This window comes from Erpetoichthys calabaricus, chromosome 18, assembly GCF_900747795.2.
Source record: "Erpetoichthys calabaricus chromosome 18, fErpCal1.3, whole genome shotgun sequence".
NCBI classification, from domain to species: domain Eukaryota; kingdom Metazoa; phylum Chordata; class Cladistia; order Polypteriformes; family Polypteridae; genus Erpetoichthys; species Erpetoichthys calabaricus.
Genome location: NC_041411.2, coordinates 35,693,969 through 35,817,986, shown reverse-complemented (window position 1 = coordinate 35,817,986; position 124,018 = coordinate 35,693,969). Strand labels below are relative to the sequence as shown.

Below are 124,018 nucleotides of genomic sequence, written 5' to 3'. Positions count from 1 at the left end.
CATATTTACCCAGGGCGTATTTCACGTTTATCAGGAATTTAGGCAGTTTTCTGCCGATTTTGTGTTTTACTGAAACCACATTTTTCAGTAAAGAATGCCTGTCATAACAGCAGTGGTGGCACAGCAGGAATTAACCATAAATGGGCTATTTTTTAATGATATAAAAATCCTTTTATTCTATGGCACTTGGTGCCACTGCCCGCCTGCCTAAGGTAAAGTCATCTCTGATGGAAGATCGCAGGAATCATCGGGTAGAAGGGTCCTTTCATTGGATTGGCTGGCCCAGCACTGACTCGGCTGTGGAATGGCCAATAGGGAGAGGCAGCTTGATGGCGGCGGTCTCCAGGACTCTGAACAAATCCAAATAGTATTGTTAATAAATGCTCTGTACTTATAATATTTCTATTGCAGGATTATATTGTATTGAGGATGACTTGTGTTGTGTTCTGTGTATTGTATTGTTTTTACACCAATTTATTTTGACACCCACTGCACGCCCAACCTACCCAGAAAGGGATTTCTCTTTGAATTGCCTTTCCCAAGGTTTCTCACATTTTTTTTCCCCTACAAGGGTTTTTTTTGGGAATTTTTCCTTGTTTTCTTAGAGAGTCAAGGCTGGGGGGCTGTCAAAAGGCAGGGCCTGTTAAAGCCCATTGCGGCACTTGTGGGATACTGGGCGATTCAAAAATAAATTGTATTGTATATGTCTTCAGAAAAGTGCAAGTCTGCATATGAACTGTCAGATTCTTTTCGTGGGAGATGCTGTTCCCTCTATAAGCATTTATATACCGGATATTTAACATTTTTAAACTACAGTGGATTCAGAAAGTACTTAGATGCCATCATTTTTTCACATTTTCTTATGTTGCAGCTTTGAGCTAAAATCATTTAATCTTTTTCCACACATCAAGTAACACTCAATACCTGAGAATAACAAAGCAAAAATAGAATTTTAGAAATGTATTCAATATTAAAAAAAACCCTGAAATGTATGCAATATTAAAAAAAAAACTGAAATATCACATTAAAAACTAGTATTCTGACCTTTTCCTATGACACTTGCAATCTGGCTCAGGTGCATCCCATTCTAATACCATCATTGAGATGTTTCTACACTTTGTTTGGAGTCCAGCTGTGGTCAATTCAAATAACTGGACATGAGCTGGAAAAACCCACCGTCGTTTGTAGAAGGTCCCACAGCTGACAATGTGTATCACAGCAAGAATCAAGACATGAGCTCAAAGGAATTGTCTGCAGAGCTTAGAGTCAGGGCTGCGTCGAGACACAGATCTGGGGAAGTCTCCAAAAACATCCCTGCAGTATTGAAGGTTCCTAAGAGCACAATGGCCTCCATAATTCTTAAATGGAAGACCTCTGGAACAACACTGACTCTTCCTAGAGCCAAATGGAGCAACCATAGGAGAAGGGCCAAGGTAAGAGAATGAATCCAATGGTCAGTCTAGCTGAGGTCCAGAGAACTAGTGCGGAGAGGGGGGAAACTTCCTGAAGGAAAACCTTCACTGGAACATTCCAGTAATACCAGCTGGACACAGAGAAGCCCCTCTCAGTAAAAGATACATGGAAGCCTGCTTGCAGTTTGTAAAAAAACACCTGAAGGACTCTGGGACTGTGAGAAACAACATTCTTTGGTCTGATGAACTTCAGATTAGTGTCATGTCCTGGGGAGCTTAACCAGACACCACTTATTACCTGTGCAATACCATTCCAACAGTGAACCAACGTGGTGGCAGCATCATGTTGTGGGGTTGGGACTAGAAAACTAGACCGGGACAGCAGAATGGAGCAAAGCACAGCAGTATCTTTAAAGAACACCTTTTCCAAAGCATTATGGACCTCAGCCTGGACCTAAGGTTCACCTTCCAACAGGACAGTGACCCTGAGCACAACGCAAAGACAACACAGGCATTGCTAAGGGACAACTCTGGGAATGTCCTGGGGTGGCCAGGCCAGAGCCTGGATTTGAACCCAATCAAACATCTCTGACCTGAAAATAGCCGCTCTCCGAAACTCTCCATCCAGCCTGACAGAGCTCAAGAGGATTTGTGGAGAAGAATGGTGGAACATCCCCAAATCTAAGTGGGTGAAGCTTGTCACATTGTAGCCGAGAAATCGCCAGACTGGAATCACTGCCCAAGGGGCTTCAACAAAATACAGAGTAAAGGGTCAATGTGAACTTTAAGGTTTTTATTTTTGATAAATTTGAAAACATTTCTAAAATCTTATTTTTGCTTTGTCATTCTGGGGTATTACATGTTGCTTGATGAGGGTAAGAAATTCATTTAAATGATTTTAGCATAAGGCTGCAACATAACCAAATGTGAAAAAGGTGAAGGGGTCTGAATACTTTTCTGAATCCACTGTATATAAAATATTCTTTGTTTCTCTTGTTTGATTTATCACATTAGTTTGCATTGATTACACAACCCGTGCTGCTGTTTTCAGCCCGTGAATGAACAAAAACACATTTCTCAAATTCTATGAATTATTTTAAAGTTCCATATAGTCATTGTTTTAGGCAGCAGTTTAGCCATGGAAATGTGTTATCCTTATAGACAGACAGCCCAAAAAAGACTCCTGGACTCTGGTTTTGGAATAAACCATTCTGACGATGGATGATTGTGTGCTTAAGTGAGTCTGAATGAAAGTGTGACATGTCCTGTGATGACTGACACTCCTTGAGGGCGAGTGCCTGGCTTGGGTCTCACACTGTCACGTCATTCTGCAGTCCCCTGTCAATGTGTTTTCTGTAAAGTTTTTAACTTCCTCTTGAGGACAAATAATATCTATCTATCTCTCTATCTATCTAGTGCCATTTATCCTCTAGCATCACTCTATCTAGTGCCTTTCATTATCTATCTAATGGACAAGACCAGTTCCTGTAAAATGTATGGACTCATTTATTTATTCACCATCTCCTCAGTGTTGTGGGGACAATTAAGTCAAGTTTTGAAAAATGTTTCAGAAGCAGGCAACATGGCCTACTGCCAAAGGTGTTGGACCTTACACCATAATGTTGGCTCACCGTTCAAAGAGCTCAGTCTGTTCTAAAGTAACAAATTACAAGTATGATGTCATCCATTTGCAATTCAAAAATAAAAAGAAATCCATTCGAACTAGAGTCAGTTTGCATTTGAAGGCTTGATTCGTCTCATTGTGTGGACCCGAGTCAGAGGACGCGTGCCTGTGACAGTGAAGTGCCAGTTGTGTCAGAACTCCCATACATCCCCAAGATGACCCTCACTGAGCCACTTCACCTGCATGTGTTTCTGTAGTGACTCTAAAGAGGACAATCAATCAATCAATTAATTAATTAATCAATCAATCAGTTTATCCTCATGAAAGTGTTTTTTCTTTCGATTGGGATGTAAAATACACCAAAGTTTTAGCAAAAATACAGTCACATAAATGACTCGGGTGCCGCCGCGAGCGGCAGGCTTTCCAGCAGCTCCCTGTGTGACTTTATCTTTCTACCTTTTTCTCTATTTCACTGATCACTCCTACCACTTTCTTTTATGTGGACTCATTCCCTGGACACTTTTTACTACTTTATGAGAATTTTCCCTTGGGATTAATAAAGTATCTATCTATCTATCTATCTATCTATCTATCTATCTATCTATCTATCTATCTATCTATCTATCTATCTATCTATCTATCTATCTATCTATCTATCTATCTAATCCAGCAATTCATATCTTGTTGTATTCTACAGAACATTTTGTCATTAACACATTCAATTCAGTATCGTTTATAACATTTTGGAATACAATTTGTGCCAAAATACAAAAAATAAAAACTGCCATTTTATTTATTTTATTTTGGCACAAATGGCATTCCACAGTCAAATAGTCAGCAGTAACGTTAAGTCTTCTCTACCAAACGTATAATACAGACGCTTGTTCAGAATTCAAGTATCTTCTGTATTATGTAAAAAGAATGAACTTTGCCATTAAACAGCATGTGTGTGCCTTCTTTCTAAACTCCATAAATCCTCATCTTGGAGCGAACCGTCAAGTCCGTGCAGTGCTATTCTCACCATCTTCAACTTAGGCCGTCAGATGCACTCCTGCTTCTTTACCACTTCGCAGATAAACTAGCATTAAATAATAATAGCAACAAAAAAGAAATACTAGCAACTGTCTAAATACACTTTCCAACCTACCTAAAAAGATAAAAATGAAAATAATTAAATGAATCACTCCACTGTTTATCCCCGTCAGCGTCTTTAGTTGTGCCCTAGCAGGCAAAAGCAGTCAACCGCTCCACAAATTGCAACGGCAGAACCTTATTATTGAAGAAGAGATCACGCATGCAAAATCAAAAAAATTATTTTCTATTTGTAAGACTTCAACTGGAAAAGCAAAAAAAAAAATACCTGGTGTGGTACCTGGCTGGGGTACATGCATGACCGGGATGCATAGGAGAACAGGAGGACGGCTTGTGCCTCCTCCAGAACACAAGGGGGCGTCCGCCCTGGTTGCTTTGGGGGCCACGGGTACAGAGCTTGGAAGCTCTACCCTGTAGGGGCCTGTGGTCGCCCTCATGCCTTGGGAGCCCTGGACCTCAGCACTTCCGCCACACCCGGAAGTGCTGGGGGGAAGAGGATTGGGGACACCCGGAGGACTTCCGGATACACCGCCAGAGCTTCCGCCACACAGGGGTGTGGCTACAGAAGCTCCTCAGGATGCACCTGGAGTCCACAAAAGGGGCCGCCTCACTCCAGTCATTGGCAAGAGTCGGGTGGAAGTAGGACAGAGCTCAGAGGAGAGGAGAGGAGAGGAGAAGAGTGGAGGCGGACCAGAAACTGAAGGCATTGTGTTGTGTGGCCAAGGACTTAACGGGTGATTGGTGCTGCGGCACTGGGTTTGTGCACTTCTGGAACGTATAAATATTGTAAATAAACGTGTGTGTGGTGAAACCAACATGTCTGTGTCCGGGCTGTTCCCCACACTGGAAATATATGTAATGTATTTTAAGCTTATAAGTCATCTTGAGAAAAGATATCTGGAAAAAAAACAACATTGTCCTTGCATTGATGATGAGCGCGCACAACCTCGTAGTTAAAACCCACGGCTCACAGTTATAATAAAGCATTTGATGTATATAGCGCCTTTCCTGTGCACACAACACGTTCACATGCAGTGGATTCAGACCGTTTTTCTTTCTGCACACTTTGTGTTGCAGATTTAATGTTAAATGGATACATTTGATATTGTTTACCCGTCAATCTACACACAATAACCCATGAAAAAGTGAAACAAGCTGTCAAATTTGCAAATTTACTTTAAAAATCAAAAATTAAAAACTTTCATTTATATAAGTCTTCAGACCCCTTTCACTTTCTGCAGACTTTATTGTGTTGTGATTTAACTTTAAATGGATACATTTGCTGTTCTTTATTTATTTATTCTCCTCCTGCTGCCCAAGTCCCGGGCTGTCACCCACCTCGCATGCTCCCTTCTAGCCTCTCTACCATAAACATCCGACTGCTGGAGCGCTGAATGTTCTCTCGTCTCGGTGGATGACTTATAAAGCTCTGTTAGAGAGGTCGTTGGCGTCTTCATCTCCCTGACCAAGGATCTCCTGCCACATTTACTCAGTTTAGCCAGACGGACAACTCTAAGAAGAGTCCTGGATCAGATTTATAAAACATGCGTACATACAAATGGAGGCTCGAAATGAGCATATATGCAAAAGTTGGTGATTTATAAATGGAAACGTGATGTGATGGGAGAACTTGCTTATAATTACGGTGACTCTGACTCATCCGTACGCAGCGTTTTGGAGAAAATGGGAAGTGACAACGCCCTTGATCAAGCAGGGAAATGCAGCCAAACCAGCTCAATGACGACATAATCATTTATATCACTGAGCCATTATTAGAATGTGCGTTGATGTTACAAACATATTAAACCTATGTACAGACTATTTTAATTCTCTTTTAAGAGGGCCAATTCTGAATATTTGCACTGAAGAACTTTTTTTTTTGTTTTCTTCTTCAATTCCTATCAGCTTCCTGTTTTCAGTTCTTGGTGGACAGGCCAACAGGTCTGAAATATCTCAGCCATGCTTCATTCCATCATGCCCGCTGTGGTGTAAGCCATTAACTGCCCGACAAGGCACAACATCCAGTTTTTGTAAGGTGTGGGTGTACATTCATAAAACATAATAAAAGGGCAGCAGTGCCCTGTTCTCCTAATGTGATCAGAGCACTTGCTTTAAGGGCACCTAGCAAAAATGAAGCTGCTTTTGTTAACCGAAAGTGACATTCTATTAAAGTCATCTATGATGCCAACATGTGACTGACAAACGTCGTGGCTCGGTGGCCTGGGTCAACTTCATTTATTTTGAGGCAAAGTAGCTTTGACAGACATGAGTGCACTGTACATATGGCCTGTACTATTCATTGAAACAGCATTGTTACATTTGCCAGATGATAATGGGTACCCACTCAGACAATGCGCCTTACACCTTTCCAACCCCCAGAGCACAGAGGAGAGGTGTTACAACGCCATGCATGCTCTTGGTGCGCTCACCTGCAGAGTACCACGTGATGCATCAGGTTGCGAGTCCAATGAGTGTCGTGATTGCATATGTATGAGGTTCATTAGCATAGCCCGTGTGTGTGGTTGTTTCAGGGTGGTAACTAGATGGTGTTCACATTTACACTATGATTGTGATTTCTCAAGGTCAATTTCGAAGACGTGTCTATGCCAGGTTTTATAAATCAGATTTTTTTTTTTGGCAAATGTATTTTCCTGTTTTTTGGCGTATTTTCATGCTTGAATCGACACAAGGTGATTTCAAATTTTTTCCATTTCACAATTATTGAGGCTGCTGTGCTCCAGTGATATTTCAGTTCTGATGTTAATTGTAGTTTTAGTTTTTACTTTATTTTATAAAATTAATTTTTATTTTTATTTCATTCTAGTTTTCAGTGGAGTCAACAATTTTTATTGCTGCTGCACCTCACGTTTCTCCCCTGTATTTGAACAGGAAATGCGCCAATTCAGAGATTTTGACTATAAAAATTATCAAAAGTATTGGAATCATACAGAAAACAAATTTATAGCACAGACCAGTGGACAGATTTATTTTATGTTATCATTATTAGTTTTCATGATGCCAGAGAAGTGCTGGACTTCCACTAAGTACTGATCCAGCTGGTCCTGCACTGAAACTCCGAGACTCATTTCTTCTTCTCGTATGCTATATTTGTATCTGTTATCACCTGTGCTGTAATTAAAGTATTTTCACACATTACTTTCTCACTTTCTACCCACAAACATCTGTGAAAAACTCGCCATCGTCAACCACAAGTGCTTACTGCTTCAACCCGACAAGCTAAATGTGCTCAACAAACAAACAACGGTTCTTTACGGAAGTTGCGCCACGTGACTCTAGTAAGCCCAAGTCACAAGATCACCGCATAGTGAACAGCGCAACGTAACTGAAGGCTCAGGGTGACCTACAAACAAGCCCTCTGCACGACTGAACCGGGCTGAACGAAAATGCTATTGCTGTTTTTTTTTTGTTTTGACTCAATTTTCGTTGTCGTTTTAGTTCATTCACATATCACTCATTTTTATTTAGTTTTAGTTTCCCTGTTTGCCTTAATTTCAGTTCTCGTTCTTAAAAAACGAAAAACGGTATTTTTAGTTCTAGCTCTAATTTCCGTTATGAAAATATCACTTCTGTGCTCTTGGGAACACTCAAAGCTTTAGAAATGGTTTTAATAAAAAATAATAATAATTCATTACATTTATATAGCTCTTTTCTCAGTACTCAAAGCGCTATCCACACAGGGAGGAACCAGGAAGCGAACCCACAATCTTCCACAGTCTCCTTACTGCAAAGCAGCAGCACTACCACTGCGCCACCTGTGAGGTTTTATCCCCTTGTCCTGATCCATGCAGCATCACAATTTGATCATGGGGGTCTAACAGAGAGCTCCTTGAACTTCGTGGCTTGGGACATGCAGGGTGAATTGTGGGGCCTTGTATACACAGGCATGTGCCTTTCTAAGTCAAATCATTTGCCACAGATGGACACATCTCAAGGAGAATTAAAACAAACAGGATATACCTGAGCACAATTTGGAGGGCCACAGCAAAGGGTCACAATACTTACATAAATGGGAGAGTTCAGGTTTTGAGCTTTAATACATTTGCAAACCTTTCTGAAATTAGGGTTTCACTTTGTCATTAAAGGTTATTGAGTATAGAATGATGGAGAAATGGCAAATGTATCCATTGTATAACAAAAAAAAAACAGGAAAACACAGAAAAAGGTTTGGGGTAGCCACCTTGTACACTTGAAGATTCTGACGAAATTCATGCAAAATGCAGCAATATGTCTATACAGACAGGAGTCCGAAACAGAACTGTCTTAATGACAGAAAAAAGGTCCCTGGGATCGAGACCGGAAGTGGTGTCACTGAAGTGATATTGTTAAGACCAGGCGGGATGTCCCTCCAGTGGTCTGCAAGAGAAAGAGAGAGGGAGGGTTAAGTGGACGCTGCCACCCCCTGGTCTGGCATGGAATTACCATCTTTCGAGCCCTTTAGCTGTCTCACAATCACACGTGCGTGACACCATTTAAAATGAAATCTACAGAAAGATTTACTACTTTCAGAATCCATCATATTTCACTTGGGGAATGATATTTTCCTTTCATTTATTCTCCTGCCATTTATCCATCCAGCCATTAGTAAACCCGCTTTTATCAAGTGTTGAAAAACCACACCACCCTGTCCCACTAGCAAAAACACTAAATCGGGCCAGAAATGGACTGCAGAGACTCAGATAATAAAATACTGAAATTGGCTTGTGAAAATGTGGGACACATTAAAAAAGAAGTTCACGTCAAACTGTTCATCCATCCATTCATTTGCTGTATTTGCTGTGGTCATGTGAGGGAATGACAAGCAGAATCGCAGATACATTTTTGGGCCCCCAACCCGGCTGTTCCTGTTTACTTAAAGGTTCTAAACAAAAACAACATATAATGGTGCTCAAATGAAACAAAAATTGCTGCCACTGTAACACTCTGGCTTACTTGAGCCGCTTCTTCATTTATTATCTGGTTGTGGTGCTCCTTAGCTGAGGTCACTTAGATAAGAAGTGACCCGTCTCTCCATGCGGTTGCACTTTTATGGCCCAGGGACCTGAAAGAGTGAAGTCAGGTGCCCTCAATGGACGGTTTCTCAACACTGTGGAGGAAGCAGAAGACAAGACAGTTAGTAGCGGCACCCCATCTCGGATCGGGGTGGTATCACATACCTGAGAAGGTGACCCTCTGATGTGCATGCGTGACACTGCTTATAGCGTTTTGAAGAAGAGGAACCAGAAATGGAGTATATGAACACAAGCTGGGACAGCTTAGCAACGTCATGAAATTTAACATGAAACTGGAAAAAACACCATGAAAATGTACAAAGTCTGCACACTAGGATATGGACCCAAATCCTTGAAGCAGACGTTTTAACCACTGTGTCACGTTTATTTCAATTCAGAGAAAGTGCTTGTGACTTAAGGCTGTGCTCCGAGTAATAATTTTGTGTTATTTCATATTTTGGGAGGCAAGTGGACATGTTGTTGTGATAAAAACAGATCCAGGTGGTGGACTGGGATGGAGTTCAGATGTATCATCCATTTGTATCCACACAACAGAAGAGATCTGAGACATGAATGAATTCCTGCTATATAGATTTGTGGATGAGTCTAACACCACAGCCACAGAGCCATCAGGGTTGTGTAAACCCGCCGCAGGAATGCGGTGACATTATCTGCAGATTTTACTTTCGCTCTCAAGTTAATGATTATTCTGCTCTACCGCCTGTTTCCAGGCTCTCTTTGTCAAGTGGATTTTTCTAAAGCCCTCCATATTCACATTTGTTGGACAAACAGCCTCTCCTGCACAGCAAGGTCTTGTTTATTACTGGGCCTTTGGAAACCGTTTGTTGCCCAGCAACTCTGAAGCCTGCATGTTTGGCCTGCCACACCGGACACTTCTTTTTTTTGGGTGGGGGGGGGGGGGGGGGGGGGTTATCCCAGCTTTCCTGAGTCTTGGCAGCAGTAGAAAAACATGGAAATGCCATCAGAGTTAACTTTTTGGACACAGGTGTCACCACCATCTTGGCTGACTCATCCTTTCTCAGCGGAACAAACCCGGCGTCTCAAGCTGCAACCTTCTTAAAAGGCCATTGTGAGCATGAGGCGTTTTTTTTTGCTGTAACTCTTGTTGGAAGGGAACTCTCTGTCAATGAATAATGAATCTCCACCAGTCTTCTCCTTTTGTTACTGGTGAAATACTATCTGGCGGTCCTTGTGATACTGCTGAATGGACACCAGCATGTTAATAATGAATTTATTCGGAAACCAATTGTTTCATTAATTGTGGAACAGCACCTGAATTTGAACATACCTGTATAGCTGGTACCTTTTGTCTAAACGGCCTTTTTCTATACCACCTTTTCCACTGCTGTGTTTCAGGGGACTTCAGCCAGTCCCAGCAACATGGAATGAAAGGCAGGATCTAATGGTGGGTGGGCTACTAATGCATCACTAGGCCAAATAAGCAGTGACAATTAAGTCAAGAGCACGTGTTTAGGAAGCCCACATGGATAATGGGAAACATGTTAACTGAAAAAGTGACGCTAACACACTCAAGGGGGTGTCATAATGCAACACCCTGGATCGACACAAAGGAGCTTGCCTGTGAAATCTGTAACACGAAAGCAAGAAGAAATAATTGTGGGTTTGGGGTCTTACAAGATAAACCATATCATTCTGGTGTCTGATGGATGAAAAATAAGCTCATACTTTTACTGCCTGAACTAGACAGATTTTTTTTAAAAGGACTACAAAAGAAAACGTAGTCAGAGGCATGCAAAGTTCATCAACCAGAAGGCAGTCCTACCTCTAGTCAAAACACAAGGGTCAAAACCGAGATTGAAGTCAAAAGTTTAAAGCCAGAAAAGTCAAAGAAATGATCGACAATGAGGTCACACTCTGGAGGCTGTTGTGAAGAAGAGGACAGTGGCAAAACTGGATTCCATCATGGATAATTCTGCCCTTCACCTCCAGGGGGTGCTTTCTTGAAGCACTTTCAGTCACAGGCAAATTATTCCATGGTGTAATAAAAGACCCTCTGGGGACCATCTCTGCCTGCAACCATTAGGCACTACAATGTTTCCACCCAATGTCCTTTCCTTCACTCCAGCTAGAAGCCAAAAGTACAGACTTCAATATACAATTATTTTTAACATAACTAGGGGGCTTTGCCCCCTGCTTGTTTTGCTTGCCAACCCCCTCCTGGCCTGCGCTACGCACCAGCCATTTCATGTCTCTGCCACTCACATTGTGAAGAGGAGGGGCTGAACGCACCCCAAGGAGACTCCGAAACCCCCTCTTAAACGGTGGTACAATGGGAAACAAATAGGTTTTTTTTACCTCCTCTTTGCTTGATCAGCTGCTGCCATGCCACGTGATCTGCTTGTCGCGCTACGCTCCGAACATTTAAAAGTCTGTACAGCAGCTGTCCTTTTGTCTCACTGCCTTGTCTCTCTTCTCCCTCAGACATTCTCTGCTCCTGTTGGGGGTCCAGCTCCTAAGGAGCGCCTCTATGAAGAGTAAGATTTTCTGTTCTTTTAATTGAGAGACGGAACTGTCCCCTCCGACTAAACACGGAGCTCGATTCACTCCTGAAAGAAAATTATGTTTGTTTGAAATGTTTGAATGATGTTTATGTGTCTAAAATCTCCTGTGTATTTGTGCAATTCTGTGACCCAAGCATGACAGCGTATGTGGATTTCACTTTCACCAAGCAACAAATCTTTTAATTCTCGCGGATACACCTCTTCACTGGGAAGAAACACTTCTTTTCCCTGATGGCAACACAAATTAGATGATCTACAAGTCTCCAACTTAAAGTTTAAATCTGAACAATATATTCAATCTCTTTTCGCTGTTCCGTTATTTCACCGAGTAATAATTTCCATTTGTTTGTGCTTATGCGATCTTTACTCTCATTTTTTCTGAGACTTTCGAATTTTTGTACAACCCCAAATCAGAAAAAGTTGGGACAGTGTGGAAAATGTGAATAAAAAATGAAAAAAGCAAGTTATAAATTCTCCTCAGATTTTATTTCATTGCAGACAGTATGAACACAAAATAATTCATGTTTTGTTTTGTCAACATCATTTGATTTGTAAATAAATATCCATTCTTGCCATTCAGGCTTGCAACACATTCCAAAAAAAGTTGGGATGGGGGCAATTAAGGGGTAGTAATGAGGTATAATAACTAAATAATGATGTGATTTGAAACTGGTGATACTAACAGGTGATTGCAATCATGATTCGGTACAAAAGCAGCATCGAGGAAAGGCCTACTCCTTTAGGAGCAAAGATGGGCAGAGGATCGCCAGTTTGCCACCAAGTGCGGACAAAAATCTTTGAAATGATGAAGAAAAACTTTTCTCAAAGACAGATAGGAAGAGATTTGGGCATTTCTCCCTCTACAGTGCATAACATAGCGAAAAGAATCAGGGAATCTGGAGAAATTACCGTGCGCAAAGGCCAAGGTCGCAAGCCTAAACTGAATGGCCGTGATCTCCAAGCCCTCAGACGGCACTGCATTAAAAACCGTCATTCATCAATAAATGATATAACTGCGTGGGCTCAGGACTACTTCAGGAAGTCACTCTCAAGCACTACAGTACGTAGTTACATTAGGAAATGCCAGCTAAAACTGTACTGTGCCAAAAGGAAGCCCTACATAAATAGCGTCCAGAAGCGCCGTCGACTTCTCTGGGCTCGGAGGCATCTGGGATGGTCCATTGTGCAGTGGAAACATGTATTGTGGTCAGACGAATCGGTTTTTCACATCTTTTTTTGGAAGAAATGGACGCCGTGTGCTGCGGACCAAAGAGGAAAAGGACCATCCAGACTGTTACCAGATGCCAGTCCAAAAGCCAGGGTCTGTCATGGTTTGGGGTTGTGTCAGTGCCTTCGGCAAAGGTAACTTGCACTTCTGCGATGGCACCATCAATGCTGAGAAGTATATCTCAGTTTTGGAGGAACAAATCCTGCCTTCAAGACGACATCTTTTCGAGGGACGCCCATGTTTATTTCAGCAAGACAATGCCAAACCACATACTGAGCGCATAACAAAGGCATGGCTGCGTAAGAAGAGGGTGCGGATGCTTGACTGGCCTGCCTGCAGCCCTGATTTGTCTCCTATAGAGAATGTTTGGCGCATTTTGAAACGAAAAATGCGTCAACGAAGACCCCGTACTGTTGTGCACCTAAAACGTTGTTTGCAGGAAGAATGGGACAAACTAACACCTGCAACACTTAGTCACTTGATTTCTTCAATGCCTAAACGTCTTTTAAGTGTTGTTAAAAGACAGGGGAACTGTACAAAGTGGTAAATGCCGTACTGTCCCAACTTTTTTTGAAATGTGTTGCAAGCCTGAATGGCAAGAATGGATATTTATTTACAAATCAGATGATGTTGACAAAAAAAAAACATGAATTATTTTGTGTTCATACTGTCTGCAATGAAATAAAATTTGAGGAGAATTTATAACTTGCTTTTTTCTTTTTTTATTCACATTTTCCACACTGTCCCAACTTTTTCTGATTTGGGGTTGTACATTCATTATCTCTGACCTGCTCTACTTGTGTATCGCGCCAATGTTTTTGAATTCTTTACGACATTCTACTTTGTCATCTACTCTTTGTCTTTTATATCCGGAACTAGGAATTCAGTCCAGAGTTTGCTCCTACCTTGTGATTTAGAAAAACAGATCTGCAGTCAACCTGAAAGCGTGGGTGGAAACAGAGAAGCACGTGAACACAACAAGTGAACACAGTAAGGGATAATCAGTCAGTCCCTCACAGTGGACTTCAGACACACGACTTCATGGCTGGCCAGTCTTTTTCCTGACAGAAAAGCTTTGTCGGTATCTTTTACAGCCACTTTCATGATGTCTGTTCAAACGTTTGACAAATGTTAATTTCACTCTGACCCTCCTCAGACAGCCACGGCTCTTATTTCTGCTCCTTATGAGTGGCTTGACAATTCCTTTATGTACATGAAAGAATATTTACTGTTCTGAGGCAGGAGTGGACTCTGAACTGCACTGATAAGCCTGACATAAAATTTAAAGACTGTTAAACAAACCTCTATAACTCATTACGCAGCACAGGAGATAAATGCTGCTGCTTCATCACACACAGCCTGCGAGTCACACTTGGCTTCATGTTTAACCCCATATCTGCTCCCGGGATAAACCACTCATTGTACTAAAATGAAGGTTCACCATCAGATTAAGCACAAGACAGACCTCAAAACTCAGCCGCACTTACCATTGACACCTGAGCGGTGGTCTTCTGGTCTAAAATCCTGCTACTTCATTTCAGGGTTATGGGGAGCCATAGTGCAGGGGTTCTCAAACTGTAACAAAAAAGGGGGCGCGAATGTTGCCATATGTGGCGTAATTTCGCTATTCGTAGGGAAATTTTAAACTTGTAGCGGTGTATCGGCAGCAAAAAAATATAGGAATAAATTTTATTAGGGTTTCAAAGAAAACATTAGGGGGGCGCGATTAAAACTGTTATGAAAACTCGGGTCAAAAATATTTAAAGGTTGAGAAACGCTGCCATAGTTTATCCCAGTAACATTGGGCATGGTTGTACCGGGAAGGGGCACCAGTCCTCCTCCAGGTTCAATCATTCAAGCACTCACAACAGGCTATTGTGCAAAACCTAACACAAATATCTTTGGGATATGTGAGGAAACCCAAACAAACTGAAATTGGCACACAAGGAGAACATGCATAATCCACACTTACTGGGCTTGGATGTAAACCCAGACCCTTGGTAGGTGTGAAGCACCAGCACACACCACTGTGCAACCTTTCCATCCTTGATAGTAAATACGGAGAAGCTAAAACATGGGTGATTGAAAATTGTGTGATCCAAATCTAGAATCAGACACACGACCACCCACAGCGATCTGCGTGAAGACTGTGCCAGCTCAACAACCTGTGTTTGGCATTACAGACAAACTCCATTGTCTTAAAGATGACTTGAAATCCAACCCTCTCACTGAGTCATCAGAAAAAAGCAGCCTTTCAAGAACAGTGAAGAGGACTCACCAGAGACTCGGGTGCTTTTGTGTTGGCACCTGACTGAGGGACTGGGACTGAATCCAGGAGGCTTGGGAGGATTGGCAGTCAGAAGGGCTGGCACTGGCACCTATCCAGCAGACATGTGTTTTGTACTGTCAATCCATAACATGCCGTCTTCTAAGCCCGTTTAATTCTGAGCAGGGCTGCGGGTAGCATAGGGGACATGGCAGGAACAATCCCTGGACAGGGTGCCAGCACATCACAGGGTGAATACACTCACACTCACACACAAGCACCAATTAAGCATTGCATGTCTTTGGTCAGTGGGAGGAAACCAGAGTACCCGGGGTGGACATGTAAACTCCACATAGGGTGCACACGGTCTCCTAAGTGTCACCATGCCACCCCAGTGTCAATTCTTATCTTCAAATTCCATACTGGTTCATTTCCAGGTTGAACACTCAGAAATGCCATCTTGGACAAAGCTGGGGACTTATTGCAGTAGCACCGCGTCGAGACTGTAAACCACAAGGCATCAGGAGGCTTTTGATTTACTTAGCTAGCCTACATAATCCACTTGTACTCAAACTGTTAAGAAAAAATGGTAATATTTGTATTTGTAAAGTGGTTGGGGACAGAGTGTCTAATAAGAAGGCTCCACATAACATAAAGATTGTTTGCTTGTGCCATCTATCCATCCATCCATTTTCCAACCCGCTGAATCCGAACACAGGGCCACGGGGGTCTGCTGGAGCCAATCCCAGCCAACACAGGGCACAAGGCAGGAACCAATCCCGGGCAGGGTGCCAACCCACCGCAGGACACACACAAACACACCAAGCACACACTAGGGCCAATTAAGAATCGGGGTTAGGGGGGAGAGGGCGCCCGGAGGAAACTTGCGTCATCTACTTGCACTATAAATAGAAGGAAGCAGAGATAAGAAAGGGGAGATAAAAAACACAACACACTGGACTCTGCACAGGAAGGCGCTCCCTGCAGGAACTGCACCAGAACAGAGCAAAGCTGTCGCACTCCATTACCAGACACACATAAAGGCTGTCATCTGCATTCCAAGAACTTTAAAAGGTTACGTTTGAAGGCGGCTCATAAATTTGTTTCTTACATTTCAGCAGCAACTTTCCAGCACCTTGTCTAGTAGATAGATAGATAGATAGATAGATAGATAGATAGATAGATAGATAGATAGATAGATAGATAGATAGATAGATAGATAGATAGATAGATACTTTATTAATCCCCAGGGGAAATTCACATACTCCAGCAGCAGCATACTGGTACAAAAAAAAATATTAAATTAAAGAGTAATAAAAATGCAGGTAAAACAGACAATAACTTTTTATAATGTTAACGTTTACCCCCCGGGTGGAATTGAAGAGTTGCATAGTTTGGGGGAGGAACGATCTTCTCAGTCTGTCAGTGGAGCAGGACAGTGACAGCAGTCTGTCCCTGAAGCTGCTCTTCTGTCTGGAGATGACACTGTTTAGTGGATGCAGTGGATTCTCCATAATTGATTGGAGCCTGCTTAGTGCTCGTCGCTCCACCACAGATGTTAAACTGTCCAGCTCCATGCCTACAATAGAGCCTGCCTTCCTCACCAGTTTGTCCAGGTGTGAGGCGTCCTTCTTCTTAATGCTGCCTCCCCAGCACACCACCGCGTAGAAGAGGGCGCTCGCCACAACCGTCTGGTAGAACATCTGCAGCATCTAATTGCAGATGTTGAAGGACGCCAGCCTTCTAAGGAAGTATAGCTGGCTCTGTCCTTTCTTACACAGAGCATCAGTATTGGCAGTCCAGTCTAATTTATCATCCAGCTGCACTCCCAGGTATTTATAGGTCTGCACCATCTGCACACAGTCACCTCTGATGATCACGGGGTCCATGAGGGGAATACCTCAAACTGAAGGAGACTATCCATCCATCCATTTTCCAACCCGCTGAATCCTAACTACAGGGTCACGGGGGTCTGCTGGAGCCAATCCCAGCCAACACAGGGCAAAAGGCAGGAACCAATCCTGGGCAGGGTGCCAACCCATCGCAGGACACACACAAACACACCCACACACCAAGCACACACTAGGGCCAATTTAGAATCGCCAATCCACCTAACCTGCATGTCTTTGGACTGTGGGAGGAAACCGGAGCACCCGGAGGAAACCCACACAGACACGGGGAGAACATACAAACTCCACGCAGGGAGGACCCGGGAAGCGAACCCAGGTCTCCTAACTGCGAGGCAGCAGTGCTACCACTGCGCCACCGTGCCGCCCCTGAAGGAGACTACAAGCCTGAAAAAATAGTTTCGCTTTTCAAAATTGTTTAAAATGTGTCCATCTATTTTCAGTCACATGTAATCCAGTTTCAGATCCAGTGCCTATTTTAGCAGCACCTAGCAGAAGGCTGGCAATAACCCTGGATAAGATGCAAGTCCATCCATCCATCCATAGCATGGTCAGCTCAGAGCTTTCAAATAAACCTTGGCCTGTGGTAGAAGAACCAAGAGGAGAAATCCACAAAGATACAAAGAGAAGGTGCAGTGACCAGGACAAGACTGGAATCCAGGGCTGTGAAGATGTGAACCATGACATTTAGGAACCCCATATCTCTTTTTTCAGTCTTGCACTTTTCAACAGAGTAATATAATTGTAACAGGCATTGTGATGGTGTATGCCGTTAATGGCGCTGTATAATGTGAATACTGAATATCAATCACACATTTCAAATCTCCCACAAGCCATCATCTTCATTTGTAATGTTGACAGTTTGCTGGCTTTTAAGAGTGCGCACATTTTGCTTTGTTTAGAAGATGAATTGTGTATATGATGATATGTAAAAAAAAAAAAACAATCTGGTGCACTTTAAATGGTCTACATGGCCAGTAGTGGAGTGGTGGTATATGGTTCATGCTATCAAGAAGAGCCGTCATTGTGGGGAGTCCATAGGGGATCACGGCCACCTAACTAGTCTGCCAGACCTATCCAGTAAATTATTTATAAAGAGGAAAAAACAAAATACTGAAATTGCCAGAGCACTGGCTGAATCGTGGCTTTCAAATGAAAATATGCATATGCAGGCTTAAAAAGAAGGACACCTAAATAATAAAAAAAGACTTTATGACCAACACCCTCCGCACACATTTGCTATATGTTTCCTTTAATTCCTGCATGTGTAATTATTTTCCTTTGATGATGACACCTGGTAGGTTGTCGAAAGCTTAGGAATAAAAACCTAATTTAATATATGTGATTTATTTTCTCTCTTTGTGGATTGCTAGCTAAAAATTATGCAAATCGTATCACAGACCTTCACTTCCATATATATAGTCACGTGTGTTGGCATAGGGGACAGCTTAAGGGCTCTGGTGATTGTAATTACCCGACCCTCCAGGAGTTGCCGCTGTGTTCTAATGCCTTTTCCCTTCCTCCCGCTGCAGACCAGATGATTGACAGCTGTAAAATCTCTGACGTCACTTCCGATGTCCATCTGCCTGGATCCACCTCTTCCTGCTGGAAGGACATATGACTAGAAGTTCAGCCATTTTGAAAACAGTTCACTTCGGGACTGACTTTTTTGCAATCACTGCTCGTTTCTCTTTGCATTGCTGCATTACAATTATGCGGCGGGTTCGGTCTCAACTCTTCACTATGGTCTGTCTATTCTTTTACGGTATATATATGATATGAGTATATATACAGTACAGTAGATCTCCTTTAGGCTGTTATTCCATTTCAGGGCCTTTCACATGGACTGACTCCTAGTACATTCAAGTTGTTGTCAATCGGGTCCTATCATCTTTTCCTTGGTTATCCCTATATAGTCCATGAAACTCTCCGTAGACCTCCACAATAAAACTGTGGTGAGGCAAAGATCAGGAATAAAACCATTTCTAATCTGTATGTGCTCCCAGGATCAGAGTGGGCTCAATAATTGTGAAATGGAAGAACCACCAGAACTCTGTATAAAGTTGGCCATCCAGCCAAACAGAATAATCAGGTAAGAATGGCTTTGGTCAAGGAGGAGACCACGAAACCCAATGGTCACTCTAATAGAGCTTCAGAAGGGTGGTCATCTTAGCAACACTCCATCACATGGAAGCGTTTTGGTTTCCTTTTCAGACGACCAATGCCGCCTATTTGTCAGTTTATATTAAATCTAAATACAATTAAATATAGCCTATTTGTTGTCATTAATCACGGGAACTGGCCACTAATTTAGTAATATCTCAGCAAAGCTTCACTCCATCATGCCCACTGTGCTGAAAGCCAACTAACGGACGAAGTGCAACATCCAGTTTTTGCATGGTGTGGGTGCAGATACGTATAGCATGACATGTTACCAACATAAAAAGGTCATTTGCAGCAGTTTCTGGTTTTCCTAACATAATTGAATCACTTAATGCACTTAATTGCAATAAGGTCAACTAACGAGAAAGAAGCTGCTTTTGTTAACCGTAAGCATTTACATTCGACATGTAAGTCACCTATGATGCCAAGATGAGACTGACAATCATCATAATGCTGCATAAAAAGGCATCTGCAGTTACAGATGCCATGTGCCGTTCGAAATCAGAGCGCGTAGAGGTTTGTTTTTTCTTCCTCCCGTTAGACGCACACTCTGCCAGTGACTGGCGATCCACTCTGTCATCAGAAATCGAACCTATTTTTTTGTTTCTCTTAGGCATGGTGTGACTGTGGCTCACGACATTTACAGCAGCAGTAACGCTGTATGTACGCTTGTCGCTGACACCGATGCTTATGCCACCAAATAAAAGGGCCTCTAATTTAGAGATGAAAACTTCTGGACTGGACGCGTCATGTAGGCACCTGCACTACCAGCCAATGAAGGTCTGCAGCATCCTAATTGCGTATGTATGAGGTTGGTTAGCCTGCTCCATATACTGTATGGTTGTTTCAGGTTTGAGGTGCACTCACGAACACACATTTACAGGATTATTGTGATGTATAAAGGGGAGGTTGCTTTGAAATGTATGTAAGCCATGTTTTATAAAATCGGATTCTTTTTTTTTTTTGATGTACGTATTCTCCTGTTTTTGATGATGTATGCGTATTTTCACACTGAAAATCATGCAAAGTTTTATAAATGAGGGCTTAATGCGGTCCTTTGGTTAACTCTAGTTTGGTGTCTGAGCAAAATGTCTGTTCTGTTGATGTTAGTCCGGCCGCTGAGCTGTAGATCGTCAGGCCATGTGACAATGGCCCCCCTCTCTTCAGTCTAGCGCTTGACTGATTAGTGGATGAGCATCATTGCCATTCATTTAATTTCAATTCTTTTGGGCATCAACGCTTCTTTAAAATATTCTCAGAACCAAGACTGAGAATGATTTGATTTGATTTGAGAAATTCATAGTGACTAGTGCCCACCCACAGAAATTCACATACCCGGTTTAAGATTTGGTTTGGGTGATGGATCTGCCACCAAGGGACTGAAGTTCAAGTCCCAGCCCAGTGTTTGCTTTTGAGGTTCTTCTATTAATGCAACACACCTACTAGGATCTCAACAGCAGTCTGCTGTTGATGCCACCTCACCCAGGGTGGTTTCAGGGTATGTTCTGCCATCAGGGCCAGATTTTCCTATAGGCTAACTAGGCTTCAGCCTAGGGCCTCAAGATCAAGAGGGGCCTACATTCAAATTGTTAGCAAAATTTTATTATCTCTCATGTAATTTACAAACTTAAAAATGGAAGGTGAAAGGGCCTCATAAGTGGAATAGCCTAGGGCCTCATTTCATATAAATCCGGCCCTGTCTGCCATGCCAGATATTGTGTTGTTTGTGCCTGTCGTCATAACACAGACAAGAATGTCTACCTGGCCTCACCACCCAGTGTTGAGAAGACGTGAACCATTATTTACATAGCAGACTGCGCTTCACCTGGACTGATTCACTTGTATCCACTTGCACACGAGCTGCTTATTCATACTCTGTAATCCTGCTCATTCTACCAGTTTATATAACACCAGGTAGCCATGATGGCCTGTAAATAGTTCACACATAGGCTTGGTGTTCCTAAAGAATTTATGAAGTTAGAGCCACTCCTCTAGCAGTAACCTTATAGAAACTGAAAGCTTGTACTTCCAGTCAGCCTACTAGTTGAACAGGTCTTTGGCCAAATAAATAAACCTGCCGGTCCTCATTTTTTAAATAGTATCATAAAGCGCACATAACAGTCATTCCAGAAGTGTAATACTAAATCAAAAAAAGAAAAAACATCTTAAGACCCGCAGCGGTTGCCGCCTTATTAATTGCTTCTTTGTGAAATACAATCCCCACATCACGCCTACAGTCAGTGAAGGGCACTTGCACAGTTCTAGGGAACTGAACCAATGCTGCCATTCTGGGAAGAAGGGAGACTTGACAGACCCTGTCAGCAGGATGCATGTGTGAGCAGGACTATTAAAGCCTGCCGTTCACCACGAGACAAGTCGGTGGAAGAGTAAGGAAAAAAACTGAGAAGCTGCAGGCAACTTCTAAATAACACACTGCCTTGTAAACATTTCATTTTTAAATAATCATCTTCTTTCAGCATATTTTTGTGTAGTGCTTTTAACTGAGCTGAGATATAGAAAGTGGTGACGCACTCACAGATGGGTACAAATACAAACTGCCCAAATAGATGGTTACATTATGAGAATTATAACCTATAGGGAGCACCAGAGAGCACCTAAACCCTCCAACACAGGTAACAGTTCAGATAACGATTTGCTTTACCAAATACCGGTACAGAGGATGTACAAATACTGCACTGGCACAATTCCCCTTATTTACGCTGTTTTCCTTCTTCTCTTTTTACTCCTCCAGGAGAGCTTCATTCACACCCACTCAACTCTGGTTAGTCTGGATGAGGTTGAGTGGCTTTATATGCCAGGCCTGGGAGTACATTGGCAGAGCGACAGGCACTAGGCAGGCTCCTATCAATTATGGAGAATCCACTGCATCCACTGAACAGTGTCATCTCCAGACAGAAGAGCAGCTTCAGCGACAGACTGCTGTCACTGTCCTGCTCCACTGACAGACTGAGGTGATCGTTCCTCACTCACACACTGTGCGACTCTTCAGTTCCACCCGGGGGGGTAAACGTTAACATTATAAAAAGTTATTGTCTGTTTTTACCTGCATTATTATTATCAATCTTTAATTTAATGTTGTTTTTTTGTATCAGTATGCTGCTGCTGGAGAATGTGAATTTCCCCTTGGGATTAATAAAGTATCTATCTATCTACATCCGGTGTGACCCTGCTACAGGTAGGAGGTACTTCCAGGTCAGGTGTGGGGTAGATTTGTCCCTGTAGCTTGAACACTACAAGACTGCGTTATTAGACTACAATTCCCAGCCTGCCCTGCAGGTATCCATGTAGGCACTGTAGTCCAGGAGGACTGCAACCTATTGTGTCAGGAGAGCAAATAGTCCATACAACTGGTCTCCAACTAATCTGTCCTCCCAGCCAGGTGAGGGAACTTAAACCATCCCAGTTGGAATGCCAGCCCATGCCTGTTGGCGATCCCAGTACACATAAAGATAAAGCTTTTTTTAAATTGACAGAAAAAGCAAAGAAAACCGATTTAACATAAACGGAGTCCAGTAATCTCTGTTTTTGCGCATGTGCGTAGGAGGATCACCTTCCAAGATTTTTTACAGGTAGGTGATACCACCCCAAGCCGAGAGGGGGCGCCACTTCTGCTAACTACCTTGTCTTCTCTTTGTTCCAATGCATAGAAAGACCGCCCAGTGAGGACAGCTAACTCCGCCTCTTACGGTCCTTGGGCTATTAAGTAGAGACCACCCTGCGGAAAGATGTCACTTAAGGCTTAAGTCAGCGTTTCTCAACCTTTAAGTATTTGTGACCCGAGTTTTCATAACAGTTTTAATTGCGCCACCCTAAGGTTTTTTTGAAAGCAGCCCACTAATACCAATTTGTTCTTTTTTAATTAATGATATATAGATGCATATTTTATTATACCTACTTAACTTTTATCGACATTTATCTAACTCTATATTTATTTTTCTAGTATCAGAATGTCCATCCATCCATCCATTGTCTCCCGCTTATCCGAGGTCGGGTCGCGGGGGCAGCAGCTTGAGCAGAGATGCCCAGACTTCCATCTCCCCGGCCACTTCTTCTAGCTCTTCCGGGAGAATCCCAAGGCGTTCCCAGGCCAGTCAAGAGACATAGTCCCTCCAACGTGTCCTGGGTCTTCCCCGGGGCCTCCTCCCGGTTAGACGTGGCGGAACACCTCACCAGGGAGAATCAGAATGTAGTTTAAGTTAATTTGTTTTGGGTTCAATAGATGTATTTTTCATATTTTTGATTCTTGTTTTCTTTTTTTCACATCTTTTTCTTACTTCGTGCCGCCCCACAGATTGAGAACCACTGGCTTAAGTGGTCAAGGAGAGGAGCTCCACACACTGACCAAAAGAGCCGTACAAAATGAAGCTTAGTTTAGGGGCAACCTTAATTTGTTTATATTGCTGTTAAACATCATCATGTGTTGCTTTAATTGCACATTTTGGCAAGTAAACAGGGACAGCTGGCTTGCTGGTTTGTGGGATTCCAAGGTCTTCCCAGGCCATCTGGGAGGTGTAATACTCCCAGCAAACCCTAAGTGTTCCCTAGGGTCTCTACCCAGCTGGTCATCCCCATAAAAACCTCCACAGGGAGGCGTCCTCACCACATGCCCAAACTACCTCAATTGACTCCTCTCGATGCAGGGGGTCATATTATTTGTGGTTATTGTGAGGCTAACGTGACTTTGAGGTACTACTGTAAGCATGAATGACCTACCACAGTCCATCACCACTCTGCAGGACACATCCATTCAGGGTCACAAGGATCCAGGGCTGTGAAAGAGCGCTGAGCACAAAGCTGGAAGTAAGCCTCAATGGGATGCCATTCCACTACAATGTTCACCCACTCCCTTTTGCCAGTTCATTCTTGCTCATCCATCTATTAAATTCAGGGGCACAGATTGACGGTATTGAGCACAAGGTTGGACTCCTGGCTCTGTTGACATTTAAATGCAGGGCGCACTCATTAATCCAGGCAGACTTTCAGTTCAGGGTCATAGGGAGCCAGTACTCGGAGACAGCACAGAGTACAAAGCAAGAAGTGGCCTTAACTGGACGGCAGTCCATCGCACACCCACCCACACTCCTGCATTCAGTAATATAGGATGGCTCAGGGAAACGGGACATTTTCAATTGACGTGAACGAATGAACACATTACAAAATACACTTAATGATGAAATGTATTATACAGGATATGCAATTAATGATGGTAATCAATATTCATTTTATGTTTTGAAGAAAACATCATGAAGGTGTTGTCCATTTCTCCGTACACATTCTGACAGCCTGTTGTGGAAATTCTGCACTGTTCGACGTAACATGTCAAGAGGAATGCCAGCGATTTCCTCTTCAATACTCCTTTTTAGTTCAGCAATGTTTGCAGGACGTGTGCAGTACACTTGGCTATTAAGAAAAAAAATTATAAACAGTGAGATCTGGAGACCTCAGAGGCCATGGAATGTCACCATTGCATGAAATGACACACCTTCCAAACAATCGTCGAATAACTGCCATTGCTTGTCGGGCAGTATGCCAAGTGGCTCCACCTTGGGACTTCTTTTTTTTAAGGCTGACCCTGTTTCGTCGATATTACGCACCCATGTTGTAATCGCATGAGCAGACGGGACACGATCATGACGTCCTAACTGGTAATGATGCCCAAATTCCCTTTGCGCAGCAGTCACCATTCTGATAAAAGGCTTTCACAGCGACCGCTCATTGCGCACCACTTCACTGCTCCATTATAATGAATGGCAAGGGGTTCTAAACGAGGTCGCATTGCTCCCAAACAACTGCCGACGCCCCAGGGTCGCCAACACCTAGTTCCAAAATTTCCCATTTCTCTGTGCCACCCTGTACTTCCATTTCCTAAACCTGCTTACGCCTGGTCAGCTGGAAGTCAGCCTAATCGGACACAAATCCTAAACTATTCTATGACACAGTTCATTATTCATCCATCCATTTACTCATTTGAGAGCTGGAAAGAGTTGGAGTCGGCATCGATCACAAGGCGAGAGCAGGACAGCAGTTCTTTGAGTGGCACGTTCACGCTCTCACTCTCTCTATCCAAAGAATTCTCACAATCACACGGTTCATCCCACCGCAACGTCCATGTTCATCAGACCTTGGCTTCAGCTGGACTAACCGCAGAATGCTGACCCATGTGTGTTCAAACTACCCATAAGCCATTGCGAACGTGGTGCATTGTCAATGTCTATCTATTGTGGTTAACAGCGTGCGTCATTTTCAAATTGCCATTACTTTTTGATTTGCCCTCATATTAATTTGCCACATAAAATTGTGTTCTGACGTGAAGCGTTTTTTATAGATTTAAAATAGTTTGTTCCTAGCTTAAAATGGGGCCTTAAAACTTACCAAATATGTCCACTTTGAAGAACAGCAATGGCAAATATGAAAAAAACTTGTTTAGACTGATGATGAGGTGGAATTGTTATTCAGAGTAACACATGAATATAAGACGAGCAAAGTGGCTGAAAAAAATATAATAAGCAGGAAGGGCCGTGTAATAAGCACAAACCAATCGGAGCGTAATTAGAGTCGGTATTTTATACACAATTTAATTCAACTTGTCCTTCTCAGTTTGTCTGGGTCAAATTTTGCAATCAATTTTTTTACTCACTTTTACCAAACCGATTTCCTTCAAACTTTACATGCATGCTGATCTCTGGTGACAATGCAATATCTCCTCAGTTTTGACCTGGGATCTGTACGTTAATTACATTAAATTTAAAATTTCTCATTTCCTTATATTTTAGCGATTACACAGTATGTAGCCGGTGGTAAGTAAGGCAGGATCAAGCATGGGTCAAACATGTGCCAAAAAAAATCTCTCAGTCCAAAAAAGGTTCATTTTTAAAAACGCTTAGTGAAAATTCAAAGCAAACAGTCCATACAAGAATAGAGAAAAGTTACTACACACACAGAATAAAAGGCAAAAAAGAGGAAAAATGTTTCTTCTTGTTCATTCATCCTTAAGAATAGAAACAATTGAAGTTTAATTCTCAACGCTGCACTTCACATTCAGTACGTTCTAAACGTAGGGCTCTGCACATACAACTGAGCACATTAAGGCCTGGTCCGAAACGGTGTGCCCTTCATGACTTACACATGGCAAGGCGGGTCACTAGCTGAGACTAATCTATGGTCAGATGGACAAGAAATAGCTAGGACGTACCAATTCAGTTCAGCTTGTGGGGGTTATAAGAACCTCCCATATATGTTATGCACTAATTTATAGACAAACATTTAAGGTAACGAAGAAAATACTTCTATCAACCTAACGTGACCTAAATAACTGGCAAATGGCTCTTACACAACACTATATATAGTGCTTTTAGCCAACACACATATACTGCATATGTAAAATTAGTGGTGTTCGTCAGGTAGCTTGTTGGACTTTCAAACGGTCAAAGGTTTAAGATCAATGTAGACAGATTGATTAACTGATATTGAAGTTTTGTCCAGTTACTTCAATATGACAGTTAAGCAGCACTGGTCAAGTGACTAGCGTGTTGGACGTTCAGTCAAATGGTTTGTGTCCAATGTACACAAACTATCATTTTTTTAAAATTTTACCAATCATTTATATACAAATTTGGTGAAATACTCTTTTCAGTGATTTGGCGATATCAGCTCAATGGATAAAGTGTTGGGTACTTTAGAGTTAACATGTATGTTGATGTCTAGTACTAAAATTATTGGCTGCATCTGACTATGATGAATTACAGGTAATTGTGGTGCTGTGCTCTTAAATGTTAGTGTTAGAGAATTACTGAGGCATTTTGAGCTGCTGCTAACCAAACTATGAAGTACCCGAGTATTCACTGCATTCATAATGTGACACCGAGCCACACTTAGAGCTTGTTTCCTCTCCCATTCATTTCTACCTAAGTTAAGACATTTGCACGTTTTACTTTTATAGTCATGAGATCAGATAACTTACCCAGTACCATTTTCAGCAGCAGTACTACTATTAGACATGGCAAATCACTGGCGGCCCCGGTCACAATACTATATGTATTCTCTCCGTATTTGTTATAATGAAACGCCCCAGCCCTCGGCCCTCTGCATGTCAACATAGTGTAATTGCAGACTGCAGTACCAATGAGGTCAGTCATGTAATGCCCCAACATCACGAAACGGCCATCGCATTAGACTATGGTTAACATTAGGGCCCCGTTACACTATGGTTAAGATTAGGGTTGTAGGAGGGTTATCTCACTCAAAGGGCATTTTGTGACTGATGTTGTGGGCATTACCTGATCTATGTCATAGGTATAGCAAGCTGCAGCTAGAACCTTCTCACTACGTGTTTCTAGGATTTGTGCAACTAAATCGGTACCACAAGCAAGCTATGATACATAGCGCGATGAGTGAAGTCACAAAATCAACTGGAATGTTCAAACAAATTATAGAAAAAAAAAAAACAGTCTAAATCCATTAAGAAAGTGCCAGAGAGTTGGCCGAGTCTCGGCTATCAGATGAAAACGCCATCAACAGACACTTGGACATAAATCCAGCATATGCCAACTTAAGAAGGACATGTACACAATAATTAAACTATACAACCCAACCCGACCATACTGACTTAGTCACCTCCACCCAATACCCCCTAACACCCCCCCCCCCCCAACTGAATGTGTTGCTATATATTGCCTTTGATTCTTGTAAGTCTAAGCATTATCCTCTGATGAAGACCCCTGATAGGGGTTGAAAGCTCAGGAATAAAACTATTTTATGATACGTGATTCGTTTTTTTCTCCCTTCGTGGATCTCCAACTGCAAATATATATATATATATATATATATATATATATATATATATATATATATATATATATAAAATAAATAAATAGAGAGAGATGGATAGTCATCACATCACAAGTTGAACAATTTTATGAATGAGCACTGCACTCTGTAAACAAATAACGAAAGCTGACATAACCAATTTTAAAAAAGGTTCAGCAATGTTCAGCTGTAATAATCAGAAATATTTGTACAATCTTCCACTTCTAAAATTTAATATATTAGAAATAAAAGAAAAAAGTCACATATAAAATAATAAATATCATCTTAGTTTAGCCCTGATGTACAATAGTGAAATAACAATACAAGCTCTGCTTGTAGACATTATATAAATATTTTTTTGGCACATGTAAATAAAAATCTGTTCCAACCCTTGTGTTTATTTGGATTCCAGAGGACTCCACTCCTAGAAATACCAGCCAAAGCATGGTTGTGTGGTGCTGGTGCCTATCCGAGCAGCAGTCCTAGACAGGGCCCAGTCCATCACATACGACGCACACTCATACTGGGCTAGTTAAGCTAAGCTGCACTTCATCAGGATGTGAAACGAAAACCCAAAGATATTGGGAAAATGTGCAAATGCCACGCAGGCAGTGCACAGGATAAGAATTGAATCTGTAGCTCTAGAGGTGTGAGGAAGCAGTGCTCACCACTGCCCCATCCTGAAAAACAGTAGCCATATTATCTTGTAAACTTACAGTAGATGGCAAATTATACTAATCTGAGCCTAATCATTTAAATGCATGTACTGAGACATCACTGCTTAACCAGCTTACAAGTTATTCAGTTCACCACAGATATCCTGCATTATTGTAAGATGTACTGCCAAGACGTTAGATTTCCTGATTCACTTATCCTGTCACATTGCATTCCTTTAAAAAAATGAGTATGTCAAAATTTCTGAGGCTTCTGTTTAAATGTTCACTTGCAGGATAGATATGCCCAGAATATAATCTCCGCTTTAGTTGTAAATCAGTACTATATTACTGTCATTTTGTCCATGATTTCTTTTTTGCTGCTGCTGATCAAAGGACGATCTGATTGGTTACATTCCGGCACTCCTTTGGTTTCCTTAACCTTTTTTCCATCCAGTAAGGCCGAGCACAATTCTGTCCTTTCCTTCAGTTTCTGGCCAATATCAGAATGTGCAACTCTATACGTGAGTATTCCAGCGGTTATTTTCAGGCAACTGTTTTTAGAAAATGCTCTTCCTTGGATGTCCATTAGCAGTTCACCAAGTTGCTCAGAGAGATTATACTGTGGAATTTGTTTGAAGACCTCTGGGAGAGAATATTTATTATATAGCCTAGAAAAATAAAGCAGAGAATATTCTGTTCCTGCTCCCTTTTGCAAGTCACTATGGATGCAAGCTAGAGCTGCCTGAAAAATAACCCCAGTGTCCAAACCGGCTACTGGCCACTCTAAATATCTTGAACTTTTCTTCCAGTTTTCATACAAGGTCTGGCTTCCCTGGCTCCAGACTAGCAAAATGCGACCATGTTGATTCTTGATTACTTGCTGCTGCCTGTACAGCCACGGTAATGGTCCAAGCTGAGCCAAGCCTGCATGATCCCAACAGTCCAACCGCACTTGACAACAGAACTGTTCTCGCAGGAGAGAGGCCAAAGTGCAGATCAGTGACACATATTCTTCAGAGTCGGCTGAATAAACCAGTAGCAAAGGGATGTCCGTCCAGTTTGTGGCTGCAAATAAACCAAAAAAATAAATAATTTAGTGGCACTAACACGGATGATTAAACAAATCAATCCAGAGGTCTAACTCGAGGTGCAAATGACAAGGCTCAAACTATCTACTTTGGACAGATTGTGTGAAGACTCTGCCCTCTGGAAAAGATTCTAATGCTATCTGGGAAGGTTAGAAGGAAACAGAAGAAGAAGGACGACCAGCAACAAGGTGGATGGATTCAGTTACAGAGGTGAGGAGTGCACCATTGGGAGACTTAAGAGAACGGGTTGGGTGCTAGGATTCAAACACAATTTAATGGCACATAGTCAACATGGATAAACCATTATAATTTGTATTTTAATGGAATTGACTTTATTACAGTAGTTGATGAACAATATTTTTCAAGTCAATGGTTTTTAAACTTTGCATTTCAAAACAGTGAGTTTTGAAATACAAAAATGTAGCCCCCCGTTATTCATTTACAAAAACACTTGTGATAATCTCTCCTTCAGATTTGAAACTAGGGCCCACAACAAACAATGAGAGAATGGTGTTTGAGAACTTAAGCGATGAAGCTATCAGCAGTCCATGTGGAATTAGGCCCACCCAATGGTGAAATATTGGCTTGTATTTGCACGGGTTACTGGACATTGCTGTCATAGTTAAGGGATTTCTGAATACTCATAGGCCAGTGATAATGAGATTCAGTCCTGGGGACCCCATGCTGCTGAAGCTTTTTGCTCCAACCAAATTCTGTTTTTAATTGGACTTCCAGCCTAATTAAGCAATTGCTGTTATATCCCAGTTTCTATGTTTTGGAGTCAGTGTAAAAGTTGCTGAATGTTGTAGACTTCATGCTTTCAGTGTCATCTGTCTGCTCTTCTTGTTGTTGTTTGTCATTATTAAGTGTTGTTATTAAGTCTGAGTGCCATAAAAGATGGATGGGCATCTCGACTGGGATGGAGGGTGATTATGTTGTCTGGCCAAGAGGCCGTAATGAAAGGACAGTATGGGTAGTGGTGCAACGCAGCTGGAATGGTATTCAATCCTTATCACAGTGGACTAAGTGAGGCTGAAAATCAAGAGTAGTTAATCCCCCTGTATGAGAGGTGACGGGGCTCTCTTGACTGGTTCCAGTTTAGACACCTGTAGGGTTGTAAATGACTTGGAGTTCAGAAGTACAACCCTCTTAAGGTTCTTGAGTTAGGCCAGAGGGCACTGCCAGGAGAATACCTACCAGTTTTACACACAACACTGAAGTGGTTCTGATGTTCAATGTCATGGTACCAGAAACACTCCTGTGTCCAACATAAAAAGAGGCAACCCCAATACTGAAAAAACCTGGTGCCGATCCTACTAACTTCAATAATTTTCGCCCTATTTCTAATTTGCCCTTTAGTTCCAAAATTCTTGAAAAAAAATAGTAGCTATCCAACTTCACTCCCACTTATTTCATAATAATCTATATGAAAAAGTTCCAGTCTGGTTTTCACCCCCTCCACAGTACAGAAACGGCACTTGTTAAAGTTAACCAAAGACCTTCTTATGGCTGCTGACTCTGGTTTAATACCTATTCTCAGCCTCCTTGATGTGAGTGCGGCCTGTGATACTGTTTGTCAGACTACTCTTCTTAATAGATTATCTTTGATTAGAATTACCCACACTCCACTTGATTGGTTTAGATCCTACCTTTCAGGCCGCACTCAGATCATTCAGCTTAAAACTGTCACATCCCAACCCACCGCTGTTACTTTAGGTGTGCCCCTGGGCTCTGTCCTGGGGCCACTTCTTTTTATTATTTACCTTCTTCCCCTTGGCAATATCTTTCATAAATATAACATTAATTTTCACTGATGACACCCAGCTCTACCTTGCTAGTAAACCCACCTCTTCTTTTTCACCATCTTCGCTTATTGACTGCATTGCTGAAATTAAATCCTGGTTTTCTTCAAATTTTTTTTAAATTAAACAGTGACAAAACTGAGGTTTCCTCATTGGTACAAGATCATCATTATCCAAAGCCGATAATCTTTCACTTGCTATTGATAACTCCTTTGTTTCTCCATCACCTCAGGTCAAGAGTCTGGGTGTCATCCTTGACAGTACTCTATCTTTCCAATCTCACATTAATAACATCACCCGGTCTGCTTACTACCACCTACGAAACATTAATCGCAGCCACCCCTCCATTCTCGTTCACAGTCTTGTTACTTCTCGTGTGGACTATTGCAATTCGCTCCTCTTTGGTCTCTCTAATAAATCTCTCCAAAAGCTTCAGCTAGTTCAGAATTCTGCTGCTCGCTTCATTACTCGAACCCCATCTATTCACCATATTATTCCGGTCTTGCAGCAGCTTCACTGGCTCCTGATTAAGTTTTGAATTGATTTTAAAATTCTGCTGTTAACATTTAAGGCCATTCATAACCTCGCCCCTCCGTATCTGTCCAACCTTCTTCATGTTGTCATTCCCTGAAAAGACAGTTAAAAAATCTTCTAGCATTGTTATCCCATGGAAGACCCAAAGAGTGTCTGATTTAAAGAAAACATGCCGGAGAGTGGAGTGTAAATGGAAAAAAACTAAACTAACTATCCACTATGAGATATTGAAGATTAAAATAACAGAATACAATAACACAGTCCATTTTGAGAGGCGCTGCTATTTCTCTAGAATTATAAATAACAATGCTAGTAATCCCAGAGTCTTATTCTCTATGATTGATTGTCTGCTTAACCCAGGTAACTCAAAGGAATGCCTCCAGAATACTTCCAGTGAAACTTGTGAGGCTATTGCTGTATTTTTCAATCAAAAAATTAATGATATTAGAAATAATATAGTATATCTCCCCAACACTGAGGATCCTCCTAAACCCCAGTACTCCGTTATAAACAAATTAAATTCTTTCGCCAGGATAGATTTACCTGATTTATATAAAATAATTTCTCAGCTGAGACCCTCCACCTGCGTCCTTGACCAAATACCAACAAGTTTTTTCAAAGAAGTATCAGGCGTGCTAATTGATAGTATTCTTGACATAGTAAACTCGTCATTAGATACAGGGGTCTTCCCAGACTGTCTTAAGACTGCTGTAGTTAAACCCCTGCTCAAGAAAAATAACCTTGACTCCTCTGCTTTTGAAAATTTTAGACCTATTTCTAACCTGCCTTTCTTAAGTAAAATTCTAGAGAAGACAGTCATTATGTAGCTAAATAACCACCTCAATAAACCTGCTATTCTTGATAAGTTTCAGTCGGGTTTCAGAACAAATCACAGTACAGAAACTGCACTCAAAGTAGTAAATGACCTGCAGGTAAATGCAGACAGAAACCATTTATCTGTTCTCATCCTCTTAGATCTGAGTGCCGCATTTGACACCATTGATCACAATATTCTTAGAAATCGCCTTAATGAATGGGTGGGCCTCTCTGGCAGTGTCTTAAATTGGTTTGAATCCTACCTGGCAGGTAGAAAATTCTTTGTTAGTTGTGGTAATTACAACTCAAAGACCCATGATATTCTATATGGTGTTCCACAAGTCTCTATCCTGGGTCCGCTGCTCTTATCAATCTACATGCTTCCGTTAGGTCACATTATCTCGGGGCATAACGTGAGCTACCACAGCTATGCTGATGACACACAGCTGTATTTATCAATAGCACCTGATGACCCCGACTCTCTTGTTTCACTAACACAATGTCTTACTTGTGTTTCTAAATGGATGAATAGTAATTTTCTCAATCTAAATAAAGAGAAAACAGAAATTTTAGTGATTGGCAATAATGGATACAAAGAGGTTATTAGAAACAAACTTGACGCATTAGGATTAAAAGTCAAGACGGAGTAACTGTTGACTGTAACCTGAATTTTAAATCGCATATTCATCAGACCACTAGGACAGCAGTTTTCACTTAAGAAACATTGCATAAGTTAGACCTCATATCATTGAAAGATGCTGAGAAATTAGTTCACGCTTTTGTTTTCAGTCGACTAGATTACTGTAACGCACTCCTCTCAGGACTACCCAAAAAAGACATCAATCGACTGCAACGAGTGCAGAATGCAGCTGCTAGAATCCTAACTAGGAAAGGAAAATCCGAGCACATTTCTCCAGTTTTGATGTCACTGCACTGGTTACCTGTGTCATTCAGAATTGACTAAAATACTGCTTATGGTTTATAAAGCCTTAAATAATCTCGCTCCATCTTGTATATCTGAATGTCTGACATCTTATATTCCAAATTGTAACCTTAGATCCTCAAATGAGTGTCTGCTTACAATTCCAAGAGCTAAACTTAAAAGAAGTGGTGAGGCGGCCTTCTGCTGTTATGCACCTAAAATCTGGAATAGCCTGCCAATAGGAATTCACCAGGCTAATACAGTGGAGCACTTTAAAAAACTGTTTAAAACAAATTACTTTAACATGGCCTTCTCATAACTTCATTTTAATTTAATCCTGATGCTCTGCATATTCAATTCATTATAATAACTATTCATGGTTGCTCCAATATCCGTACTAACCCCTACTCTCTCTTCTGTTTTTTTTTTCCCGGTTTTCTGTGGTGGCGACCTGCACCACCACCACCACCTGATCAAAGCACCATGCTGTCCCTACATTGATGGATTGAAAGCCAGAGGTCCACATGACCATCATCTATATAGATGTAATGAATTATTATTATTATTATTATTCTCATCAAGTTCTTCTATGACAACCCTGAATACCATGAACACTGATTGAGGTCATTTATGTTAGGTAGAATGCCTAGAGGGGGCTGGGTGGTCTTGTGGCCTGGAACCCCTGCAGATTTTATATTTTCTTCTGCCGTCTAGAGTTTTTTTTTGTTTTTTTTTGTCCTCCCTGGCCAGATCTCACTCTAATTCTATATTTAGTGTTCTCTTATTTTAATTCTTTTTTTGTCTTTTTTCTCTTTCTTCATCATGTAAAGCACTTTGAGCTAAATTATTTGTATGAAAATGTGCTATATAAATAAATGTTGTTGTTGTATTTTCTGTATTTTCTGATTTTTTAAGTTGTTTGTTCGATCTCCTTGAGTTCTTAGAAAGGTGCCTTGTATAAATACAATGTATTATTATTATCACTTGGGGTGTCAGAGTCCGAAAGAAGAGGACAACACTCACTAAGAAGGAGTGGAAGGAGACTGGAAAATATTATTTATGGTGTATTGTGTTCTTCTGAGCCTATTGAGGCATTGCTGATTAATAAAGTAACGTTATTTTACCCTGGAAATATATCTGAAGTGATCTCTTGTTCGGGGCTTAATGGTGCTCCATAGTGGTCACAAAGGATTAAAGAAAAAGCTAATTAATAGGAAGACAACAACAAAGAGCTAAAAATTTAAAGGGATAGCAAAAATACAAATATTTTTAAAGGTCTTAAAAATGTATAAAAAAAAACCAATCATGCTGTTGTGCTGTTCAGAAGGCTGAATAAGAAATGTGGAAAAAGATGAGCTAATTAAATCGTGAGATCAATTCAAATGGTGTGATGTTGGCCTACTCAGTGCATACAAATGATGCTGAATTTTTGAGGTGAAGATTGTGGTTATGAGCATGTTAACATTTAACCATATGTTCTATTTTCTAAAAGATTTCTAAGCTTAGTGCAAACAATTGTTGTTTTTTTTTTGTTCTAAGGAAAATGACAAATTATGATGACCCACACTGATAATGTCCTTTAATGATAATCTTACAATGGATTATGAATAATTCAGGTGTCAAAATTATGGCTTTTATGCGAGACTCACTTTAGGGTAACATAGCCTTCATCTTAAGAAGTACCATAAAGGGTTAATAAATGTCATAAACCTGTTCAAGCACATCAAGAAACCAAGTAAAGGCCAAGTGAACAACAAAGGAGAAGGTTGACGTAATACAGCAAATGTACTAAAAGATGACTAAGAGATCAGCTGATGTCCTGTAAACAACAAGACTGGACAGCTGCCATATACACAGAGATTTCAGGGTGATGGCTAAATCTAAAGATATAAGAAGAACAAGAGTATGATTAAAAACTTTTATTTACTATGTTATCTGGGTGTGTAAGCCAATGAACCAATCAGAGTGAATGTCAGTTGACGTGTATGCATAAATCAACACTATTATGTAAATTCAGTCATTTATAAAATGCCCTTATTATTTTGATCATTGTGTAACAGACTGCTGTGATGAATGTTCCCTCTTCAAGCTTTGCTGAAGACATAATTAAAGATGCAATGGACAAGATTTCTCCTGCCTGGTCTCAGACTCAAAAAGGTTTTTAATCAAACATCCTAGTAGAGGATAAGTTTCTTTAAATTAATATGTTAGATTTCTATCACACTTTCCCACCAAGATGTCATCTGGGCTCACTCCTGTCCCCATTAGGCAAAAGCACTGGATTTTTGCAAATCTACATACCCGAGAGGTAGCTCTGTATCCATGCATAGCTGAACAAGAAGCCGATCAGTATCATGATGACCCCAATCATCAACAAGGAGGCTATGAGGCCTAATCTCCCTTTTGTACCTGATTAAAGAAAACACAGAGGAAGAGAAATTCAAATCAGAGAGACTTCAACAAAGCAAAGCAATCCTGTATATGTACAAACACAGAACTTTAAACTAAGCGCATTTAATTTTGCAGTAGTTTAAAAGTGTACTCTTTCCAAATTGGTATGTCATTTAGAGCAGGCATGTCAAACTCACTACCATTGGTGGGCCGCTTCGACTGCCATATGTGCGTCAGCGGGCCGTACCGTAACAAATACTATTATAATATTATACAAAGTTACTGTAGCTTTCTTTCCAATACTGAAAACTTTAAAAAATGTAACACTTAAAGTTTAAAGTTTAAAGAAAAGCAATTTATTTCCATGCAGTCTTCATACAACAGTGTAGAATTAGAGTCTTAACCTCTTAGCTAGGTCCTTATTATATTACTAGGCTCACCCTCCTTTTAAGGCGACCGACTTTTATCCTCAATTTGTGTGTGCTCCATGTGTACATCAGGCATGTAAGTGTAGGGAATGAGAAACAGTTTTTTTATCCCCTCGAGTGCCTGTCCAAACTTGGAGTGTAAGACTCCGTTATAATATACTTGAAACTCATAGGGGAACAACTCTCCCGCTGCCATTTGCTCAGAAATGGTACCATAAGTTTGAGACTTTGACATTTCAGTGAGATACTGAAGCTAATTTGTATAAGAGATTCCTGACGGCATCATTGTAAATGGCTGAAACCATAACCAATTATTTAAAACATGTCGTACAATGTCAGCCCGAATCTGTACTGCTAAAGACGGAGTTTCATGCACTAAATAACCTATAGATGAGAATAAGCAAGCACCATCTCCCCTGATATTTACTACGCGGTGAGGCATTTGTACTCCATCAACATTAATTATTTCCAGTGACGTAATTTTGTCTATTTTTCCAGCACATCACGCACAAAAACAAGGGAACGATGGGAGCACCAGAACTCTGCTCACATCGCGTCGCTTCGTACTGCAAGCCGCAAGTAGTAAGTCTGTGATAAGCGGAATACCGCTACGCTTTGCACTCACGGGACAGAAGGACAATCCCGACCGCTTTTATATAGTGTCTTGATGATTGATATTCATTATATTATATTCATTGCTTATATAGGAGCCTTACAGTGTGAGATTTATTTCTTTTGTCCCGACACTTGGCATCTCTTGTTAGTAACCAGTTCGTCAATATCAGGCTTGAAATCTTGTGCAGCTGCAACTTTTATGAGGGATGAAAGGTGCTCGATGGTAATTCTTGAGCGATGTGGGGTTTTGGTAGCTTTCATTAACAAAAACAATTGCTCACAAAGGTAAGTGCATCCGAAAATAGACAGTACTCTCGACGCCAACTTACAGATCTGCACATACGAGGGTGGCAGGTAAGCGTACAAGCCTGGCACACCAACTTCGTTGTATTTTGCCTTCAGAATAGAATCTGACTGCACTTCAATCAACTCCATTTGGATATTCTCAGGCGCATTCTCAACGTTGTAAGAGAACAGCGCAATGCCCTGCGTGTTTGTGTGAGCTGAAATCACGAAAATGCTCACTGAACTCATTGCTCAGTAACTCAAGTTGGAAAACAAATCCTCCAAAAATCAAATTTTACTTTACTAAGTTTACTTCAAAGTTTATATTGTAAAATAAGCCGATATGCAAAAAGCCACCTAGAATAATTTTACAAACTCAAAATCACAAATATGTTAATAAACAACTCACCAACTTCTCGCATCCACTTCAGATCTTCAGCTGTAGTCTGCACTAACTGTTCGTTACAATACTAGCACAAAATTACATGAAACTAGAGCAAAAAAATGTGAAAATATGCGGCTATTACTACTCATGATGGTCAGTTCTGCCCAGTGGCCAGTCTCAGCAACCCAGTCAGTAGTGTAGCCTTAGCAGGGGCGGCTCTAGGCTCGTGGCGGCCCTGGGCAGAGAAAGAATCGGTGGCCCCTTCGCCTGGCAATGTCAATATGGTATCTTATGCACGGCGGATGGCCACGTCCGTTGCGGACACTGCATAGCCGCCTCGTGCTCATGACACGCTTCTATATACGCGTGTCCGTAACTTGAAAACCAAGTGGCGACCCATGATATTCTCATTACGGCAAAACATTATAATACTACATATAGCTTACTGCTCCAACTCTAGTGACATTTGTAAATACAGCGTACTAATTAACAAGAAACAGAATGTTTTTCGGCCACATTGCCGTCAGCTGTCGTTATTTTCTCTTTCTGTTTTATATTCAATATATATTGGCGTGGCGGCCCCTGGGATTTGGCGGCACTGTGCAGGTGCATAGTTTGCACATGCCTAAGGGCATTCCTGCTGCAGCCTAGCACTTCAGTTGTGACGCTGCGGCTCATTAACTTGTCAAGGCTCGTGGCTATACTAGCAGATGACGTTTCCGGTACTGTAATGCCATGGGAAAACGCGCTTTTGTCAGAAGGCATAAGTAAGAAAAGTCAATAAGTAACACCGAAGATGCAGAATACTATCGTTTGTGATTGAATCAATCATTTTGTACAAGTTCAGTGCTGAGTAGGATCTGTCATGCGGGCCGCACAGATTCCTGTTGCGGGCCGCATGCGGCCCAGGGGCCGCGTGTTTGACATGCCTGATTTAGAGGGTATTATTGCCTTGTACACTCTACTCACAAAGTAGCATTGAGAATTTAAATGTGTGGATCAATGTGCGCTCAATCATTAGGTTTAGAATTATTAAAAGCTTATCCTTATATTTAAATTTTTAAAGTAGCTTATTTGTCAGCATAAACACTGCTGGTTTTTTACTTACAAGCGGTCTGTTTTTCTTTTTTTTACTTGCTAAGCTTAAAACTTCAGTGAGATAATGAAAAGTTATGGACACTTTGTACTCTGAGAGAGCTGAACACACCATGTTTTAGAAAATACAGTGTACAGAAGATTTAAATTTATGTATCAAAGCTTCCTTATGTATCAATGCTTTTTAAACATGTTAAAGTAAAATGTGTTATATTGGCTGGCTTTAGCTTATATAAGAATTAATAAAATTAAAAGCTTGTGTCTGCATTTTTATTTTTTTTAAACAGCTACAAAGATGTTTGCGCTTATCAGCTCACGGCCACTTGCCTTCACTTACAGCGGCCAGCCCTCTGCTGGCTTGCCTGCCTGATCAGATACTAGCATGAGGTCATGACAATTCAAGGATAGTGTGAACTATAAGAAAACTTAGCGCCATTGTCTTAGAGACAAGGCTGCTAAAAAAACAGCCTTGAGGGATGTTTGTGCATCAAGAAACTATTTATTTGAGTGGCCTGGTATCCCATGTGTGAATCCTTCCGATTCTGACTTAAATGTTGGAAACTGATCAATAAACAAGTCTCTGACACCTGAACAGGGTAAGGAGTAATGTTGGCAAGGTTTGGTCAGATGACGGATACTAGATGATGGATATTTGTGGGCTAGAATATTAGGTAGTGATGGGTTTGGACATTAGGTAATGGTGGGAAGAACTAGGAGGAGGAGAGTATTTTGCATGGATAATAAATGTAATATAAACTGATGCATTTCCTAGATTAAGCACTTGTACCAAGTCTCACTGTTGCATTGATGTGTAATAAAGATGTTTTTCTGCATTCCCATCTAGACTCCAAAACTGCCTTCTTTAAGAGAGAGAGAGAATTTTTCTCTATGATGGTAGCTCCTGTACCTAAAAATACTGATAAAGGCAAGCAAAGTTTGAAAACAGAGGGTTAGGTGAAAATTTAAACAAATGCATGCCTATTCTATTATCAGCTTCTTTCTGGCTTTTTAAATGTTTCTGCCAGTCGTATATATTTTGGATTACATAAAACGAAATTCAAATGAAACATTAATACACATAGCTGTTGTGGCCTGCAGAGGGCACACCAAATCCCAAAACTCCAGTTGCAACTACTACAGACACAATCCTGGGTTCAAAACCAGTTTATTTATTTATAACTGTATGGGGATGCAGATGTACAATTTAAACAGTGTGAAAAGGCGCTATATTGGTGCGCCACCTAACACAGACTGCACACGGAGGCACACGTAAAATAAATAAACTATTTTCTTAACCTGTGGGGCACGTCTTCCCCATAATCCCCACAGGCACAACACAGTCCCAAGCACGAGTATACCAAATAAAACACACAACAAAGCACTCTTTTATTCCTCCACCACTCCTCCCAGTCAACCTCGCCCTACTCCTCCCGATTCTGGCTCCTCGAGTGGTGGCTGCTGGCCCCTTTTATAGTTCACCCGGAAGTGCTCCAGATGCTCGATTGCAGAGTTCCAGCTGCACTTCCGGGTGTGGTGAAAACACTGCCCACAAGGGGTCAGGAGTTCCAGCTGCAGCCCCCCCTGGTGGCGCCTGCGGGACCCAACAGGGCTGCCCCCAACTCCAATTCCCATGGAGTAATGCAAGAAACCGAGACACCGCTCCAACCCAGGGGGGTGGCCACCTAGCATCCAGGGGGAGGTATTGCACAGTCCATGGCTGCTCCCCCTGAGCAAATAAAGAAGGGGCGTCCCGGCCGGTCATGGACCCCGGCCGTCCGCCACAACAGATTGTTATTTTCATGGGAATTGTTACATATGCATAATAGAATTATCTATTTTACATCACAGTGAGTAATTAACCACAGTAAAAAATAGTAAAACGTAATAAATTGAAAGAAAATTATGTTTCATGTTGCATTAGTGGTATTCATTACGTCATACATTTTTGTTTTGTTTGGCTTTGAAATTAACACACAAATGCTTTTTTAAACTTACATTTTTACTGTAACATTTCAGTAAAAATAATTTTTTGAATGAGCTTTGTCAATATTGCATTGAATTTTGATTCCGTGTTTGTGCTTTCATCGTGACAACGCAATGTATAACTGCCCGTGAGTGAATTTAGTTTTTCTTTCTATTAAATAAAACGACTTTTTCAAATGTTTGTTCCTGTTATTTGTTAATTGTTATAGCAAAAGCCATTTTAACAGGAAACTGTAAACGCTTTAATATGAATGGCATATCAAGATCTCCTTTGGTGTCTAATGTTATCCGCGAAAGATGTACTACATTACCTTTCTTGTCGCCAGTTAGAATATTAACTGTGAGAATTGTTCGACAGCATAGTCTATTGATACGCATTTAACCAATTTGCCATGTAACCGATCGACAATTTTTACGTTAATTCGTTTGACTTCATCGTTTGTCGGTGCTAGGATTGCCCGTGTACTCATTTCTTCTGTTGATAACCATTTGGGATGAAATTCTTCTAGAAGATTTGGACATAATAAGTCTTTTATTGGGAATGTAAAGTGAGGAAAACGTCAATTTTTAAGAGCGCAGGAACTGTGTCTCACAAAAACATTCACATGAATGAGAGGTGAGAGGACTGTGGGTGTGGTTGTAAATGGTTGAGAGGTGGGTGGGACTTGAAAAAATCTCTTGACAATAGTCTTGTCAAGATTTTCTTTTATAATAGAGAGACAAGCATACCTTCCACAGGTTTCTTCTCCAGACTATCGTAAAGAGATCCAACACCTGACAGTACTGCCCAGCAAACTCTTCAATCCTTCTGTTTATTTGCTCTGCTCTACTTCATTCCACCCAGGTGAGTGTAGATCATCTCCTCTCCTTACTCCAACTCTCTTAGTCAAGTGAAGAGCTCTCTTAACTCGTACCCCAGAATATTTCCAGTGCTTTATTGTCTTCTGGAAGCAATTCCGGGTCATGCAGGACCCCAACACTTCTTGTGCTGTCAATATCCAAGAGCTTCCCCTGGCAGCTTCCACAGAACTTGACATGGAAAGCCCATGGGACTACTGTACAACTTCCAAGCTGCCCTGTGGGTGCTCATACGTGGGCTTGCCAGATGGGATGCTGCCACCCAGTGTACTGGGGAATGCACTGCCCATAGCAGGCAGTCATCCACTGTCCTGTCCTCCCAGGTGCCCAAGCTCAACCAGTGTGTCCTCCATTGTTGCTGGGATACCAGCCCCGGTTTAGATGCTGCTGCAGCATTTTTCTGTGTCAATGTCCTGTCACTGAAGTGGAATATCAAACCTTCCCTGCTAACGTTTCTTTCCTGTAGCCTCTTGACAGGTAAGGGACCAGGATCCATCCCAGTAGGGATGCTGGTTGGTCCGTCACACCGTGCGAGATAGAAATCAAATTAAATTTCCCCTACTACCCAAGGCGAATCTCAGGGATCTGTTCTCAGTTCCTGTCTTTTTTAATATATATGTTCTCTTTTGGAAAAAATAATTGCCAACATGGCCTAGATTATGCTGGTGACATTCAGATCTATCCTAATGCCAGTTTTACCTCGGATATGTCACCATAAGGTTTGTTTGAATGCATTTCTGATATAAAGACTTGGAACCAACCAACAACACTTCAGTCTCATTAGAATTCCACTGAAGAAAATTGGCATCCAACCAAGTCAATTGCCTCCAAGATTACAGACTTCAACATTAACACTTGAGGTGTGTTGGTTCAGCCTTCAAAAGTTCATAATTTAAGTATTCTTTTTGACTTATCTTTGACACATCTGAGTCTCATATAAGCTCACGTATCAAAACTGCTTAATATCACTTTTGATATTACCCATTAATTAAAAGTGGAGATGCAGAAACACTTGTGCATGCTTTCCATTACATTTTGTCTCGAATACTGCGAGTCTCTGTTTGCTAAAACACACAATAGATTGCAATACATCCAGAATGCAGCTACTAGAGTTCTCACATACAGCAAGCGTGCAGGACATATCACTCCTGTCCTTTATCACTTGCACTGCCTGACTATTTTCGTAAGTATCAAATACAAACTCGCACTCGTTACTTAAAACTCACGTGATCCAGATTCATCAAATCTTGTTCAACTCCTTCATAACTATAATCCTCTATGTGCCCTTAGGCCTCTTGGCACTGGGCTCCTAATTGTCGACAGATCATTCAGTATTACAGCCCAGTATGAGGAGCTTCTTACCTCAACATCTCTGTGACAAGTCTTCACTTTCTTCTTTCAAAACGCATGTAAAAACCTTCTTGTTTAAACAACTAGGGGGCTTTTCCCCCTGCTTGCTTTGCTCGCCAACCCCTTTCCCTCCCCTGCCTGCGCTTTGTGCCGTTGTGAAGAGGGGGGCTGAATGCACCCCAAGGAGATGCAGTCGCTCCTCTGAAACCCCTCTTAAAAATGGTGATACAATGGGAAACAAATACATTTTTTTTACCTCCTCTTTGCTCGATCAGCTGCTGACTTGCTGCTGCTGCCATGCCACGTGATCTACATTTCATGAGGTGCTTCAAACATTTAAAAGCCTGTACAGCAGGTGTCCTTTGGTCTCACTGCCTTGTCTCTTTTCTCCCCAAGACATCCTCAAACACTATTCGATCTCTTTTCGCTGTTCCGTTATTTCACCGAGTAATATTTTCCGTTTGTTTGCACTAATGCAATCTTTACTATAATTTTTCTGAGATTTTTCAAATTTTCCTACTTCCATTATCTCTAACCTGCTCTGCATATGTATCGCGCCAACATTTTTGAATTCTTTACGATGTTCTGCTTTGTCTTTTTCCGGCCCCGGGCGTGGTTAAATCTCTTGGTACAAAGTCTAGTCTCGTGGGACGGGCCGATTATTACTTTCCTTATTTTCAGAATTTGCACATAGATTATTTTTGTTCTTTTTTGCTTTCTTTATTGCACTCTTTTCTCTCCAATGCTTTTGGGTCTCTTTTCGACGTGCTGCTCTTTCATTTTCGCTTAGTTGTTGATGTGTCATCTAGAACGTATAATATTTTTAAGAGTTGACAGGAAGTGTGTCTGCCAAAAAATATTCCAACAACTGAGTGCTTAGATGACCGTGGTCTTGTTTGAAAATGGTTGTAAGTATGACATGAGTTGACTGTCTCGCAGAATGTGAAAGTGTCTCTCTTCAAAAGATCACGTCTCGCCGCAGGAAAAAAAGTCTCATCTCGTCCCAAGATTTTTTTTTTTTTATAATAGAGAGATATTGATCTTCAACCTTAGATTTTTCCATTTTGTAGGATATGACTATTTTGGTTTTTTTATGTTAGTTTGCTCCATTTTATTATTGTTACTGGTGTTTGCTTTACATTTTTTAATAGTTTGTAAATCTTCCTTGGGTTTGAGGAATGTGCTATATAAATAAAATTATTATTAAAGTTTTATCTACAGTTCCACTGGAATGTTCAAATAATTACATGTTTAAAACAAACTATTAGATGTAGGCCAAGTAAAATGTATTTGAAGAATGATGAAGAATGCTGCTGGAAGATGCTTACATGAAAACGTTCCACAAACATTGAGCAGCTTATTGAAAGAGGCAAAGTGGTTTTTCATAGCAAAGTTGTGGAATAGACAATCATTTAGGTTCACTTCTCAGTTTCACTAGTTACTTTACATATGAGTTGGCACAACAATTATTGTAATTAATTTATTTGTTAATCTACAAGTCTCGAACAATGATTCTGGAATGAATCTGTTCTCTAAGCTCAAGATTTGTATTAACACCCCTATAGATTACCACTTTATACTAACAGAGTGGCTGAAAAGAACTGCAAATAATAATCAAATCCACTATAAATCTTTGAGATTGTGTCTGTCAACTGAAATCTGTAATTGCATCTTTTCAACCAGCAAGTTTTTTTTTTTTTATATATATATATGTAGCAGCATCCTTCATGATGTTGCCTTCAGTATATGGGCATGCAGTATGTATAATTACGGTTTCATTTGTCTGTTATAAATCACAGTATAATTGTTTTTTCACATTTACACACAGCACAGTGGTTTAGCCTTAAGTACTGCACCCTCATAGATCCTGAGGCCCAAGTTTTATTTCCAGCCTGACCACTAGTTCGGAGGAGTTTATGCATCCTTATGCCAGTTTCCTCCCACATTCCAAAGAGGTTAATAATTAGGGAGTAAACTTACCTAATACTTTATGAGTGATTACATGTGTGTATGGAGATGTTTTGTGATCAAATCCCAGTTTGATTCTGGCTCTGAATGCTTCTCTCAGTACTCTCAGTTTTAAAAAAAGCTATAACAGTTTTATGATGACCCTCAAAAATGGTATAATTTGATTATTTTCAAGTAAGGAAAGTTTAACTTGTAGTCACACATTATCTATCTATATATAAATCTATCTCTCTCTAATATATATATATATATATATATATATATATATATATATATATATATATATATATATATATATATATATATATATACACTAGACAAAGAGCCCGTTTCGACAACGTAAGATGAAACGGGCACGAGTGGAATAGTAATAAGTATAAGCACCACAAACCTGATATAGGTGTATTGAATGAATGCGTAATTGAATCAGAATGCGTAATTAGGCCTCAAGCTGTAGTCGAAATTGCCTTTCAGGCCTCTAGAGCTTTAATCGAAGTCGCCTTTCTCTTTGAATTTTTGCGGCCGTAAATCCGCTGCCTGCTGCGATGTTGGGGTTGGATGTCGGTCGAAGTCGCCTTTATCTTTGAATTTTCGCGGCCATAAATCCGCCACCTGCCACGATGTCGGTCTTGTAAGGTTTTTCGGGCAGCTGCACATAAGGCGACTGCGCATTGGGCTTCGGATGGACGTGAGTGAGTGAGGAGGCTGGCGAATTATGTATTAAGATATTATATTAGATAGATTTATATATATAATATATATATATATATATATATAAAAATCTATCTTTCAATCTATATATCTCTCTCTCTATATTATATATATACTAGCAAAATACCCGCGCTTCGCAGCGGAGAAGTAGTGTGTTAAAGAGGTTATGAAAAAGTAAAGGAAACATTTTAAAAATAACGTAACATGATTGTCAATGTAATTGTGTTGTCATTGTCACATATATATATATGTGTATGTGTATATGTATATATATATATATATATATATATGACAGCAACACTCATAACAATTACATTGACAATCATGTTACGTTATTTTTAAAATGTTTCCTTTACTTTTTCATAACCTCTTTAACACACTACTTCTCCGCTGCGAAGCGCGGGTATTTTGCTATATATATATATATGTGTGTGTGTGTATATATATATATATATGTGTGTATATATATATCTGTATGTGTATATATATGTGTGTGTATATATATATATATATATATATATATATATATCTGTATGTGTATTATATATATATATATATATATATATATATCTGTATGTGTATATATATGTGTATATTATATATATCTGTATGTGTATATATATGTGTGTATATATATATGTTGATATGTGTATATATATATATATATATATATATATATATATACGAGCTGTATATACCCGGCGTTGCCCGGGGCAGAAGTAACCTAATCGGTCAAACACTTACATATATTCCAAAGTAAACCTAATCGGTCAAACAGTTACATATATAAAAAAACCGAACCTAATCGGACAAACAGCTTCATATATACAGAAGCGAACCTAATCGGACAAACAGCTAATCTATATACATAAGCAAACCTAATTGGTCAAACAGTTACATAAATACAAAAGCAAACCTAATCGATCAAACAGCTTCATATATACAGAAGCGAACCTAATTGGTCAAACAGTTATGCATGTGCAGAATGATTTTACAAACATTATGCGTGTTAACAATCATTAAAAAGAAAAGATTGAGGAACTCTTCTTCTATATGTGATGAAGCCACTAATAAGACAGATTTTTTTCAGGACCCAGCTGTTTCATAACTAAACTACTGCCACCCCAAAGTAATGCCTAATAGTGGTTTTTGGGGTAGCTGTGGAATAAAAAGGGTGTTTTTTAGTCAGTAAGAATCTGACACTACCCTTCAGTACGGGCTGAAGGGTGCCTATGTAAGGTTTTACATCCTTCCCGTATGGAAAAAAAAACATACTAAACTTTTTTTTCATCATTAAAGATAATCTCAGTCAAATCGAAGTACGCATTCTCAATTTATTTTTATCTAATTTTTACTTTTTCACAAAGCCATCCCATGCCAATTTGTATGAATAAACTTTTGCTAGAGAGTTAGCAAAAGTTTATTCATGCACATATTTTAATACGGATAATCTATCTCTAATCAAGGTTCTCATTTTCATTCTAATTTAAAATAATAATAGATACTCATTTTTTTCTTCTGTTTTAGAAAAACCAATCTATGCCACCTACGTCTTCGTCAAGTCAGCTTCATCCAGCTTCATCACATATAGAAGAAGAGTTCCTCAATCGTTTCTTTTTAATGATTGTTAACACGCATAATCTTTGTAAAATTATTGTGCAGATGCATAACTGTTTGACCAATTAGGTTCGCTTCTGTATATATGAAGCTGTTTCATCGATTAGGTTTGCTTTTGTATTTATGTAACTGTTTGACCAATTAGGTTTGCTTATGTATATAGATTAGCTGTTTGTCCGATTAGGTTCGCTTCTGTATATATGAAGCTGTTTGTCCGATTAGGTTCGGTTTTTTTATATATGTAAGTGTTTGACCGATTAGGTTACTTCTGCCCCGGGCAACGCCGGGTATATACAGCTCGTATATATATATATATATATATATATATATATATATATATATATATATATATATATATATATATATACATATACACACATACATGCAGTTTTAATAACACAGAAATCAATATAAACATTAACATCATTATCATATGAGAATATGAAGTAATATATAAGAAGCACATTTCATATAAATATAAATTATTAAACAGTAAAATCTTCTTCTGTAATTTGCTACCGTGGCAATTTGTGTGTCTGTCCAGGATTTTAAATGACCTGTAGCTCGCAAACCGTTGCACCTATACACTTGAAATGTGGTACACATATAGTACGTCACGTCTACTATCCACTTTATGGGTGATGATTGTTTTAGTCTTTTTATCTTTATTTTATTTTATTGTACAATCAAGTCCTATCTGCGCACAGCAGGGCAGCCGTGGGCGGATGCGTATGGTGTATTCACTCCATGTTATCGTGCATTGCGCTGTCAGTGGTATTTTGATAAAAGAATTTGAACAACATATAAGAAGCGTATAAATTATTAAACAGTAAAACATTAACATTTAAGAAGTAAAGTTACATTAAGTACTACTGCTGTGCCTTCGGGTATACCTCATTTTTTGTTTGCCCATTACATGCTTAAATGTATACATTTTTTGGTGCACCTACCCGAGAACACGCGAGATATAACCGAGCGTGGGAGAAGCATGGATTTTAAACACGCGTTGAGTTGATGTGCTGGTCTCCCTCGTGAAATAACTGGTAATGTTTGACTAAAATCTACAGCGAGTAAAACGACATTAGCTCCTATTTTTTATTTTACGATCTCTGAGATGTTGCTTTTTTCGGTTCAAGGCTTCATAAGCTCTTTTATGTTGTATGGTGTACTTATCCCAAACCATCATCTTTGAATGTTGCAAGACTTTCGCCTTGTATGTAGATCGGGGTAATTACATTCATTGCATTCCTAGTCTGAATCACAATGTGATTGTATGGGTGGTTACCTGGCACTGTAGGGTTGCCACCCGTCCTTTAAAATACGGAATCGTGCCGCGTTTGAGAATGAAATTGCGCGTCCCGTTTTGAATCAATACTGGACGGGATTTATCCCGTATTTTTTGTATCATTTTTTTTTTAAAGCAGCGTCTCATGCAAATCATCCCACACGCATTTTATGATGATGCCTCCTTTCCTACTTTTGATTGGGTAATACTTGATGTGATCGTTAGTTTGATTGGTGTTTTTAACTGTCCAGTGAGTAGGGCGTGTCTTTCAACCGTAAGCAGATTTTTTGCACTGGTATCACTGACCTCGACGACGGCGACGTTATACGTCAAAAATAAATTACAATAAAGTACGATTTTAGCGATACTTTATTACGACGGCGGCTACATAGACACGATCAAATAAAAACAAAAAAATCAAATAATCATTCTACATTTTCAAAACGTCGAAAAAACGACGGAATGAAAAAAAGGCCCACCCGACGACCCACCCATTCCATTTTTATATATATAGATATATATATATATATATATATGTATATATATGTGGATGTGTATATGTATATATATATATGTAGATATGTATATATATGTATATGCATATATATGTTTATATGTGTGTGTGTGTATATTATATATATATATATAAAAGACAGCAACACTCATAACAATGACAACACAATTACATTGACAATCATGTTACGTTATTTTTAAAATGTTTCCTTTTCTTTTTCATAACCTCTTTAACACACTACTTCTCCGCTGCGAAGCGCGGGTATTTTGCTAGTATATATATATATATATATATATATATATATATATTATATATATATATATATATATATATATATATATATATATATATACATACACACACACATACACACATATACATATACATATATATATATATATATATATATATATATATATATATAATGTGCTACCGTGGCTATTCGTTTGTCTGTCCAGGATTTTAAATCACCTGTAGCTCGCAAACCGTTTCACCTATTGACTTGAAATCTGGTACACATATAGAACGTCACGTCTACTATCCGCTTTATGGGTGATGATTGTATTACTCTTTTTATCCATCCATCCATCCATTTTCCAACCCGCTGAATCCGAACACAGGGTCACGGGGGTCTGCTGGAGCCAATCCCAGCCAACACAGGGCACAAGGCAGAAAACAATCCTGGGTTTTTATCTTTATTTTATTTTATTGTAGAATCAACTCCTATCTGCGCACACCAGGGCGGCCGTGGGCGGATGCGTATGGTGTATTCACTCCACGTTATCGTGCATTGCGCTGTCACTGGTATTTTGATAAAAGAATTTGAACAACATATAAGAAGCATATAAATTATTAAACAGTAAAACATTAAGATTTAAGAAGTAAAGTTACATTAAGTACTACTGCAGTGCCTTCGGGTATACCTCATTTTTTGTTTGCCCATTACATGCTTAAATGTATACATTTTTTGGTGCACCTACCCAAGAACACGCGACATATAACCGAGCGTGGGAGAAGCATGGATTTTAAACACGCGTTGAGTTCATCTGCTGGTCTCCCTTGTGGAATAACTGGTAATGTTTGACTAAAATCTACAGCGAGTAAAACGACATCACCTCCTATTTTTTTTTTTACGATCTCTGAGATGTTGCTTTTTTCGGTTCAAGGCTTCATAAGCTCTTTTATGTTCTATGGTGTACTTATCCCAACCCATCATCTTTGAATGTTGCAAGACTTTCGCCTTGTATGTAGATCGGGGTAATTACATTCATTGCATTCCTAGTCTGAATCACAATCTGATTGTATGGGTGGTTACCTGGCACTGTAGGGTTGCCACCCGTCCTTTAAAATACGGAATCGTCCCGTATTTGAGAATGAAATTGCGCGTCCCGTTTTGAATCAATACGGGACGGGACTTGTCCCGTATTTTTTTTATCATTTTTTTTAAAGCAGCGTCTCATGCAAATCATCCCACATGCATTTTATGAAGATGCCTCCTTTCCTACTTTTGATTGGGTAATACTTGATGTCATCGTTAGTTTGATTGGTCTTTTTAACTGTCCAGTGAGGAGGGCCGGTCTTTTAAGTAGAGTCTGCAAACTGTTGGCACTGGGATGTGGCACCCGCTGCAGTATGCATCCCTTATTTTTTTGTATTAAAAGTGGTAACCCTACCTGGCAGGTAACACTTATGTTTGGTCATGAAGTCGTCTAAAATCCGCCATGTGCCCTCTTTTAATTGTGAGAAGGAGATATATATAGCCAAATTCTCGCGCTTTGTTGCGGCGAAGTACTGCTTTTAATTTTTTAAGAAGAAAATAAAACCTTTTTAAACGGATCGAAAATATACCAATAACAATTTGTTAAGGATCTGTTTTTTTGTGAACCTCGCTTTTCACAGCTGTCCCGCTACGGCGTGTGTTTCGTTTATTTGACAGTATGTAGATCGTGGTAATTAAATTCATGGCATTCGTTTTCTGAATCACAATCTGACTGTATGGATGGTTACCTGCCAGGTTACGCTTGTGGTTGGTCAGGAAGTCGCCTTACATCCGCCACGTGCCCTCTTTCTGTTCCCAGAAGCTGATCATAGAATGGTTTTAATAGTTTACTTTCAAATACTGCAAAGAGTATGCGACACGTGTTTCTCCTTAATTCTGGGCTCATCAGGCATACACACTCACTGCATCCCCTCTCGAGAATCGAATATCGTCAGCGCCAGAGTTGAAGCCCCTAACGTTGCGGTCAGCAAGTGGGCTAACATCCGCCATGTGCCGTCTTTCAGTTGTGAGAAGCAGATCATAGAATGGTTGAAACTGTTGCCCCTAACGTTGCGCTACGGCGTGTGGTTCGTTTATACCTCGTGTCTTCTCATTAAACTTTTATCTCGCGAATATGTTATTGCAATCCGCAGCGGGAGCGTTTCTATAAACTTAATTTAAACTTACGTTTTACACCGTGCTTTGTTTCCCTTAAGAACATGCTTGTATGCTTCACTCGCTCCCTTCTCAATTGTTTAATGAATTTTTTGTTCTTCGCTGTTTGCGGCTCCTCCTTCATTTGTCCCTACTGCGTTCACAGTCTTTTCACGTGATTACGTGGGAGGCGTGATGACGTGACACTCAACTCCTCCTCCCACGGCCATCGAGCTGCCGTCCATTACAGTTATTGTGAAAAAAGAGGTTCCAGTTATGACCATTACGCGTTGAATTTCGAAATGAAACCTGCCTAACTTTTGTAAGTAAGCTGTAAGGAATCAGCCTGCCAAATTTCAGCCTTCCACCTACACGGGAAGTTTGAGAATTAGTGATGAGTGAGTCAGTCAGTCAGTGAGGGCTTTGCCTTTTATTATTATAGATATATATATATATATATACTAGCAAAATACCCGCGCTTCGCAGCGGAGAAGTAGTGTGTTAAAGAGGTTATGAAAAAGTAAAGGAAACATTTTAAAAATAACGTAACATGATTGTCAATGTAATTGTGTTGTCATTGTTATGAGTGTTGCTGTCATATATATATACATATACACATATACACACACATATACAGATATATTATATATACATATACACATATTTTTATATATATATATATATATATATATATATATATATATATATATATATATATATATATATACACATACATACATACATACATACATATACACACATAGATGCACTTACAATAACATAGAAATCAATATAAACAACATTAACATCATTATCATATGAGAATATGAAGTAATATATAAGAAGCACATTTCATATAAATATAAATTATTAAACAGTAAAATCTTCTTCTATAATTTGCTACCGTGGCTTTTCGTTGGTCTGTCCAGGATTTTAAATCACCTGTAGCTTGCAAACCGTTTCACCTATTGACTTGAAATCTGGTACACATATAATACGTCACGTCTGCTATCCGCTTTATGGGTGATGATTGTATTACTCTTTTTATGTTTATTTTATTTTAGAATCAACTCCTATCTGCGCACACCAGGGTGGCCGTGGGCAGATGCGTATGGTGTATTCACTCCATGTTATCGTGCATTGCGCTGTCACTGGTATTTTGATAAAAGAATTTGAACAATATATAAGAAGCGTATAAATTATTAAACAGTAAAACATTAACTTTACTTTAAGAAGTAAAGTTACATTGAGTACTACTGCAGTGCCTTCGGGTATACCTCATTTTTTGTTTGCCCATTACATGCTTAAATGTATACATTTTTTGGTGTACCTACCCGAGAACACGCGACATATAACCGAGCGTGGGAGAAGCATGGATTTTAAACACGCGTTGAGTTCATCTGCTAGTCTCCCTCGTGGAATAACTGGTAATGTTTGACTAAAATGTACAGCGAGTAAAACGACATTACCTCCTTTTTTTTTTTTACGATCTCTGAGATCTTGCTTTTTTCGGTTCAAGGCTTCATAAGCTCTTTTATGTGCCATGGTGTACTTAATAAGTACTAATTATCCCAAACCATCATCTTTGAATGTTGCAAGACTTTCGCCTTATATGTAGATCGGGGTAATTACATTCATTGCATTCCTAGTCTGAATCACAATCTGATTGTATGGGTGGTTACCTGGCACTGTAGGGTTGCCACCCGTCCTTTAAAATACGGAATCGTGCCGCGTTTGAGAATGAAATTGCGCGTCCCGTTTTGAATCAATACTGGACGGGATTTATCCCGTATTTTTTTTATAATTTTTTTTTAAAGCAGCGTGTCATGCAAATCATCCCACACGCATTTTATGAAGATGCCTCCTTTCCTACTTTTGATTGGGTAATACTTGATGTCATCGTTAGTTTGATTGGTCTTTTTAACTGTCCAGTGAGGAGGGCGTGTCTTTTAAGTACAGTCTGCAAAGTGTTGGCACTGAGATGTGGCGTCAGCGCTATAGTTGAAGCCCCTAACGTTGCGGTCAGCAAGTCGGCTAACATCCGCCATGTGCCGTCTTTCAGTTGCGAGAAGCAGATCATAGAATGGTTGAAACTGTTGCCCTTAACGTTGCGCCACGGCGTGTGGTTCGTTTATACCTCGTGTCTTCTCATTAAACTTTTATCTCGCGAATATGTTATTGCAATCCGCAGCGGGAGCGTTTCTATAAACTTAATTTAAACTTACGTTTTACACCGTGCTTTGTTTCCCTTATGAACATGCTTGTATGCTTCACTCGCTCCGTTCTCAATTGTTTAATTAATTTTTTGCTCTTCGCTGTTTGCGGCTGTTCCTCCATTTCCCCCTACTTCGTTCTTTTATCTCGCAAATATGTTATTGCAATCCTTAACGGGAGCGTTTCAATAAACTGATTGAAAATAGTTTTGCATTTACCTTTTTAGTAAAAGGCGAGCTTTTAAGCCTGAGAAATCACCCCGTAAATGCACACGTTTAATTGCACGTGTTAATATGTATGGTTACACAGTATTAAAAGACAGTGAACAACGTCAGTTACCTTTGTTCCCGCGTTTGATAAAAGGTGAGCTTTTAAGCCTGAGAAATCACCCCGTAAATGCACACATTTAATTGCACATGTGTTAATATGTATACTTACACAGTATTAAAAGACAGTCAAAAATTAACGTCATTTAGCTTCGTTCCCGCGTGTGGCTCGTGCTGTAAATCTCTTCCTTGTTTTTAGTTCACGTGATTACGTAGGAGGCGTGATGACGCGATACGTGACTCTGCCTCCTCCATTACAGTGTATGGACAAAAAATATGTTCCAGTTATGACCATTACGCTTTGAATTTCGAAATGAAACCTGCCTAACTTTTGTAAGTAAGCTGTAAGGAATGAGCCTGCCAAATTTCAGCCTTCCACCTACACGGGAAGTTGGAGAATTAGTGATGAGTCAGTCAGTCAGTCAGTCAGTGAGTGAGTCAGTCAGTGAGGGCTTTGCCTTTTATTATTATATATATATATATATATATATATATATATATATATATAAGTCAATGTGTGTGTGTGCGTGTGTGTGTATGTTCCAACATCACTTCCGAATGGGAAGGGTGGGCGTTGATCTTGCGGTCTTCTTGTATGCGTGTTATCATCCAGGTGACACTCGGAATGACCACCAGAGGGCGAACAAGGAGGCAACTGTTTACAGCACCACCGCGCCCCTCGTCAACTGGATGATTACATAGATACAAGACTGCAAGACAAGCACATTAGTGAGTCTTCATTGTTTGTTAAATTATTTTTAAAGTTGTGGTTTTTTTTTTATTATTATATTTTTTTCCAAACAATTAGAAAAAAACCCCACTTTATTTTCCTCCTGGGCAACGCTGGATATTTCAGCTAGTCACCAATAAAAGATGGTACACTGTATGATCTTTAATTAAATAAAGACCTAGAAATAAAGAAATAAACAAGGATTCAATCCTGGACTGGGCGCCCATTTGTTATTCACTCTGTCAAGATCTCATCTAACCTGCCTGTGCTCCAGATACATACTGTACTGTAGACAAATGTGTTACAGCTCTGAACATGCAAAAATGCCTCAGAATCTTTCTAAAAGATTATAAAATAGTGTTGGGATTGTTGTGATTGCAAAGCTCAATGGTAAAGATTCAGGCTATTTAGTAAAAAAAAAATCTGCACTTACAATCAGGACATATTGTTCTGTTTCCAGCAAATGGAACATCTGACCGCCAAATCTGCAGAGATATGAAAACACGACATGTGAAAGAAGTGAATTACATTTTTAAAATTTCCTATGTAAACTGACACTCATTTTCACAGACCAAAAAATAAAAGGTGAAACTACAAGTGAGCATAGGGGCCACAGCAACAAAGATGATGTGGAGGCTCCATTTTATAACCGGCGTTGTATCAGACACTCTCCACGGCAGTGTGTCATTCTAAATAGCCTTAGTGGGGATTCCCTTGCGTTTATCAAACTCCTTACCTGCACACATAACCCTTGAACTGGAGCATTCAGGACCATATGAAGTGTCTTGTTTTCAGATGTAAGTGACTGACAATAAATTGAGAACACTTGAATTACTAACAGGAATGTGAAATAACAAAATGTTAATAACATCAAACAGTATTGAAGTGCTTGACTCCATTTCCAGCATGCTCTTACTAACTCACCTTTGTGATGGTATGCACTGGCACCACTGGCTCACAGCTGTCATTACTGAGCTGTCTGCTGCATAGCACTGCGTTAAATGACGCAAGGATGCTGGTGTCAATATAAAGATGGAAGAGCAGGTACTCTGTGGTGACTTCCACATTCCATACTGGCTCTGTTGATTTACACACAAAGCAGAAAGTTATGTACTGTATCAGACATATTACACCAGAGCATTTCTCTTGCAAGGTAAAATTATTAGCAAGATGTAGACATGGAGACAGAGGGTTTGGAGCAGGCGACCGCACCCACCTCACAACGTACCACCTGGATTGGCACATCAGCACTACACTGGAACAGTGTGAGGTTTTTTACGGTGGCTGGAGTGCCAATCCTGCCATCCACGCCCAAGTTTTTACTGTAAGTTGGAGGACCTGCTTGCAGGGTTGGATGCAGATTAACGTCACACCCAGGACGAAGCGATTGCAGGTTAAGGGCCTTGCTCAAGGGCCCAATGGAGTGCTTACAAGATTTGAACCGGTAATCTTCTACAGATCCCTAGCCTCAAGATGTACAAACTACAAAAAACAAAAACATAAACAATATAATGTTGTCCACACCAACAAACCTGAGACGCACCCAAATAATTGCCATGACAGTGGCTGCCAAAATGCTAAAGGAAGCTTAGTTTCAAGGCCTTTAAAATGAATTCAGCGAAGCGTACTAATAGCATTAGCCCTCTTTAGTGACTTCAGAAGCACAGTGTGGCTAGCAGTTAGGAAACTTGATGGATTTTCCATGCACAAAAGGAAACCAAATGATAAATGCAACAAATGAATTTTTTATGTTTCTACTGTATAAATTCTAACACAATTAAATGCCCATCTTATCTTCTTATATAATACGCTACTGTGGCTGTCCCTTTGTCTCTCCAGGATTTTAAATCACCTGTAGCTCACAAACCGTTTGACCTATGGACCTGACATTTGGTACACATATACTACGTGACGTCTACTGTCCGCTTTTGGGGTGATGATTTTTATTCCTCTTTCTTTTTAATTTATTTTATTGTAGAATCAACTCTCGGCAGCGCACAGCAGGGTGGCCGTGTGCCGCATGCGTACGGGCGCCGTTCTCATCCCTACCACCTTCGCCATCACTTCCTCTACTTCTTTATATCTTAAATCATTCTTGAGGCAGATTGAAAACTTATGTGCCAGCTGAAGTGAAACATTAAAGAAAACGTACTAAGTAATTGCAACACAAACACTGACTTAATCAGTTTTATTGTGGAAAGATGCAGACGAAAGAAGAGAAGAAGTGGGTTGCTAGGGTGGAGAAGAGAAGAGCTGCTCAGGAAGCAGCAAGCGCATCAACCTCTGAGCAAACAAATGGTAAACGTACAGAGAAACAGGATTAAAAACTAGGAATGTTCAAGTCAAGTGTATTCACTGCACGTTACTGGTCAGATATATTTTTGTAGACATACTCATACTTGCCTATATTATGTGGGCACTCAATACGGTCACTTCCAGCAAAGGACACCTGCCAAAGAAAAAACAGACAAGTAGTATGAAGCAGCAGCCAGTCCTGTTAAGCCCCTTCTCGTTTGCCTAAAATAAGTCCATTATAGGAATGACACTCTTGTTATTGACAATAACCCTGTACTGTGCAATTAAAATGTTGATCCTCCTCATGGAACATCTTGTTTTGTCTTAGAACGCTTTCTGAATGTTTGAAGACCTGACAGTTTGGTCTGCATATCAGGAAAAAGTGAAAACTTTATGAGGTCTTTATGACCGCTAGTAGTATTTAGAACAATTTTCTAACAACTTTGGACACTTTACACTCATCTTTTTAACAGCATATTTTTGTTCATCTTTGTCTCTCCCGTCATACATACAGAATGACACACCGTCTGTACCAATCTCTCTTATTTGAATTTCTATCAGCCACAATCCTCTAATCTCCAGGGCCGAGTCATTGTGTTTTTAGCCTGGGCCTTTGTGCTTTTCGAAGATCCACTTTAGTTTTTTATAGAAACAATGGCAATACCGCTGCACTGCTTACATGAGTGAATCTTAGACTGTGCTTTTCTTCTAAATAAAAAGGAAAGTAATTGAAAAGCCTAAAGTGATATTTTGTAACCATTTATGGAAGGCCTTTTTAATCAGCATGTTTGACAAAAGACATTATGAATCTAGAATAGAATATACTCTAATTTATGACAAAGTAATGTATTTCATCCAGGGTCCTCCCCTGGCTGGGGTTTAAGTCAATGTGTTGTGTCCTTTTTGTTCATCACTGAGTCTTTTATGTTAATATTGCTTTTGTTAACTGTCGGCCACATTTTCTTGGCCTGTGTAAACTTTGTGTTTTGTGTGATGGTCCGCCAAGAAGCAGGTCCACCTGCCAATCACTGCCAGGAGCTGACCTCTGCTCTATATAACCAGTGGGTCTCACACAATTTTTGATGGTTCAGTTTGAACGTGTTATGGAATTGGTGTTTGTGTTTTCATCTGTGTGTTGTTATTTATTGGATTTGTTGACGTTATTACTCTGTCTTTTGACCACTCTTTTTTGGGGCTTTGTTTGTGCCTTTCACAATATTACAGAGCATTTTTCTTCTCAAGAATATCTATCTTATAGATAAACGTCTATGAGTGGAAGTGTGTGTGTGTGTGTCTGTCTGGCCCGGAAGTACAAGGCTATGGCATGAAGCTGAAAGAAAGCGACTGTCGCCAAAGTGAAACCGTTGACTAAAGACAAACTCGTTCAGCCGCTAATACACAAGCGAGGTGAGCACATTGGCAAAACGAAACCTCTGAAGGGAGAGAAACTCGCTTATCTGCTGATAGACAACGGAGGCGAGCACATTGACAAAATGAAACCGCTGAGGAAAGAGAAACTTAACCGCTAATACACAACGATGTGATTGATTGAAGTGCCACACGTGTTTAGGGGACAACTAAAGGGCCTGAATAAATGTAATTCCATGCCGGGCCAGGGGGTGGCGAATTGTACCAATTCTCTCTCTCAATCCCTTGCAGACCATTCTCAGGAAATCCCGCCTGTGTCTGGGGCAGCCAACAACGTCACCTCCGGTTTCAGACCTGATGACATCACTTTCTTTACTGGCCTTTAAAGCCGCCATCTTGCTTCCAATACTGTATATCAGTCCTGTTTTGGACTCAGTTGTGTGAACATCTCTGTTCTTGCTAATCAATTTTGCAGCCGGGAACTATTATATGGGTGGCTGTCCCAAACCTTCTCAATGTCTTTTTGTCGTTCTTGTGACTATATATTATATATATAAGATTCTTTGTTTGACTTTCTTTTTTTTTTTAAATATTTTTATTTTATTAATTTTCATTGTAATCATTCCATACAAACAGATCAATTTATAACCCAACAAATTTGAAGACTAATCAATTTGTTTGACTTTCTTACTTGCTAGGTTTAACGGTTTCTCCCTCTAGTGGGCATTTTTGGGACTAGATGCTATGGAACTCTTTTGAGCTTAGGACCCAGTCATAACAGGTAATTGAGACAGCTTTTCCTCATATACATTAAGTATTCTAAAGGGAAACTAGTAATTAAGACATTGGTCCAGAGAACTAAAACAAACTTCAAGATGACAATAAGAAGCTGAAAGTGTATTTAGCTTCTGAAAATTAGTCTTGTCTTAAGCACTCTTCAGACAGGACTAGTTTTACACAAGGGGTAAAGGTATTATTACCAGAGGACATCTGTAATTTTAGTGTCATCCAAATTGCTCATATCAGTAACCTTTTTACTTACTGCATGTTCTCATCTCAGTAAAGATTACAGAGCTTTTGCCTTCTGTAAAAAGTCTATAAGAAATAACCTCAGGTTAAACTACTCCCGTGCCAATCCACCTGTCATTAAATTCCTTATTTGAGTGAATCAGACAGGGCTAAGATTACAGAGGTCCTCCAGTAATATTTATTTTACCCAGTGCTAACTACCTTGTTTTGTCTGCTAAACAACAGAGAGTAGGGTAACCATTGGGAGGTCCAAAGGTGCTCTGATATACACAATTTGTATCGAAAGTGTGTGGGGGTTACAGGAGTCCACCTTGGAAGTGCAAACAGACATATTGTTGTTATAAATAAGAGTTGCTAAGGGTTGTGGTCTGAAATGACAGGACACACTGGTATATATACGTTAACCATGGGCAATAGGGAAATGCCAGTATGGGCCCACTTCAAGCACTGACTTTATCCCATCTGCTAATCTAAAACTAATTCCTTCTGAATAGGGTTTAAAATTTCAAAAAATGAAGGTCGCACACAAGAGTTTGGGCATCAAACTTAAATGGACGGAGTTCAGGATGGAGTATGTAAAAGGGTGCTAAATTGGGTAAAACATAAGAAGCAGAGGGCGAAGGTGTGAGGAATCTTATCAGAATTGGATGAAGTTAAGAGTGGTGTCCCACAAGAGTCAGTGCTAGGGATGCTACGATTTTTAATATATAAATGATTTGGATATGGATATAAATAAGCTGATGCATTTTGCAGATGATACCAAGCTAGGTGGAATGGTACATAATCTAAAATCTGATGAATCATTAAAGAGGGACTTGGACAGCATACAGGCTTGGGCAGATGTGCAGCAGATGAAATTTAATGTCAGTAAATGTAAAACATTGCATGTAGGAAGTAAAAATGTTAGGTTTGAATACACAATTGGAGGTCTGAAAATTGAAAGTACGCCTTATGAAAGGGATTTAGGAGTCATAGTGGACTCTAAGCTATCCAGACAATGTTCAGAAGCCATTAAGAAGGCTAACAGAATATCAGGTTATACAGCGCCTTGATGTGTGGAGTACAAGTCACAGGAGGTTCTGCTCATCTGGAGTACTGTGTGCAGTTTTGGTCTCCAGGCTACAAAAAGGATACAGCGGTGATAGAAAAAGTCCAGAGAAGAGTGATCAGGCTGACTGCAGGGCTACAAGGGGTGAGTTATGAGGAAAGATTAAAAGGAGATGAACTTTTTCAATTTAAGCAAAAGGAGATTAAGAGGTGATATGATTGAAGTGTTTAAAATTATGAAGGGAAGTATTACAGTGAATTGAGGCTGTTACTTTACAATAAGTTCAACAAGAACACAGGGACACAGTTGGAAACTTGTTAGGGGCAATTTTCGCATAAACATTCGGAAGTTTTTCTTCACAGAGAGAACCACAGACATGTGGGTTTGAAATTACTTGCATCATTTGCCAGCCTTCTCTAAATGAATCAAAGTCAAAAATGCTTACTGTATAACTGTTTATTTTAATCAGCAGCAATTGCCCAGTAGTGAAAAATCAATTTATGAGGTGTTAAATACTCCACAGAAAAAAGAACCTCAAGGCTGTTGGTGACATGGCCCAGTTTCTTCTGGTGTGAAGGGTTCACCTTCATCTTCATTTCTGTTCGGTATATACAAAAAAAAAGCCGGCCTCGAAACAATCCTAAGAAATGTTCCTTTGTACTGGTCAAGGCCAAGTATTTGCGCTACCTGGTGGGTGGAGGTTCAGTCAAAATACAGTGTTCCAAAGTAGATGCCATATTGAAGTGGACCCACCTGAAAACCAAGTGGCAGGTCCAAGTCTTTCTTGGTTTGGCTGGGTACTACCACTGGTTTGTACCCCAGTTCTCCGAAACAGTGGCACCGTTGACAAATTTAACAAAGAAGCAGGCCACTAACAAAGTGGTATGAGGAAGTAATGGGGATGCTGCATTTCATGACCTGAAACAGGCCCTTAAGCCAGCACCTGTTTTAATGACTCCTAACTTCTCTCTCCCTTTCATACTCCAGACCGATGCTTCAGACATAAGACTGGATGCCATGCTGAGCCAAAGCGTTGAGTGTGTCAAACATCACGTTATGTTCCTGAGACGGAAACTGCTGGAGAGGGAAACTAGGTATGCAGCGGGAACGGGAGGCCTTGGCAATCAAATGGACAATAACACAATGGAAGTACTACCTCTTGGGCCATAAGTTTACTCTTTTCAGTGATCATGCCACTTTACAGTGGGTGGCAGTGCACAAGGAGTTCAACCTTTATTGTTCGGGTTCTCTCCAATGTTCAGGACCTCTGGGGTTGTGTAACACACATGCGCATGGAAGATGGCTTATAGGCTCAAATACTGTTATTTCTCAGCCAGACCAGGGGTTGGCATGTTCATCTGGTCCTTTCTCCTCTTGTCCCTCTGCAGACCAGCTAAAGACCATGCCTCTCAGTGACATCACCACCAGTCCACCCACTGATAATGTCACTTCTGGTACCCACAGCCCATCCAACTGCCATATCAGTTCCTGCTCCGGCCTCCCCGACTCCATCTCTTCCTCTAATCCACCATATTTATAGTCCAGATTAATCATGTTTGTCAGTTCTGTCTTGAACTCGTGTGTGTAAAGATCTATTTTTTTCATTTTTGCCTGCCTTTTTCAGGTATACGGGGTGGCAATCTCCAAACCTTTTTCTGTCTGGAACCTGTTTTATTACACAAGAAAGCGGACAAATATGCTTGAGAGTGTTATATGTATCATGGAGCTTCATGCTAAATACAGGAAACCTAGATCAAGAAAGTGTGAATTTAGAAAATTTTTAAATTCTATTATAAATATTTTTACAAAATTTGATGTAGCAGTAATTGAATTTTTAGGACATATACAGTACTTACTATCTAAAATCCAAATTGAACTTTAAACTTTGAAATCTTACCTTAAAGCACATTTGAGGGTGTTTGTCAATTCCAGTTACCCTGTAGACCTGAAACATAATAAAATAGATTGATTTGACATAGAGAGATATATACAGTACGGGTAAAAAGAGTGTAGAGGAGTCTCAGACAGAGGAATATTAGGCGTAAATCAATCAACAGTGTAGGGGTTACCTTGAAAACACAATAATAATAAATATTTAATAAGTAAGCATCAGGACAAGGGCGCTGCAGCACAAACGCACAAGTTCAGTATGCCCACAGTAATAAACTATCACACTGGATATGCAAGCTAGAATAAGGCAGTGCAAAACTATGGAAATCATTTAGTTGTGTATTGTTATATTATAGAAAACTCCCTATAATTCAAAGTAATTTCTCAAATATATTAGAAGAAGAAAGCAAAAATATTAATAACTTTAGAAAATGTGCATAAAATAAAGCCCTACACATTTCTAATACTTTGTTTTTTTTGCTGTCCTGGTTTTGTTAAATGTTAACTCAGGGAAAAGCTGCTGCTGTGTTTATATATATCATGGGAAATGTTTGCTTATTCAGTGACTTCTCCTAAAAGTGAAAAATGAAAGAAAACAAAAATGCTTTTTAAGATGTATAATTAAATATGAGAAGTCATTGAGGACAAAAGACTGATTTGTAAATATATTATATATGAGGTTCAGATACATTGGTTTGAATATATACAGTGCATTGGTATCTGAATGAATTTATATATCTAAACCAACTCTATTTAAACCACTATAAATATCTAATCTAATGCACAAATAAAATATATATCTCAACCAATGTATATATCTGAACAAATGCATTCAAACCAATTTAAATATCCAAACCAATGTACAGTATATGCTTGAACGGTTGTATACAAACCAATGTATTAGGGCCTGTAAGGGACATCTCACGGCCTCCAAACCCTTGACACAACCTTAAAAACACGATTTTGGTACAAACACTTTATTTAATAATAACTTACACGGGTCTCTTTTTCTTCAGCCTGTAACTGTAACTTTTTATCAGTATGTGACTTGTTCCACTCAAGGACATAACACCTGCTGTATTCAAATGTCAAAGATGCCTTTAAGTGTAAACTATTATTATTGAAATTTATGTACTTATTTTTAATTACTATTCTTTCATATCAATCTCCAATCCTGAACTACAATAAGGAGGTTTGAAAAATGAAATAATACTTGAAAACACCAACCAAAAAAGTGAAGAACCACACTTCAAAAAGGTACAAATATTAACAAAGGCTTTGAGAACATATTCTCATGGACAGATACTAACAGGTGACACAGGCTTAACTAGGTTCTTAGCAATCGTTTTACAAAATGGCAACAAGAATAATGTAAACAAAATGGCATTGTGAAGTAACAATAAAATAAAACACATGTTTAAACAAAACAAAATTGAAACCAGAAAGAGCACCATTCAAAATCCTATCAATCAATATTCAGTCTGTTCTGCTTACCGAGTCGTCTGAGCCAGCCAAGGTGGAGTGGGCAAACTCTTGACAAAGAATTCCAACAGATCTGTCTTCCCTCCAGCATAGGGAGACAGAAGGATTCAGTGAGCACTTGGAGTAAATGGTGAGGCTCATTTCATCTTCTGAGTGATGGCTAACCTTAAAAGTGCTGGAGTGCATGAAGTCATGTCCAGCTAGAATGAAACGATTGACACAGTGAATACAGTCACAGGGCAAAAAGTATAATCTGAAGAGTGAGTTCTGATAGACCAATGCACCCCAGGCCAGCTCTTCAAAACAGAGTGAGATTTTAAAAATACGCTTTACATATCAAGGTCATACTGACCTTTAGAATATTCAAAATTTAAACAAGGACACGTACGATAAATGATAGTGCTAGCATAGCAATTTTAATGCTGATTATCCAAACATCACTCATGTTGTTACTATATTTATTTCTAATTGGCTGAAAGAGATGCTTTCTGAAACACAACAAAAGTGGAAAAAATGACTAAAAGCAACTGTTTGCTTTTATTCTAGGAGTAGTTATCTAGCCAGGAGCAGAGTGAATACAAATAGTAAGAGTACAAGGTCCCAAAATAGCAGGAAAGTGCAAGCAGGGCACAGTAACTGCCGGAGGCACAATGGCTGATCTGTCTCTTTCACCATATTACACCAGGATACCACACCTAAATAAACAGAGAATCCCAGTCAGAAGATACTAGGACCCTGCTGAGTATGTTGGAGCACAAACTGCTGAGGTGACCGAAGGACCTTGTAGGCATCATGTGACTTGAGAAATTAAGCCTGTAGGTGGCTGCTCTGTGACAGCAACCAATGAGCAGAGACACGGGATGTAAAATGGAGCAAAGCCTCACTGGCTAGGCAGTGGGGTGACCGGACAGTTAAAGAGAAAAAAATGATAATCAAATGAATTAACATGTGTAGCCTGATACAGTGGGGCAGTATGGTTAACATTTGATCCTTGATTTCATGTTTTATTCATTTTCTGCTTTCTTCCTTCCCTAGCATTTGTTAAAATAAACATATTATTTTATATTGACTTTGAAAATACATTGTTAAAATATACAATATGTATTTTATTTATCTTCTGGGATTTGAGAGTATGTAGATGAATACATTGAACCTGAATGCAATTTTGTCCAGTAAGAATAAAAAAAAAATAAGTACAGCTAATGGAAATTTCTATTGTTCTGTATAATCAAGCAAAACAATTATATGTGAAATTACAGGAGACATTATGGGAATTCAAAATTTGAAATCTTTTGTTTCAAAATGTAATTTAAATAAGTGAATAACAACTTTATATTTGGGTAAATGTTACTTTTGAAATATGCTTGCTTCGCTCCGGCCCCAGGCGTGGTTAAAAATCTTGGCACAAAGTCTAATCTCGTGGAACAAGCCGATTATTACTTTCCTTATTTTCAGAATTTGCACATAGGTTATTTTTGTTCTTTTTTGCTTTCTTTTCTCTCCAACGCTTTTGGATCTCTTTTTGACGCGCTGCTCTTTCTTCTTTGCTTAGTCGTTGACGTGTCATCTAGAACGTATACAATTTTTAAGAGCAGAGAGCACAGGAAGTGTGTCTGCCAAAAGCGTTCCGACAACTGAGAAGTTAGATGGCCATGGTCTTGTTTGAAAATGGTTGTAAGTAGGGGCGTGACTTGCAAAAGTCACCGTCACACGGAACTTGTTTCCAAAGGTTGCAAGATGTGACTGGACCATATCGTGGGACGTGAAAGTGTCTCTCTCTCTTCAAAAGATCATATCTTGTTGCAGGAAAAAAAGTCTGGTCTCGACCCAAGATTGTTTTTTTTTATAATACAGAGATATATTCTATGAATAGGAAAATTGACCATAAAAACAGTTTTTTGTTTTATATGATTAATAGGTTATATTAGCCTTACAGGGCAAGATGTAGTCTTGGAAGATCATCACTTGCTGGCGTAATGCATCAGATTGCAGGTAGAAAACCTAAGAAGAGCAGATAATGCAGGTTATTAGGCCTAATCAAAGGTGATACAGAGATAAGCATTATTACAAAAGAAAACAAAAAACACTACCTCAACCAGGACAATTACACATGCAGTGAAGGCAGAAAAGGACAATAAGAAATCTTAAATGGAGAAGTGAAAATATATGCAATATCTCAAATCTGATACTTAAGCAAGATTTTCCTAAATTAAACTCTCCAACAGATAAATAAATAAGATAATTTCTTACCTCAACACATAGACAGGGAAGGGCAAAACTGAAGTGAAGAGTAGCCGTGACAGCCCATGAAGTATTGATCTGCAGTAAATAAATAAAGCAAACACATAGGACTCTTTTCAATATAAAGTGGTTTAAAATGTAATGTCTTAAAAGTGGAAATACAGTAAGCTCGACAAATATTAAATGATGATGACATGCAACAGAATAAACTAAAAAAAATAAAATTACTGTTAAACACACACTTATTTTGTAAAATGGGAAACTTAATACAGTTTTTAAAAATAAAAGACATCAAAGTACAGCCTGCTTGTAATATTCCCTATTTGTGCTGAATGTGAACTAATGTCCCTCTGTGACCCAAGCCTGGTCTGTAATATGCAAGCAGACTTGGCTGTAAAGAACCAGAGGAACAAAGGAGCTCTGCAGAGGTTTTGTCCTACATATTTCAAAGGACTTACAACAAAACACATTTGGAATTTGAGTATTCATTCATTTTGCATGGGTTTAGTCCTGGGGACCTCCTATGGCTGCAGGTTTTAATTCCAGCCAAGTTCAAAATCAGTGATTTTTTTCTTTAAATTAATCTCTGGATTAGTAGACATTTTCCTGCTCTTAGTCTTAATGGCACTATGACATTTGCATTTATATTAAAAAAAAAAAAACAAACAAAAAAAACCACATTAAGCAGCTCTACTAAAGACAGGATTGATAAACGATATCTACAAGGATCTATATTTTTGTCATAACTAACTATTTAAAATTCTCTTTTCAATTAATTCATTTTCTCTGTGAATATTGCTCCCTTAATTCTATTCAAACTCTAACTGCATAAAGGGGTGCAGATACTTTAGAAAAGTAATGCTAGAAAGCAAAGTGCTTTCTACGTGTCTAAAAAAAATAATAAAATTAAAACATCCACTTAATTTTAGTTTCATGCAAAAATGTGGAAATTGGGCAATAAAAGTGTGCTTTTTTAAGGAAAGAGCCTAGTGAAAAGTAGATTTTAGCTGGAACAAGAATCTGTAGGGTCCATGATCTCCAGACTTGAAGATTTTGCTCTGTTACATGTAATGAAAAAGGCTGGAAAAGAGCGAATTGTACCAGAGTGATCGCAGGAGACTCCAGATCATCACACATGAAGCGCTGTTTGTAGCAAAGACGGGCCTTGACAGGCGGGCCTGGATATACAGAGACCGTGACTGTCCTGTTGCTCTTGTCCACTATATACCCAAACACTGGTCCTGAATGAAAAACACATTTAATTTTTTTTCAAACAACAAAACAATAAATTAAAAAACTATGCACTTTTATGGACGGCACAGCTCCAGAAGACTGTTTTCAAGTCCTGGCCTGGTCACTGTCACCATTGAGTTTGCACAATTTTTCCATGTCCATTTCCATGTATTTTTCTCCAACATTTCAGAAAAGTAGAGAGTATGCTACCTGAGACTATAAATTGACCAGCTCAAGTGTACCCTGTGATACATTGGCACCTTATCCATGACTGGTCACTACCATTCCTAGAGGCTCCCTCTGACCTTGTACTATATTAAGTGGGTTCATAAAATGGATAAAAGGTAAGAGAACTTATAACATTAATTTATATCTTCCTCGTTAAATGGTAAAAGTCAATTGTTACACTATTAATCAATTCTGCACATTAAATTTCTTTTCCACACATATGTTTCCTTCACTTATGCTATTCCTCCTTTCTCTATACTAATTTTTTTTAGGAAATAAACAGTAAAAGTGTATTGTTTTGAACATGTTATAGCTTGATTTTTCATACTTATTTACTTTTACCCTCATATCCTCATTGTACCAGTTAGATTCAACATATGCCGTAATAGTTAAGGACCCAGCTACTATCACGTAACACTAAAAGAACTAGGACTTTAAGGCTTACATCTGTATATTGTGTATATCACATTATAAAGAGAAGAGAACGAAATAAAACAGGGATTAAATATGCCTTCAATACAATCCAGCCATCACTGTTAAGGGGTAAGCTCAGTGATATGTAGGTGGATGAGCCTCTGGTGTCCTGGATGATGGACTATCTGTCTAGCAGACCACACTTTGTGAGACTCTAATACAGATGTGACAGACAATGGAGGACAACAAGGAACAGTCCTGTCATTTTCTCTTCACACCTCTCACTATAAATGTAACATCAGGTCTCGTCACTTGCAGAAACTCTCACAAGATTCTGTACTTATGGAGTGTAAGGGAGATGAGACAGAGCATAGGAGTCAGGTGGAGAAGTTTGTTTCTTGGTACAGAAAGAACAGTCTAAAAATTTTCCTCTGGAGATAAAGTTTTAGGAAATTAACATCAACAGTACAAAGGAACTGGTTACTGACTTCTACTGCACCAAAGAGCATCTACTGTATGTTTGGTCACTCAAAGAGTGGATGTAGACGAGGTGCACTTCTACAAGTACTTGGGGCTCTACATCAATGACAGGTTGGACTACTCCTGCAATCAGGCTCTTTTTCCTGAGAAGGCTGCGTTTCTTTAATGTGGGATGTGACATATGTCAGTCACATCTTCTGCAACTCTGTGATGGCCAGTTTGATTTCTTAGGCCGTGTTGTGCTGGGCTGGTAACTTCATTTTAAGAGAGGCCCACCAAATCAAGAAGATGATTAAAAGGGCAGGCTCAGAATGCACTCTGGATCCCCTTAAGGTCACAGTGTAGATAAGAACAAAAAACCGAGAGCCATTGTAAACAACGCTGCACATCCTGTCTCTGACACACTAACACAGAGAACTTTCAGCCAATGAATTATTCAGCAAACGTTTGTCATGAAATGATATTTTATACCACCTGCAAAATATCTGCATAATGCCTCACTGGGACTGTGACCGCCAAGTCAGAAGTTTTCTTTTTAATTTTCATTCATTCTGGTGTGTGATCAGACTAAAGTATCTATCATATAGTACCTTTCATTACCTATCTATCCATGTGTATAGGGATTAATAAAGTATCTATCTATCTAGAGTGTCTTTCCTATTTTTCTATCTATGTACCAAGACAAAGGGTGCCCATTATTAACTAGCTATGTTAACTATTGTGCCACCATGCCACCTGTCAATTTTAATACTAGTTAGATACAAAAGTTACACTTTTGTCAGCCTAATAATTGTGCTCACTGCATCCATTAATACAAGTAAAACTTTTTAATGCTATAAAACAAACTGGACGCACTATTTTCCAATTATGTTTTTATACATTTAAATTATTTAGTTTCTTTTATTATAGTTACTTGAAACTTTATAATTAATACCAGCAATTCTGAATATTTGTTGCATAGTGTATTAATGGCTTCTGCACGTAAAGGTTGGAACAGGACTCTATCATCTGTTTGTACTAAAAATGGCAGTAAAGTTCAGGCCAATATTTGAAAACATCAGGTACTGCTGTTACAATAGTTTGATCATCTGGGTCATTGGTTAGACTGGAGGGCATCATTGTGGTGCAGTGTCGAGCCAAGCTGCCTCACAGGTCCAAAGTTCTCATTATGAATCTTGGCCTAGTCATTGCCTTGTAGAGTTTGCATTTCTGCATTTGTTTTTTTCTATGAATTGAGTTTTCTTCCACACCTCAAACATGTACAAGTGAGGCTATCTCGAACGAGTGTGGGAGCATTCATGAGCGTGTCCTATGATGGATTGTCAGAATCATCTGTATTGACTCCCAGTAACGTCAGGATAGACACTGAATTTGAGTATACGTACTGTATATGATAATGAACGGACAATTGCACAATACACACATTAGGTTGAATCTAGTGTTTTGTTCTAGTGCATATTACATTCCACCATCCATCCATTATCCAACCTGCTATATCCTAACTACAGGGTCACGGGGGTCTGCTGGAGCCAATCCCAGCCAACACTGGGCACAAGGCAGGAAACAAACCCCGGGCAGGGCGCCAGCCCATCGCAGGGTAATTACATTCCATATGTGATCAAAACATATTTAACAGTGAAGTCTAATATTGTACCTTCCTCCAGCTTTTCCAAATTGTAGGTGCCTTGGTTCTGTACATGTGCCACAAAACAGTCGCGCCTGAGCTCCCACTTAAGAGAAAGTGACAAATTGTTAGACAGGCAGCGTCTTATTTCTATGGAATACACAGGATCACAAACTGAAGCAGAACAAACACTCAGAGGTCCTTAAAAGCTTACTGCACTCGGTCTTTTCATACTGTGAAATGATTCGTTCATCTCTGGATGACTTGTCGCCTTTCTGCCAGGGTCATATGTTTGAACTGTATAAGACCACTGCAAAATGAACAAAGGGGAAAATACATCAGCTCCACACAGCCAAGATACAAGTTTTGGTTTCAGAGACAATTCTTAACTATCCCTTCAAAAAAAAGGATGTTAAATACCCATCCTTGACACAAAACTCTGACAGAGCATAAAAATTATTAACTTTGATTAGTGATCACTATAAATAATGAAATGTTAAAATTAAGTTACTGTAAAAAAGAAATTGGCACCTTACTGTGACTGTATAAGAGAATGGTCTAGCACATGCCAGACAAATGAAACATATCAGATCATAAGAGTTTTGCTTAAACAAACAACACAGCTACATCCTTTTGAAGTTTTAAAGACTACAAAAAGAAAAACGATGCCTTTGGTTGGTTGGTTGGTTGGTTGGTTGGTTGGATGGATGGATGGATGGATGGATGGATGGATGGATGGATGGATGGATGGATGGATGGATGGATGGATGGATGGATGGATGGATGGATACTTTATTAATCCCAATGGGAAATTCACAGCACCTACCATACTGTTGATTAGGCTTCCCCACCAATCCAGCCATTGTCTGTTGGTTTGCACCTCTAGGAAATGGGCCAGAAATTTGTGCACATTGGCGATGCCTTTGGAAAATAACAAGATAGAAAATGAGGATGTCAAGCAAAACAGGAGAAAGACAAAGATACAAAAAGAAAGTAAGGCATAGTCAACTGTGGTAATCATTCTTTCATACACATTAAATCACAAAACCTAAATCAAAATTTAAAAAACACACAAACAATACGTTTATGCAGGCAGTAACAGTATCACTAGTTCTCAAATATATCAAGTTTAAATTGAAAACACATTTTGTTAAACAGCTTAATTCCACCACTCTATCCAAGTGGAGTGGGGTGGAGGCTAGCCCAGCAGCACTGGGTCAAAGGAGGCCAGCAGGAATGCAAAAACCAAAAGGAAACAGCAGGGTTCACTGCACACGTAACTCAAGTGGCATTGCTGAGAGTGTCCTAGTCGTTTAAGCGCTGGACTGCAAAACAGACGCCGGAGAGTTTAGACTCCGCTAATAATACACTGTGTGACCCTGTGCAAGTCATTCGACTGATCCGAGCTCCAAAACTAGTAAGAACAACAAGTATACAACTGTAATTGTAAATCTTCATGGAAAACAGAAAACTTGATAAAAAGTGTTAATGGAACTGTAGCTTAACATTCCCAAATCTGTAACCCAGACAAGAATTTTGTCAAGAACAAGGCATTATTTTTTGGAGAGGTACTGCATTATAAACTCTTCCAATGGGGAGATGACAAACACAGCACACGATGAAAATCTGTTTTATAACTTATGTCTACATTAGGTGTCACACATTTTCTAATTATTTCTTTTTCAGTTGCCCTGCTTTGCAAAATACTAGCTCAATAACCTTCAAACATGGACCTGATGCTTCTTTTTATCATAATCACTGTTTTAAAAGTAAGGAAAATCTTGACATTGTGTATTTATTTCTGGTCTTGCTGCACAGTGTCAAAAATTTCAAATACCGTATATTATATTAAAAAAATCCTGGGACAAGACGAGACTTTTTCAGAGAGATAATTTCAAGTCCCGCAAGACAAGACTTTGTGCCAAGAGATTTAACCACACCCAGGGCTGGAAATAAAAGACAAAGAGTAGATGACAAAGTAGAACATCGTAAAGAGGTTCCAAAACTTTTGGCACGATATACATGCAGAGCAGGTTAGAGAAAATGAAAGTACTAAAATTTGAAAGTCTCAAAAAACTGATAGTATGATCACATTAGCGCTAAAAAATGGAAATTATTACTCGGTGAAATAACGGAACAGCGAAAAGAGATCGCATATATGGACATAGGTGATATGAGAGAAGTATCTAGATATTTTTCGGCTTTAAAGTTTAAGTCAGAAACTTCTAGATTGTCTAATTCGTGATGCCATCAGGGAAAAGTAGCGTTTCTTCCCAATGAAGAGGCGTATCTGCGAGAAATAAAAGATTTGTTATATGGTGAAAGTAAAATCCACAAACACTACAGGCAAAATATCAGAATAATCTGTCCGCGTTCGCATCACTCAATGCTCAAAACATAGATGTACACAATAATGGACCATACGCTATGAGAATCTGTGGTCCTGCAACAATTAAAGCTACTACAAGTTTAATTTCAAAGAAACCACAGTTCAGTCAGGTTTATATTTATGATCACGGAGAAGCGATGAAACATAGAATCGAAAGAGTTAAATGATCAGATGTATTAGAAATTCTACAGCCAATAATGGATACAAATCCATATGTCCAAAAGTATCGCAATTTACACGAAATTTACCTGAAAAACATGGACAAAGAAGTTTTCTTGTATTTCTAAATGAATCTGAAAGATCACGCTCGCATATATAATAAACCAACATGTGATGAATTGTCAGCGACAATAGTTTCGAAAGACGGAGATATCAAAGACAGAGTTGATATTCGTGTTTATCCATAAGTACAGCATGATTCATCGCAAGCAGCAGATCCGGGAAAGGACTAGTATGTAGGGCCCACATGGGGGTTGGTGAGTGAAGCGAGCAGGGGGCAGAGCCCCCTAGTATTGTTTTAAAAAAAATCAGTTTGCACTTGATCAACAGGTGTCAATTCTTAGTATGCAGCTCTTTTGTTCGTGTAATTTTTTTCCACATTTTCTTACAGCATTTTATGATGAACAGCCTAGTTTGTTGCTCAACAGTTGGTTATCTTGTTATTGGTGTCTACAATTAGCTGCTGATTAGCTGTGCACACTCAGTTTCTGTTTGTTAGTCATTTGTACAGAAATGTCAACTAATACTGTATTTTTAAACCATTACTAAAACTCTTCTTATTCTTCTTCTATTGCCAGGCTGCATTAATGCATCTCGGATGAAGGAGATTTGGAATCATCAGATGGAAGGAGTCTCTCATTAGACTGGACAGCCAGCACAGACCCCACAAGAGAAAACCCACAAAGGGGCAGGCGACCAGTTGGCCGAGGTCTCACAGACTGTGATTTTGTTTTAAAATTTTAATCTTCTCCATTGTCAACTGGCCATAGTTCATCAATTTATTAATGGACAAGAGCTGATTACTGTTGGTTTCCATTTAGGCTTAATCCGTTGTTCTCTGTGTGTTTTAACAAATCTGCATTTATATGTGTACCAGTTCTGTATTTAGTACAATTTATAATTGTATTTTAACTGAGAATTGTTCACAGCGATTGGCGACTGCAGTGAAAAGTGCGATACAAAAACATAAATTGTATTTTATTGTATTACATATTGTTAATTGGCCACTGGTTAAAATGGTGAAAACAAAAACAAAAATTATTGAGGTTTTAAAACCTAAATGAACAAGAGAACTGAAGTGAGGCAAGAATGGCAGAAAGAAAGAAAGAAAGAAAGAAAGAAAGAAAGAAAGAAAGAAAGAAAGAAAGAAAGAAAGAAAGAAAGAAAGAAAGAAAGAACATTCCTTTGTAGCAATATACAGTTTATATCAGTTTTGTAGAGAATTAAAACACAGTAAAGAAAGACAACTGCAATGTCATTAAATGACAAGGTAAAGAATTTTACCTTTAATTATGAGATTGAAAGAAATATGTAGATAGAATAGGAGCCAGGACCAAGAATGAGAACAACAGCCCAAATACACAGTATTTCCGAATTGAAACTGCATTTAAACAATCTTTTATATTTAAACTTTCAAAGTGGCTTTTCACTGGAATATTGTTTCTGTTTAAATCTATGTATGTATTATACTTTTTAAAATTTATTTGCAGTTCTTAATTTCTCATAGCAGGATCTGTGGTGATTTACAAAATATGGCTGTACAGTACCTAACACAATAATTCACAAGTTCATAAATAAAAACACTCCATAATTATTCTTTCTTACCAGGATGTCTACAAAACCAATTATTCAAAATGGAGCTTAGAGACAGCCTAAAGAAAAAGGCTACAAATTAAGACTTAAATAATGCATCGTTATTTTAGTTGTTTACATAAAATCTTCAAGTGGTCTACTTTTATATAAATATATACACACACACATACACACAGTATATAGCGAATCTGCCGCTCGTGTATGGTGAAGTGGATGTACAATTTAAACAGATTGTTATTTTCATGAGAATAGTTACGTATGCATAATAGACCTAACTATTTTACATTACAGCAAGTATTTAACTATAGTAAAAAATATTAAAACGTCAAATTGAAAGAAAATTATCTTTCATGTTGCGTTAGAGGTATTTGTTGCGTTATATATTTTAATTCTGTTTGGCTTTGAAATTAACACGCAAATACTTTTTCAACTTATACTTTTACTGTAAAACTTCAGTAAAAACAATTTTTTGAATTAACTTTTTCTCAATATTCCATTGAATTTTGATTCCATGTTTGGAGTTACATTGTGACAACGCAACGTATAACTGCCCGTGAGTGAATTTCATTTCTTTCTCTCTAATAAATAAACCGATTTTTTTGAATGTTTGTTCCTGTGATTTGTTAATTGTCATAGCCAAAGCTATTCTAATGGGAAACTGTTAACGTTTTAATACGAATGGAATATCAAGATCTCCTTTGGTGTCTAATGTTATCCGCGGAAGATGTTCTACATTACCTTTCTCGTCGCCTGTTAAAATTTTACCTGTCAGAATTGTTCGACCAATTTTGAATACAACTAATCTTGTCCTATAGCATAGCCCATCACTCAGATATAAATTACGCAATAACATTACGATATATTCTTCTTTCAACAGTAATTCAGCCGGTGGAAGACCGAACAGTGTTAACGGTTGTAGATATTCTATGGGATATTGTAAGTTGATGTTTTCAGCTTTTGCACCATCACCACTAACTTCGCGTTAATTCATTTGACTTCGTTTCTCGGTGCTAGGATTGCCCATGTACTCATTTCTTCTGTTGATAACCTTTCTGGATGAAATTCTTCAATAAGATTTGGACATAAGTCTTCTTTTATTTGGGAACTTAAAGTGAGGAAAACGTAAAAATATATAAATTCATGAGAGCTGAGAGCGCAGGAAATGTGTCTGAGAAAAGCACTCACACGAATGAGATGTGTGTGGCCCGAAATGGTTGTGAGGAGGGCGGGACTTGAAAAAATCTCTGGGCAATAGTCTCGTCTCAAGATTTTCTTTTATATATATATATATATATATATATATATATATATATATATATATATATACACACAGTATATATGGTTGAAAATACTTTTACTGTCAAATAATGCAAAGAGTACATGACACGTGTTTCGCCCTCATTCTGGGCTCATCAGGCGTACACACTCACTGCATCCCCTCTCGGGAATCGAACCTCGAACGTCAGCGCCAGAGGCAAAGGCCCTAACGTTGCGCTACAGCGTATGGTTTGTTCATTTGACAGCATGTAGATCGGGGTAATTACATTCATGGTATTCGTAGTCTGGCCACCCATACAATCAGATTGTGATTCAGACTACGAATGCCATGAATAAATATATTATATATATTATATATTATATATATATATATTAATTTTACTGTGACACACCTGATGAATGTTATACACTTTATAATGGACAGCATGTATGGGGTTGGCATCACTGCCAGGATTTGGACACCCACAGGGAATGCTGGGAATTGCAGTCTAGTAGCGCAGCCCTGTTGGGGTCCATGTGTGCCGTTAATGGGTGCTGTACGGACTTCTACTCCCTACTTTTTGGGACATCCGTATGACCATGAAGTACTTCCAAAGAGCAATGCCCTGGCACCGGAAGTACTCCTGGGTCTTTAATAAAAAGAACTACACTGCTTTGTCCAGGCGAGTCGGAACCAGGAAATGAGACAGGCAACATTCACCTGGGGCGAGTAGCAGTGAAGACAACAGTCAAGAACAGTACTTGTAATTGCTGTATGGAGGTATTTCTTTAAAATATAAACCTTTGTTTTGAACCTGGGACTTGTCTGTGTACAGTGATCCCTCGCTATATCGCGCTTCGCCTTTCGCGGCTTCACTCTATCGCGGATTTTATATGTAAGCATATTTAAATATATATATGTCTGATTTTTTGCTGGTTCGCGGATTTCTGAGGACAATGGGTCTTTTAATTTCTGGTACATGCTTCCTCAGTTGGTTTGCCCAGTTGATTTCATACAAGGGACGCTATTGGCAGATGGCTGAGAAGCTACCCAGCTTACTTTTCTCTCTCTCTCGCGCTGACTATCTGTGATCCTGATGTAGGGGGTGTGAGCAGGGGGGCTGTTCGCACACCTAGATGATACGGACGCTCGTCTAAAAATGCTGAAAGATTATCTTCACGTTGCTACCTTCTGTGTGCAGCTGCTTAGTGAAGCGACATGCTGCACAGTGCTTCGCATACTTAAAAGCTCAAAGGGCACGTATTGATTTTTGACTTTGTTTTTCTCTGTCTCTCTCTCTCTTTGTCTGCTCCTGACGGAGGGGGTGTGAGCTGCCGCCTTGTGCCGCGGTGCTTCGCATACTTAAGCCAAACAGCCCTATTGATTTGTTTGCTTTCCTCTCTGTTTCCTTTGAAGAGGAAGATATGTTTGCATTCTTTTAATTGTGAGACAGTACTGTCATCTCTGTCTTGTCATGGAGCACAGTTTAAACTTTTGAAAAAGAGACAAATGTTTGTTTGCAGTGTTTGAATAACGTTCCTGTCTCTCTACAACCTCCTGTGTTTCTGCGCAAATCTGTGACCCAAGCATGACAATATAAAAATAACCATATAAACATATGGTTTCTACTTCGCGGATTTTCTTATTTCGCGGGTGGCTCTGGAACGCAACCCCCGCGATGGAGGAGGGATTACTGTATTCATGTTTGGGGCTCTTTATTGCCCCCTACTGATCACAACTTCAAAACAATACCTGATGTCCCAACCTAATCTTCTTTTACATTTTTTTTTTCAGCTTAAGAATAAACTAACTTTGTTTCTTTTGCAATGGATGCTGACACAGCCCTTAAACTACAGTAACTCCATTATAGCTTATTAAGGCAGGAGAATTTAACCATGCAGTTAGAAGCTCAAGACTGGACATTACAGGGACTTGTTATACCAACTTATCAGAGTCGAACGTCAGCAAACTTAGATTCCCACAACTGTAAAGATAAGCTGTTGTATGGAAAATCAACATACAAGCAAGTACAGTGAGCTGCAGAAAGTTCTTCACAAACTCAAATATGCAAATTATCCAAATACATAACTTGTAGACAGTTGCTAAACTGACCTTTAATACAAAGGTGAACTTTGAGTCTGACACGTGCCTGACAGTCTTGATATGGTGCACAGTACTCAATGGTCGACAGACTTAACTTCGCATTCTGAAGGCTTGTAGTTAGATTCTTTTCACCTGTAAAGCCAATAACATACAAAAGCATTTTCAAAATGAAGTTCATAACGTTCTACCAAGCTGCTTATAAATATTATAGCAGATAACTATAACTTGTTATATACATGCAGTTTCAAGTTGAATTACAAGTAAAAGAGGCAAAAGTATGCAGTGAAGCATTTCACTCCTGTGTACTTCTTCATGTTGTGTATATTCTGTCAAGTTGTTGAACAGTAGCACATTATGCCTTCTATCCCTCAATGTGAAGTATGTGTAATAATTAAATTAATATTCTCAATCCCAATTCAATTCACACCCAATTCAGAGTTACAGGCAACCAGAGGTTATGATAGTGACATCAGGCAAAAAGCAGTGCTGCATGTGGAGCCAATCCATCAAAGAGTACCTTCACTCTCACTTAGCCTCATGCAGGGCAAATTTACATAAAACAGAAACGTCTTTGGAATGCGTAATGCAGGTACTGGAAGAATGTACAAGCTTCACACAGGAACCACTTAGGTGTGGGATTCAAACCTAGGACAATGGATGGGTGAGGAAGCAGAGTTGGCCACTGCACCATCACTAACAAATTAACCTAAAGGACATTATCAGATCTGGCACTGTCTCGTTGCATGATGAACTGTCAGCCAACGGAGTTGTTTTCTTGCACATCGGTTAACAACACAGCAGTGTTGCCCCTTAACATCCATCAAGTAGCAAAGCAAAAAAATAAAAAACAAATCACGCCCTCCCCCAGCTTCCTTTCAAAATTGTGTTACTGTAAGAGTGACGTACGATCAGCAAGCCAGATATCATTTTGAAAAGACATTTCTTTCTGTGGTTGGGCTAATGAACCAGAACATCAGGAGCTGGTAAAGGGAATATAAGAGGCGCCTGAATATTTCCATTAGGCTGAATCTACAGCTAAACAGAAGTTGAAGCAGTGATGTCTTGTTGGTGATTAACAATTGATCGCAGGTAATTTAGTACAGAAAACGTCACCATGAAACACACAAGTGGGAGAGACTTAGAAGAGCAGTTGTATAGCAAGGATGGTGGCTCACATGCTGGCCATCCCAAACTCTCCACTGTTCTTCGACACATAGCACCCTCTTTATAACTTGTTTATTAATATCCTTTGGTTTTCTATCCATCCATCCATTTCCCAACCCGCTGAATCCGAACACAGGGTCACGGGGGTCCGCTGGAGCCAATCCCAGCCAACACAGGGCACAAGGCAGGAACCAATCCCGGGCAGGGTGCCAACCCACCGCAGGGCACACACAAACACACCCACACACCAAGCACACACTAGGGCCAATTTAGAATCGCCAATCCACCTAACCTGCATGTCTTTGGACTGTGGGAGGAAACCGGAGCGCCCGGAGGAAACCTTTGGTTTTCTATTTGTGAAGAGTTTACCTGTGAACACTTGAAAATATGAAATAAGAGCCCAATGTTCTACCATAGAAAGCATGCCCGTTGAATATTAAGGAGTACTTACTGGAGTCATTATGAATCTGCAAAAAGAAAAAAAAAAAAGAGGAAAAAAAAAGTTAAATTTGTCTCTGCATAAAAAGGCCAAACATGAGAAAGAAAAGAGCATCCCATCCCAGGATAAACAATGTTAGTTAAGAATACCCACATATTTGTCTAAGAAATTTTCAAATTATTAGAAGATTTCATCCATCCATCCATCCATTATCCAACCTGCTATTTCCTAACTACAAGGTCACGGGAGTCTGCTGGAGCCAATCCCAGCCAACACAGGGCGCAAGGCAGGAAACAAACTCCGGGCAGGGCGCCAGACCACCGCAGTTGTAAGAAGACCTTCAAAGTAAATTTATGGTGCAGGTGCAGGATGAAGACCACTTTTCCTTCTGATTGCTTAAGCCAGGTTTGGTGGATTGGAAAAGACATTGACCACTATTTTATTGGATTTTGCTCTTTGCATGTTTATTGTTCACTTAGAAAAACTGTACGTTCATTCATCCAGAATTGAATCAGCTCAATTCAAATCAGGGTTTCATTACGCAGAACCCATTCAGGTAACATCAAGGGCTAAAGGCAGAAACTCATGCTGGATGGATCAGCAGTCCTTCGAAGAGAACACTTACACATACATAATGACATAAGTTTAGAATGGCCAATGAATTTAATGAACATCTTGGAGTATTCAGTATTTACCCTGAGGAAAATTTCACAGAAGTACAAGGGAAACATACGAACTCTACTCAGAAATTTCTAGTCTAGGATTCAATGAGGCCATCTATGAGGCAGCAGACTAACCACTGTACCCCTGTGAATTAGGCCCTGAGGCTTACATGCTTTTTGCCATCGTCTTTTTCTCCTTCAGGTTCTTATATTTTTACGTACTCTAACTACACACAGAACTAACAGGACTTCCTACTGAGATTCACCCATTGTATTATGGTCATTTTCTTGCAGGAACATTTTCCTCAGTGATGTACTGTATAAGCTGTGAGCTTTACGATTGAAACTGAGGTCTGCTACATGTCAGAATTCTAATTGAATACCAGTCTACACTCTTTTCTGAATTATGCCTTTTAAAATTTGCCAAGTCAGATTATGCCTGGCAGGTTAAAAATGCATTTAAAAGAAAATTGCTCAGTGAGGCTTTCCTAGGCTATTGAATCCGTAATTAAGCATTGGACAATGACCAAACTCTCTTCTGAGTTCTACTCTTTTATTCAGGCGGCTCTATATTCCAGACTGTCACTTTTCTCCCTCTTCCTGTGGTCTGAGAAACCGTACAGGACCATTAGCACTAGCTCCGCTAGACTCGGGGACAGTGTTTAGTTAAGACTTATAAGACTACTCAATAGCTACTAAACACAGTCATCTTACTGACAACAGCATGAATAGGCCTCTAGGCTCATTTAACGTTTCTATTCTTTTGTGGGTCTGCTCCTTCGCATATTGCTGCGCTTCTTACCGCATATCTACCATCCAGGGCTCTCAGGTCCTCAGATCAGATATTATTATGCATTTCATGAATATGTCGGAAGCTAACAAGTGAGGCTTTGGAACACTCGGACTTATAAAATTAGAACTTTTCCCTCAATCTATAGTTTAAAAACTACCTGGAAAATCTCATTTTTATTCACTGGTTTTTGGTTCAAAGTAAGGGCTTATTCTTATATTTTTAAGACTTCTGTACTAATGCTGTATATTGTTTTTTAGTTATTTGTTTGTATTCATGTTATTTTATTAATTTGTATCTTCTGTGAACTGTATTTTTACTGGATGTTTGTTTTATTAATGATAAGCACTTTGGTCAACCTATGTTAAATGTGCTGCTTAAATAAAGCTGACTTGACATGTGCAAAGTCACACAAAATTAATATACATAAAAATATGTATCTTGTTAAATAAATAATATTGAATTATATTACTTGGCAAAAATGTTAACAAAATAATGCTAGCACAGCATACAGGTAAGAAAATATATGGCTAGTTGATGAAGGAAAGGAAACAAAAACTTCAGGATGTAGCATCCCAGGAGAATCCGCAGGTCTGGGGAGGTTCAGGGACCTTTGTAACAGGTAAAGTTTGCTGACTTAGCCCAGCTGACTGCCTTCCCTCTTTTGGGGTCTTACAATTTCAAAAATCACATGTTGAAACTCTGCCACCTCCAGCTCTGTCTCCTGTTTTTTAGTCAGTGCCACCGTCTCCAACCCATACAACATAGCTGGTCTCACTACCGTCCTGTAGACCTTCCCTTTCACTCTTGCTGATCTCCGTCTTTCACAAATCACTCCTGACACTCTTCTCCACCCTGCCTGTACTCTCTTTTTCACCTCTCTTCCACAATCCCCATTACTCTGTACTGTTGAGCCCAAGTATTTCAACTCCTCCACCTTCGCCAACTCTACTCCCTGCATCCTCACCATTCAACTGACCTCCCTCTTATTTACACACATATATTCTGTCTTGTTCCTACTGACCTTCATTCCTCTCGTCTCTAGGGCATGTCTCCACCTCTCCAAGGTCTCCTCAACCTGCTCCCTACCATTGCTACAGATCACAATGTCATCAGCAAACATCATAGTCCACGGGGACTCCTGTCTAATCTCGTCTGTCAACCTGTCCATCACCATTGCAAATAAGAAAGGGCTCAGAGCCGATCCCTGATGTAATCCTACCTCCACCTTGAATGTATCTGTAACTCCTACCGTAGACCTCACCACTGTCACACTACCCTCATACATATCCTATACAACTCTTACGTACTTCTCTGCCACTCCCGACTTCCTCATACAATACCACAGCTCCTCTCGAGGCACCCTGTCATATGCTTTCTCCAGGTCCACAAAGATGCAATGCAACTCCTTCTGGCCTTCTCTATACTTCTCCATCAACACCCTCAGAGTAAAGTTTCAGTCTGTAGAATATTCTCTACACAATCGTGAGAGTCCTTAACACGGCCGCTAAGTTTAGTGGTGTCAGTGAAGATCTGTTCTGCATGTTTGTGGTTATGTTTATTTTGGAAGCACTGATCCATTAGAGGTTTACTTGCTCAATTATCTGCAATATGAGCTTTTTGGCATGTCTCAAAATTACCAGTCCTATGAAAATTTAGCAGGTTCAGCTCCCTCAGCTCTGTGGCCACCAACACTTTGAAGCTCTCATGCCGAGTCTGACCATGAAGCCCCACGAGACGTCACTTCCTATTTCTCTAAACTCCCTTTTATTATTCCTGGCTGTACTTTATTCTCCAGTTGACTTTTGGGCAACAACTCTCCTGTTGTCTATTTCCACTTTGATCTCACCTCAAATGGTCAAAGTTTATTTAATCATGCAGAAAATTGATCTTGTGCTGTATTTTGATATGTTGAACGGTCCTCTTGTTTACTTTGTGATAGGGTGTGCTGTGAATCGAGCAACATAAATATTAATTGATGTGCTTTAAATATCTGAAAGTGTTCTGGATATTAACAGCATTGCTCTCTGTGTGCTATCATAACACTCAGTTTTCGTGCCGTCATTTTTTTTTTTAAACTGTAATGACTACTTTTTATGTGAAATTGAATCCATGATACTTTGCATTAACACAACTGTTGAGAAGACATTTGCATTTTCCAGCAGCCGTCAACTACAATACAATATTTTGTTTCTTCTTTGAAATGACCTCCGTACATTTTTTAAAAAGTTTCCTTTTCTTCCATCTTCTCAACTTTCATTCAATTTGAAACTTTAAACTAGTAACTATTTATATGAAACATTTTAGAATGTTTAGGAAAGACTTATTTTTTTTTTTCTAACAATCAAATGCAATGCATAAAACAATCTTACATGAGGAGTCCAATAATTTCCATATGAGATTAATGTAGGAAAGCGACATTTTTAGCTGCAAATTTAAGAAATGTGTATTCATTTTTAGGATAGTAAAAAGTACTGTATGCTGCTGAAATGCATTTACTAATTTTATTGATCAGCTGGCACAGACTTAAACTCGTTCTTGCCATCAGGGTTTATGCAGGGTCACATATCCTAAATGATTCAATATTTACCTGCGTGTGTTCTTTGACAAAGGTTGCAGTTTGAAAGTAGTTCGACTTGTTTGCCAGTGCAAAAATAACTGTCAGTTTCCTACTGTGCTAATTCTGACAATGCAGCAGAGATTCCTACAAGTTACTGAGATCCACAACAGTGGCAGCTGTAGAAACATGAATTTACTGGACTCTGAAGTACGTTCTTCCTGTGAAACACATGAACACACCAAAGATGTCATGTGCAGTTATTGTGTAATAAAACATCAATTATTTAATTCTCTCAAAGTTTTACAAGATTCAAAACTAGAAGGTTGCAAAACAGCCTTAAGCAAAGTCAATATAGTTTGAGAAAGCCTACAAAATTTACATATACAAATACATCTGAGGTATAAAAATGACATATTAATACAATTATTACACATAAAAATAGTGAGTGCACATATATACATGGATTCGTCAAAAAGGTGAACCTGTATTTCAGACTTACTCCACAGATGGTCTTCCTGCCATTGAAGACATTTACCTCCATCGGTGCTTGCGTAAGACAAGCAGCATCATAAAGGACCACAGCCATGCAGCACACCAGCTGTTCTCCTTGTTACTGTCTGGCAGACGATACAGGAGTCTGGCTGCTCGGACTACAAGACTTAAGAACAGTTTTTACCACCAGGCCATTCGACTCCTCAACAGCAACACCTGAACACTTACATACACTTTCATTACATCTACATTGCACTACTCACACACAAACTGTACCTGCACACACTCTGAATACTGACTGGAATATGCATCTGCACTTATAAAACATTATCTGTGCAATAACTGTCATTTGTACTTGCTGCTCATTCAACTCATATTGCTCTATAACTTCTTTTAAAACATACACATTTTATTTTATATGACTTGTCTATTTTTAACTTGTAATCTTTTTTTAAGCTTTATTGGATCTAGGCTGAGTGACTTGTTTTTCTTGTCATACACATTTCATTGTATGTTGACCCTGTGTTAACCTATATATGACAAATAAACCTAAACCTAAACCTAGATTACTGAAAATATAGACTTTGTAGGTTTACAATATTGACATTCCTCTGCAATCTAATAAACTCGCCAGCCCTAACATAAAACATTCAATCAAGACGGCATTTTCAAACTTACATTAAAGTGTTATTAGTTTTAAATAAATGGCATTAAAGTGTTATTAGTTTACCATAAATACATACAAAAACACCACACACACACACACACACACACACACACACACACACAGAGTAATTGCCAGATCAATGTATTTTTTGTTCTTCAAAGTTCTAGCATCACAACTCATGAACCTGACAGAGCTACTGTAAATTGAAAAGGCTTTGCTTGCATGTCCAAAAGTAGTTCACTGGATGAAAGTGATTTTCTTTACTTTGTAGTAAAATGCTTCTCTTTAGAAGTTGAATATCCATCACGTCATACATGTGCGTCAGTGGATCACTCTCAGGGCTCCTCTAAGGTATGTGGTGCCACCCCGGGACCAGCAGGGACACCGGTGCTAATCATGTCCTCTCCTATCCCCTCCCTCCACAGAGTTGAGAAAATGCCCAGTGAGGACATCCGACTCCGCCCCCAATAAATCACAGGGTCAACGGAAGAGGGCATTACTCTGTGAGCACAGCACACCACAGGATGGAGCTCCTGCATATGTGAAGTTTCTAGAAAATATTCCGACCTTGAAGCCATATTTGACTATCCTGGTTTTGTGTTTACTTTCACTGCCTGCTGCCCCTTGGAATGCGTGTACTTTTTTGTTAAATTTTGATTCGAAGAAAACAGACAACTAGGTTGGTGCCCCAACACTTATTGAATGAACTTGTGTTTGCTCTCTTGGCCACAATGGAAATTGTGTAGGTGTGTGGTATGGAGTCTATATCCTAGGTTGGGAGAGGAGAACAAGTTCATAAGTTAGTTTTGAGTGCTAAAAACAGTTTTGAATGCACCCAAAATCTCCAATATTTACTTAATAACATCTTCAAATCCACACAAATAACACATTTTTGTTATATATTAACATTTTATTAAAGTAATTGTTGCTCAATACTTAAAACTAACATTTTAATAGCTGAAATGAATAAATTAGAACCTTCCTTAAACAAATGTAGGATTACTCTTTCGCAAAGCATTAGAGTCGCTACAAACCGTTCCATCGGTCTCACCAGCTCCAAATGAACCCGAAGTGTCCACTAAAGCAGTGCCCCTCTATCCTACACCAAAGAGCCGAGTCAAATGGTAATCCTTCCAGCCTCCTCAATTTTATCTTGACTGGTGGAGCACAGACAGAACTTTAAAGATGACATCTTTGTCGGCTCTACTTCTAATTTTAGCACCAATGTTATTAAAAGTGTCATTCAGAAGTGTCAGCCTATATAACTACATTCATCTCCTACCTAAGACATAACACCATACAAGACTCCCTGTAGCTAAAACAACTACTTGTCTGTCCCCATGATAACTGACTTCTATACTATTCCCATCATGGCTTATCATAAAGTTTAGTTTATAAGTGACCCCCAAGGGTTCCTCAGTTTTGAGGTGCACCAGTTCCTTAAACTGTTTGAAGTATTTTCTCACCCTCAGCATTGGGATTGATGTTCCTGGACAGTGTGGAAATCTTACCTTGCACTCATAGCCAGCCTGTCTCATCCTGCGCCACTTTGTGTGGGCACACTTTTAAAATAATTCATAATTGAGTAACTCACACCAAATCATTTCAGTAGGGCCATTTCCGGAGATAAGATGTAGGCCTCCTGGAAGCTTGCCTCCAAGAAGACAAAGCATTTTGCTATTTCTTTGATTATAATTGTCTGGCATCTATTGTTTCATCTTTCAGACTATAAATAATGTAGACTAAAGTGAATAGTAGTTAAACTATGCCCGTCTGTTAATTAAACCATACCTATTTTGCTTGCCGTTTGTCTTTAATGGATTAAATGTATCAATCACCTTTAGTCCTCCAATAGAGTCTGCCTGGTTATTACTGCCTTATGTCATTTTTTTTGCTATTTTCCGGAGAACTTTTAGCGAAGTCGAACAGTTACGTTGCAAACGTGAATTCAATTTTAAATCAGACTTTAGAGAAAAAAACAAGCAAAATTACACCTTTTATTGGCTAACTAAAAAGATTGTAATAAGGTGTCATTTTGCTTAGCTTTTCTCTACATTCATAATGGCTAACACGGTACAACACCCTAGTAAATCAGACTTTCAAATCTAGGTGGTGCAGTGGTAGCAGACCAGAGTTCACATCGTAGGTCCTCCCTGTGCAGAGCTCTCTCCGTGTCTGGGTTCTACAGTACGGTTTCCTCCCACTGTCTAAACATGAAGAGGTTAGGTGAATTGGTAACACCAAATTAACTCTAGTGTGTGTTTGGTGTGTGTGTTCACCCTGTGATGGACTGGTGTCCTGTCCAGGGTTTGTTTGTGCCTTGTGCCCTATGCTAGCTGGGATAGGTGTCAATGACGCTGGTCTGCATTAAGCAGGTTTGAAAATGACATGAATTTGAATTATTCAGGACTTCTGACGTGCCTAAAACATTTATCTGTTCAAAGTACTATGTCATGTATGTTGCAGTGGATAAGATGTATCAGTTGCGTTTCATTCATATTTAATCGTTCAGCACATCTTTAGTTAGTTTTGTAACTCGGGTAGAAGCCTTCATAAAGCCTTGAACTCCACTATCAAAATAACTAACTTTTAACAGCTCTCTTCTGTGATGGCTCTATTTCTTTGCTCCTCTCAAATGAGTATGAATTAAATTTATTGTTTTATTGTAAAAACCACTTCCAGCATCATTGAACTACTTTAGAAGTTTATTTATTCAAACCTGAGTGCTCCTAATAAAAGTAACTTTGTAAACAGGCTTGGACTATTAGTTTTTACCAGTCACTGCCACCCCTTTCTCTCACAACACACATCAGCAACCACAAAACAGCTTATACAAATACCTGCATATATTTTCTGTAGACTTTGCTCATTCTGTCCCGAGTAGGACATTAAACTGCATCCGGTCTAGCAAGTGGTCCTCTAACTTGCAGGGAAATCATGGGGGTTGGTGGCAGGATTGGCACTCCAGCCACCGTAAAAAAAACTGCACGCAGCTCCGAGACGACAGACAGGACTCCTTACTGCTCTCCGCGGGAGTAGCTCTTTGCTGTTTGTATTATGAAGGGGATGGGGGAAAACCCTTGGGAGACCCATCCCCAGAGAGCCAATGGGCCTGTTAGGGAACAGACCTGGTGTGGTGCTGAGGTGTCACCTACTGCATGCAAGCATTCGGGTCCCAATTTGAGGTGGCCCATCCGGGTAGGCACATGGAACATCTCGTCTCTCCGTCATGATAATCATCTTCCTGTGCTGTCAGAGGAACTGGCCAGATCTCTGTAGGTGGGTACACCTTTTATTGGTCTGGTCGCTCCCATTGCTCTCATACTCAGGGAGTAGCTGTTGCTGTAGTGGATCAGCTCCTTCCCATGGTGTCAGATGTTACTCCTTTCAAAGAGCGGATTATGAGACTCGGATTATGGCACTCTCTGGGTTCCTTGTCTGTTGTCTCAGTGCATGCTCTGACCACGGTAACTTCAATGCAACCATTTGCACTGACAGGGGGGGCTATGAGGATTGTGTCAGTGCCCATGGGTCTGGCGACAGTGGTGAAAGTGACTCAATGTTCCTTGACTTTGCAAAAAGTTAGGGTCTGCGGATTGTTGGATCCTGGTTCCTGTGCCAAGAGTTGCATCGCTGGGCTTGGTACTCCAATGCTGCTGGTGCAGTGATGGAGATCAATCACATCCTCGTGTGCAGATGCTGGAGGCTTTTACAAAACTGCGGCTGTGGGCATCTGTTGGTGAAGAAAGATTCACTTATCTCGTCTTTGCTGAGGATGCTGTGATCTTTGCAGAGTCAATAGAGGCTCTGAACGGGGCTCTTGACAGACTGAGCGAGGAGTCTGAGTGTCTGGGCTTGCGAGTGTCCTGATAAAAACCAAGATTCAGGCCTTTAGTTACCTCTTGGGCACAGCCATCAGCAGTGTGTCTGTTTGCGGAGAGAGTGTCGACCTTGTCGAGAGGTTTACTTATACCTCGGCAGTGACATACATGTCTCTGGTGACTCTTCTAATGAAGTGAGTAGACGGATTGGGAGAGTGTGGGGTGTCATGAGGTCACTGGAAAGGGGTATGTGGCGCTCCCGATATCTATGCAAAAGGATGAAGGTCCAAGTCTTTAGAGTGCTGGGGCCTCATGTATAACGCCGTGCATAGAATTCCCACTATAACATGGCGTAAGCACAAAAGCGGAAATGTTGATACGCACAAAAAAAGCCAGATGCATAAATCTGTGCGAATGCCAACTTCCATGTTCTTCCGCTACATAAATCCCGGTCAGCATGAAAAGTAACGCACATGCATGCGCCTGCTGTCCCACCTCAACTACTCCCAGAATTATGCCTCTTTGAATATGCAAATCAATATAAATAGCCCTTAAGATCAGCCTTCTGTGAAAAAGACAATAGCAAAAGCACGAGGGAAAATAGGAGAATTTCAGCGAATACCAAGTGGAGGCAAGGAAAAACGTACTATATGTTGGTTTAAAGAAGTGATATAAACAACAAAAGGTTGTTGATCGAGTGACACAGCGTGTCGGAGAAACTCGAAAGGCCCACAGTGCCCGAAATAAAAAAGAAGTTGTCACATATCAAACTCGTCATGAAAAGGCGAGTCGTAGCCCACTGTCCAAGTGTCATATGAAAGATTATTAGGGTACAGAGGAAAAAAAAGGCACACAGTGAGAGAAAAAAAAAAAAAAAAAGCACAAAATGTCAACTTTAATCTCGAAATTTCCACTTTAATCACGTAGTTTATTTTGTCATTAAAGTAGAACATCATAAACTTCATCTTCAAATCATTTAATTTACTAGTTTCTCAAATCCCATTGTAACTAAAGTAGCACGTAAAATGCTTTGTCTTGTATTTGATCTTCTGTGTGCTCTATGTGTGTGAATCACTACATTCTTCCAGGCTTTCTCTTCCTCCGACAGGACACAGAATCCATTACATTCGTGATATTACAGCTCTCTGAATAATTAAAATACTGAGATGTATACGTGATATTATTTTCATGATGATAGGAGTTAAATCATGTTATTAAACATGGGAACACGGTGGCGCAAGATGCTTGCTGCGTGACCTTCGATGAAATACTTTGTTGTAGCAGTACTGTCTCTTTCAAACGTACAAACCCCCAATTCCTGTCCTTACTTTTCTTTCTCCAAATACCCAATTGCCACACAATCAGCTCTGTAATAGACGTTAAGTCATCTGTAAGCTTAGAACGCCGATTCTTCAAAACTTTTAAGGAACACTGAAATATCTTCATAGTACATGTTTAATTATTCTATCCATCTATCCTTCCAGTGTTGCGCCAGCCCCAGCCAGAATACAGCGTGAGGCAGAAACAATCCGTGAATGGAGTGCCAGCTCCTTGCTAGCGCTGCGGCACCGTGTCCTCACATGTTTAATTATTAACAATATAGATTATTTAAATGAAGTTAAAGTTTTATCTGTATAATATAAATCAACATATTTTGCTGCATTTCAACTTAAAAATGATATCGTCATCATATGTAAATACGCGCTTTATAAAGTGGCTCAGGTTGTGCAATATTATAACTATCGCAAGTTTACAGTGAGGTGATTGTACTAATAAGTTCAAACAGTTCTACAAGGAGCACTTGACGGACTGATTGAGTGCATTTATAGTTCTTGGGATGAAACTGTTTCTGAACCGCGAGGTCCGTACAGGTAAGGCTTTGAAGCGTTTGCCGTATGAGAGCAGTTCAATAGACAGCATGGCTGAGGCAGCTTGTGGTTGATGCTGTATACTGATAATTCTCTTTCCAATCAGCTGCTGTAGATCTGTGATTCCCCACTCAGATATAGTGATATAAAAATACTCCGAGTGGTGCAGTGAGAGTAATATGGAAAAAGATGATCCGCTGTGGCAACCCCTAACGGGAGAAGCTGAAAGAAGAAGAAGAAGGTGCAGTGAGGGTAACAACGTTAAAGCAGCTATGGTATTTGGAATAGTTTGACCATTCTGTGGACCATTATATTGTTACAGGTTAATTACAATCAGATGCCTTAAACTAATAAACAATATGCAGTTTCAGTGTATATGAAAGCCACGTCAGGGATGTGGATCTAAAAAATAAATGGTAACCACACAGGAACAGTAGTACTGCTTTGACTCTGGGTGCCGCCAGTTTGCAAAACCGAGCGGAGAACTTGCGTATGCCAGGGTTGGAGCTACTGTGAAAATGTGCGTGGCTTTACGCCAAGTTTAGGTTTTATACATCGCGATTTGAGCGTGGAAACATTCATACGCAACATTTTTGTGCGTACACACCATTTATACATGAGGCCCCTGGTGCTTCCTGTTTTGCTATATGGCTGCGAGACATGGACGCTATCCAGTGACCTCAGATGAAGACTGGACTCCTTTGGTACGGTGTCTCTTCAGACAATCCTTGGGTACTGCTAGTTTGACTTTATGTCAAATGAGCAGTTCATGGAGTCCCGAATGAGGTGGGTGCAGCAATGCACTGTATCAGTAGAAATAAAAGATGCAAAAAAACATTCTAATGAGGAAAAGCTGTAACTGATGCCTCAAATCCTATAGTGACAATCAAAATCTAAACTTTCCGAACAAGTGTCAGGTTATAAATAATAAACACTTGCACAGAAAGATCACAAATATGGCAATCAAGATTCTGACGCTGTGAGGGTCATCAGAGTGCAGTCCATGTTGTGTTTATGGAAAAATACTCAGTTGAAACAGATATGGGAGTAATCAAATGACTCATAAAAGAGAGAGATTCCAGTATAGAATATTGCACTATGTTCATGAAAGCACACTATATGAAGCCAACAAAATCAGACGCTTGTTCAGGAGTGTTTCAGAGAGAAAAGAATATGAATGGCATTCTGACAGCAAACAAATGCAATACCTGCAGAAGAAGAGCGATCTCTAGTTTACTGCTGCAACTTCCCAAATGCAATTTTACACTGAGGGCCTAGCTTGGTGAAAAGTATACTATATATATGGTATACAGTATGTATATACCTATGCAACAAGTGCTGATTTTTATAGAAAATTTAGTAAAGCTGATCGTGTGGACATCCCAGCTGGATTGTGCTTTGACAAAAGACAAAGAAAATACATCAGTGCTTCTCACCTCAAGTCTTCTAGTGAAGAGCAGCTTACAGGTTAATATTCAGAAACACAGGATTATGGCCTTATTTTCGACATACTAATTGTTCATTTTGCTTATAGAACCAACAATTTCTGATTAGCCTAATTATAGTAACTAGCATACAAAATGCCCGTTTATTAAAACCGGCACAATGGTACAATGACGAGTCCGTCTTTTGCGATCACGTTGTGCATTTAGGAACCTTCGTTCACTTGCTTTGTGGTTCTTGTTGCCTTTGGTCACTGGGCATTGCTGCCCTCTTGTGGATGCCAGACATCATTATGCCTGGGCACAGATATCTGACATTTTGTCATTTTATACAGATTGATACCAATTTTTGAGCACACTAGAAAGAAAGGATATGCAGGTAATTAAGTTGTAAACTGCCTTAATGTTCAGGTTTTCTTCCTTGGGGGATGGCTCATAGAATGCAAAGTGTTCCTGCATAATTGGGGCACTCTGGTCATCTCTCCTCCTCGTTATCACAGATGGCCAGAGCCCTTAATAAAAGCACTTCTCTGATCTGAGGGTCATAAATGTGCCAGAGCAACAAGTGGCTTATTCAGCTTACTTGCATTTGAAAATGAGATAGCTAGACAAAAATATCCCGGCCTGTTTTGACATTACTAATAAAAATATTATTAACTACTGTATATTCTTGAAATTATTCTACATCACGTATTCTTTTCAATAAATAATTTTTATAAAAGACACTCTTCATTGCCTTTCTGTCACAAGTCATGGGTTGATGGAAATATCCTCCCTTGTGTGATATATTGTATAATTTCTTTGGGTTTTGACATTATTTTAGCACTTTTGAAGTGTAGGCCGAAGCCAGCCATTAGAGAAGACAATCAGGCTGTGTAGGAACAAGCCTTATCTAGACCTGCTTTTTGATTCTGTACTGCAGGCCATACACCTTTTTGCCATTCTTGCGTGTGTGATTCATCTAGCCATTCAGTTTTGGCTATGAAACATCTTTAAACTCCATCTCAGATAACTTCAGACCAAACCCTGGAATCCCTACCTTGGTCATGGGCGGCACTTTATTTATACTAGGCATAAACTCCCTGTAGTCCCTGCAGTGCTTATCATTCTGTCACTGGTACAGTGCATGTCTCCAACTGTCTTCTCTATTGGGGGGCAAGGACATTCCCTTCTGGGAACATGTGCTTTGGAATAACAGGGAAGTGCTGCCACATCTGAGGTTTCATTCCCTTCATTACTCTCTCCAAGGGGTTGGTTAATCATTCTTGTAACATTTCTGAAAACCTGTAGTGCCCTAAAGGGGAACATCACATGCTTCCATTAAGGTTGTATCTCTTATGCTCCTGTTGATGTCCCACCTTATATTCTTTTGGGACATTCAACGCACATGCACACCATATCAATGACTAAAGTCATCTCTTTCTTTTTGTCCTACCAGGCTAACATCTTCAAGAGCCATGTTCTAGCTCTACTTGGGCTCTATCTGTTTTAGTCTGCCATGCCCCTTTTAAACATATCATATTTACTGGAAGAGGCACCTGCATATGCCACTCTCACCATTAACAGAACAACCAAAAAGGCACCAAACTGGAAATGACCCAGTTCAGTTCACACAAAACAAAGACAAAAAGGAGCAAATAAAGGGTGCAATCAAAGATACTGACAAAGCTTATTGGAAATCTGGTCCAATATTGATCCACTGAGGAGTTTAGATGGTCTCACCAGTTGCTATTGTGGGCATCATTCCCATCCTTTACTGGGGCCCCAGTCTTATCCCACCTTAAGTGCCCCTACTTCCCAAATGCTCCATTAAAATGTATAAATATACATATTGAAGAACAATAATTAAAGGTTGTAGTACTGTAGCCTCATGGCGGCACCATCTTTGTTTTAAATTGAGTGCTCTGTTGTTCTCTGTAGTCTGGTGTACATTAACCTGTGGGCTTGGGTCTGTATCTGTTTTTCTCTGAGCACATCAGTATTCCTCCCATATCCCTAAACACATATGTAATAAGATAAATGGATGATTCCTGCCATGTGCCAGGACCCCAGCTCTCTTTATTCCTGAATTATATTAAGCAAGTTTGAAAAAGTTATGTATATAAGCAGGTTACACTAATACAACACCACAAATGGAATGGAGCTGAGAGAAGGCAAAGTTAAAATTAGTGATTTCATGCAAAGGTGTAATGCTTGGCTGACTTTATTAAGAATTGTTAACCTGAGGTATTAAATAACTGAAGAACTACAGCGATGCAGAACACTTCAACATAACAACTATGTGGAGCAATGCCTAATGGATATTGTAGACAGACTTTATAAAATTTCCTGCCTATTTGAGTATACAAACACATTGGTAAAAGACAATAATTTAGACCACCTCATTACACATATCAACTTTTCTTTTCGCACATAATACTTAAAGACTAAAAATGCAACATACCATGTACATGTAGCAGCCCAAACCAGTTAAAATTGAAATAGGCTTATCCTTAAGGTGTGGTCATTGTATTAATAGAATCTAACATCTTGTAACGATGAATTGGATTAAATGGATATGAGAATGTTATGTTTATTACAAAATGCTGCCTGTATGGCATTTATATGCGTGGGGTTTTCCTCCAGATATTCTGGCTTCCTACCATATCTCCAAAGATCTGCACGTTAGGTGAAGTAGTGCGAGTGTGTGTAAGTGCAGGAGTTGCCCCTGTAATGGCCTTTGTGATCTGTGGGGTCAAAATGGGCACCAACAACCCCTGACTCTCAACTGGACTAAGTCATTAAAGTTCGGTGCAGTCGCCTGTGACGTCTGAATGAAAGCAGAGACCATAACTTGACACAAGACCCACTGTGTCGAATCCTCGAAGATGAAGCCTAAAAGAAACCAACAACTTAAGAACATTCATGTCAGGCGGAACTCACCGTCTGGGTTTGGCCAGTCTTTTGGCCTGTAACCCCTGCAGATTTTGTATTTTTCTTCAGTTTAACTGGAGTATTTGTTTCTGTCAACTCTGGCCATCGAACTTTTTTTTTTTTTTTAATATTTTTATTTTATTAATTTTCATTGTAATCATTCCATACAAACAGATCAATTTATAACCCAACAAATTTGAAGACAAATCAAACCCCACCCCTGAGAAGGAGAGCTTAGCTAAAGGAAATTGCTTTAAGCTTTTTAATAAGGCAACATTAGACAAAAGAAGGGGAGAAGTAAATATCTATATAAATAAGAGATGGAGAAGGGAGTTAAATGCAATAATAGTTAATTCTCTTATTCTAAAATAATATTGATTAAATCCTGCCAAGTTTTGAAAAAATTTTGTACAGATCCTCTAACTGAAAATTTGATTTTTTCCAATTTCAAATAATATAAAACATCAGTTTCCCACTGACTTATAAGAGGAGAATTAGGATTCTTCCAATTTAACAAAATAAGTCTGCGTGCCAAGAGTGTAGTGAATGCAATCACAGTTTGTTTGTCCTTCTCCAATTCAAGTCCATCTGGAAGGACACCAAACACAGCTGTTAGTGGGTTAGGAGGGATTGTGATACTAAGGCTGTCTGAGAGGCACTTAAAAATTTTTGTCCAAAATGATGTTAGTTTGGTGCAGGCCCAGAACATGTGACCCAGTGAGGCAGGAGCTTGGTTGCAGCGCTCGCAGGTTGGATCCTGGCCTGGAAACATTTTGGACAGTTTTAAGCGAGACAGATGAGCTCGATATATAATTTTTAGTTGAATAATTCTATGCTTTGCGCATATAGAACTCGAGTGAATTCTCTGCTTTGCTACCTTCCACTCCTTTTCTGATATATTGATTAAGAGATCTTCTTCCCAATGTCCTCTTGGATCTTTGAAAGGTAGGGACTCTAATAAGATTTTATATATTGCGGAAATAGTGTTTGTTTCCTCGGAATTGAGCAGTATTTTTTCCAGCATTGTGGAGGGTGCAAGGTGGGGGAAATCGGGCAATTTCTGTTTAACAAAATTTCTAATTTGAAGATAGTAAAAGAAATGTGTAGCTGGGAGGTTAAATTTTGAACGTAATTGTTCAAAAGATGTAAATATGTTGTCTATATAAAGATCTCTGAGCATTTTAATCCCAAAACTTTTCCAGGTATTAAAAACTGGATATACTTGCGAAGGTTGAAAGAGGTGGTTCCCTTGCAGAGGTGCCACTGATAAAAGATTTTCCATCTTAAAATGCTTCCTAATTTGGTTCCATATTCTGAGTGAGTAAAGCACAATTGGGTTATTAGTATATTTGCGATAACTTTCATTTATTGGAGAGCAGAGCAGGGAATATAAAGAAGTACTACAGGATTTTACTTCTATTGCAGACCAAGCCTGTGTATGTGCATTTATTTGTGTCCAGGTTTTTATGGCTTGTATGTTTGCTGCCCAGTAATAAAACTGAAAATTAGGTAAAGCCATGCCACCTTCTGCCTGAGGTCTTTGTAGGGTCGCTCTTCGGATACGTGGGTGTTTTGAGTTCCAAATGAATGAGGTTATTATTGAATCTAACTGTTTAAAAAACGACTAATTGATATATATTGAAATGTTTTGAAATAAAAAGAGAAGTTTAGGAAGGATATTCATCTTAACGATGTTAATTCTTCCGGCTAGAGTGAGATGAAGGGTTGACCATCTATGCAAGTCTCGCTTAATTTTTTCCATACAGACGCCAAAATTTTGTTGATAAAGAGCTTTATGTTTACTTGTGATATTTACCCCTAGGTATTTAAACTGATCTGCTATGGTAAAAGGTAGGGTGTCTAATTTAATATTATATGCTTGTGATTTCACTGAAAAGAGTATACTTTTATTCAGATTAATTCTAAGACCAGATATCTTTTGAAATTCTGTTAGTGCTGTTAAAACAGCAGGGACAGTGTTTTCTGGGTCCGATATATATAAGACCATATCATCTGCATATAAAGAAATTTTCTGTTCCAGTCCTTCTCTGACAATCCCCTTTATCTGATGAGAATTTTGGCAGTGAACCGCCAGTGGTTCAATAGCGATTGCAAACAACAGTGGCAACAAGGGACATCCTTGTCTGGTACCACGTTCTAGTTTAAAGTAGTCTGAGCAAATTTTATTAATACAAACTGAAGCACCAAGCACAAATATTCGGGCCAAACCCAAATTTCTCCAATGCAGTGAAAACGTAATTCCATTCGATCATGTCAAATGCCTTTTCTGCGTCTAATGATAGTAATATCTCTGGGGTGTTTGATTTTGCTGGTGAATATATAACATTAAACAAGCGTCGGAGATTTGAAGATAGATGTCGGCCTTTAATAAATCCAGTTTGATCTTGTGATATTACCGAGGGCAGCACTTTCTCCATCCTTCTAGCTAGGATTTTTGAGAGTATCTTAACATCATTATTCAGGAGTGAAATTGGTCTATATGATGCACATTGTAACAAGTCCTTATTTTGTTTAGGAAAGACGGTGATTAATGCTTGTCGAAATGTTTGAGGTAGTATTTGGTGGTCTTTAGCTTCTGTAAATGTTACCAATAAGAGTGGAGCTAGCTGAGTGGAGAATTTCTTATAAAACTCTATGGGGTAACCATCAGGGCCTGATGATTTCCCGCTTTGTAGTGACTTTATAGCGTCTAGTAATTCTGTTAGCGTTAGAGGTTTATCTAGTTCCTCAGCACTTAAAGCATCTATTTGTGGTATTTGTGAATTATCCAGAAATGCATTAGATTGCGTGTTGTCTTCTTTGGGCTCAGTGGAATATAAAGACTTATAGTAATCTCTAAATGTGTGCATTATTTTATTATGGTCGATGATTTCTTCTCCATTCTTGTTGGTGATTACTGGTATTGCATTGTGAACTTCTTGTTTATGAATTTGTTGAGCTAAAAGCTTATTAGCTTTTTCTCCGTGTTCATAGTAATGCTGTCTAGACTTATAAATAAGTTGTTCAGTTTCTTTAGTTGTTAAGATGTTAAGTTCTGTATTCAGGGCCTGCCTTTTCCTGTGAAGAGCTTCATTTGGACGCCTGGCTTGTTCTTCATTTATTCTAGTAATTTCATTTCTTAGCTCTGACACTTTCTTGGTTTCTAATTTATTTCTATGGGAAAGATATGAAATAATCTGGCCTCTTAGGAAGGCCTTTAGAGTTTCCCAGAGTGTTCCTGCAGAAACCTCTGTAGACGTGTTTGTCTCTAGGAAGAAGCTGATTTGTTTGGATATAAATTCTGTGCAGTTCTCGTCTGCCAATAAAAGAGGGTTAAGACGCCATCTGCGAGGTGAGTACGAGGGGCTTATTGATTTTAGCTCCAAGACTAGAGGGGCATGGTCAGAGATAACAATTGTGTCATATTTGCATGATTTAATTGTAGGCAGGAAATTATTATCTATAAAAAAATTATCAATTCTTGAGTAGCTATAATGCACTGGTGAGTAGAACGAATATGTTCTTGAGTTTGGGTCAAGAAACCTCCAGGGGTCTGATAAGTTGTGATCATTTAAAAACTGTGTAATTATCTTTGCAGTATTAGATGTCGTCCCCCCTGTCACGGGAGTCCTATCTAAGAGTGGATTTAAAACACAATTAAAGTCCCCAGCCATTATAATTTTATGAGTGTTCACATTGGGAATGGATGCAAATAGATTTTGCATGAATTCCTTATCATCAACATTGGGTGCATAAACATTTATCAAAATCATTTTACTGTTATATAAGTTGCCCATGACCATCACATATCTCCCTTCAGGGTCCGACACTACCTCTGATGCTACAAATGGAACTGTTCTATGTATGAGAATTCCCACCCCTCTAGTTTTCTTTATAAAGCTAGAATGGAACATTTGGCCAGTCCAGTCTTTTTGTAATCTGAACTGATCCTTGGTTAGTAAGTGGGTCTCCTGTAAAAATACTATTTTAGCGTTTAAGCCTGTTAGGTGAGAGCATACTTTCTTTCTCTTTAATTCGTGATTCAGGCCTTTAACATTCCAGCTCACAAAGTTAACTGTCCCATCATGGAGACATTGATTCTGAGTTTTTAATGTCATTTTATAGTTTTAATTGGTAATATGGCAGTTTTAATCTTAGTTTCAAGATTCCCCAGGAGTTGTTGCATGTTAGCCTGTTGCTGCATTGATATTTATAATTATAAGGATTATAAGAATAGATTAAATATAACCTGCTCTCCTTCTCTCCCCCCTTTATCCCCCCACCCCCCCATTTTGCCTCCCCACATGTTCCAGTCCTCTGACATACGAAGAGACAGAGCACGTCCAAAACAAAACAAACCCCACCCTGCAGCGGCGTTACAGAATTAAAACAGAGATATCTTTTACAGTTAAATCCTTAATACTATCTGCCGAAAATGTTCTCATTAACAATATTTAAGCTTGAAATAATCTTCAGCGCTTTTAAGTTAAGATATTAAGATTAAAAAAAAAAAAACAACCCTGGGAGTGATTTTAAAAACTAGTCTAGGATAAACCTGGTAATTCATACTGTAATAGTATAATGGTAATTGTATAAATAGTAGAACAAGCATTAAACCAAGGGTATGAAGTTAAACAGTCTACTTTAAGGTATAGTAAAATAAAAAAAAAAGGAATAAAAAAATAAATAAAACGAATCCTACTTTAATCACTTCCACATTTTCACACTCACGTCTATAACTCTATAACTCTGATTAAAACATAAACATATAACATATAAAGTCCAGCTAAAAACAAAAAAAAAAAAAGAAAATAAGATGTATAATTATAATACCAGTCTCTTTAAATAATGGATCCAGCGATCAGATCATAGGTCTTTCCCGTGCCTTGATAGAATACGGCTCTTTAATTTTAATTAACTTTCAAAAAAGTGTCGGAAACAGCTTCTTTAATTCTTTTTCAGCTTCTTCTTTGCTGAAGAAGATATAATGTCCATCTTGAACTTCCACTTTCAGTTTGGCAGGATACAAGAGGCTGTATTTGATATCGGCTTCCCGTAGCATCCTTTTAATGTCGTTGTAGGATCTGCGTTTTGCAGCTGTTGATGGTGAGAAGTCGGGAAAAATACGAATAAGATTATTTTCGAATATAATCTCTTGCTTGTGTCTGAGAAGTGCCATCACATCAAGCTTACATCTTAGTCGTTCGAAGCGGACAATAAAAGACCTAGATTTAAAGGCGCTTGGTATCTTTGTGCGATAAGCCGTGGCTATCTCATTGTCGAGTTTAAAGTCATCTCCAATTATTTTAGACAGTAATTCTACTGCAAATTTCACTGGGCTTGAGCTTTCTCGTTTCTCAGGTATACCCTCAATTCTTATATTATTTCTTCTGCACCCATCCTCCAGGGCTGCAAGTCTGTCTCCAAGTTTTTTGTATTCCGAGTTCGCAGCTGTGGCTTTTTCATCGGCGTTAGATGCCATTTGTTCCGCTGTTTCCACTCGAGCCGTGAGTCCCTGCTTAACGTCTTCCAGCTGATCTGAAACGTCATTAATATGATCATCAAGCCTTTTCAGTTTGGAGTTAGTTTCTTCAATGTGTTCCACTAATTTCTCCAACATGCCTTTAAAGTTCACGTCGAAACGTTCAAATAGACGCGTTTCCTTATCTTTGTTATCCTTCTTGAGCTCAGTGGCCACCTTCTTAAGATCATTTGTGTTATCTTTCTTAAGCTCCTTCATGGCCGTAACTATGGCAGTGGACTGTGTAGCGATCATCTCTTTCAGTTCGGACAGTTCGCTTCTGCTTTCGTGCTCCGCAAGTGAAAATGCAGCTCCTGTTACAGGCTCGCGATGAGTAGATGAGAGCACGTCCTGCAGAGCCCTTTCTAGTCTCGAATGATCCTCAGAAATCGGCGATCCCTCGCGACCTGTATCACTTGCGCCTTCGCTCCCATTCTCACTCTCGGCTGGAGATGATACAATGGAGCGGGGTCCCAGGAATTCTGCGCACTCTTCTGCCTGTTCTAGGTCAGTCTCCGTGATGCCATACCTTACACTTGCAATCAGGCCGGAAGTCTGTCCGGACTTCGATGCAGCTTTAAGTTTCTTTTCCGGTTCTTTCTGACTTTTCTTCTTGTTACTCATGCTTGTATATTGTAGTGGAAGTTCCTTGGTCGGGTTAAATACAGGATACCTCTAAATAATATGAAATACGTGGGAAAATAAAGCCGCTGCTAGCGGAGCTCTGCTTCAGACGTCCATCTCCTATAAACGGACGAAACCAACTGCCATCGCCATCGAACTTTTTCAAAGTTAAAAAAATCAATTCTATATTTTTTCTCTTAATTAAATATCTCTCTTATGTATCATTATTTATCCTTTGTATATTATTTATTCATTAATTCCTGTCTAATTTTAATTGATTTTCTATGTATTAAACTACTTCTCTGACATGCTGTAAATCACTTTGAGCAACATCCTTTATATGAAAACGTGCTATAGAAATAAATGTTTTAATTGGCTGTTTTTGAAAGCCTAGGTTACTAACATCATGGCGGCTCTTGTGAGTACCATATACAAGAATGCAAACTACCCCTGCCACAAAAATAACATTTTGCCTCTTTGTATAAATTGTGTCATCTTAAATTCTATTGAAGTCATCCTTTATTTTATAACAGGTTTAACTTTTAAAAATGGAAGAGTTACAGTCATGGTCAAAAGCTTTGATAATGACACAAATATTAATTTTCACAAAGTTTGCTGCCTCAGTATTTAGGATGACAATTTGCATATACTGCAGAATGTTATGAAAAGGGATCGGATGAATTGCAAAGTCCCTCTTTGCCGTGAAAATGAACTTAATCCCCCCCAAAAAAAAAACATTTTGTGAAGAAGGCTTCAGGGTGCCAAAGAAAGTCCAGCAAGTGCCAGGGCCGTTTCCTAAAATTGATTCAGCTGCGGGCACCAATGCAGAGCTTGCTCAGGAATGGCAGCAGGCAGGTGTGAGTGCATCTGCACACAAAGTGAGGTGAAGACTTTTAGAGGATGGCCTGGTGGGTGTCAAGAAGGGCAGCAAAAAAGCCGAGAACATCATCAGGTACAGACTGATATTCTGCAAAAGGTAAGGGATTGGACTGCTGAGAACTGCAGGGGTCAAGTCAATTTCTCAGATGAATCCCCTTTCTGATTGTTTGGGGCATCCGGAAAAAGAGACGATCCGGAGAAGAAAAGGTGAGTGGCGCTGAGACCATTCATGTGCGGAGTTGCTTCTCAGCCAAGGCAGTGGGCTCACTCACAATTTTGCCTAAAAACACAGCCATGAATAAAGAATGGTACCAAAACATCGTCCGAGAGCAACTTCTCCCAACCATCCAAGAACAGTTTGGTGACCCACAATGCCTTTGCCAGCATGATGGAGCACCAGGCCATAAGGCGAAAGTGATAACTAAGTGGCTCGGGGAACAAAACATCAAAATTTTGGGTCCACGGCCAGGAAACTCCCTAGACCTCTTAATCCCATTGAGAACTTGTAGTCCATCCTGAAGTGGTGGGTGGACAAACAAATTCTGACAAACTCCAAGCATTGATTATGCAAGAATGGGCTGCCATCAGTCAGGATTTGGCCCAGAAGTTGATTGACAGCATGCCGGGGCAAATTGCAGAGGTCTTGAAAAAGAAAGCAGGGCCAACACTGCAAATATTGACTCTTTGCATAAACGTAATGTAAATTGTTAATAAAAGCCTTTGAAACTTATGAAATGCTTGTAATTCTACTTCAGTATATCATTGAAACATCGGACAAAAAGATATAAAAACACTGAAGCAGCAGACTTTGTGAAAACCAATACTTGAGTCATTCTCAAAACCTTTGGCCACGACTGTACATTTTGTCATGCCTAGTGCTGCCAATACTGCCTTAAATTCATTAGGGTTCTAGTATCGGGACTTCATAACTGCCTGCAGTGTGTATCTAAGTAAAGCTAAATACACTGAAAAACTGGAAGAGGTTGGTCTCCGTTTCTCTTGAGTACAGTAGGATAACCAGTGCATATCCTCAGGCGGCCCTACAACTCTTTAGAGCTGTTGATGTTAAACATCACTTACATTTACTTTTATTTGCTTGGTAGATGGCTTTTATCCAAAGAGGTAAACATAATCGAGTAATATTAGGCTGGGGCCTGTTTGTTCAGCAAGTGTAGTAGGACAGGTAACTTGAGTTGGCAAGCTGATTGCCACAAGGGAAGACATGTAATAACGAACACATTTACAAACATAGATTAACAATCAATAAAGGAATTAAAAACTTAATGTAACAACAAATCAACCAACAGTTTGAAAGATCACAGAGCAATTTTTTTTCCCAATCAATTAGATATTCACAGAACAGGTGGGTTTTCAATAACTTCTTAAATACATCAAGGGAGTCAGTGGTTTGGATAATGGTGGGCAGCTCATACCACCAACTGAGATCTACATATCAAAAAAGAGTCTGGATTGAGACTTGATACCACGCAGAAGCTGCATCACCAGACGCCGTTCTCTGGCAGACCCGAGTGGGCGAAAAGCAGAATAGCACCTCACCAGTGTCTCCAAATACACAGGTGCTGACCCACTGACTACAAGCATCAGGGATTTGAACTTAATGTGTGCTGCTACAGGGAGCCAATATGGAAGCATACTAGGGCCATGAAGAAGGAAAAAAAAAAATATGGACACAGTGAAATAAAAAATAAGTGTACGTTGAGAATAAAGACGACATGCCAACTTTATTCTTGACATTTCCACTTTAATCTTGACGCTTATGTCGAGATTAAAGTCGACATGTTGACATTATTATCGAGATACACTTTTTTTTTCCCTTCACTGTGTCCCTATTTTTTTTCCTCCAAGTATTTATCTTTGTAGCGGGACTACATAGTAATAGTGTATTCGATGTATGTGCCGAGTGCATTTTCTTTCCATCGTCCCGTTTACTGTCCGTTATGTGTACGTCAGTGAATGTTGTCCCCGTAAGTACAGAGGGGACGGATGAGGGAGAGAGACCGCAGCCCCAAGATGGAGAAAGCACCTGTTCACATTCAGTTACATCCGTTTCATTACTATTTAAACGATCACGAGGGAAAGAAAAAGGAGGGGAGAAGGAGAGGAAGGAGAAAGATGGAGATTTCATTTAACAACAACAAACCATCATTTCCTGCTATTTTTCACATCGCGCTTTGTATCCAGTTTGTTTCGCATTCCGCCGGATTCACTTCAGCTCAATCATCGCCAGAAACCCCGGGGTTGGACTTCATTATCCACCATATGCTGAGGAAACACGGTAAGATTGTTCCATTTTTTCCGGGAGATTCAAACGCGTCCATTCTTTCTTCATCAGTCATTCGTATTCAGGACAGTAATATACCAGGACTCAAGTTCACGATCATTGTCATTTCAGTATTCATTCATTATTGTTATTTGTTTTTTATACGTTACAGGGGCAAGGGAGGGTTTGTTATTGTATATATGAGGTTTCACGTTGATGCTTTGGTGGAGGGACATAAATACATACATACATACATACATACATATACACACACTGTATATATCCCACTGAAGGATGTCGGGCCCTCAGGCCACCCTCATGGAGTCTGTTTGTGACAGTTTGGTCAGAAACATGCACACCAGTGGCCTGCTGGAGGTTATTTTGCAAGGCTCTAGCAGCACTCATCCTGTTCCTCCGCACACAAAGGAGCAGATACCAGTCCAGCTGCTGGATTAATGCCCTTCTACGGGCCTGTCCAGCTCTCCTCATATAACAGCCATTCTCCTGGTATCTCCTCCATGCTCCCGAGACTGTGCTAAAAGGGTTTATTATATGGAAAATACTGGGGTGCCCCAAGGAGAGCTTTGACCATGGCTAAGCTAACACACTTTGACAGAGCTGCATTTTTCTTCTATCTACTGTGGTGATTCCCAACGTGGGGCGCACGCCCCACTTGGGGGCAATTCGAGAATTTAGGTACGTCAAAAACAATTTATAAAATGAAAAAACAGAAATTCACTGTTAAAAACGATAGAACAAAAATAATTTTTTACAGAGACATTTATATAAACATAGAAAGGATAGTGAAGAACCCTTTAATTCATGATTTTACAACCGGCTTGGGTTTATCTACTTAGAAATCATTTTTACCATTAAAATAATATAAATTGTAACAATGATTATAAAATGTTGCAATATAACAAAAATATAAACCAATCAAAATATTACAGAAAAAGCTGTCATTAAGGTTATTTTATATTTATGAATATCACGTCTCATTATGTGTTCACAACTGTATTTGCTGCATTTTCAGATTATATATTTTTTTTAACAATTTCTTAGTGATTTCTTGGTCAGTACTTCAACTATCCTTTCCCTCTTTTGTTTCCATGTTCTTTGGAAGCTTGTTTAGACCAAATTAATGACATTATGGGCTTCCTCCACGTGAGTAGGTGTTCACTTTTTGAACAGGTAATAATAAGAATAAGGTATATGTTACAGTGGGAGACATCATAATTTTAGAGAGGCCTAGGTGGGGCATGGCCAAAAAAAGGTTGGGAACCACTGATCTACTGTATCCGCCTATTTAAATTAAGAGTTTTATATCAACAAGGCACGAGTCAGAGTGCAACAGCTTACAAAATGGTCCAATCTCTTCAAGTACTGCTTCTTTATAAAAGTTTGAAAACCAAATCTTGTACTTCCAGTTTCATTTGCACCAAGGCAGGTGAAGCTGATTCACAATTGCTTAGGTTTCCTAACTGGATAGATCAATATTTTTGAAGCTTAACTGACTGTTCATGATTAAGTGTTCCCTTAATTTTTTGAGCAGTGTAGAAAGCTTTTTTTTATTTGAAGATTAATGTGAGCTAAATGCGGTAGGTGGATCTTCAACATGTGGTAGCTTGATGCTTCACTGTATGATAACAAACAAAAATTTGCACCAAGTATTCTTTTCCATTATTTTGAAGTATTACATTTTCACATCCATCTTTTGAGACAGTCCTGTAAATATGAAACACGGAGAGGTTTTTTTCTGTTCACAATGCAATATATCAAACAGATTTCCAAAATGCACGTTAAATATTGGCATGTGCGCTTCTGACAGTTCAGCTGAGAGCACAGCCTTACTACTCTGGCGCCTTAGAAGTAGACTTTACCTTAACATGGGGTAAATGACTCTCCAATGTATGAAAATTGCTCTTTGAACCTCTGTCATGGGCTGCTAGACTGCAGTTGTTCTGATCTGCTGGACGGATTTCTCTTTCTGTTGTGAAAGATCAAGTGGGCAATGCCACACACAGATCAGTACAAGGCTCAGCCTGAACAGTCTGCTTTACACTTCATAGTACTGCTACATTTACTTTGATTTACTTCAGTCTTTTGTTTAAACGCCAGCTCTTCATTGCCCCCAGGGAGTCACCATACAGGTTATTGAGAGTTAAACATCTTAACTTTCATCACTTTCAGCCAGAGATAGGCCTCATAATACAATGCTATTTTAAGCCCGCTATTGGGTTTGATTTAATGCACCGCCTACAATAATGAAAGCAAGAGTAGGATAAAGCGGAAAGAATTACTAAGAGCACATTTAGGTAGGTAGAAATTAAAATGGGGTCAGGGGAAATACAAGAGGCTTGAAATCAAAAGATATTTGCGCTCTGTACCAAAACTTTGCGCATATCAGAGCGTTAAATCTTTGACCTACATGTTGCCCAATGTGATTGTTTCTAAGAGAAATTTCACCTTCCACAATAATTAGATAATGAAATTAATGAGATAAGTACGGCGCTTAAAATACCTAAAGTCTAATTTGTCTCAACTTCTGGCACTCTTACTTCAATGTATGCTTAAAACAAGCACTACAGAAATCAAAAATGATTGGCCCATTGTTGCATCTTTTCTATCAGATTTCTTTTGAGCCATTTCACTCTCACATCTATAGCCATAGAAAATATATTGTAGTCTGTATCCACGTATAAGCCAGATATACAGAGGATATTAAACGTCTAGATGTCCTTACTTCAAATTCAGTTTTGTAGATGTAAAGGCAGAAATCACGACAAAACACACAACTTCTTCTGTACCTTTAATACGATCTTGTAATCAGCAATTTAGAAGTGGAAAAGAAAGGAAAAATTTTGTGTTTAAAAATGTGTGACCACACACTCTTAAAAATAACGGTTCTTTAATAGCACTGTATGGTTCTTTACTGGGTTGTGTGGTTCCTCATAGAATCATTGCTTGACAAAGCTCAATTTCTTTCTGTGATGGATTCTTTGCATATGAAGTTGGTTCGTTGTGCTTTGGAAACCTTCCTAATATTTGGAAAAAAACTAAAATCTTTAATGTATGCTAGGTAACCTAGCAGGACACTAACAGAAACTTGGTCTGTGTTATTATATACAGCAATAGACACAACGAACAATTTAGTTATCTATTCCTGATTATTTACTGCATGTAGTGCATTACTGATCTGAATAAATAAATACTTCTTTCTGGAACCTTCACGTGGATGGATCTTTTGGGAATCAAAAATGAATCCTTTATGGCATTGCTCTGAATAACCACTGTCACAAACTCGACAAACAGCCATAGCAAGGTTTTGGGCAGCCACCAGTATATTGTTACCTGGCTACAAAATTGAATAAATTGATGTACTGAAGTATAGAGATCACAGTCCCGAACAGAACTGAGGGGAGGAATTTAAAAGGCCAGTATAGGAAGTGACCTCAAAAGGGGTCGGAACCGGAAGGGTCTTCTTCCATAGACTCGGGCCCGGAAGTGACTTCAAAGGGGTCGGAACCGGAATTGATGTCATCAGGGCTAGGTGGAATTTGCCGTGAACGGTCTGCTGTAAGGCGCACTCGCCTACCTCCCGGTCTGGTTCAGAATTACTCTCATTCAAGCCCCTTAGCAGCCTCCCATGCGCATGTGTGTGACACCACTTGGCCACCTTTATTGCCCCACTGGAGCCCCAACTACAAGACACAACTCTCAGGTTCAAATAAATTATATTTATTTAATAACAGTGGCCAAAAAACACAACCACAGTTCTACAAATTTCTCTCCTTTGCAGCCGAAAGAAGAAGAAGAAGAAGAAGAAGCTCCTCTCTACCTCCTGACTGTGATTCAGCTATTTGAGGAGAGATGGTTCCTTTAATGTTGGACCCAGGAATACTGGAGTACTTCCAATGTCAAGACATTGCATTGTGGAAGCACTTCAGGGTCATGCGGAAGCTCCCTTAGGGAGACCTTCTTCTGGCAGTGCCCTCTGGTGGGACAGTTCTAATTACATGTCCCATGGAACTCTGCAGGAGTCCAAACTGGGACTGTACCAGAGTAGCACTGCCACCGTTAGCCCTGGAGAATAAACTGTCCTCGATAACCAGTCTGTCCATTTTATGATCTCTATGACTGGGATAAGGATGTAGAATCGTCCACTTATGTAGTCCATCCATTATGGCCAGTAAAGCCAATCCATCCATTCCAGTATTTACAAATGATAAAAAAATACCTTTGAATGCCTTGGTAGTGTAAAGTATGACCTTTTCTAACTGGGATTGTAACAGACTAATCACGCTCCATAATATGATTTGTACAAATGTAATTTGCTTGAAGACTTCTAGATTGAATTGTGCAGACAACCATTGGCCACAAGAATCTAACAAAACTCTAAAAGGGTCATGTTTTTAAAAACAATACACATCTAAGAGAAATATAAAAGAATTTCAAAGGCATTATGCATATTATTACAAACTGTGGAGACCACCAATAAAACAGGAGGAAATATGGTGCCATCAGGATATTGCAAAGATTAGGACACCCCTCCAAAGCTGAAGACTGGGCATGGAGGAAGCTCATCAGGGTGTACCCGCTCACTTCTGCTCCTTCTTGAGATAAGTTAACAGTAAAAGTGAAAAACAAAAAAACAGAAAGGCTAAATGTCATCTATCTAGAAATGAATGTATGAGAAAATGATTTAAGTAAGTGTCACAGAGTGAGCAGGTATGTACTTAGCATTTACACGATTTATGTTACACTGAAAACAAGCTTTTACCTGCACATTCTAATAATTCAGTATTTCTCAGGCTCTTAGCACTTTTAGAAACTTTTCCTACATGCCCTTAATCTTGGTCTGAAGCAACCAGCAATTTTACCTTGAGACTTCAACTGAGATTTTAACGCTCCACTTGGTGCTCCTTTCAAAAATGTTATGCTTAAGAAATGTGAAGTACAGTTACTCCTAGACAACTGCAACCAACAACTAAGAGCAGGACATCTACAGTGGCATACAAAATGGTTGGGCACCCTTGCTTAAAATGTCCGTTACTATAAATAGTTAAGTGAGCAGAAGATGAACTATCACCAAACGACAAAGTTAAAGATGACACATTGCTTTAATATTTCAAGCAAGACTACATTTTTATTTCCATCATTCAAAAGGTACAAAATACCAAAATAATGAAAAGGGCCTGAAGCAAATGTTTGGGCTCCCGACACGATCAGTACTTAGTACGACTCCCTCTGGCAAGCATCACAGCTTGTAAACACTTTTGTAGCCAGCTAAGAGTCTTTCAGTTCTTACTTGGGGTATTTTCACCCATTCGTCCTTACAAAAGACTTCTAATTTTGGAAGATTCTTGAGCCATCTTGTATGCACTTCTCTTCTGAGCCACACTTTTTCGATTATATTTAGGTGAGGGCCATGGCAAAACCATCAGCTTGCACCACTTGAGGACTCCACTGTAGATTTGGAGGTGTGTTTCAGATCATTATCTTGCTGAAGGACCCGTCCTCTTTTTAACTTTTTTTTACAGATGGTGTGATGTTTGCTCCAAAATTTGCTGGTATTCATTTGAATCCATTCATCCCTCTATCAATGACACGTTTCCTATGCTATTGGCTACAACTCAAGCCCAAAGCCTAATCGATCCACCACCATGCTTAATAGTTGGAGACTTGCTCTTTTTCTGGAATTTGGCACCATTTTTTTCCCCCAAACATACCTTTAACATTGTGGCCAAAAAGTTCTGTTTAGACCTCATGAGTGTCCACAGGACTTGCTCCCAAAATGCATCAGACTTGTTTAGATGTTCATTTGAAAATGAACTTGAATTTTGTAGCTAGGTCGCAGGAGAGGTTTTCTTCTGTAGACTCTACCATGAAGGTCATATTTGTGTAGGTGTTTCTGCACAGTAGAACAGTGCACCACAACTCCAGAGTCTGCTAAATGTTCCTGAAGGTCGTTTGCAGTCAAACCGGGATTTTGATTTGCCTTCCTAGCAATCCAGTGAGAAGTTCTTTCCGAAAGTCTTCTTGGTCTTCCAGACCTCAACTTGACCTCCACTGTTCCTGTTCACAGCCATTTCTTAATAACATTACGAACTGAGGAAACAGCTACCTGAAAACGCTTTGCTACTTTCTTGTAGCCTTCTCCTAGTTTGTGAGCATTAACTATTTCATTTTTCAGAATTCTATACAGCTGCTTAGAGGAGCCCATGCCTGCTGAGTTTTAGGACAAGATTTGAGGAGTCAGAGAATTTATACAACTTCGCAATTTGTACCACCTGGGGCTTCCTAATGATGACTGTGAACAAGCCAGAGCCCTAAGAGCGAATGAAAGTCTGAGACCACCTTAGGAAAAAAGTTATCCGAGACCTCAAATATCTTGGACTACCCAAACTTTTGCATGGTGCTCCATTCCTTTTTTCATTGTACAATTGTACAAAACATCACACTAATTTGGTATAAAAAGCTGGAAAAAAAAATTATGGCTTTTGGTTATCATCTTCTCCTCACTTAACTGTTCAAAGTCACAGCCATTTTAAGCAAGGGTGCCCAAACCTTTGCACGCCACTGTATGTCAATTTTACATCGCTTGAATTTAAATAAATATGTTGTCTAGGAAAGCTATTGAGCTACCACAAGACTATTTGGGCTACAGTTTTAAATACATGACATTGTAAATTGCTGTTAATAATGTGTATTTAATGTTGTCTACTTTGTAATTGCATTTTCATTATTGTTATTTATGAATATAACTTAACTGTTACAAACTATTCAATAAACAAAACTGTGATAACTGACTCTTTGAAGTAACGAAGAACTGTAAAATGTACCAACTTTCAAATTAGTTAAGTCCTTGAATGCACACGTTAAGCCCTGTGCACATTTTTGTTAAGATCATGCATGGACACAATACATAGAACAATTACTATAAAAAATAAAACAGTTTCAGTGCGCAACACATTTTGTTGATTTTGCTAAAGGGTAACTATGTGCTGCTAAGAATTTCCATCTCAGTACAGTAACAGTAAAAAGGAACAAAGAGCAAATTGTCAAATGAAACAGAATGCCATATTGAGCAGGAGGATTACTTCTTGTTATGACATTTGAATGATAGTCTGAACACAGAGTGGCCTTTCATGAGAAGGGTTAATTTACCCAGTAACTGTTTCTTCTTAAACAAAATTGTTTTTTTTGGTGTAAATATGTTTTATCTAACTGCCTTACCTTAACCTTTCTTATTTCTATTTGTCTGTTTTATTTCATTCTGTCTGTTACCTGTTATTAGATGCAACTGAGAAGGCAAATTTCATGTTTTCTTGTGTAAACGTGACTAAATAAAGAAACCTAAACCTAAAATGGTTTATACTTCATCTAATAAGATATCTATGTAGTCTGCTAGACATAGAAATGATTCTATAATTACTGTATAACTATTTAAAAAAAAAATAAGGTTACATCAATGAACACTTTGGGATTTGGAGTTATTCTGCAACAGTGCAGCTTTATTTTACTAAATATATTATGTTCAACATTCCACACTTTAGCGAGCGGTTGGGGGCGGTACCCAGACGGGACACCCGGAAGGACCAGAGGAGGGATTACGCCACCTTCGGACCACGAGGGGGAGACCGCCCTGGCGGCTATGGGGACCACGGGAAAGGAGCATGAAAGCTCAACCCTATACAGGCCAGTGGTCACTGCCAGGGGGCGCCCAAATGCCTGGAGAGCCCTGGCCCTCAGCACTTCTGCCACACCCCGAAGTGCTGGGGGGGATGAAGACCAAGGACACCAGGAGTGCTTCTGGGTGCCCAGCACAGGGAGTGCTGGCAGAAGCTCATTGGGAGGCACCTGGAGCACATCCTGGTGAATATAGAAGGGGCCACCTCCCTCCATTCGATGGCTGGAGCCAGGTGGAAGAGGACGGAGCTCGGAGGAGAGGAGGTGGTCAGGAGAGAGATAGAGAGAGTGGCATTGTAAAGAGGCCTGGACTAAGGGTGTTTGGTGCTGAGGCACTGGGTTGTGTGTGCTTCACTTTATGTAAATAATGAATAAACGTGGGTTGGTGTTTGAACCTTCGGTGTCCGCCTGTCTGTGTCCGGGCCAGCTCCCACAACACATAGAAAAAACTTGACACTAACTTTTTCTTAAAGAAAAAAAAGTAACAGTCATTTACAAGAATAGTTTGAAATTATCTTCTGGCTGCACTCCTGACCAAACTGTATTCTGTGAATTAATAAGGTGAAAGTCTTGCATGCATATTATATGAGTACTTTCAAAGTTGATATATGATGTGAGCAGATTTTAATGTCTCTCTATTATATAAGAAAAAAATCTTGGGTTGAGACATGACCCTTTTGGAAGGACACTTTGACATCCCGCGAGAACAACCAACTTAAAACAAGATCATGGACATCTAACCTCGCAGTTGTTGGAATGAAACACTTCCTGTGCTCTCAGCTCTTAAAAACGTTATACGTTTTAGATGACACGTCAACGACTAAGCGAAGAAGAAAGAGCAGCACGTCAAAAAGAGACCCAAAAGCATTGGAGAGAAAAGAAGTGCAAAAATGAATAATAATCCATCCATTTTCCAACCCGCTGAATCCGAACACAGGGTCACGGGGGTCTGCTGGAGCCAATCCCAGCCAACATAGGGCACAAGGCAGGAACCAATCCTGGGCAGGGTGCCAACCCACCGCAGGACACACACAAACACACCAAGCACACACTAGGGAGAATTTAGAATCGCCAATCCACCTAACCTGCATGTCTTTGGACTGTGGGAGGAAACCCACGCAGACACGGGGAGAACATGCAAACTCCACGCAGGGAGGACCCGGGAAGCGAACCCAGGTCTCCTAACTGTGAGGCAGCAGCGCTACCCACTGCGCCACCATGCCGCCATATGAATAATCATCTATGGGCAAATTCTGAAAATATGGAAAGTAATAATCAGCCCGGACCAAGTGGAACTGAAAATCTCCTAGGTCCAATCGGGGTCAGAAATAAAAGACTTCATAAAAAGACGTTCAAAAACGTTGGAGCGATACACATTCAGAGCAAATTAAAGAATATGAAAGTAGTAAAATTCAAAAATATCAAAAAAAGAGAAAGTAAAGATCGCATTAGAACAAACAAATGGAAATTACTCAAAATAACAGAACAGCAAAAAAAGATTGAATATATGAGCATTTCTCAACCTATAAGTACAGTGGTGTGAAAAACTATTTGCCCCCTTCCTGATTTCTTATTCTTTTGCATGTTTGTCACACAAAATGTTTCTGATCATCAAACACATTTAACCATTAGTCAAATATAACACAAGTAAACACAAAATGCAGTTTTTAAATGATGGTTTTTATTATTTAGGGAGAAAAAAAATCCAAACCTACATGGCCCTGTGTGAAAAAGTAATTGCCCCCTTGTTAAAAAATAACCTAACTGTGGTGTATCACACCTGAGTTCAATTTCCGTAGCCACCCCCAGGCCTGATTACTGCCACACCTGTTTCAATCAAGAAATCACTTAAATAGGAGCTGCCTGACACAGAGAAGTAGACCAAAAGCACCTCAAAAGCTAGACATCATGCCAAGATCCAAAGAAATTCAGGAACAAATGAGAACAGAAGTAATTGAGATCTATCAGTCTGGTAAAGGTTATAAAGCCATTTCTAAAGCTTTGGGACTCCAGCGAACCACCGTGAGAGCCATTATCCACAAATGGCAAAAACATGGAACAGTGGTGAACCTTCCCAGGAGTGGCCGGCCGACCAAACTTACCCCAAGAGCGCAGAGACGACTCATCCGAGAGGTCACAAAAGACCCCAGGACAACGTCTAAAGAACTGCAGGCCTCACTTGCCTCAATTAAGGTCAGTGTTCACGACTCCACCATAAGAAAGAGACTGGGCAAAAATGGCCTGCATGGCAGATTTCCAAGACGCAAACCACTGTTAAGCAAAAAGAACATTAGGGCTCGTCTCAATTTTGCTAAGAAACATCTCAATGATTGCCAAGACTTTTGGGAAAATACCTTGTGAACTGATGAGACAAAAGTTGAACTTTTTGGAAGGCAAATGTCCCGTTACATCTGGCGTAAAAGGAACACAGCATTTCAGAAAAAGAACTTCATACCAACAGTAAAATATGGTGGTGGTAGTGTGATGGTCTGGGGTTGTTTTGCTGCTTCAGGACCTGGAAGGCTTGCTGTGATAGATGGAACCATGAATTCTACTGTCTACCAAAAAATCCTGAAGGAGAATGTCCGGCCATCTGTTCGTCAACTCAAGCTGAAGTGATCTTGGGTGCTGCAACAGGACAATGACCCAAAACACACCAGCAAATCCACCTCTGAATGGCTGAAGAAAAACAAAATGAAGACTTTGGAGTGGCCTAGTCAAAGTCCTGACCTGAATCCAATTGAGATGCTATGGCATGACCTTAAAAAGGCGGTTCATGCTAGAAAACCCTCAAATAAAGCTGAATTACAACAATTTTGCAAAGATGAATGGGCCAAAGTTCCTCCAGAGCGCTGTAAAAGACTCATTGCAAGTTATCGCAAACGCTTGATTGCAGTTATTGCTGCTAAGGGTGGCCCAACCAGTTATTAGGTTCAGGGGGCAATTACTTTTTCACACAGGGCCATGTAGGTTTGGATTTTTTTTTCTCCCTAAATAATAAAAACCACCATTTACAAACTGCATTTTGTGTTTACTTGTGTTATATTTGACTAATGGTTAAATGTGTTTGATGATCAGAAACATTTTGTGTGACAAACATGCAAAAGAATAAGAAATCAGGAAGGGGGCAAATAGTTTTTCACACCACTGTATTTGCAACCAGAGTTTTCATAACAGTTTTAATCGCGCCCCCCCTAACATTTTTTTAAAACCCTAATTATATATATTTAAATTATATATGGATTTTTTTTCTCATTTTGTCTCTCATAGTTGAGGTATACCTATGATGAAAAATTACAGGCCTCTCTCATCTTTTTAAGTGGGAGAACTTGCACAATTGGTGGGTGACTAAATACTTTTTTGCCCCACTGTGTATATATAACTTTGTTTACATAATCTGAGCATAATAATAACCCGTGACCCCTGACCATCATGTAGCGTGACATTCCCCTGCAGCAGCTCAATTTCAAACTAGTCGCCGCCTCACTCCCACAAATCAGACAGGTTTGATTTTTGTTTGTAGTCATTGGGGTATGCGCTGTGTGCATGACAGCTGAGAACCAATGAATGGTCATGAGAAAGTACAATGCAGATAAAGCAACTATGAGGAATAAGGAACATCAGTGTTTTGGATTTCATAAACAGAAGAGAAACACTTCTGTCGGATGTCTTGTGTTTTATGTACCAGGACAGAATGGGGGGAAAAACAAGGGGTTAGATTGTGGCTGAATTCACTATACCAGGTAACCCTTGGTACAGAGTTGGCTCCATCGGGCAGTATGCTATCGGCTATTATTCAAGGGAGCGAAGGACGACTGTGCTGAAATGTCCACACCCATTGCTAAATGTTACCATCCAGTAAAGAGATCAGCAAATCTAAATTATCCCATGACAAAAAGTCGGGATCAGTAGACTTTTTTTTCTTGGCACGTTTATTACAAGATGATGCAAAAATATATTTAAATATTTCAAATAGTCAATGTTAAATTTTATTTGCAAAAATAAACAGGAAATTTGAAATCCTCATATTCTAAACCTCCAACTGAAATGATCAATAAGATGCAAGTGAAGGTTAGGAAAAGATGAAAATCAAAACGGATTATAACGGTCGTAATTGTTACACACAAGGCGTATATTAAGATGGCTCGGCTGTGATCAATCATGTGGGTGCAATCAGCTGACTGCACTTATCCCTTTAACTGTGCTAATGTAGGTTGATTTTTCACACATTTACTGTTACTATTGGATAACTTTAGTTATTTATGTGCCCTTCATAAGTTCTAGCTTTTCGTAGAAAATCAGGAATAATTCAGTGTCAAAAACGTGCAGTAACAGAGGAAATGAAGGAACTGGTCAGATATGACACTGCATGTGCAGTAATGTTGATGATAAGTGGAGTGTTTGTATATTAATTTTTTTTAAAAAGACAAATCGTTAAAAAGAGAAACATTTTAATGCATGGCACCACAGATGGTAGTTTTGCCAGATTTATAAAATGGGCTACAGGGATGGCGTATGTACAGTATGGAGATTAAAATGTTCTATTGTTGTGAGGTTTAAACCGAGTCTTCGGTTTCACCCACATACCTAAATGCATTTGTCTTCGACTATCTGGCGACTCTACAGTAGTTTCAGATCTAAAGCGTGTGCGTGAATGCCCTTCGACGGTAAATGGTGCCCCAGAGTCAGACAGAATGCGCTCCGGCTCCCCGTTTTACAGAAAGCGGGTTATAATTAGAGTTCCTAAACAAATTAACATAATAAACGACTTAAACAAATAACGATATGACAACGAGGATGTCAAAAGAACACAAATGTAGCGGTCTAGGAGCTCTGAAGCGAGACGAACGAGACTTACCAGGTTAATCTCGAAGCCGTACTCTCGCACCTGCTCGTGCCCGCTCTGCGCGAGCCGCAAGCCAAAGCAGGTGAACGCGAAGAGGCATGCGAGCCGCAGAGCCTTCCCGTCTAAGTTCTGGAGACGAGCCATCTGCTACTTCTGGGAATTCATCTCGGAGGCAGCGGTTTGCGCTCCCAGTAACATTTCCTTTCTCGAGAATAAGCAACTTCCAGGAAGAAACACTAAAGAAGACGCTAACGCTTCACTGGATTTATGCAAGGGTAAAGAACGCCCACGTGACTGCCACAGGTCTTCGCTGCCTGGTGGGAGGAGGATGAGGAGGAAGAAGAAAGCCAAGTTAAGGGAACCGCAGCAGGTGTGAGTAACAGATTGATTTCAGTTTCCGCCAAGGAAAACGAACGTCATTTGATGTGTCGAGGTGGTGTTGTAAGTTTTCCCCTCCAAACCAGGTTAATGGATCAAATAAAAAAAATACATGTTGTCAGGGACACGAGTTCAAGTTCCGCTGTGATTATTTGTTGTGTGGAGTTTTCAGTTTTCTGCTCAGTGATCTTGATTTCTAAAATATTCCAAAAGTGTGTTCAGATTGTTGGTGATCTAAAATTGGACCCCTTGAGTGTGAGCGTGATGTGCCCGGAACTGGCATCCAAGAAATCGGCTTACGATGCTTCAGGTTTCAGCCACAGAGTGACAACCCAATATGGGCACCAAAGGAAGATCGAAACATTTTTTTTAACATTTAACTTTGGGCAAGCTCAGAATTCCGTTCAAAATTCCCCAATCCTTACTTATTTTACTAATGTTTTGGTTGTAAGGATGGCAGTGTGGTGTTGTCGTTTGCCTGAAGAAGGGGCCTGAGTTGCCTCGAAAGCTTGCATATTGTAATCGTTTTAGTTAGCCAATAAAAGGTGTCATTTTGCTTGGATTTTGTTTAGTACACTAATGCATGAAAACAACTACAGAAACAGTTCAAATAAAGTATGAGTGAATGAATATTTCATTTAAATAAAAGAAAACACATAGCAGCCAGTTTGCTTAACACGTTGAAATCCAGGCCCGGTCACTATCTGGGAGTTTTTCACAGACTATTGTGGCTTGCCTTCTAAAACAGCAGAATGCGCATGTGCACCAAGTGAAAGGACGCTGCCCCGTTTAATCCGGCTTACTCTTTCAACTTCTACTGCTGGGATAGACTTCCACTCCCAGATCCCCTGAATTTAATTAGAAATTTCGAAAAATTAATGGTTGGAAGGATACGTGCTTGGGACAGTTGTCAGTGCTTATTCCTTAGAGCAGGCATGTCAAACTCACTACCATTGGTGGGCCGCTTCGACTGCCATACGTGCGTCAGTGGGCCGCACTGTAACATACTGAAAACTTTAAAAAATGTAACACTTTAAACTTAAAGTTTAAAGAAAAACAATTTATTTCCATACAATCTCCGTACAACAGCGTACAATTAGTCTTAGCCTCATAGCTAGGTCCTTATATTATTATATTATATTCACTGCTTATATACGAGTCTTACAGTGTGAGATCTATTTCTTCTGTCCTGACACTTGGCATCTCTTGTTAGTAACCAGTTCGTCAATATCAGGCATGAAATCTTGTGCAGTTGCAACTTTTATGAGGGATGAAAGGTGCTCGACGGTAAGTCTTGAGCGATGTGGGGTTTTAGTAGCTTTCATTAACGAAAACAATTGCTCATAAAGGTACTGTAAGTGCTTCAGAACATAGACAGTACTCTCGATGCCAACTTACGGATCTGCACATACGGGGGTGGCAGGTAAGCATTCAAGCCTGGCACACCAACTTTGTTGTATTTTGCCTTCAGAATAGAATCTCACTGCAGTTCAATCAACTCCATTTGGATATTCTCAGGCGCATTCTCAATGTTGTAAGAGTATGGTGATGTAAACAGCGCAAAGTCCTGTTCGTGTGAACTGAAATTACGAAAACGCTCACTGAATTCATTGCTCAGTAATTCAAGTTGGAAAACAAATCCTCCAGAAATCAAATTTTACTTTACTAAGTTTACTTCAAAGTTTATATTGTAAAATAAGCCGATATACAAAAAGCCCCCTGACGTACACTAATTTTACAAACTCAAAATCACAAAAATTTGTTAATAACCAACTCGCCAACTTCTCGAGTTCACTTCAGATCTTCAGCTGTAGTCTGCACTAACTGTTCGTTACAATACTTGCACAAAATTACATGAAACTAGAGCAAAAAACGTGAAAATATGCGAGCTATTACTACTCGTGATGGTCAGTTCTGCCCAGTGGCCAGTCTCAGCAGCTCAGCCAGTATTGTAGCCTGCCAGGGGCAGCTCTAGGCTCGTGGCGGCCCTGGGCAGAGAAAGAATCGGTGGCCCCTTCACCCGCCAATGTCAATATGGCATCTTATGCATGGCGGATGGCCACGTCCGTTGCGGACACTGCATAGCCGCCTCGTGCTCATGTCACGCTTCTCAGAGTGGTGGCTCTGAGGATAGGGAGTTGCACTGGCAATCGGAAGGTTGCCGGTTCGAATCCCGTAAATGCCAATATGGACTCTGCTCTGTTGGGCCCTTAAGCAAGGCCCTTAACCTGCAATTGCTAAGCGCATTGAGTAGTGAGAAAAGCGCTATATAAATGCAAAAAATTATTATTAAAATTATTCTATATGTGTGTGTCCGTAACTTGAAAACCACGTGGCGGCCCAATGATATTCTCATTACGGCACAACGTTATAATACTACATATAGTGTACTGCTCCGACTCGATCGACATTAGTAAATACAGCGTACTAATTAACAAGAAACACAATGTTTTTCGGCCATATTGCCGTCAGCTGTGTCGTTATTTTCTCTTTGTTTTATATTCAATATATATTGGTGTGGCGGCCCTGTGCAGGTGCACAGTTTGCACATGCCTAAGGCCGCCCCTGTTGCCAGGCTGCTGCAGCCTAGCACTTAAGTTGCGACGTCGCGGCTCATTAACTTTGGACAAGGCTCGTGGCTATACTAGCAGATGACTTTTCCGGTACCGTAATGCCATGGGAAAATGTGCTTTTGTCAGAAGGCAGAAGTAAGAAAAGTCAATAAGTAACGCAGAAGATGCAGAATGATTCAATCACAAACGATAATCATCATTTTGTACAAGTTTAGTGCTAACTGGGATCTGTCACGCGGGCCGCACAGATTTCTGTTGGGGGCCGCGTGTTTGACATGCCTGCCTTAGAGTTACAGAGTCCTGGATTTAAATCCCGGCGCCGGGACCGTCTTTTTGGAGTTTCCTTGTGCTGACCTTTTCGGTGTAGGATTTAATTTGGACCATTACCCTTCAAAGGTCGTCAGGGTGGTGTAGTAGTTAACGCTTTGATTTCAGACTTTGACTTTGTGGGTTCAAATCCTGCTGCTGACACTGTGTGACCACGAGCAAGTCACTTCACCTGCCTGTGCCCTAATTGGGGGAAAAGCAAGTAACCAGCGATAATCTCATATGTTGCAAGTTGCCTTGGAAAAAGCCAAATAAGTGGATGTAAAAGTTGAGCATGACACATATCTATAATCCCACGTTTGTCTGTATGTCTGTCGGCTTTTCATGAGAGAACTACTTAACGGATTTAGATCGGGTTTTTTTCTATAATGTGCTTGAACATTCCGGATGACTTTGTGACTTCTCTCATCGCGCAAAGTATCATAGTTCGCTTAATTAATTTGTGCGAATCCAAGTGAGGCGCAGATGGGGCTGGGACCTCCTCACTCAGGCAGCAGCCACTGGACGTGTACCTTAACTCCGTTTAGCTAGCGAATGACACAACTACCTAACGGATTTAGATCATTTATTTTTTTTCTACAATTTGCTTGAACATTCCGGTTGATTTTGCGATTTCTCTCATTGCACTAAGAATCACAGTTCGCTTGCAGGAGCTGTGCAGAGGGGTCTGGATGGTCTCATGGTCTGGAACCCCTGCAGATTTTGTTTTTTCTCCAGCAGTCTGGAGTTTTTTTTGTCCTCCCCGGCCATCGGATCTTACTCTTATTCTATGTTAATTAGTGTTGTCTTATTTTAATTCTTACTTTGTCTTTGTTTCTCTTTTCTTCATCATGTAAAGCACTTTGAGCTACATTATTTGTATGAAAATGTTCTATATAAATAAATAAATGTTGTTGTTGTTGTTATATTTGCGCTACTCCGAGATAGAGGCTGCGGGCTGAGGGGACAAGCAAGCGTGACGTCAGGAGTGGGCCCTCCTCACGCGGGCGACTATATAATAACTGCTCAAAAAATTAAAGGGACACTTTGAAAACACATCAGATCTCAATGGGGAAAAAAAATCATGCTAGATATCTGTATTGATATGGACTGGGCAATGTGTGAGGAACGAAAGGATGCCACATCGTTTGATGGAAATGAAAATGATCAACCTACAGATAGTGAGGTGCAGTGAGATTCATGGCTGGTCAGGCACTGACTCCTTCAAAGTCAGATTTACAAATATATGAACCCCAAAGAGTAGCTTATTCACTCTTCAATTGTCAACATGCACATTGACTACTGGTTATGTTTCATGATCTCATCAGCATTCTTCACACACAGATAGGTAAGGTACATATTTTGCTAAGAAAGAACGTTACATTTATAGCGGCGAGAAAGAGCGGAGAGAGCGCATTTGCTCCTCATCCTCCATGTGTTCTAAATTTGCCGTTGCAATTCCACAATTCATACTCATTCAATACAAATGAAAGTATAGAGCGGTGTATAACAAAAAAAAAAACGATTTCAATTTTGACCTTAATTGAAATGTTTAGTTGTTTTTAAAAGCTTTTAATTCTGATGCTTTAATCAAATTTAATACAGACTGTTCAAGAAAAAGGATAGCAAGAAAAACAAAAGAATATTTTATTTAAGGTCAAAATTTCGTTATATTGGATTGCTTTTTTCTTAGTCTGAACCCATTTTTTATAAAACTGAAAACCGTTTATGGTCTCACCTTTATTTGTAAATGACGTCCATGTGACCAACCTTCTACACGAAAATCTCCGGCACTTTCTTGTAAAAGTCCTTATTTTCCTTTGGTTTTAAAAATCTTAATCTTCCATATTGGTAGTCAGTCGGAACAAAAAATAAAAATAAACGCAATACACTTGACTTTCTGATATTGCTAACTTATTGGCGCCTCTGCGTAGAACAACAGCAGCAAGGAGTACCTGTTTGGCTCACGTGCACCCGGGTACTGTCTGCCTCACCTGCCTACTCAGTAGTCTGTATGTCCCCATGTGCTTGTGTGCATGCCTGACAACGTTGGGTGGTGGTGGCTGGGGGTTATGGGTTGGCGTCGGTCGGGGGTGATTGGGGTGCATGCTCCTAATGAGACAACGAATGATGTCCTGGGAGATCTCCTCCCAGATCTGGACCAAGGTATCACTGAGCTCCTGTGCCAGTCCCAGGAAATTCAGTTCAGTGCATCTCTTAGTCTTATTAAAAATGGTAATTTATTATCCAAATTGCAATCTTCCCTTAAATCCCTAATAATATTGTCACGCCGTCGTAACTTTGCCAAATGCACTGTAGCAAACGTTAATTTTAGAGATTTGTTTCGGATTCATTCGGAGAGATCCCCATAAAATCATGAAGTATCCCTATATTACCGGCCTTTACCAGATCCAGAACAAAATCAATATTTTACCACTCTGCATACACACAAGCATACATGTAGGCCTACTGGTCATCTAAGAACACCTTCCTGAGCTCTGGGGGGTCTGCCCCCTGGAACCCCCCCATCAGGGACCTGCACATTTCTGAACTGCATAGGGCCCCCAAACTGCTAAGAACGGCCCTGCACTCAGTCGCTTTTCGATCCACTTAACCTGTTCAGTGTGGCAAGGTGTTAAGATTATAAAGGTTTTATTCTCACTTTGAATTATAAAATGTGTCAGCGGTTGCTAGAAGAAGCATATGATTAGTTAAAAATATTTGGCCATGCATTGCAAAATCAATGAAAGAAAAATGTGTATTCCTAAAAGTGGACTGAATTGATGTCGCTCTCAGTTTATACAAACTTGGGACCACACTTTTGCCTTTTTACTCTGTTTTATGTGTACAGTTTCAGATAGTGTTTCTTAACTTAGGTAACGGTGTTTTATTATTATAATCAAAAAGAAAAAAAAAATCAAAGATATTTGTTGAAATTTTTCAAGTTATTTCCTGCCTTGCACCTAAAAACTAAACTAGGCCAAGTGGGTGTAATAAACAATTCAGAGGACAGAGGAAATAGAAATACATAAAGGCAACAGAGACCTGTAATTCGGCAGCTGTCATCTTTTTACCATTTTCTCACCAGCACTTTGGATTGCTTTGAAATAAATATAATATACAGTTCAATCAACTAATGACTGCTGTCTGGAAATTCTGGTATAATGCTGGAAGTAGCAAAACCAAGAATAAATAAAATCTTTTGACAATTTAGTATTCATCCTATTCGATTTTCAAATAAAGAGGCAAATAAAGGGTAACACTTTCATTTAGTATAAACCTCCTGAAACGTAACACTGATATGACAAACTAGGGAGCTTGTGACATTTCCCAGAAGTCTAAACAAAATATTGTGATTTGAAATCTCCAAATTGAGAAAACTGTGTGGCAATATTTAATGTTCAAGCATGTCATGGCACCACTGTTGTGGATAAAAATGATGGCTCCACCGGGGTTGATTTTCAGCAGGACTCAGTTGGTGTATCCACTCCACCGACTGTCGATATGCGGGCCAGTGTGCTCCTGTACAATGTTACATATCAAGTGTAAAAAGAAAACATGAAGATTAGAGCTATACTTTTATGTCATCATTTGTCAGATCATAACAAATGTAAGGCAGGCACTGATAAAAAAAATGACCTGATGTATAACTCATTTTCCTCATTAGAACACTCTAGACGAGAACAGGCCATTCAGCCCAACAAAGCTCGCCAGTCCTATCCACTTATTTCTTCCAAAAAAACATCAAGTCAAGTTTTGAAAGTCCCCAGCGTCTTACTGTCTACCACACTACTTGGTAGCTTATTCCTATTGTCTTATCGTTCTTTGTGTGAAGAAAAACTTCCTAATGTTTGTGCAAAATTTACTCTTAACAAGTTTCCAACTGTGTCCCCGTGTTCTTGATGAACTCATTTTAAAATAACAGTCTCGATCCACTGTACTAATTCCCTTCATAATTTTAAACACTTCAATCATGTCACCTCTTAATCTTTGTTTGCTTAAACTGTAAAGGCTCAGCTCTTTTAATCTTTCCTCATAATCAACCCCTGTAGCCCTCTAATCAGCCTGGTTACTCTTCTCTGGACCTTTTCTACTGCTGCTATGTCCTTTTTGTAGCCTGGAGACCAAAACTGCACACAGAACTCCAGATGAG

The 124,018-nt window shown here is 39.6% G+C and overlaps 1 protein-coding gene across 2 annotated transcripts; it reads right to left on the bottom strand.

The window, feature by feature from the left end:
- Window positions 1-28,275: 28,275 nt before the first annotated feature.
- Window positions 28,276-117,007, bottom strand: LOC114668677 (interleukin-17 receptor E). Of its 2 annotated transcripts, none has more exons than XM_028824552.2 (17): window positions 116,621-117,007; window positions 79,566-79,581; window positions 77,960-78,082; window positions 71,215-71,309; window positions 70,603-70,698; window positions 70,419-70,494; window positions 67,511-67,650; window positions 66,419-66,487; window positions 66,103-66,169; window positions 64,181-64,368; window positions 62,694-62,741; window positions 57,460-57,505; window positions 55,981-56,135; window positions 55,793-55,861; window positions 55,490-55,541; window positions 36,190-36,297; window positions 28,276-29,791 (listed from the first exon to the last, which is right to left on the bottom strand). In XM_028824552.2, the coding sequence occupies exons 1-17, from the start codon at window positions 116,750-116,752 to the stop codon at window positions 29,067-29,069; spliced, it is 2,205 nt and encodes a 734-aa protein (XP_028680385.1). In that variant the 5' UTR covers window positions 116,753-117,007; the 3' UTR covers window positions 28,276-29,066. The 2 variants fall into 2 exon arrangements, with proteins under 2 accessions (XP_028680385.1, XP_028680387.1); XM_028824554.2 differs by lacking the exon at window positions 116,621-117,007 and adding an exon at window positions 83,596-83,895.
- Window positions 117,008-124,018: the final 7,011 nt, after the last annotated feature.

Coding starts and splice junctions, on each gene's coding strand:
- LOC114668677 (XM_028824552.2), bottom strand. CDS start 116,752: ATGGCTCGTCTCCAGAACTTAGACGGGAAGGCTCTGCGGCTCGCATGC. Junction 70,699..71,214: donor GAAGCCTAATCAACAGTATG/GTAGGTGCTGTG, acceptor TTCATTTTGCAG/TGGTCTTATACAGTTCAAAC. Junction 29,792..36,189: donor GATACAGAGCTACCTCTCGG/GTATGTAGATTT, acceptor GTTTATTTGCAG/CCACAAACTGGACGGACATC.